The sequence below is a fragment of the Spinacia oleracea genome, chromosome 4 (genome assembly GCF_020520425.1).
Source record: "Spinacia oleracea cultivar Varoflay chromosome 4, BTI_SOV_V1, whole genome shotgun sequence".
Taxonomy (NCBI): Eukaryota; Viridiplantae; Streptophyta; class Magnoliopsida; order Caryophyllales; family Amaranthaceae; genus Spinacia; species Spinacia oleracea.
Window position 1 is genome coordinate 187,288,368 of NC_079490.1, and position 137,573 is coordinate 187,425,940.

At 35.8% G+C, this 137,573-nt stretch overlaps 11 protein-coding genes and 2 long non-coding RNA genes across 25 annotated transcripts; 7 read left to right on the forward strand and 6 right to left on the reverse strand.

The window, feature by feature from the left end:
• Window positions 1–14,286: 14,286 nt before the first annotated feature.
• LOC110782676 (mitogen-activated protein kinase 19) lies at window positions 14,287–21,440 on the forward strand. Of its 4 annotated transcripts, none has more exons than XR_008932658.1 (11): window positions 14,287–14,768; window positions 16,450–16,861; window positions 17,003–17,130; window positions 17,240–17,299; window positions 18,577–18,726; window positions 18,819–18,974; window positions 19,160–19,371; window positions 19,485–19,586; window positions 19,664–19,812; window positions 19,906–20,030; window positions 20,763–20,900. XR_008932658.1 is itself a non-coding variant. In XM_021986882.2 (10 exons), the coding sequence occupies exons 1-10, from the start codon at window positions 14,745–14,747 to the stop codon at window positions 21,182–21,184; spliced, it is 1,815 nt and encodes a 604-aa protein (XP_021842574.2). In that variant the 5' UTR covers window positions 14,288–14,744; the 3' UTR covers window positions 21,185–21,440. The 4 variants fall into 4 exon arrangements, 2 of the variants coding, with proteins under 2 accessions (XP_021842574.2, XP_021842576.2); XR_008932659.1 differs by having other exon boundaries at window positions 19,906–19,993; window positions 20,763–20,879; XM_021986882.2 differs by lacking the exon at window positions 19,906–20,030 and having other exon boundaries at window positions 14,288–14,768; window positions 20,763–21,440.
• A 1,291-nt stretch (window positions 21,441–22,731) lies between these two features.
• Window positions 22,732–24,571, reverse strand: LOC110782606 (uncharacterized). The gene is made up of 2 exons (XM_021986768.2): window positions 23,446–24,571; window positions 22,732–23,047 (listed from the first exon to the last, which is right to left on the reverse strand). The coding sequence occupies exons 1-2, from the start codon at window positions 24,418–24,420 to the stop codon at window positions 22,991–22,993; spliced, it is 1,032 nt and encodes a 343-aa protein (XP_021842460.1). The 5' UTR covers window positions 24,421–24,571; the 3' UTR covers window positions 22,732–22,990.
• Window positions 24,572–25,577: 1,006 nt separating this feature from the next.
• On the forward strand, window positions 25,578–32,474 carry LOC110782572 (uncharacterized). 3 transcript variants are annotated; one of them, XM_056843349.1, is made up of 3 exons: window positions 25,578–26,413; window positions 27,236–27,401; window positions 31,537–32,474. In XM_056843349.1, the coding sequence occupies exons 1-2, from the start codon at window positions 26,108–26,110 to the stop codon at window positions 27,395–27,397; spliced, it is 468 nt and encodes a 155-aa protein (XP_056699327.1). In that variant the 5' UTR covers window positions 25,578–26,107; the 3' UTR covers window positions 27,398–27,401; window positions 31,537–32,474. The 3 variants fall into 3 exon arrangements, with proteins under 3 accessions (XP_056699327.1, XP_056699328.1, XP_021842430.2); XM_056843350.1 differs by having other exon boundaries at window positions 31,540–32,474; XM_021986738.2 differs by lacking the exon at window positions 31,537–32,474 and having other exon boundaries at window positions 27,236–28,037.
• A 1,924-nt stretch (window positions 32,475–34,398) lies between these two features.
• Window positions 34,399–42,371, reverse strand: LOC110782677 (probable sodium/metabolite cotransporter BASS1, chloroplastic). The gene is made up of 7 exons (XM_021986887.2): window positions 41,567–42,371; window positions 37,017–37,110; window positions 36,898–36,931; window positions 36,759–36,813; window positions 35,976–36,059; window positions 35,606–35,893; window positions 34,399–34,764 (listed from the first exon to the last, which is right to left on the reverse strand). The coding sequence occupies exons 1-7, from the start codon at window positions 42,122–42,124 to the stop codon at window positions 34,612–34,614; spliced, it is 1,266 nt and encodes a 421-aa protein (XP_021842579.1). The 5' UTR covers window positions 42,125–42,371; the 3' UTR covers window positions 34,399–34,611.
• A 1,605-nt stretch (window positions 42,372–43,976) lies between these two features.
• Window positions 43,977–53,137, reverse strand: LOC110782678 (uncharacterized). 6 transcript variants are annotated; one of them, XR_008932663.1, is made up of 5 exons: window positions 51,292–53,137; window positions 47,654–47,714; window positions 47,461–47,551; window positions 46,121–46,468; window positions 43,977–44,503 (listed from the first exon to the last, which is right to left on the reverse strand). It is a non-coding gene; the product is annotated as an uncharacterized lncRNA (long non-coding RNA). The 6 variants fall into 6 exon arrangements; XR_008932662.1 differs by having other exon boundaries at window positions 47,654–48,431; XR_008932664.1 differs by lacking the exon at window positions 47,461–47,551.
• A 1,616-nt stretch (window positions 53,138–54,753) lies between these two features.
• On the reverse strand, window positions 54,754–57,176 carry LOC110782679 (protein FLX-like 1). Its single transcript, XM_021986888.2, has 5 exons — window positions 57,012–57,176; window positions 56,013–56,634; window positions 55,754–55,917; window positions 55,256–55,344; window positions 54,754–55,142 (listed from the first exon to the last, which is right to left on the reverse strand). The coding sequence occupies exons 2-5, from the start codon at window positions 56,618–56,620 to the stop codon at window positions 55,050–55,052; spliced, it is 954 nt and encodes a 317-aa protein (XP_021842580.1). The 5' UTR covers window positions 56,621–56,634; window positions 57,012–57,176; the 3' UTR covers window positions 54,754–55,049.
• A 156-nt stretch (window positions 57,177–57,332) lies between these two features.
• Window positions 57,333–63,004, forward strand: LOC130472429 (uncharacterized). Its single transcript, XR_008932665.1, has 3 exons — window positions 57,333–57,510; window positions 58,395–59,728; window positions 62,923–63,004. It is a non-coding gene; the product is annotated as an uncharacterized lncRNA (long non-coding RNA).
• A 166-nt stretch (window positions 63,005–63,170) lies between these two features.
• LOC110782573 (uncharacterized) lies at window positions 63,171–66,528 on the forward strand. Its single transcript, XM_056827337.1, has 7 exons — window positions 63,171–63,428; window positions 63,519–63,614; window positions 63,765–64,439; window positions 64,543–64,683; window positions 64,763–65,889; window positions 65,964–66,324; window positions 66,407–66,528. The coding sequence occupies exons 1-5, from the start codon at window positions 63,174–63,176 to the stop codon at window positions 65,006–65,008; spliced, it is 1,413 nt and encodes a 470-aa protein (XP_056683315.1). The 5' UTR covers window positions 63,171–63,173; the 3' UTR covers window positions 65,009–65,889; window positions 65,964–66,324; window positions 66,407–66,528.
• Window positions 66,529–68,462: 1,934 nt separating this feature from the next.
• LOC110782680 (bidirectional sugar transporter SWEET2) lies at window positions 68,463–71,427 on the forward strand. Its single transcript, XM_021986890.2, has 7 exons — window positions 68,463–68,682; window positions 69,858–69,894; window positions 70,002–70,218; window positions 70,325–70,483; window positions 70,617–70,736; window positions 70,836–70,969; window positions 71,060–71,427. The coding sequence occupies exons 1-6, from the start codon at window positions 68,622–68,624 to the stop codon at window positions 70,944–70,946; spliced, it is 705 nt and encodes a 234-aa protein (XP_021842582.1). The 5' UTR covers window positions 68,463–68,621; the 3' UTR covers window positions 70,947–70,969; window positions 71,060–71,427.
• Window positions 71,428–72,905: 1,478 nt separating this feature from the next.
• On the reverse strand, window positions 72,906–88,343 carry LOC110782681 (3-isopropylmalate dehydratase large subunit, chloroplastic-like). Its single transcript, XM_021986892.2, has 16 exons — window positions 87,924–88,343; window positions 87,035–87,161; window positions 86,795–86,941; window positions 85,995–86,165; window positions 79,867–80,019; window positions 79,711–79,779; window positions 79,509–79,625; window positions 77,085–77,159; window positions 76,916–76,993; window positions 76,685–76,780; window positions 76,210–76,259; window positions 75,859–75,913; window positions 75,614–75,745; window positions 74,478–74,525; window positions 74,220–74,378; window positions 72,906–73,205 (listed from the first exon to the last, which is right to left on the reverse strand). The coding sequence occupies exons 2-16, from the start codon at window positions 87,083–87,085 to the stop codon at window positions 73,068–73,070; spliced, it is 1,539 nt and encodes a 512-aa protein (XP_021842584.1). The 5' UTR covers window positions 87,086–87,161; window positions 87,924–88,343; the 3' UTR covers window positions 72,906–73,067.
• Window positions 88,344–92,528: 4,185 nt separating this feature from the next.
• LOC110782683 (prefoldin subunit 2) lies at window positions 92,529–98,428 on the forward strand. Of its 2 annotated transcripts, none has more exons than XM_021986895.2 (2): window positions 92,529–92,734; window positions 97,679–98,428. In XM_021986895.2, exon 2 carries the CDS (start codon window positions 97,685–97,687, stop codon window positions 98,126–98,128), a length of 444 nt encoding a protein of 147 aa, XP_021842587.1. In that variant the 5' UTR covers window positions 92,529–92,734; window positions 97,679–97,684; the 3' UTR covers window positions 98,129–98,428. The 2 variants fall into 2 exon arrangements, with proteins under 2 accessions (XP_021842587.1, XP_021842588.1); XM_021986896.2 differs by lacking the exon at window positions 92,529–92,734 and adding an exon at window positions 95,189–95,345.
• Window positions 98,429–108,073: 9,645 nt separating this feature from the next.
• Window positions 108,074–111,612, forward strand: LOC110782684 (trifunctional UDP-glucose 4,6-dehydratase/UDP-4-keto-6-deoxy-D-glucose 3,5-epimerase/UDP-4-keto-L-rhamnose-reductase RHM1). Its single transcript, XM_021986897.2, has 3 exons — window positions 108,074–108,291; window positions 109,088–110,672; window positions 110,759–111,612. Exons 2-3 carry the CDS (start codon window positions 109,101–109,103, stop codon window positions 111,212–111,214), a joined length of 2,028 nt encoding a protein of 675 aa, XP_021842589.1. The 5' UTR covers window positions 108,074–108,291; window positions 109,088–109,100; the 3' UTR covers window positions 111,215–111,612.
• Window positions 111,613–113,152: 1,540 nt separating this feature from the next.
• Window positions 113,153–136,907, reverse strand: LOC110782685 (alpha,alpha-trehalose-phosphate synthase [UDP-forming] 1). 2 transcript variants are annotated; one of them, XM_021986898.2, is made up of 18 exons: window positions 136,503–136,907; window positions 135,545–135,869; window positions 135,336–135,433; window positions 134,847–135,235; window positions 133,645–133,762; window positions 133,402–133,503; window positions 132,277–132,427; window positions 125,381–125,469; window positions 122,924–122,972; window positions 121,689–121,789; window positions 119,083–119,270; window positions 117,452–117,569; window positions 115,367–115,546; window positions 114,993–115,118; window positions 114,785–114,872; window positions 114,495–114,625; window positions 114,293–114,391; window positions 113,153–113,967 (listed from the first exon to the last, which is right to left on the reverse strand). In XM_021986898.2, exons 2-18 carry the CDS (start codon window positions 135,858–135,860, stop codon window positions 113,485–113,487), a joined length of 2,826 nt encoding a protein of 941 aa, XP_021842590.1. In that variant the 5' UTR covers window positions 135,861–135,869; window positions 136,503–136,907; the 3' UTR covers window positions 113,153–113,484. The 2 variants fall into 2 exon arrangements, with proteins under 2 accessions (XP_021842590.1, XP_056699330.1); XM_056843352.1 differs by lacking the exon at window positions 136,503–136,907 and adding an exon at window positions 136,423–136,476.
• Between the last annotated feature and the right edge of the window lie 666 nt (window positions 136,908–137,573).

A 137,573-nucleotide genomic window follows, 5' to 3' on the forward strand; every position in this document is an offset into this window, starting at 1 on the left:
TGCAAGGAATTGTTCTTTATTCTATTTTGAGGATTCCATAATACCCCAACCTTTAGGTAACACGTCATGGATTAATTTTCCATTGGTTGCATACTCAGTGTGAATTGTGGATCAATTTAATTGCCACAATAATATTAAATGATTTGAGTACATAAAGAAAGTGAGGGCCAATCTAGACCCTCATGACCAATATGATTCAAAAGGTTATGCCCTATGTGCAGTGTGTGAATGTCTTTCGTGAATTATCGAGGATGATTATTTTTCAATGATTATTGCATCTTGTAGACGATCGTTGCACCTTCATAAACGATTGTCGTGCCTTCATAAATGATGTGTATTAATGTGAACATTGTTGGTTGAGGCGAACTTTATGGTCAATTCAAGTATTAAATTGTATGGGATAACGTATAGGTGATGTTTCAAACCTAAAGTAGAGTATACTAATTGCAGGCCGCGTTCTAGAATGGCCAACAATAATGACTTAGTTGTTGCTATTCGCCTCTTGGCGGAAAAGATGACCCCACCTTTTTAGAAAACCAGATTGGAGAGTTTGAGAAATTGTTTGGGGATTTGAATTGTCTTGAGAATATGAGAGTGGGTCAAGTTGTCATGTATTTGAAAGATGAAGCCGATTTACAGTGGAGAGAAATAGAGTTAGGCTTAGCGCTGCTGAAAGATTCAATTAGGATTCAATTGTTACTGCCTTAAGGGAAAGGTTTACCCTACCTTTTATGAGAAAGCAGAAAGTTTAGGAATTCATAAACATTAGTATGGGGAGCATGACCATCGATGAATACTATTGCAGATTTATAGCATGACCACCTTAGGATTAGGTGGGGAAACCTCTACATCTTTGGATTTTGTGTATGGGGGAGATGCTCATATTTATGGGTTGCAGTCTAGAATGGACAAGAAAAATATTGTCGTTGGGGAGAAAAGAAAAGAGTTTAATGCTGGGGAAAACCAAGGAAATTTCAAGAGAAATATGAATGAAAATAATAATGGGAATGGTAACCAGGTAAAGTAGGGATTTAACCAGTCAGGAAATTAGGGTCGAAGCCTTTAGGGGCGTAGAACAACTAAGAGAACTTTCATAAGTCTGCTAATGAGAATAACAACCAGGATAAGGCTCCGGATAAACTATTCGTTATGAGTAGAAGTGAAGCTGAACGTTTTGCAGATGTAGTTTATGGTACTTTTCTGTTAACTCCGTGCCAGTTAAAACATTGTTTGATTCAGGGGCAACTTGCTCTTTTATTTCGTGCTCTATTGTTAAAAGTTGAAGTTAGTAGATTTTGAGGCGATTGATTTACCTGTTAGTCTACCTACTGGTGTAACCATAAAGTGTACCAAGTTGTTTAAGAACTTGCCTTTGAAGACAAAAGATTGTGTTTTTCCTTCTGATTTGATAAAGTTTAGTCTGAGGGACCTAGATGTAATTTCGGGGATGGACTAGCTAAGTGTGTACAAGGCTAAGGCAGATTGTGAAGTTCAGAAAGTAAGTTTAAGGAACCTTATTGGAAAATTGACCTCATATAGATGTTTTGAAAAGTCCAAGAACCTTTACTTATTCCTGTAATGCAAGTGAGGAAATTGATGAATAGGGAGTACGAACTATTTTCTGTAGTGTGTCAGAGGTGATTAAAGAAGTTAGTGACAATCGAGGATGTTGCCATTGTGAGTGGATTCATTGATGTGTTTCCGAGTGAAATTACAAGTATGTTACCTGTTAGAGCTTTTGAGTTCACTATAGACTTAGATCCTGAAACGACACCTATATCCAAAGCACCTTATAGCATGACACCTCCTGAAATGAGCGAATTAAGACACAATTGCAAGAGTTGTTTGTTAAGGAGAAAGATAAGAGTATGGGAACCATGCATCGATTTTAGGGAGCTAAACACCATCAAGAACGAGTATCAAGAACCTTTGCCTAGGATAGATGACATATTTGATCAATTGAATTGGGCGAGTGTGTTCTCAAAGTCTGATTTGTGTTGAAGTACCACCAATTGAGGATAGATGATAAGGGCCTAGACCTCATTAGGACTCGTAATTGTCATTATGGGTTTAGAGTAATGTCTTTTGGGTTAACCAATGCACCTGCCATAAATATGGAATTGATGAATGAGATTTCCCACGAATTCCGAATTAAGTTTGTTATTATATTACTGATGGTATCCTGATTTATTCAAAGAATGCAAAAAGAGCATAATGAAATCTTGAGGATTACTTTGGAAACGCTTAGAAAGAATCTAGTTTTTTTTGTTTCTTAAATGAAGTATACAAATCTTGAAGTCATGTGTGTATAAGTGACACCAGTGGAAAAGTGAAGGGCTAACTTGATTGAGAACTATGTTACGTAAGGGAATAAATCTAAGAGACGATTTGAGTGGTCCAGGATCGTTAGAAATCATTGTTGTCTGGAAAAGATGTAAAGAAATACATGAATTGGCGCAAGAGCTAAGAGAAAAGCCCAAAAGTTATACACCCATGAAAAGCGTAATGAGGTTCGGTAACAAGGAAAAGTTGAACAGAAGGAATTTCTGTAGATCCTGCTAAGATTCAAGCTGTGAGTGAGCGACTTACTCCAAAGAACGTGTCCGATACTTGAAGTTTTCTAAGCCTAGATGACCATTATAGGAGTTGTGAAACACTTTCCGAAGAGAGCAAAACCATTGACCAACTTGTTGAAAGAGGAATCAAAATTCGAGTGGAGTGAGAAATGGGAGAAAGCTTTCTAGATTTTAAAAGAGCGTGTAACCTCCGCACCTGTTGTCGCATCAATTGAAACCTTATAAGGCCAATTACCCTACCCATGACCTAAAGCTAACTGCTATTGTGTTATTTGCGAATATTTGGAGACATTGCCTTTATAGGGAAACATGTAAGATCCTTACCGAGCACAAAAGTTTGAAATTTTGGCAGTAAGGTCCAGTTGAATCTTGGGGACGACATTGAAAATGAGTACTGCTTTCCACCCTGCAATTGATGGTCATCCTGAGAGGACTAACCAAACTATGGAATATATGTTGAGATCCTATGCTACTGACTTTAAGGGTAGTCGAGTACCACATAGGTTTGATTGAATCTTCTTACAAATAGTACCCATGCGAGCATTAAAATGGCACCTTTTGAGGCGTTGTATGGAAATAAGTGTAGAAATCCCACTTACTGGAATAACTTCCGTGAAAATGTTGTATTGGGAACAGGATTCGTTGAATTAGGAATATCCAGAATCATTCCCTGAGATGAGTTACGAGGGCGTAACTCGTTTTCTTTAAGGGGGTAGAATGCGATAGAAATTCGCGCTTTTTACCTATTTTTATGGTATTTTTATGCATTTTATGCTCATTTTTAGCAACTTATACATGTTGGTGCAAAGTAAATAGATTCTCCGCGTAAGGAAATATTCGTGAATATTACAAGTAACTTTTAGTTGGCAAAAGAGTGCACAAGAGTGGCACAAAGTACTTCTCCAGTAAGAATAAGTTGAAAAGTTGGAAAGATATGTGAATTTTCGTGCCAAGTTTCGGGACGAAACTTCTTTTAAGAGGGGTAGATTGTAATCCCCCGCAAATTTATAAATTTTATTAATATATTTTAACGTATAGTTATTTATATTTAAATAGAATTTACGAATTTTAGTAATAAATATATAATTAACATATATTTATTTTATTTAATTACATACTAAATATTTTAACGATGTATGCAATCAAAATGATTTTAGAATTTCATGTTGTAAAGAATTTGAATTGCGAAAATACATTTGAATTTGGAAAACAATCCTAATCAGTTTTGATTCAAACACTAAAGCTCAATCCTAATCCTAGCCCAACTTGGTAAAGCCCAAAGTAAATAAGCCCATAATTTTCCTACCCTTGTTTCAACATTCACGTGAAAACAAAAGAAAACTCCCAAACCCTCCTTATTTCTCCTCCTTCTTCTTTCACGTACATTTACTCAGCCTCCTCTTCTCCTTGCTCTCGAACACCAACCACCACCACCACCTGGTCGACGTCCCCTGCGCCCCTTGCCGCACCGTCAGCAACCACCGCACGTCAGCGTCGTCCAACACAGCAGCCATCGCTCCTCCTCCTCCTTCTTCCCTCTCGTTTTTCTTTTTCTTTCTTTTCGTTCCTCTGTTCATTTTCTCTCCAATTGAAATTGTTGGTTTTGTTTGCTCACACAGCCGCCGCCGCGCAACCACCGGCGAGTACACCTGACCGCCGTCGACCGTGCCTGCGGTCGTGCCCAGCCGCCGGCAACCCTTGCTTCCCGCACTCCCCTATTCGTTGCTTCTTGCTTTCTGCCTCACAAGCAAAACAGTCCCTGCACAACCACCGCGGCCACCAACACTGTGGCCCATTCCCGCGACCACCTGCCTTGTCGCCGCCGTCCCTCCTCCGGCCAGCACCCTTACTCCTCCTCTTTTTGGTTATTTCTTTAACCCTAAAACTATTTAATGCTTTAATTTTTGTTTTAGTAGTTTAATTAATGTTTTCATATTCTAAATTTATGGTTTTAATTATCTAAATATAGAATTCAAATTTATATGTTTGCATAGTGAGTTTATTAAATTTCAGATTTATTGATTTGGATTGAAATAAGAATTTTAATTATTAAAACATGAATTTTTAAGATTTTAATAGTTTTAAAATCATGATAGAATGGTTATGAATAATTAAAATTATTATTTTTATGTTCTAAGCATGATAATTTGGTTTTGGGAAAGCTTTAAACGATTTGATATTGCTGAAAATTTAAAGTATGACGTTTGCGAAGAGTTTTCAACGAATTTCAATCATTGATTCAATAATTATGATGCTAGGAAATCAAATGTTCAAGTTTTAATGTTAGGGAATGTCCTAAATATGTTTAGGATGTAGTTAGAATGTGTTATTATAGCTGTGAACGATTAGAAGTTGATTGGGAATCCTTGTTGGTTGTTTTTAGGCGGAGAATTCTTTGTAGGCGACTTTTGAATTATTAAAGTGGTCTTGCAGTTTGTTTACACAAGGTACGTACATACCTGCGTGCTTGGAATGTGTGCTAATTGTTGAAATCATGTTGATATTATTGTTGAACTTGGTGATGTTGATATTATAGACAAACTTGGTTATATGGAATGTGCATGTTTAATACTGTTGGACAAACTTATTGAACTTATTTTGCACTATAGGAACTGTAACATGTTAGTATGGATGTTTGATACAAACATGTTGGTTGGGAACACTAGATTATTCTATATGATTGGGTTGGATCAATTGGTTGTTGTTCCCTTTCTATCTTTTCACTACTTTATAAGGGCGGAGGACCTTGTTTAGTAAGTTGAAACTCTATGCCCATATACAGGGTTGCTCATGGTTAAAGGAAAGGTTGGTTAAGTTGGAATGAGTCTTGATTGATGCTTTTATGATCACTCACTTAATTCCAAGATAAAAACAGTTGTGAACAAATGTGAATTGTCTGTCTTATGTAATGGTTGAGTCATAACGGAATCTCAATTTGTAAATCATGTAAAGTGAAACTGAATAGCAATAGCTTTAGACTGTGCACGTCTGAAGTGACGGACAAACAGGAGTTGGGGTTCATGGTGGTAGCCCATGGCCTTTTCTGGGACCGGATTGATCACCGTGTCCTATTTTTATTTAAACGTTCCTCGATATCGCAGGTCACTGAGGTTACGGAGTCGCGCCCGTACCTCGTCTTCCTTAGTGAAGACTTCTGGATGGTCAACTCGGTCCATTGTCTATTTCAACTAAAATAATATTATGGTTATTAAGCCTAGCTTAGTCTAGTCAAGTATAATCGTCAATTTATTATGTTTTGTCTGTCCTTACTTATATTTATTAGTATCATGTTAGGGTTGTTGGTTTGATAGTATCATGCTAGGATTGTTGTTGTTTTAGTATGTAGTACTCAGCTTTGCTGATTACGTGCTTGTTTGTGTGTGTTGATCATGGCTATGCCTTATTGATCCTGTGATGACCCATCTTTGGTGAGCAGTCTTTAAGGATCAATAAGCGTTGACCATCTACAGGTTTGAAGATGATGCATCATTGGGATCGGGATTAGAGAGCTTGTAGTTCTATTCGTTTAATTAAGTGATTTAATTTGTTAACTTGGATTTGAAATTTGTCGTACCATTCGTATTTCCTTAATTCAGTTAAATGGGTTTGGACCTAATATGTAATAGATTATTTATGAACCTAAAAGTTAGTTTTATGTTTTCCGCTGCAAAATTCTGAATAAGCCGATACGTTTTCACACGGGCGATAATGCCTTGATAATTCTCTACGTTTTATATTAAAAGGTTATTTTAGAAAAGAGGGAATTGTCGGGGTGTTACAGAGGAGGAAATCATATTTCAATTAAAATTAGGAAAAATTGAAAATATAAATCCAACCTTAAGGGGAGGTGGTGAGAGAAGGAAAAGAAAGGCGACAGTTTTATCAAGTGGTATAATAAGTTGGGTTATTCTGTAAATAATTAAAAATGGGATGGTTTTAAGTTATAACTACAGCTTTCTGATCTCTTGTTTAAAAAATTATTCATGAATCCAATATGAATTCATGAATCCAGTGTCTTGTTTAAAAAATAATTGTCGTTTTATTTTTTTCGCTTGTATCATATGTAGGTATGCTAGGCACGCATGATAGCCTATGTTGGGTTGTACGAGATTGGAGGTGCTAAGAAAGGAGATCGTGTCTTTGTCTCTGTTGCGTTTGGTGGTGTTGGCCAACTGGTTGGACAACTTGCAAAATTGAGTGGTTGTTCATTTACAAGGAAGAGTAATTTTGGTAATGGTCAAGGGAAGCGTAGGCAGAATAATCGAATTGTAGATTCAAATATTATTTTTGTGTGAATTTATATTATAAAATTACATTAAACAATATTATTTCAATATTAATGTGAATGAAGTATTTATTGTTTACAATTGTCTATTTTATGAGTATTATGGTTCTTCTATTACCTAACAAAGAAAATTAAAGCAGAATATTAGTGGTGGTATTGGCGCAAAAATACAGGTATTGACGCAAAAATACAGGTCTGTTGAGGGGGGCATTTAAGAAGTGAGCCTCAACAGAGGTGTCTGTTGAGGCGGGCTTTTGTAAAGCCCCCCACAACAGGTCCTTATTTTTCGCTTTGGTTTTGGGCTGTTGAGGCGGGCTTTTGAAAGCCCCCCACAACAGACTACCTGTTGAGGCGAACAAAGCCCGCCTCAACAGCTATGTGAGCTGTTGAAGCCACGTCTGTCGAAGCGGGCCTTGTTCGCCTCAATAAGCCCAAAATGCCCCCCTCAACAGGTATTTTTTCCACTAGTGAATGGTACCTATTGAATAAGTATTCAGATATCATTGATGAATGATGAGTCATATTTGTATAGGGTATTTTAGGCACATTTAGGTTGCATTATTAGGCATTTATATCATTTTAGTTGCATTTAGGGTCACATTTGCATAAGTTATTGTTGTCGTGCTCTATTACGCCCCGTTTGTGTTTTCTTTAATGTTTCAGGTGATTTCACGGTCGTTTGGATGCTTTCGGAGTGTTATGCGTTGATTTGGATGATGAACGGATGGAATGTTGACTCGAGGATCATTACATGTCTCTAGGGATAATTTTGAGTCAACAACGAAGCTAAACACTATTTTTCTAAGCATCAAAACGGACAAGCGTTCACTCTTTTGATGATATCTCAAGTTTTACATGTCGGAATGAGACGATTTTGATTGGGCTAGAAAGTAGGCTTCAAGAGCTTTCCAACGAAAGGTCACACGTCCCTAATAGGCATTGTAGAAGAAGAGTTATGACATAAACAAGGTGGCTCGACTATCCGATTCGCCCGTAGCCCAAAACGATAGCCTGAATCTTTCCCGTGGGCGCGAAAATCAGCGACACACCAGCGGGCCCGCTGGTTTCTCCGCCCAACTGAATTCCGTGCGGGTTTTTCGTTCGTTTTGGTGATCGTGAAATTAAATGATAACTTATGTAATTATTGTTATTTCCTATTTTGTTTAGAATTTAGGAAGCATATAAATACTTCAAGGGAATTAATTTATTTCCCTTATGCTTTTATTTCCTTAATGTTTCATTTCCCTTGTAACTCTTCTTTTTCACATCATTTAGTTTTCTTTTCTTTTCCATTGTTGAACCCCTAGCTTTTCAATTTTCAATTCATCAATTTAGAGGTAATTCAAGAATTTTTTTTGCTTTAATTTATTATTATTGTTTTCGTTCCTTAGTTTAATTTTTCCTTTGATTATGAAATTCATGCTTATTATTTCTATCATGTTTGTTAATTCAATTATGAGCGAGTAGTCGTTTTCTAGGGCTAAGTAAGGGAAGACATGTTTATACCATGATTGTTATGCATTAAGGTTTGCAAATTTCTAGATTACGCTTGAGTAATTCCAATTGATTTGTTCTTAATTGTTGATTCATGTTATTGTCCAATTTCATGGATTGATTATCTAGCTAATAGGAATTAGAATCGAAAGATCATATTTTTAGAGGCCTAATGCAATTGGCAATTCTGATTATGTTAGCGATCGTACTGCATATGTTGAATTGAAAGTTTTAAGACCTGACCGTAGGATTAACATGTACTTTAATTACTCGGCTTAGTTTATTCATTTCCGAATTGATTGTGTTCTTGGATTGGTATAAGCATGGTGAACCGAACAGACGCCCTAGACCTTTAATTCATTGATAAATTACGCATTTATATTATTGCTTTAGTTTCATTAGTTAGTAAACCAAATTCAACTTTCGTTTATTGAAATAGTTCGCATAATTGGTCAAAAACTAATAGAACTTGTCTCCCTGTGGGATCGACCCATATTTGCTAAGTATCTGCTAACAACAGACGTCGTGCACTTGCGGTATCACTTTTTAATTCATCAATGAATACTGAATAGCATGAAAACTATATGTTGAATTTTTTTGATGATACCGGTAGATGATGGAACCGAAATATATTGCATATGCGAGAAATAATGGACTTTGAATAGGGGATCAATAAATCTATTTCTATTTCGATGTAGACATATAATGATCAAATGAGCTCATGGACCTGAAGTCCAATAACCTGAAGTCCAATAACTTATGGATTTGAAATATCCACACTGTACAGTGTCTTGCATTTTGAGTCTTACATACATGTGCATGTATAATTAATACGTAAATGCATCATTCACCATATATTTAGTTCGTTTTACATTTTATCATTGTATGATTTTGATTTATCCAGTTATGAATTTTATATTATATGCAAAAGTTTCTAAACTATTATCATGACGTACATGAATATGCATCCAAAGCATAATAAGACAAATTTGTAATTTTGGTAGAAATTTATAAGAGAAGATTCTTACTTTGTTGGGCTAGTAGTTGCAAAAGAAATATGTGATGTTGATTTAATAGCATGTTCATGAAGAGTTTATACATGATGTTCTTAAACATCTAGCCCATTGAGTTTTGCATATAAACATCCCAACATTGATAATATATTATCAAAACTCTAAAAGGTATTTTTGAAATTTTGTCTCAACCAGTAGTTTGAGTACTTGAGAGTTTTGAAATATACATATTAATTTATTCATGAAAGAACTCTTGTACAAATATAATCATCTTATAAGATAGATGTATGTAATGTCCTTCCAATGTATATTATGTTATAGTACAGAAGAACCATAAATAACATTATTAGCTATAATATAACTCCAAGTTGGACGATGATATTGTTATTTATCATGCATTGCTATGAAAGTATGACCAAAGAAAGTTTGATCAATATTGATCTAAAACTGTCATTTATGACCTCCAGAAGAAGGTATATATGTCCAATATGTATGAGTAAGTTTTATAATATCATGTACAAGAAAATGTATTTATCTCGGGTGAACCTAAAGTATTATTATGTTATGCATCGGGAAACTCGAAAACAAATGTATCGGATGAGATAGAGAAAATCATATGATCTTACGGGTATTATTTTCCAAACACTGGTGATATAAATATTCACCTCATCCGTTCAAGTGGAGAATTGAAGATTCAAGTTAAACTTTAGAGAATCAATTTTCAAGGAACTTCATGCTGCTACATTTGAGAAACTACTCAACAATATTGGATTGATTGGACTAGAAGATCTCAAATGATGTATTTATGGGGAAAGATACGCGTTGCACTCTTTTTCCCATAACCAAGGGTTGTCCCACTGTGTTTTCCTGGTAAGGTTTTTAATAAGGCAACATCTCAAGCGTATTATGAATAATGATGTAATCTTTTTCCTTCACTAGGTTTTTATCCCACAGGGTTTTCCTAGTAAGTTTTAACGATGCATAATCTTAATAATGGACATCCAAGAAGGAGTGTTATGAAATATTACGTGGATGCCCATTATACCCACAATATCTTTCTGGAATATTCTAGATCTTATGTTTGTTATTCTCTAAGCAAACCCTATTCTATTGTATGTATGCATACCCTATTATTCACGGAATAAAACACACAGTTGTTCTCTCTCAATTTCCTCTCTCTTTCTATTTATTTCACAACATTGTTATGATTAAATGAAGAATATAGGCATGAGATACTTTAAACAAAAAAAAAATCTAAAAATCCAAAAATCGATCAGACTATAAGAGCATCCACAATGGTAAGCTAATTTGACAATTAGCTTATTATGACACATAAGATTTCAAGCTATTTTATTGTCTAGCTAATTTGTGCCCCAATGGCTAGCAACTAGCTTGTTATTTAAATTTATTCCACTTGTCCACTTGTCAATTAATTATTTGGCAATTTTGAGAGCTAGTTGTCAAGCAAATTAGCTTGTTTAAGCTAATTTGCTTGGCAAAGCTAATTTGTTATTTTCACTCCAATGGTCTAACTATTAGCTTGAAACTTTTATAAATTTCAAGCTAGTCTCTAGCTACAACCATTGGAGATGCTCTAAGCAACCATTTCCCATGGTGCTAGAGAAAAAAGTTCGTAGTTTTGATGTTGATTTTTTTCCCCCCTCAATTTGATAGTACTCCGTATTTGTTAAATTGATTTACTGTATTAAAAAAACTTCTTATTGTAATATCCAAGTATATGTTACTCTGTACTATTTAATTGAAAGATTGTTGTGTAACTTTTTAAAATTATTTTATTAATGAATTTTGTTAAAAAATTTCTCTCATTCTTGCATTTGAAAATCTGATTTTAGACGTCTCATTCAAAATGAAAATTTTAAATTGTTCTACGTAAAGACTAATGCCCCATGTTAAAATAAAATAACATGTAATGACTAATGATCCAATGATGTATGCTCAATAAGTATACCCATATTTGAAATGAGGCTTTATCTTGGAGTATTATACGAAGTATAAGCCAACTCTTGAGAAATTTGGTGTGCATCTAAAATATCTTTACTTTATACTTTTTACTTCGTAAAATCTGATAATTTCAGCATTCCATAGTACTTCTCTTGAAGAAATTTGGCACACAAACAACAATTGATTTTCAAAAAAGATTGGGTCAAGGATAATCACAATGTGCCTATACATATGGGAGCTGCGAAGGCTTTAGTACTAACTTTGTTTTGCAGGTTGATGGATCGTGGGACAAAAGGACTGGGAGAGCTGGAAGTGGATGGGCTTACAAGGATGTTGATGGTGCATAATTTCAGGACGGTGGAGGGAATTTTGAACCTTGTGGGTCAGCACTTCATTCGGAGTTTGTTGCTTGCCTACAACCCTTATCGTGGGCAAGAAATAAGGACGTAGAGGACATGCGAATTTGATTGCCTTGAAAGACCAAAGAATGCTACCGTTGATGTAACATGGAATATTCAAGAAATTCGGAGAATAACATCGACCTTCAAAAGATGTGCGTTCCGTTGAGAGAAGCATGGTATCACAGTCGCATGAAATTGCAAATATGTGCAGAATATCAAGATTTAATTTTATTACCTAATTTTTCTAGTTTGGTTTAACATTTGTCAAAAAAAATCTGATCATTTCACCGTTAGTATCACAAATGTATGTGAAGCATCACTTGCTTCACATAATGATATCCCAATTTAGAAATTTGACACTATTCACAGTAGAAGAGAATCTTCTAAATTTTTTCTAATAGATAAGAGAAACATATTCATGTGGGGTCTTGTTTAATTCGTTTCAATTATTAGTTTAAGAATATCAAAATTTTATAATTTTATCTAATGTATAATTAGAGATAAAAATGGTACAAATTTAATCCACATTGGCAAACGTGAAAAAGTGGACACTGGAACATCATTATGGAACAAAGGGAGTAGAGACGATCAATAAGATTCAAATCATATACGGAGTGCATAGTACACGATGGAAAGTTCATCATATGCAAAGTATATAACTAGGTGTGGACACGAACATAACTGTTCGTGAACAGCTCGGAATCGGTTCGATAAAAGTTCGGCTCGAGCTCGATTCGTTTGTAAATGAACCAAGATTGAGCTTAAATTTATGGTTCGATACTAAAAGAACCAAACTCAAACTCAATGGTGTACGACTCGAAAGCTCGCTAGCTCATTAGTTTAAGAATAGTAATGCATATTTATGAGATTTGTATATATCGTTTAATACCATTGTCCAAACTATCAATTAAATGACAAATTAGGGATAATATTTTACATAAGGTGTTCAAGAAAATTATTATTATAATGTTAGATTAAGAAAATCATTAGTACCTGTTGGTAGAATATGCTTTATCAGTGTATCAAATAAAGGCTCAAACAAGCTCGAAACTCGATTCGAACTCGAAAAATTCTTATCAAGTCTGACTCGATAAGGATTTTTAAACTCGAGGTAAGTTCGAGCTCGAGTTCAAACTCGGGAATTTTTTTATTAGAGTTCAGTTCGGTTCGGTTCGGCTCGTGTCCACCCCTATACATAACTAATTTCATTATTATTATAAAGTGTGACTTTATATACAATATTAAATTTTAATTATACGAAGTATGAAGAAGTACAAAGAATATATATTCAATAAATCATACAATTGATTTTTTTATAAACCCTTATCCGAATTTATCCCAATCTATTAAATTCATGCACGAATTCTTATTTACAAGTGGTGTATAATAAATAGTGTACAATGGAGTAAAAAAACTAACTCAAAATGCTTAAAAGTTAATTTTATATATGTAAAAATTATCTATTTTTTAGTGATTTTTTTTCATTTTATAAAAATTATTTTTCAAAATTTATAATAATGTTTAAGTAAATCATTGAACCCAGTAAAATATTTTTCTATCATTTTTTTATAATATAAAAATTAATCAAAAATTAATTAAAAAAACTAAATAAAAATTAACTCAAGATACAATAAATTTATTGTACACTTATACACGCAAGACCTTTTAAAATTCATTAACCTAGAGATATTGATTCCCAAAATTAACTCCAAAGAAGCACGAGCACCGAAAGAGATAAAAGAAGATATGGTAACCTGCCGTACTCAAGTAACCACCGTACACACAAAGCAAACCGAACCCAACCCACCAACCCACCCACCCACCAACCAACCCATCCATTCATTTCCATCCTTCAGCCGACATTTTCATACTCCGTATATTCACAGACTACAAATTCAATTCTTACAAAAACAATAATCCCATTATTTAATTAATTAACTAGTGTGTAGTCCGGGCGTTGCCCCGAATTTTGACTTTTATTCGGGTTTTTTTTTATATAATTATGGGCAGGTAGAGAGGTGTCATCATCAAATTACGGTGGTGACATAAGATTAGTGGCCGATCAACAACCTCCCAGATCTAAAACCCCACATCCAAAAATCTAAACAAAGTCGGATCCTTTTCTTCAAAGTAATAACTGTACATTTATAAATTAAATAATCATTCCCTTTTTTTCATTCACTTTTATTCAATGTATGGTTTATTGTAAAAATAATATATTTGCTTATATGGAAAGATATTACATAAGTTGTAGTTGGTTAAGATGGTAAGAAGTGTAACTTTTAACAAAGAGGTCTTGTGTTCAATCCTTAGTAGATGTTTTTTTGGTTGTTCAATCCTTAGTAGATGGTTTTTTGGTTGTAATGACATGTCATGATGCTAATTAGTGGTGACGTGGCGTAATAAGGAGAGGTATACGTGCGTTATTCAAAACGCTTTTTAATATATTAGTATAGATGTTAAAATAAATAAAAGGGTCCATAAATAAAATAAAATAAAACAATAAAAGTAAAAATAAAAAGGCCATCCATATAAAACGATGTTTCCTTGTTTCTTCTCAAATCTCTCTCCTCCTATTTCATTTCAAATCTCTGAGCCTCTCATCTTCATTTTCTCTCTCCTCTTCACTTCTGCAACAAATACCCATTTCCTCTCTTCCCCTTTTTTTTCCCTACAATTCTAGAAGACGGGTAAAAAGGTCAATTTTTTTTGTAGCAGAGATAGGTTGGAGGTTTTCCAGGTAGAGGAGGAGGGGGTTTGAGAAGTATATGAGAAAGCTTGAGTTCTTGCAAAAAGACTCTTCTACCCTTCTTATTCGCCGCCGTTGTAGCTGGGGTAAATGCGGCTGATTCTTCCCTCTTCTTGGAATTAAAACGGAGAGAGAACTAAAAAACACATAAAAAATAAAAAAAAATAAAAAAATAGCATCATTTTCGTCCATATATTTTGTGGGGTTTACTGGAAAATAATTGAAATTAAGGGTTCTTGGATTTGATTGATTATTAAGAAGAAGATGCAGCAAGATCAGAGGAAGAAGGTTAGATCTAATTTGAATTTTGAGTGTTTGTAAAGCAAGTTTAGATCTATTGTTTTTATTAATTTTAATTCAATTTTGATTTTTGGGTGGGTGGGATTAAAGTGCCCTAATTGCATTGGAAATGGCGATTTGTCTGTCTTTTGTTCTTGTAGTTCAAGTACAAAATTTAAATTTATGACTTTCAATGTTCTTAATTTAAGTTGGGTTTTCTTGAAGATCATGTCAGGATAGATAATTCAGCTCAATGGGTCTCACAGAGGGGCGATGATGTAGACGGGATTCAAACTCGAGTTTAATTCGCATTCTCAGACTTGAGCTCAATTTTGAATTGGGGAATTTAACTTTGTACTAGAAAAATTCATAAGAATCCATATATTTTTAAACATAATTGTTAGATTTGGGTAATAGTCCATAGAAAAAATTATTTTTAGAGATGAGGTGATATAATTTTGTACTGTTTTTTATATTTGGAATGATGATGTATGCTATGTTGGTGGGAATATCATTGTCGGTGGAGGAAGAGTGAGCTTAGGGCTTGTTTGGCAGGAAGTTGGTGAATCAAAGTCAACAGGGTGTTTATCAAAGCAACGGCACGTATCACCTTTTCTTAGTTATGTCATTTTGGTCATATTGACCTTGGTACCAAACAAAACAGTTCTCCTGTTTTTCCTGTTTGGGATAATATGGTTTTGGAGTTTTATCATTTACCTGAAAACTTGATTTTGTACTAAGCTTTTCGTTGTCGGTTTGCCCTTAATATTTGTAGTTGGTTTAATGAAATGGAAGCTCTTTCCTATTGGGTTTGGTTGTGAATGGGGATGGGTAGTTTCATTTTTTGAATAATGCCATTGGCATAGTTCAATACGGCTTCATGATTAAAGTGGCTGGTTCTTCAATCAACTTGTTTGATTAGGTTCCTGTATGTGATTTTATGGCTGCTACTGATGAATATGGTTGTTTGATTTCCGCTTCTGATCGGAACTGTTGTTTGATATCCGCCTCTGATAAAAACTGTTGTTTGATATCTGCTTATGGAGAGGCTCTCACCTCATTTGGGGTTAGGGAGGGGGGGTTGGAACTATGCTGCCTTACCATTCATGATAGAGAAAAGGTACTTTTAGTTGATGTGCAAACTAACAGGAACAGGCGCCCCACTTTATAATAATCAAGAAGCGTAATGGTGTAGAATGGTGTGAATCTTTCACTTCATTAGGAATGAACATCTATTTGAAATCTACTTCGGAGAAAATTCTTGTCAAATAAGAGAATATTAACTTCATTGTTGGCCGAGTTAGAAAATGGTAATCAAACAAAAGATAGTGTGCTTGTTTCGTATCTGCTAATAATTTATTTGGCAAACATGAGTGCAACATCATCAAGGTCCAATCCAGAATGTCTATCTGTTTATCATGTTGAGAGATATCGGATGACCTAGATCATGATAAATTCTAAAAGTGAATTCATAAAGTCTGGAACTGATTATCATGTACTCCTGGAAAGGGTGGGGATAATTAGTTCTTCTGTAGAAATGTAGACCTATAATGGGGAGGGCTGCGAAATGTATGCGCGAAATTTTGCACCCTTTCCTTGCAGTATGTTTTTTGGAAGACATTTTTCACTGTAACCTTGTGCTTTCTTCTGGCACCTAAGTCTAACTAATTATTGTGGACTGATTTTGCAGGGTCCAACAAAAGATGTAGAATTCTTCACTGACTATGGTGAAGCAAACAGATACAAAATTCTTGAAGTTATAGGAAAAGGAAGCTATGGAGTTGTTTGTGCTGCAATTGATACACATACAGGGGAAAAAGTGGCCATTAAAAAAATAAATGATATTTATGAGCATATCTCTGATGCTATCCGAATCCTGCGAGAAGTAAAGTTGTTGAGGCTTTTGCGGCATCCTGATATTGTTGAGATAAAACGTATTATGTTGCCACCATCTAAGAGAGATTTCAGAGATATTTACGTTGTCTTTGAGCTTATGGAGTCTGATCTTCATCAAGTCATCAAAGCTAATGATGACTTGACCCGTGAGCACCACCAGTTTTTCCTCTACCAAATGTTGCGCGCTCTAAAATACATGCATACAGGTACTATTTTATCCAGCTCTCTGTAATTCCACTGTTTCATGTTAATTGTAATTTGTAATAGTCTTTTCTTCCTAATTTGATCTTGTCTCTTTCTTTTGTGTGCATATTCTTATTACATTCACTTTAATATGATTGTTGCAGCTAATGTGTACCACCGAGATCTTAAGCCCAAAAACATATTGGCCAATGCAAATTGCAAACTCAAAATTTGCGACTTTGGTCTGGCTAGAGTAGCGTTTAATGATACTCCTACTACAATATTTTGGACGGTACATCTTTCATCTGAAGACATACTTATGTACTTTCTGTTGGTTAATGGTGATCTCTCTCATTGTTGCTGAAGTTCATTTGCTCTGTGCTTAACTGTATCATTTACAGGATTACGTTGCTACAAGATGGTATAGGGCACCAGAACTTTGTGGATCATTTTTCTCTAAGGTATGCATGTTCACCTTACATATCTGTCTGTAAAAACTTGGAAGTTTACTAATGCAGTTGTCATAGACTTGTTTTATTTTATGCAGTATTATGCTTTATATATGTGGAATTTAGTACTAGTGCATTGTCATTTTCCGTGGCTGATATTCTATTCTGATACAAATGAATTTTTTAATTGTTCAATTCCTTGAAAAGTTCATCATTTCAACTCCATGTCTACTTTGCGATATCTGCTGTTTTATTTCTTTGATGTATGGATATTAACCTGTACCAATTGTTGAACTTGAATACTTATTGGTGTTCTTATTGCTTATGGAGTAATAACATTATGCCTGTGTTAGTTGAGAAATGTTTGTTGGTTTGATCTGTAAAGGAATGAATATGTTACATTTTTTTACTCAAAAATAAAAACTGTATACAAAAATTACTTCATCCTTCATTCATAAATCTTATCTAGCTATTGGACTCTGTTTTCATTTAGAAAATTTAATGTCATAACCTAATTTGGATAATCTATAAGATGAAGAGGCTTCCATGAGGTGTTTTACTACGTTTTTAATTTGCCTTGAAAGCAACCAAATATCACGAGTGGCTTATTAACTTGGTAAATTGTCTAATTAAACTTTGAAAGGCAAAAAGACAATGCGATATCTGTAACTGATATTAAGTGCATCTCTCCATCATATGGAAACAATTGTAGTGTCATTTATGTAGTATGGATTTAGGTTTTTAGGTGCACCTACATAGGCTGTGTTGCTTGGTTTCTTACACGATTGTAGACTGTAGTATAAATATTTGAAGATAAATGGCAATCCTCAAGGGAAAATGAAGTGTTCAGTATGCTCAGTAAGATAGCTTGTAGCAGGGAGCAATATTACATAGGTTGTTGGGGCCTACTAATGCTGTTTGTTCACCTTCTGCCTGTTGTATCATTCTATTTGTAATTCATTCTTGTTGTCTTTTCTGTCCTTGCTAAGTTACTGGTTATCAAAATCACTTAGGCTTATTAAATTTAAACCACCTCAGTTATGAATTTTACTTCTGACATGTAATGCATTTCAATACTATAATTTATTTTTAGTCGTTTAAGTTATAGTAATACATAGATCAAAATAATTCTTGTTCAGGGAGGATTATTGATCTCACCTGGAAGTTGATATTTCTTGTCCTTCAGGTAACAGTGTCCAGTTTTGTGACCGTTTCGCTGAAGCGGTTTGATTGGAGTCACATGCATTAATTTTGATAATTTATCTGACTCTTGACTTTGCCTAGTGCAGTATACACCTGCTATCGATATATGGAGCATTGGTTGCATATTTGCTGAGGTGCTGACTGGAAAACCGTTGTTTCCGGGGAAAAGCGTGGTTCATCAGTTAGACATAATCACAGATCTTCTGGGTACACCATTGCATGATGTTATATCTGGGGTATGGTTTTTCTACTACGTTAGATATTTTGTTTGCTTTCTGGGTCTTATATGCTTTTGTTGTCATGATCTTAAACTTTCCTTTGGATTCAGGTCCGCAATGATAAGGCTCGCAAGTACTTGACCGATATGCGAAAAAAGCAGCCTGTTCCTTTCTCTCAGAAGTTTCCAAATGCAGATCCTTTAGCGCTGCGTTTGCTAAAAAGATTGTTATCTTTTGATCCGAAGGACAGACCAACTGCTGAAGAGGTTAGCGTCCCTGTCTAATTTTTCTGTTCACTGGATAATTAATTGTTTATTTGATAAGAATATCCTACTATTCGCATCAATTAGTGCTCTCAACACTAAACTCTATCAATAGAGAAAGGAAGTTGTCAAATTAAGAGTATGATACTTATAATTCTGTTGGGTATGGAAAATATGTTTTCTATCAGGCTCTAGCTGATCCGTACTTTAAAGGCTTATCTAGAGTGGAAAGAGAGCCTGCGTGCCAGCCGATCTCAAAATTAGAGTTTGAGTTTGAGAGACGGAGGGTGACTAAGGACGATGTTAGGGATTTGATTTACCGGGAGATCCTTGAATACCATCCTCAGTTGCTCAAAGACTACATGAATGGAAATGAAGGGAGTAATTATATATATCCTAGGTGAGATTATATATGGGATGTGCTGGTTTCGTTTCTTTCACTTCTGGTCCCATGTTGCTTGGAAATGACTTGTTTTGGCTATTGCTTATTAAAGAACTGGTTTACATGTGCAGTGCTATAGGTCAGTTTAAAAAGCAGTTTGCACATCTTGAAGAAAATAGTGGTCGAAGTGGACCAGTCATCCCGTTAGAGCGAAAACATATTTCCCTTCCAAGGTATAGATACAGCTTTCTCCTTTTGGTGGCGTTGGATGAATACTTTTTACATGTTTCCTAACCATGTCATCTTTCAGGTCCACGGTACACTCTAGTACTGTACCTCCCAAGCCACTGCCTCTGGCGTCTTCATACAGGGACCATCAAGTTAAAGAGGAGATGAGAACATCTGAAAGTTATGGAAACTTATCTAACACTACAAGACAGCCACCAAGAGTTCCACCAGGTATCTTTCATTATCCTGCTGATGGTATCCCCTTTATGGTCTGTTATCTGTAAGCCGCATTGTTCTGATATCACCAGAGAAAATATTGAACAGGGACTTCAGAAAAGGTCTTGTGATTCTTCTTCTGATCCGGGATTTGATGTCAAATGGCTTCAACAATTGCTTAGCTGTGTGCCCTATGGTTAAATGTTCCTGCCTTGCGTTTCTGAGTGATTTTGGTCTAAATCTTATACAATCCTCTTGTTAGATTTGATTTCTTTATTGTGCACAATCACATTGAGTTCTTCTAGCTTGGATACATTCACGAAAATGACAGGAAAAAAAATCACATGGTTCATGTATGTCAGAGTCTTGAGTGAAGAGAGAAAAACGAAGTTGGTAGTCTTTTTATTTCCTCTCCATCTACTCCCCCCATCACTAAAAAATAATCCAAACAATCCTAAAATGACAGGCCGCTTTTTTCTAAAATTAGCAAGGTAAAAATATGACTTACCATGTTATCTGTAATGACAGCTTGGATAGGTTACATATGTGTTGTGGGGATATGAAATTTTGAATACCAGCAATTAAGTGTGGCCTATTATTTGGGGACGAATAGAGGTTTATATACTTCCTCTGTTTAATTTATTTTTTATGATGGCACCATTTGGACTTTTACAATATTTACACATACCATTTATTTAGGTGATTTTTATGCAAGAAAAATAGTCACTTGGGAAAAAAACAACTGTCTGGTAATGTACTTTAGAAATATCAATTTTTGACAAATTTTAATTCAAAATATTAATAGAATGTGCGCTGGCATGCATGAAACTCCAAATTGTGGAATTAACAGAAGACAGTATTTTTTTTAAAGCTCAAGTTGTTTAAAAGCTTTTGTATATGGCTAGGGAAATAAGGGTGTTGCAGTAACATATTATTGAAGTTTCTCTATCGTGTTGTGTTTTCAGCAGCAAGACCAGGAAGAGTTGTAGGACCTGTTGTTTCATATGAGGCTGGGAAAAGCGTGAAAGATGGGTATGATGCTATGCAAAATGCAGTGTTACCAGCACAGACTGCCTCGCCACAATACTACTTGAGGCCACACATCAGGTCAACTCAAGCCAAGCCTGGGCCAGAAAATGAACACAGCCACACTACATGGGCTAAACAGCAACAGCAACAGCAACAGCTACCTGTACAGCCATCCCATGAAGTTGCTATTGACATTAACACTAACCCGTATCACCAACCTCAGCCAAAGTCGGATCAATATAGTAGCAGAGTTGCCCTCGATGCAAAACTAATTCAAGCTCAATCGCAATTTGGCGCTACAGCAGTTGCAATGACAGCTCGCAGAAATGCAGGCACTGTTCAATATGGATTGACATAAATATTGCTAACAAGTTGGCTTATGTTCTTTCCTTTGTATTATTAATTAGGCATTGTGCTGGGGTTGTCTATCCTGGAAGGTTGAGCTTCTATGTCCTCCCTTACCTTGGATTGTTAATTGTGCTGAAATTATGTAGTTTGTATACATCATTTGAGTTGTACTTTATCCAGTAGATAGATCATTTATAGTTCATATTTCCTGCTTATACACTTAGAATAAGTAAATAAATAAAGTAATCAGATTTTAATTAGTTTTATATATCCTTTTCATAATCCTGCCGAGATGCCCATATAGAGAGCTTCTATCTCAATTTTCATCCAAAGTTTTGCCTAATGTCAAAATGACAGCTTGATATTGACAACAGCTTTACTCATAATAAGTATTGCTTGCAATTTTCAATTGCTCTTTACTACTTCCTCCGTTCCACAATACATGCATCATTTGTTTTTGCACGTATGCCAACACGCTTCTTTAAACATTAATATCTCTAAATGCGTATAAGTAAAAATTATAAAAAGTTATATTTGAAATCCTTGCATTAATACGAATTTAACAAGATCTCACTTGACCATGTTTTTTTCTTACACAACAGTGAAATAATGGTTGTCAAAGGTGATTGATGAATAGTGCGCAAATGAGAAACGATGCATCTATTGTGGAACGGAGGAAGTAGTTGATGTTTCAAATGAAGTAGCATTGAATGAGTTCACTCATATAATGTAGGCTTAGATCGTAGATGTTGTATATGCTGGTGGGATTTTGATTCATTATACATACACTGATACACTCACTACTTCATTACTTCTTCTGTGTAAGCTTGAGGATGAGCATGGCATTCTTTGGCATTTAGAACCATACCTTCAACTACAGCTATCATCTTCTAAGCGTGGGTACTAAAGATTACTCTCTTAATAGCGGTGCAAAAGGGAGACGAGAAATTCCGAGTTAATCTCAGTGATTGGGAAAACTTTCCAATCAAATGGCAAATTCGTAAATACTTTGTTGGGAAAGTATAGGCAGTATAATTTTATCTGTTGACTGTATATTACAGTGATTGGGAAAACTTTCCAATCAAATGGCAAATTCTTGATTGTATATTAATTGGTGTTGATTGTTTAATATTAGTCGTTGATTGTATATTCTATGAGTGATTATGTATTATTAAAGTTCATATTGTTCATCGTAAGTGATTGACTGTATTTTTATAGTTGTTGATAGCATATTAATGGATGTTTATTGTATATTGCTAGTCGTTAACGGTATATTACAGGGTTGTTGATGTATTTAAAAAATATAATGTTGAATATATATGGGCCCATATCAAATAGCATGTGACTGTAGTTAGGCCCACTTTTAATGGCATTTTTGTAATAAAATGTTCATTTATTTACAGAAATGCCATTTGATTGGGACAATTTTCCCAATCAACGAGATTAACTCGGAAAAACTCAAGGGAGACTAACATAGTAGCACAATTGCACAACTAGTTATTAGCTTTGGATTAGCTCATCAGCTATTCGGCTCGAGAATGCTGCTTGAATGAAATATCAAGGAATAAACCACTGATTCATATTCAACTGATGTGAACATTACATGGAACATGTTTTATGATTGAATTACAGGTGCAATTTTTCAATAAAAAAGAAACGACTAGCATGTATTTCAGATCACATTCGTCAGTATCTATCTAAAATCAAAAGATCCCTAATACCCATAATCCAAAACAAAATAAACAAACAAAAAAAAAAACTACTATTGTGTTTGCTAAAACCCAGAATTCAGAAACTTTCAACCAATTCAAAGTTGTCAGAACTTCTGGTCCTCATCTCTGGCCACAATCTTGAACTTTCCTGTTTGTTTTTGCTGCAAGAATGAAAATCAAACGAAGCAAAAACGACATAAGTATCAACCATTTTCACATCTTATTAAAGTTGCGTTCTATTCACCTGATTTACACTTATTTTTCCTGAACTTATCTTATCTGAATTTATCTGAACTTATTAAAACTTATCAAAACTTATTTTAGTTATAAATTGTACTTGACCAACCTTATTTTTCCTAAACTTATCTTATCTGAACTTATCTGAACTTAACTGAACTTAACTGAACTTATCTGAACTTATCTGAACTTATCTGAACTTATCTGAACTTATCTGAACTTATCTGAACTTATCTGAACTTATCTTTCCTGAAATAAGTGGAAATAAGGTGAACAGAACATGGCCTAACACAACATAAGATAAAAAGTGATAAAATTTAACCTTTTTCCAGAGTTCTGTGTGTTTTTTGCAAAACCCAGCAACAATCCCACCAGTATTTTTCCCTTCTTTAAGCTCAATAGTGAGATCATCCTTCAAACCACAACTGACATGAAATGCCAAAGGACACTTAATCTCAGAACACTGAATAGCACACCCATTAGTCCCTTTACACAAATAACACATATCCCTCCACCTCCTCTTAGGGATCTTGGAGCAATCGATCCCGTCCCGGCCCTCGGGATCTTCAAAGAAAACCTCTGGGACTAAAACAGCACACACAATGTGGGCCCACTGGCCATCACTCGTAGGCTTCATAGCACCACCAGTTGCAGGACAAAGACAACATTTGTACTTGCAAGCCGGAAGTTGTGAGTTTAAGTCTGAGCATTGAGCACAGAACCATTCTCCTTGAGGAATACCCTTAACAAGAGGGTTACCATAACAACTGGAATGAACCATAAGTTCACATCCATCACAAAACACAATCGGATCTGATGGATCACCATCTGTGCTCTCACATACAGCACATAATATCCCATCATCATCATCATCATCATCTTTTCCTTCCACTTCGATTTCGACTCGAATCGATTCCTCCTCCCCAACATCACTCTCCACTTTAGATTCAACAGATGGGTCATACTCTAGATTCAGATCAATGGTTAAAGGAAGAGTGGATTTAACAGGGCTGAGTTCGGGTTTAATCGCCCAAATCCTTTTCTTGGTAGGTAAACAGTAGGGTGTAGGAGGGCTGATTGAAGGAGGGATGTTTTCTTTGTTTTCATCGAAATCAAAAAATGAATCTCGGGTATATTTTCTCTTTTTAGCTGGGAGGTTAGAGGGTGAAAATGGTAAAGCTTTCGGCTTCAGCACCGATTCAGGTTTCGACAAAGCAAGCTGCTGCTGCTGCTGTTCTTGTTGTTGCAGCAGCCTGAAACGTTTTAATGGAGGTAAAGAATTGAAGTTTGCATCCATTTTTGGGAGAGAAAGATTAGCAGAGAAAATTGGGAGATTAGGGAAGAATGTTGAAACGATTTGGGATTGTTTAGGTTTTGGAGAGACTAAAAATGAATTCAAAGGTAGAGATAATGAGAATGCCGGGAAATTAAAAATGTTGGTTTTGATTTTTGCGGGTTGAAAATAGCGCCAACTTTTTAAAAAGATGGTTAAATTTTTTTGAAATGTCGCAATTTTATTTTCCAGTTATTTTTTGTGATTTGGAGTTTGAAATATTTGAGTAATTTGACAAAGGCGCGAGAGATGTTTTGAAATATTTCAACGTTAATTTTCGTGTGGGACCCATAACGTGTAGGTGAGAGTTTTTTTTAAAAAACTTTTTAAAGTTCGATTCGCGAGTAGTTAGTAGTAGTAGTACGGAGTATTAAGTAATTCATCTGTCCCTTGTTTAAGGTACTGTTTTTCTGAACTTTGTTTGGTTGAATTGAACTGAATATATATAAAGAAAGACGAATTCGTTTTTTTGAACTGAACTGAATGGAGCTGAACTGAAATGAACTGAACCGAACTAAACTTAACTGAACTGAACTGAACTGAATGGAACTACAATAAAGTCCAAAAGAACAGGGCCTAACTTTAGCCTTTTATATACTTTATCTTTTTTTTTTTTTTAATTGCCACAATTTTATTTTGATACTATTTAGGCTATGTTATGGTCGACTTATTTTGACTTATTTCAGAAAAAAATAAGTTTTTTTCATATACTTTACACACAAATAAGTTTTTTTTCCAGTTCAGATAAGTTCAGTTAAATTAATATAAGTTAAGATAAAATAAAACAGAGCCTTACACAAGTTTTTGACATTATTTTGTGATTTATATTTAAGAAAAAAACAATACTAATGTGAAATCTTACTAGATTTGTCTTAATGAATGTTTTTTTTTTTATAATAATTCTATAAGAAAAAATAACATAGTCATGTAGGGTCTTTTGTGATTTACATTAACTTTTTATAATTGTTTCTATTCATAATTAGAGATATTAATGTTTAAAATCGTGCATTAACAAGCGTGCCTAGGTGATTGTGTTTTATTAAGACTTCGAGCCAAAGTTTTACAAGGAGATGAGATATCTGTGTCTTTTTTCAAACTTTATGAGTACGTGCAAGTAGTACTCCCTCCATTCCTTTTTGTTCTTCCCATTTCCTTTTTTAGCATTTCTTTTTGTTCTTCCCCTACTGAATCTTTACTATTTTTGGCCATAGTTTTTTTACCAATTTACCCTAAGATTCCCCACTATTTACAAAAAATACCCTAAGATTCTACCCTTTCCCACCCACTTTTACCCCACCCACCTTATTTAATTAATTAACCTAACCCTACCCCCCCTCCCTTTATTACCCGTCCCTATCTCACAATCCCTCCCTCACCTCTCATTCTGATTTCTCTCTCTCACCTCTTCGGATCTCTCTCTCTCTCTTATTTCACTCTCTCTCTCTCTTAAAATTCCTCCCCTGTTCTTGAGAAAACCCTAGGTTTTCCGCCTCTGATCTGGGTTTTCCTCTCCAAATCTCGCAAATCTGAAACGTTTTCGCAGAAAAACGTTCATAAAAATTACTCGGAATCATTTTCCGATCAGATCCCCTCTATTTTTGTCCCCTTTTTGGTCCCTAATCGTCGCTGATCTCTGTTTTTCTGGTACTTTATGGGTTCTTCTTTGTCTAGAACTCGAGGTGATTCTGGGGTGGGAACTTCTGGTCAAAGAATCCCCGATTCCAACTGTGATTGGGGATCCAAGTGCAACTGTCCCAATAACGAGCATTCCTACTCCGCCGAATATAAAAACAATCTGTATTTGGCCCAAAAAGAAAATACGAGTACTCGAAACTATTTGGAAGAATGGTTTCGGAAGAGGGAAGTGGAGCCAGGAGAGGAGGTTGAGTCAAAATATGACGATCGGAAACCCACTCCCTCAGATCTGCGTTTTTTCGGTGAAGGAGATTCCGATGAGGTATTAATTTTGATTTTTTGCGATTTATTTAGGGTTATTGATGTCGGTTTTATTAAAATGGTTTGATGAATGTTTGCATGTCTAAAAAAGTGGGATTTGATAAATGTTTGATTTATTTGGAGTATTGTTCATTAAACTCGGATTATTTTCTGGAGTAGTTGCTCTGATTTCCCATTGCATGTGTTAAAAATGCAGATCTGGTATTTTTTCGAATTTTTTGGGAATTTTTTGGAGATTTGTTGGATTCATTCGGGCTTTTTATGTTATTCTTTGCTCTGTTTTCTCATTGCATGTTGTTAAAATTGAGTTCTGATTTTATTTTGTGCTCTGTTTTTTCATTGCATGTTGTTAAAATTGAGTTCTGATTTTATTTTGGGCTCTGTTTTTTCATTGCATGTTGTTAAAATTGAGTTCTGATTTTATTTTGGGCTCTGTTTTTTCATTGCATGTTGTTAAAATTGAGTTCTGATTTTATTTGGAGCTATTTGGAAATTATTTGAAGAAAATCGGAATATTCATGTGTTTTGTTGATCTGTTTTCCCATTGCATGTGGTTAAAAATGGGATCTGGATGTATTTGGGATATCATTTCACATTTTTTGGGTAAAAATGGGATCTGGATGTATTCCGAAAATTAGTTGGATTTTAATGGAATTATTGTGTGATTTGCTTTCATTTATCTCATTGCATGTGGTAACCATGGTGATCTGAAATTATTTGGAACTTTATTTTGAGTTGTTTGATTAAATCTGATTTTAATTCATGGTCCCCTGTTATTTTATTATGGCACTAATCATGTTGTTTGTCCCCTATTGATTGCAAGGAACCAAGTGGGTCTGATTCATTTGATCTGGTGTATGTTGGAGAGTGTGAAAATGAGAATGGTGATGCTGTTGGGTCTCCAGGACAACTTTCATCTGGTTATCCCTCCTCAAAGAAAGGAGAAAAGGGAAAAAAATCGGCTTCAGCATCTGATGATGCTTAGATAAGTCTGTCTCCTTTCTCCCTTTTTTCATTTTATTGAATGCTGGCTAGCTGTGGAGTCATAAGGTGGATGCCAACAACTGTGATCTGTTGTTGGCCAGGGGTGTTGTTGTTTGGATGATGATGTTGTGATTAGTTGTATGGATGTTGATGTTAGATATTTTAAGTTATGATATTGATATTGATAATGATGATTGGATGATGGTGTTTCCATATGGTTATGAAATTTTGTGGAATGTTGTCTGTGTGATGAACATGATTTGATGGCTTAATGTCCCCTGTTTTATGGTATGTTTTGTGTATGATAAATATGATGCTTTGGTGAGTATGAGATTTGATCAGTATAACTATGTTTTGGATTAGTAAAGGCATGAAATGAATATAATTTGGGGATAGGGTTTGAGTTATTTCAGTCCTCTCAGTGTGGCCTGGTGTTGAATGCTTAATGTCCAAGCATGTCCCTTTAGGATACAATAATGTCCCTTTATTTATTGTGATCGATGATGAGTCTTTTTTTTGCTGAGGAACAAGTCCAACTAACCACAAATGCTCGTGCTGCCATTAGTATCAGTAATGATATTTCTCGGGCGCTAAGTGTTTGTGGTTTGGAGTTGTTTTAATGATGCTTGGGGACATTCTGAGATCAATATTAGGAGGTTTGTGATCTTCAATGATGTGATTGTTGATATTCTGAGATCTTTGTTTTGATAATTGTCCTTTAACTTCTTTTGTCGAACGGAGTGAATGTCATTTCACACAATGGAATGTGAATATCAATCATTCCGTTCGGCAGAAGAATGTTAAAGATATGATAGTATTGAAACTACTTGATCAATGATGTGTGTCAATATGTCTGAGAAATGAAACCCTACATGTTAATGATCTGTTTAATGCTTCATGTCCCATGAATCAGTGGAGGTCTGTGATGAGTCTTTCATTTGATGAGGTTCAAACCCTATGTTTTGATCAGTTCATGGTGATCTGATGCATTGTTGATTGTTATTGTTATGCTTGATCTGTGATGAGTCTTTCATTTGCTGAGACTCAAACCCAATGTTCCAATAACACTTGTGCACCATTAGCATCATTGATGCTCTTCCGGAGCTAAGTGTTAGGGGATAGGGTTTGTGTCAATGATGCTTGGGGACATTCTGAGATCTTATGTCAGGTTAGACAGGAGAGGCAATTCATGTCTTGCAAAACATGTATAATGTGTTTCTGATATTCAATGATGTTAGTGTTGATATTCTGAGATCTTTGTTTTGATAATTGTCCTTTAACTTCTTTTGTCGAACGGAGTGAATGTCATTTCACACAAAATTATGTGAATATCAATCATTCCATTCGGCAGAAGAATGTTAAAGATATGATAGTATTGAAACTACTTGATCAATGATGTGTGTCAATATGTCTGAGAAATGAAACCCTACATGTTAATGATCTGTTTAATGCTTCATGTCCCATGAATCAGTGGAGGTCTGTGATGAGTCTTTCATTTGATGAGGTTCAAACCCTATGCTTTGATCAGTTCATGGTGATCTGATGCATTGTTGATTGTTATTGTTATGCTTGATCTGTGATGAGTCTTTCATTTGCTGAGACTCAAACCCAATGTTCCAATAACACTTGTGCACCATTAGCATCATTGATGCTCTTCCGGAGCTAAGTGTTAGGGGATAGGGTTTGTGTCAATGATGCTTGGGGACATTCTGAGATCTTATGTCAGGTTAGACAGGAGAGGCAATTCATGTCTTGCAAAACATGTATAATGTGTTTCTGATATTCAATGATGTTAGTGTTTCTGATCTGTGATGTATGTGTTGATAACCTGAGATATTTGATTCTAAACATGTCCCTCACCACCAATCACCAAAGGGAATACAGATCATGTCACATCATTGATTGATCTAGTATCCCCTTTGGTGAATTGGTGGTGAGGTTGTAAATCATTTAGAAACAAATCTGTCAATGATGTAAAACAACTAAACTGAGAGTCAATGATGTTGCCTTGTTCATTGCTTCCTTGTTTTTGCTGCTTTGTTCTTGTTTCTTTGTCCATTACATCTTTTGGCACATCGGCATCCAATGGGGAAGAATTTCCATCTGAAAATGATGTGATATGCATTCTTTCCATTTGGATGCCGATGTGTTTAGAGATGTGATGTGATAAAGTTTTTGAACTTATGCCTTGTGATCTGTGATGAGTCTTCATTTTATGAGTGTCAAACCCTTTGTTTTTCAATCAAACTCATGCACCATTAGCATCCATGATGTTTTTCAGGAGCTAAGTTTAATTGGAAAGGGTTTGATTCAATGATTTTTGGGGACATTCTGAGATATTTATGAATCTTTGTTTATGTGAGGCATATTCCATGTGTTATCAATGATGAATTGATTGTTTTTGTCAAAATTACATCTTTTGACGCATCGGTTTCAAAATGGGAATAATTTCCATCTGAAAATGATGTGATATTATTATTTATTTCCATTTTGAAGCCGATGTGTTTAGAGTTGTGATATTGCAAATGCTGCCTTGTTCTTAAGAACCCAATGCTGCCTTGTTTATAGTGTTGCCAATGCTGCCTTACCTCTTGTGCCTTGTACTTTTTCTGCCAATGCTGCCTTGTTCTTGTTATGTACTCATTTGATGTTTATTGCCTTGCCTTGATTACTCTACATTGATGTGAATAAGAATGATGGAAAAAAAACTTTACTAAACTTAAACATGAGATTCATTCATTGATGCTTCCAAAAGATATGCTTACAAAATGTTTTGCCTACATGTTATGCTTGCATTTAAGCTTACAAAAGTGACACATTGGTTTTACTTGTCAATTTAAAAACATGTCCCCAAAACACAAAAAGTTATCTAATTGTTTTCACCTTGCTTCACTGGTTTGCTTTCCATTCATCATAGAGTTGCATGCATTCATTAACTGCCCATATAGGTGCCTTGACTTGCTCTGGCAGTCTGCCTTCATCTTCTAAAATCTTCTTCTTGTTGTGTGGAAGTTGGTAATCATTGTTGCCTTTGTGTTTTAGAATCTCATTAGAAACAAACTGTAATGTCATCCACACATTAGACAATGTCTTAGGATGCAACTCATTAAAAGAATCATACACTGCTCCACTTAAGTCCTCCACAGTTTTAGGCATTTTCTTGTGCATAAGTGATTGTATTGACCTGAAAAATCCCAAGTCCAAGATGTTGCAATCTGGACTGTTTGCTGGCTGTTGAGTCAACACAAAAGTGAACCCATCTTGTTTGTAGTGTAGTTGCCATTCAGGATCATTTTGCAATATATGTGCCTTTGCATTATCTTGAATGATATAGATGACCTTTTCCCCTTCATGTGGTGGCCACTTTGCCTTGATTGCTGGAATTAGCATGTTGATCATCATTGCCCTTGTTTCAATTTGATTCACAGACTTCACTGGCTTTGTTTCAATGGTCCCCTTTACTCTGTTTTTTGATGTCCTCTTGGCTGCAACTGCATTTGTGAATGGAAAGATGCCTATTTTACCATCAAATTCACAATTCCCATTTTCACCCCACCTTGGTCTGGCTACTGCTGCCATGAACATGAATTTTGGTATCTTGGTTCTTGAACTTGCACTTCTATGTGGATAGGGTTCATTGTTTGCAAGATAAACTCTCTGGTTTTTTTGAGTCAAATAAAACCACTTCTCATCAATATGAATGAAGTCATACATGCTGTAATAAGTTGGTTCCTGTGGTATAGTGTAATCCATTATTAGTCTGAGTACCCACCTCATCCTTGCCATTTTGCATGCATCTGAAATGCCTGGATGCAAGGGACTTGAGTGTGGCTTAATAATTTTCCTCTTGATGAGCCTCCATACTGTTGTTGGTCCCAAATTGAGCATTCTTGCAAGATCTACAATGCATGTTCTGTCCCCCATGGCTATTTGTGCAATAGAGTCATATGTGACTTGAACCTTTTTCCTGCCACACTTGTGATACTTACTTTCCACCACATATGAATTCATTGCTGCCTTCTGCTTCTTTGCTTTGTCCCATATTGACCCTATGGTTTTTCTGTTGTAATCAAATTCTATGGCTGCATCCCTTATTGTCCCAAACAAAAGAGTTTCTGAATCTGGAATTTTTCTATTCAGCAGGTACACCAAAATTTCAAGCCTCAATTCATTATTTATTCTAGGAGTCCTAGGCTTATGATGATCTGTTCTGGGTGTTGCTGTTTGATGATGAATTGGTGATGCATTTTCTGATGGTGGTGGAAAGTTCAAATCAAAAAGAAATGGTACCTCTTGAAAGTTGGTAGTTTGCTGGTGCCCTTCCCCTTCTACTTCTGGTACTTGCTGTACATATTCAGTGCTGTTTGGTACATCTTCATTAAACCCAATGTCCCCAAAATCAGCAGCAGTATTTTGAGAAGCTTGTACCAAGTCAGCAGCATCATCCCCTACCTCTGAGTCAGAATCGGAGTTAATGCCATCGCCTTCATCATCAGAAAATCCGAGGAAATCGTCATCCTCTTGATCTGAAGCCATTAAGTCCCCTGTTTTTTTGCTATTTAATGCTGAATTGAGGAAGAAATTTTGGTGTTTTGCTTGTATTTATTGAACTTGGTAAAAGTCAGATTTTGGTCTTTTGTGGGGGGAAAGTGACCCTATTTATAAAGGGAATTCACTATGTCAACCCCTCAAAAATTTGGAGGGAAATTAAAAATCCCCTGTTTTTTTATTTGGGGGGAAAATTTGGAGGGAAAACTGAAATCAATTGTTTGGGCTTAATTTCCAGCCAAAAAAAACGTGAGTCATTGTATGCTTAAATCTGATTGGTCCATGTAAGAGCTGATGGGTCCCATACCCCATGTGACTGAATTTTTTTTCTGATTTCTTTCATTACTTTAATAAAATATCTACTTTTCTCCCTATTAATTAAATACTTTCTCTCTCTTTACTTTATTCAATTTCTTACACCCAATCATTATTCTTACACCCAATCATTACTCATATCCCAATACAAACCAAGATTCAGTTTTCTTAAACCACACCCAACATTCTTTAGGGGAAGAACAAAAGGGAATGGAGGGAGTAGTAGATACATGACTATATATACTTGTATTGACTTTCAAATTATCATGACTACTTGTAATAAGTAAATTTCAAGGTACATATCATAATATAACATATGGTCAACAAATAGATATGAAGGGAGTATTGACTTACAAATTATCATAACAACCTCCGATTTTTCACATGTGATATTGGCGAAAAGGCAAATTATGTATTCTTTGAAATTAATATGTGCTCTATTTAAATTTAGTTGGACATATTTTTATCATACGTTGAATTTAAGAGTGCTCATTTTTTTTAATCTTATCTTGTTTGAACTTAAATGGAATTACTTATCCTGGGAAAAAAAATGAAAGTAAGATGAATAAAATTGAGCTTAACGATTTTTGCTTAGAGAAAATTAACTTTGTGACATTTTGCAGTATTTTGATTATAAGGAATTGTAAGTATGTGAGTTACAAATTTATAATAATAATTTGAAATAAGTTAATAACTCCATGTGACATTTTGTTTGCGCAAAAATAAAAAATGCGTATTTGTTGAAATACGGATGTGTTCTACGGAGTATTCATTTTGATTTTAACTTAATTAAATTTAATTGAACATATTTTTTATTGTAAGTTGAATTTGACAGCTCGGAGTTGAGTGTCTTTATTTCCCTTGTCCTTCCTAGTTTCCACCTAAGATATGCTCATGCCATATGGCATAATAACGCATAAGTTGAACACTGGCGCAAACGTAATACTACATCCGTTTCAAAATGATTTTTACGTTTTTTGTTTTAGTATGTTTCATAATGTTTTTTTACATTATGCATTATTCTATTTTTGGACAAGAAACTTTATTATCTTACCCTTTTTACCCCACAACATTTATCACTCTTATTTTATTCATTTTTCCTTACACCCACTCACATTTTCACACTCCCTCACTTATTATCCATATTTGATTACATTCACTCATCTTTTTACACACTTTTCTATTTGTGTCTCAATATTTGTGTAAATAGTAACCGTAAAGAATAACATAAAACATAGTACATAATTATATAAACTTATTGGATATAGTTTATGGCAGTTTTGGTGTATTATGTAAATATGTGTTTATTTCCTAATATTTGTCCTAGGTCTTGTGTAATTAAGGAGTTTACTTGAGCTCCAAGCCCTAGCTCTAAGAGCATCTCCAATGGTTGTAGCTAGAGACTAGCTTGAAATTTATAAAAGTTTCAAGCTAATAGCTAGACCATTGGAGTGAAAATAACAAATTAGCTTTGCCAAGCAAATTAGCTTAAACAAGCTAATTTGCTTGACAACTAGCTCTCAAAATTGCCAAATAATTAATTGACAAGTGGACAAGTGGAATAAATTTAAATAACAAGCTAGTTGCTAGCCATTGGGGCACAAATTAGCTAGACAATAAATAGCTTGAAATCTTATGTGGCAGAATAAGCTAATTGTCAAATTAGCTTATCATTGTGGATGCTCTAATATAGTGTAAAGGCTTCCGCAATTCAATACCAAGTCAATTGACACAATTTCTGAAGTTTATCAAAACTGTTTGCTCAAATCACTTGAGAGATCTTCCAAATAAAGGGCACACTCATGAGATATCCATTATAAACTATTGGATGAATACTGATTACTAACATTTCAGTTACGGATAATCGTCTATTTGACCCTTTCACCTTCCTGAAACCAACTTCTCATCATTATCATTACTCCATTGCCTCAAAGAGGCTCCCGCAAGAAGCGGGATAAGGGGGGTCGGACGTACGCAACCTTACCCCTGCAATTGCAGAGAGGTTGTTTCCAATTGACCCAAAAGCGATAACGGGACAACAACGGAACGACCATCTTCTACTTCATGGAAAGGAAGCGAAGAGGTATTAAGAGCCATTTTGATTTAGTCCATCACATCCCACGGCCAAAAGAACAAATGAATCTTTGGCTCCACCGGAAATGGACAATGAAAAACATTGAGGATGAATTACTTGGATTTACTGTTCACTATTTTGTGCTTATTTCAACATATAAGAAATGATCCTACTTCACTGACATTGTTAGAACTTTTCACACATACACTTCAAAATTGGAGAGTATGAAGAGAACATAGATAAGATAAATACACGCAGCCGCGATGTGGACCAGAACGTCACGATTGCATCTCCTTAGGAGTGGAGTATCTCCAGATGCCCGCCAAAGCACTGCCGATGATTGAGTGACAAACACTAGAGACAGCGCAAGGAACTGCAGTCAACGGATTCCCAAAATGCTGGTTTGCAAGAACTAGTCCAAGAACCGAATTCTGAAAAGAAAGAAAAAGACAATGATTTTGCTGTGCAAAGCAAATATAGGCTCTTGAAATCCGATTAAAGACCCCAACTCAATAGTCAATACTCAAAATACTAAACAAACTACCACAACCAGCTTAGTTGACACTTGAGAGTACTTCAGATTAATCAAATACTAAACAAACTACAGCCTTTGAAGTGACTGGATTCTGAAAATAAACAAACCCAACTAAAGAATACGAGTACAAATAAGACAGAAGACTAGAAGAGTACTATTAGAGGCAAACAAATATCTATCTAAAAGTTAGGTTGTATAAACCAATGACTCGATGACTTTTGCTAGCCTGCAACGTGTTATGAATTAACATAGCTTGGACACCATTAATGACAGAAATTAAGGAAGAAGAAGATGATTTGATAAGTAAACTGAAATTATAGAAAATGTAAATGAAATTTAAGCTTTCAAGAGGCTTGATTTTCTCCCAATTAACTCTTTAAAAGCTAAACACGACACTCCTCAATATTCAACATACCATACCTTCTCTCTCTAATATGCTTATATAGAGTGCTTTCCCCCTAATAAACTCCCAAACATATTCCTCCAAGCTATCCATAACTAACATACAATTATTGTGTATTACATCAAGGGCCAGTGGAAAAATAGACTCTATCGTTGCAATGATATGTCTATTCATGCTAACCCTTTTTAACCCTACCAAGATAGGACTTCTCAGAGGCTACTTTGATCTTACATTGATTTTTTTTTTTTTTTTGAGGCAAATATTAACGTTGATCCAGGTAATACTAGGTTTTAATTTTCTGCACAGTGAGCATCTCCAAAATATAAATTCTTACCTGCATGCCGACCTCTATTGATATGGTCCTAGCAGAAGATATATCAATTCCAAGCAACCTTGCAAGCACGTAACCAAAGAAAAATCCAGATGAATGAAGTAGGCAACAAGCGAGCACAACTTGCACACCAGACGTCAGGATTGCTGAAGAATTCTGAGCAATTGCATGTCCACATAGAACAGCCACAGTTGCCACAGCAACGGGTGGCATCACAGGAGAAACAAATTTAACCAGGCTCTGGAAATATTGATTTAGAAACGCACCAGCTAACACAGGAAGCAATACAACCTGCATACCTAACAGAGTCAGTTTTATGAAGGTGCCAGAGCACTAACATAGTATGCATTCAACTGTGAATATGAGCACTAACCTGCATTGTTGACATCAGAAGTCCAGCAGCATCAACTGCAACATACTGGCCAGCAAGTTTGGCAGTGAGATATGGAGTCATGACCTGAAATATGATGTATTAGAGAAACTTTGTTGACTCCAAAGGATTTGGCTTTAAGGCAACTAAGAAAGGGGTAGTAGCTAATTTTAGACTACATGCATAACAAATCAGTTTAGCGTTACTGCGTTAGGCTGATTTACTTGCCTCAGTAAGCTAATGTAGACATTAGCCCGAGCCAACCTTAGAAAGTTTTCCACCATAAGATAAGAAAACAGGCCGACTACAAACTGGCTATGAATAACATATTTAGAAATTTCATGTAATAATTAGGGGGAATTGACTTTATTGACGAAATTTCAACGAATCGCATTCAGAACAACTAATTGGAAACAGAAATCACAAGGGTACCCAACATAGAGCATAAACAGGCACAAAAACAGGAAATTTTTCAACACTTAAAGCCCGATTATCAATATAATGCCTTCACATCTGCAACTTATCTTTCCTCTACATTCAAAGGGGCTAATAGAGTCAATTAAGCTTATCAGATAAGGCTAACATAATGAAGAAGGAGATACAGAACCCAATACTCCCTAGCCTCACATGCACAAGCCAGGTAAACCTAACAAATAGAAGGGAAGTTTCAAGTCAATCATGAAAAAAGAATTTAAGAATAATGGATGCAAAGATTGGAAACCATCTGGCACACTAAAAGGGCAATAAATAAGTACGTCCATATGAAATGGCAATCAAGTTACAAACCACGGCTGAAAATGTGCTTGCTGCGGTCATCAATACTGAAAGAGCAACATTTCCGCTGCAGAAAAAACATGTTAGAAACTTACCGATTCTGGTCCTACAACAGTACGAGTTAATGAAAATATCTCAGGAATTAACCTACCGGGCAATATAAGTGACAATATTACTTGCTGTCCCTGCAGTTTCCATTACAAACATGTAAGAGAGGAAGAAAAATAGGAACAGAAACAAGACTTTGAACGACCTAAAGAAATCACTCACCACCCGGACAACAGCCAACCAATATTAAGCCAGCTGCAAAATGGGATGGTAACCCTAAAAGTTTGCTGATAAAGAACCCAGACAATGGCATCACCTGCAACAGGAAAGGAGCAAACATGCCTCAAGGCTCTTAACTCCAAAATCAGGAATAAATTAAAACTAACAAACACTAAGTTGTGGGGGCTTTTCAGAAAAATATGTGCAGCAGCAAGAAGACCAGGTCCTACTATTTAATGTGAGTAGTTCTCATATTGCAAAATAGTATTCCGTAGTACATTATCGTGGTAAAAACACATTAGTTGTCTCAGAGGTAAGAATCACACAACAAGGATCTAACGGAGCTTAAAAATCTCTAGTTGAAGAAGAAATATGATACTAAAAGCTTTATTGATCGGACTTTTTCATTTCCCCCCAGGGATCCGTGTCGTATCGTTGACTCTCCACATGTATCATGTATGGACAATTTGATACTTCATTTTAGGTTTTAAAAAATAGTTCAGATTACAGATCAAAGTTCACCGCTAATCGAGAATCAGGAAATCAAATCCCCTTCACTGTGTCACAATCCATGAGTAACATGAATCATCTCCATTCTCCAACATGGTTCACTTTGCTAAAAAAAGATTATGAGTAAGATAATAAAGGAAGATCCTCAGATATAATAAGTTTTATTAAATTTGTGTTGACACTATGAGTGCCATATTTTCTAACACTAGGGAGAAAGGACAGGAAAAAAATAGAGTAACAAATCAATTGCACAGCCACAAAAAATGTGCCACAGGATAATCAGCTTATATCTTATGGTAGAATCCAGTTGATAGTTTTACATTTAATTGGGAAATATTTCTAGAGAACGTGCTGTATTACATTTTTCACTTGTTTGGGATTCAATGTAGTCCATATTGAATGGGTTGAAGGTTCCTTGTTCTTTTGAGCCTTTTGACTTCTATTATAATGTACTAACCTAAAATGGTTTATGTACTTCTTATCGGTGTGCAGTGCAAGATGACTGTTGCATATTGCATTAAGTGCCAGTAGGAAATAGCCTCTTTCCTGACACAGGAGAAAGGCTGCACACATCCGACCCTCTCTGACCCTCCCCCCACCCACGCGCAGTTGCCAACAGAGAGAGCTTCTTGTAGTACGTTGTTTTGATACTTGCTTGGGATTTTATTGAAACAACCACTGGACAGAATCCAAATAAGCCTGTGATATGGAAATTGATCAACAGGCAATTATGCAAGTACTTCATCATAAAGAAAAGGCAAAACAAATTTAAATGTATCAAGAGTTGAAATCTTGTAGGTGCTAGTACGTTACAGTATTCTCCAAGAAAATGGAAGTTATAAGATAAACACTAAGTAAAAAGTAACTATGGATTTCTGTAATCTGGTAGATGCTATCAGGATTCAGGAATTCAGGATCACTAAATATAATGATTCAATTTGTGATCGATCCATATGTCACAATGTTAGCAGAAGGTTCACTGTTGCAGACTTGAAGTATCCCAAATCCAATCACATGTGACCACATGCATTTAAAAAAATTTGAGCTTCTTGGACGTCTCAAACATTGCTACCTACCTTGGAAAAAATCCTATATGACTGAGAAAATGACAACAAATACGGCCCTGGTTTTTTTTTCCCTTCAGAAAACCAATTCAAATTCTAGTCTCCTTAAATCCACAAGGTCCAATCCTCCTGGTCCCTTCCATTATCCTCTGTATCAATCCCTTTGTCATAATGTCACCTCCAATAGAGCGGAAGTTTTGACTTTGGCTCCGCTTCAGTCCACCAAGATCTCTAGGAAAACAAGTCGTTGTAGGTAATTAGCTTAAGTGCTTGTTGGCAAAATTACGTCCTATAAACTAATCTGGAACTCATTATTAATACAATATGAACTGGCATATAAAATTACCAATCAGTGCATCATTTGTATAATATTATCATTTTTCTTTTAGCACACAGTCCAACTTCTACCAAACACTGGCTCCAAGACTTATACTTGACATTTGCTATGTTTGCTTCCTCGACAAACAAAAGTTACCAAACATATGGACAAGCCGTGATAACTTTTCTTATTACAACCATAAATCAAATTGTAAACAGTTGGTCAATTATACAAAATTACAAAGTCACGAGGCCAGTAATCCTTCTTTATCCATATTGTACAAAAGAAGAGAAGACCTGAACTGTAATGTTTTCACAACTAAGAAGATATTTACCGACCTCCCTCGGTAAATATCAAGCAAATTTGAGTTCATTCTCCAATCCAAAAAATCACCCCATCCTCGCTTTACTTGGTCAAATTTTAGAGAATGTCCACACCTTATTCTTGAACGTTTAGACAGATCTTATATGACCCAAGGTTGGTTTTCTCTTTTCCCAAATACAAGGCTTATAAATCAACCAATCATTGCCTCTGATCATGCAGCCATTATCTTAGATACTCCAGTTCCAGATTTTAAGAAGTATAGGCCCTACCAAATAGAGAATTGGTGTCTTAGATTTCCTGGAGCGGTAGGCTTGGTAGAGCAAGTTTGGGATTTATCTATTCCAGGTTCTTCGATGTATGTGGTCCCTAAGAAACTTTCTGTGGCAAGGGATCGGTTGAAGCAATGGTGTCTGAAAAATAAGAAACTTTGGGGTATCAATTGGAGTGATTTCTCGGCTTCTCTTACAAACAAAGGAGGGGAGGTAACAGGGATGTCATCAGCAAGGGAATATATACACTCAGGTAAAACCACTTCCTCTGAAATCTCTCTTTTGAACCATTATTGGAAACAAAGAATGAAAGAGAAATGGTTAGTTCAAGGAGAGTGTCCTTCTAAACTTCTCTATTCCAGGGTTAAACAAAGACAGGTTAAAAAGGAAATCCTTCAGCTTAAGGATGTTTCGGGGAATATTTGTTCGGGGCAAGACAATATTCAAGGTCTGATTGACTCTTCCCTTCAACAAGTTTTCAAATCGGATCAACAAATATTCAATAATGAAGAAGTAGATTTGGCCTTGAGGGAACTTCATCTTCCAAAACTCACCGCAGCTCAATCCCTTGTAATTTCAAGACCTATATCTTTTATAGAAGTGGAGAAGGAAATCTTTGACATGAAGGGTTCTTCCTCCCTGGGTCCAGATGGGTTTACAGTAGAATTTTTTAAGGCACATTGGATTCAGGTAGGAGATTCGGTCTTTCAAGCAGTTCACCGTTTTTTTGAAACTGGGTTTCTTTTAAAGGAGTGGAATCAATCTCTTCTTGTTATGATTCCCAAGGTCGCTCATCGAGAAGAGGAATGATGATGTCAATTGTAGGATAATCTTGGGGAACATTTCGAGGGCAATGGAAGAGCATGAGAACTTCAGCAAATGTCATCCATTGTCCCTCCAGTTTCTCCATCCACCAGAGATTACTTCTGCTCCTCCTCCGGGGTTTCATTTGGTATCTTTAGGGTGCGAGACTTCATATCATGATCCATTACACATTCTTCACTCAGATGCAGCATGGAGGAAGACTTCTAAACGAGCAGGTATGGGGTGGTTTTTGGCTAAAAGCAATATCGCGGAACAAGTTGGGAAAGGTGGGTGTGATTTTGGAATAGCTACTTCAGCCATTCATGCTGAAGCCTTATCTTGTCTAAAGTGCATGGAATGGGCCTCTTCTATGCTTTTTCAGTCGATTGAAATATATACGGATTCTGTTAATTTGGTCACCTTGCTTCAGAAGAATTCTCCTGGAAATATCGATCTCCTCTGGACGATTCGACGTATAATATTTAGGGGGAATCAGTTTCAAGAATGCGTTATTCGCAAAGTTGACAGGGAAGTGATTTCAGAGGCTCATCAAAGGGCGCAGCAGGGTCTTATTTTAGCTTTATCGTTGTGTGATGCTACTTAGTTCTTTCTTTCTTTCTTTGTGTTTTTGTTCGTTTGATCATATGTCAAAAAAAAAAAAAAAAAAAGATATTTACCGAACTATAATGTTTTCACAACTATTAAGATAGTTTTTTGCAAGATGGGCAAGATCAAGATTTTGCGAAAGCAAGCTTGATGATTCCTCACAATTCTTCTAATCTATGCCAACCTAGGATGACAAAACCCAGTCATCCAACTCGAACAGTAAGAACATACTTACTGCCCACAAGCTAGACCATAATACCTACCTACAAGTTAATAAAACAGTTGATAGTGTCAATTTCCACTTGGAACCATCACATAGATTCCACAATCCATTTGTATTGGGAAGTTCGGGTTTATTTCAGGTTAGTTTTCCAGTTGCTTTCGGGTCAAATCCATATGTTTGTTCTTTTTTGCGTTATTTCAGGTTTCAGATTTCGAAAGATCATGTATAAACTCTAAAGTCTAAATTACATGAGTGTTGACCAACCAAAAGAAACATACCAATAGACATCAATAAGTACAACGTACAAACAGTTGAAAGAACAAAAGATAACGTATAATTTGCAGTCACAATCTATACCAATTATCAAGAGAACAAACATATTGAACAATTGAAAGAACAAACCACACTGAAAGTTCCAGTAATGAGAAACAAACCGAGTACTGAAGAAAAAATCCGGCAATAACTTCTTTAGGCAACGCAAATGCCCCACTCAAATCATCCAAAGTAATTGTCATGCCCATACCCAACATAGTGATAGTCAAGCCCCATATAGACATCTGTGGACTGACCCAACTGAAAGCACTCGGCTTCAGAAGCCCCATTAAGCATCCTAGAGCAACCCATACCGGAAATGCCGTCGACAGCGCGTCGCTGACAGCTTCAACGAACGCCCTGACCGGTGACTTGCTCCCTGCACTCAAGCTGCTCGACGAATTGCTACAGAGAAGCCGAGTGCAGTGATTTGTCTCGTTTTTTGGTTTAAGGAAAATAAAATGTTTTTGGATTGTCGGAAATGAAATGGGGTTTCTCAATGGAGTCGGAAAATCATCAAATTGGCATCTTAATTTGAATGACGGTGGGGTTTTCAACTGTTTGTTGGGAAGAGAGAGAAAATGGTTGGTGGGATTAGCAACTGATACGAAGTGTTTGCTGCTGCTTGGAAAACTCTGCGCAATTGGTGTTCTATGAGCAGAAGAAAGCGATGATTGCATCGTTCCTTAGTTACAGTTCGAAATGCTGATCTTGCAAAGGCGCCAAAATTAGAGATTTGAAATTGCAGATTTTTTGCCAGAAAGATTATTTGGGGGTCTGAGAGTTTTGTTTTGCAACGATAGCGCAATCGGCGAAGAAGACTAGAAGCACGGGAAAATGACAATCAAAATCGCCACAGATATTTTTGGGTAGGCTAAGACTCGTTGAGAACACCCGGATGAACCATGCACCGAAGGATATTCCTATCACATTTTTCTCCTCACATGTTAGAAAAAAAATGTGAGCAGGTGCATCTTACACCCGGGTATATGTAATATGTTTTACCTGTTTGTTTGTCACTCAAGGTAAAATTAAGCTAACATGTTCCGAAATAAGCTTCGCCAAACTTCGTTTTTAAAAAAATTAATAAGCTCGGGTAAATATTCAAGGCTTATTTACTATACGAGTTTTAGTTGAACAACATCGTCATAGACTCGTTAGTGTTCATGTCTTTACGAACATCTCATTTATAACTTGTTAATTAGCTCGAATATTTTAATACGGAGTAGAATAATATGAAAAAGTAAAGGAATAATTGATTATAATAATCCAACCTTTGTGCATTTCTCTTTTATTAAGCCCACATACAATTTTTTTTTATTAATCCAACCTTTTGGACCTATTCTCTTTTAATGATCCCTTATGATCGTTCACCTAAAGAACCTGTTATTTTTTTCGTTAATTACTCCTTCACTTTTTGGTCGTGGGATGTAATGGACTAAATCAAAATGGCTCTTAATACCTGTTTGCTTTATTTCAATGAAGTAGAAGATGAGCGTCCCGTTGTCGTCCCGTTACCGATTTTGGGTCAATTGGAAACAACCTCACTGCAATTGCAGGGGTAAGGTTGCGTACGTCTGACCCCCCTTACCCTGCTTCTTGCGGGAGTCTCTTTGAGGCAATGGGGTAATGATAATGAATGATAATGAATGATAATGAATTACTCCTTCACCGACAAGCGATTTTTGCGTTGTTGACGAATACCACTTAATCAAACAAAATTTATAAACTCCTAAACGACCCAACTATATTGACTATTGTGGCAAACGTAGGGATCGTCCCAATAGAATGTATGCTTTGATTTTCCAAACTAATTGCATTTACAAGCTTAGCTCAAACAAAAAATGTAAGTAAGTATATATGTATATATAAAGCTATTGAAATCAAAATATATGGAAAATGCACAAGTAAAGAAACTCTAGAGATTTCGGGAATTAGCAATGGAGTTCGAATCGGGAGTTCTGGAGATCCTAAATGCTCATGACATGCAACGACCAAATGAATGAATGCAATGACCAATATATGGCTTCGAATACCTTTCGGTTTCAACTAATCCTAATCTAGCTTTCGGTACAATCAAGACTTGAAGAGGAACTCAAGAACAAACAAGCCAAAGTAATGTAAGCCACGAATCACGCCTTCGCGCCAATTTGAAGCTAAACAATCCAACATTCTAGCAATTTAGGTTAGCTAATCCTAAACTAATAATGCATAGAATCAAACATCATTTAATCAATTTAATCACATTAACAATCACAATTATTCTCCAAAATCTCCAATTCTAAATCCAAAGCTTCATCCCCAATCTCTAGATTATAGCTATTCAATAAGCATGATTAGAACTAGAATAAAACCTAATCACGATTCTAATTGCAATAACTAAACTAATTCAAACATTAAAAATCAAAAAATTCAATTAAGAAACACAAACCAAAAATTCCAATAGAATTCAACCACAAATTCAAAATTCAAATCACAATACCAAGCATAAACTAATAAAAAAACCTATGAGCAAACAATTAAAGAGACAACTAAAGAATAAAATAGAGAAATTATACCATTAATATTGAATTGGAAGCCTGAAAATGAAGAACGTTAATCTGAAACTTAAGAACAAAATAAACTAGACAAAAAGAGAAAATAATCTGAAATTTGAGAATGTAATTCCTAAAATTGAAAACATCAACGACAAAATCGATTCAATGCTGCTCTAATCTCTCTCTGATGCTGCTATTCTATTCGCTGCTGCTGCTCGACTAAAAAGGGAAGCCGGTGGCTGGCGCGGGCGCATAACACGACATTTCCAAATTATGACTCCATGGCAGAATGTTTTCAGGTGCAAGAATGGTGACAATGCAGGCGCAACGGTCTCCGGTGTGGGTGCACCGATTTCTTGTGTGGGCGCAACAATCCACCGCGGGCGCATCGGTCTGCAAAGCTGCTATGGTTGCTGCTAGTTGGTGTGGGCGATGCTTTTGTGCTATGGGGTTGCTCATGGCTTGTTGTTGCCCATCGTCTAGCACGACCATGGCCCGTCGCTGGACTTAGCAATTCCGTCGCTGCAAACCACAAAGAATCGTATAGCACGTTAGAAAATCGTATAGCACATCGACAATTCGGATAGCATATCGTTAAAATCGTAAAGCACGTTATTAAAATCGGAAAGCATATTATTAATTCGTCTAACATTTTTACAAATCGTAAATCATTTAAATTGTTCCATTTCTCTTTTTGACAAAGTTTTCCTCCCAAAAAGACCTTGATACCCTTAACAAAAAACAAGAAAGTGGATCACATAAGCACTGATATATATGTAAAAATGCTACCCTTGGCCTACTATCCTTGAATTATGTGCCATTTACAACAACAACAACAAAGCCTTAGTCCCAAAATGATTTGGGGTCGGCTAACACGAATTGTATTAGAAGATCGTCATTGTCACCAATCAAACCAAAAAGGAGCAAGAAGTAATTATGTGCCATTTAGAAATGAAACATCTAAATAAAAACAGAGGTATAAAAATAAATATTTCCAATGAAATTTTTTGAAAATTGATCTAATTTTACAATGCAGACATTTATTGGTTAATGACCAGGAGACCCTACTTTACATATCCGATGAAATCATTCATCAAGTCTTGATATGTTTATGAGGAAAATTTGTTTTAGTGGTTTTTGCTTTAGTAAGGGCAACTCCGATGGTGTCATTTGTTTAAGCTTGAAAATCTCCAACTATATGGAAGATAGAAGAACGTGTGTGACCATTGAAACGTGTAGTTGTATTGTTGTACTTTACTATCTAGCCAAAACAGGCTACCTTCCTTGCCATTATTTGAGGAAAGAAATTCAAATTGAAGTATTCATTGACATGTAGGGTCATTCAAGCTAAATATGTTGTGGCTCACAATTGGAGAAAATAGTAGCTGGAAATATTGATGTGGCAAGCCAAGCCACAACTCACAAGTGGTCAAGATAAACCATTAGAGATAAAGTGGAAGCCACTAATGCATTGTCCCTCTACAATAAACTACTGCATTGGAGACAAATTAGGGTCTTTGTACTCGGAATTAATTAACGACTTCATGGAAACTATAGTTAGTTACTTACGCTCTGTTTTGTTCACCTTATTTCCACTTATTTCGGGATAAGTTGAGTTAGGTTCAGTTAAATTCGGACAAGTTCAAATAAGATAAGTTCAGATAAGATAAGTTCAGAAAAATAAGTGAAATCAGGTGAATATAACGCACCTTAATGCCGATTTTTTTTAGTGAATGTACTAACATTATACATTAGTTAAACTAAATAAACAACACCCAAACCCAAGCCGGGATCGAAAATGGCCTACTTATCGTTATTTTACTCTTAAGTTCACAAACAAAAACCATTCTTGCGGCCAGAATTTGTTCCAAGTCAGATAATAAGTTAATAACCTAATTTTGAGGTCCTATAAAGGTTCCTAGGCTGAGACAAAATTCTCTTCATCTCCTGATGTCAAAGCATAGTTACCTAATTCGTTAGTACTTTGTATGAGATTGGGTACGAATTTGCAATTTGCTTCCTAATATGCTAAATTAGGCCAAAAATTTACCACTTTCATGTTATAATTCGCCATCAATAAGAACAAAGTCAAGTACTAGGAACATCAGAATAAATAATGATGGCAAGAAGACTCAGTACCTCGATATACTCGAAATGCAGGAAGATCGACTCTTTAAGCAGGCATTGATTTACTTATTAACAAGGGGAGGGTGTCCAGCGGCTATTCCTGGCTCGGTGATGATAACACAAATCAGGGAGGAGTCGGTAGTTGGGAACTGGATCCTTCCGGACCTGGAGAACGTGCGGCACTGGGTCAGAGTTTGGTGAACCAACTGGTCGCTCCTCTAGTTGAAGTATCAGGCTCTTTTTTCATTGCCTAAGTTACACCTTCAGACTACCACAGAAGGGAACTTTTCTATACTTCCTTCAATCATCACTTTACGGCACGCCGACTCCCCTTTCGTGACAAGGCATGGAAGTACATTTCTGCAATATGAATAATTCGATAACATTACGCCAGATCAAAGTTGGTACACACAAAAAAGAAGGGGGCAGGGGGCAATTTTCTATTAAAATATAAACCAATCATTTTGGAATTTTTTCAATCTGAAAATGTTCAAAATAATTTCTAAATTAAAAATAGAATAAAAATAATCTCAGTAGGCATCTAAACAAATATAAAGATAAACTGTTAATGCGTGCAACCAAGGCACTGATGTTTGGATAGTATCCCAGCTAATCAACCTCTAGAATACTTAAACAATCAGGTCATGCAAGTGAAGCAACCATGGCAGTGGGATTCAACAGTTCTGTTAACTCGGTATGCAGCAGCTTTGACAACAAAGAACATCATTCAGATATATTCAAGGGAACCAAAATCCATCAACCAGGACCTGGGATGATAGAACATACAAAAATTAGCTAACAGAATTCTTTGGTAGGGCAGGAAGGATGCAGCAATGAGTTCACTACCAGGTCAGCTGCAGCTTATATCTTGTTCAGCCTCAGGTTCCCCCACATTAAAAAATTATCTCAGTCAACACTAACCCCCAAGTGTATCCTGGCTATTCTCAATGTCTAAAATGTCTCCATACAGTAACCACCATAGCTGAAACATTCTAACGGTAAACTACCAGCTAGATATCACTAATAGCAGAAAGTAAGCTACAGGAACCCCAGCAAGTGGAAACCTTCACTTGTAAGAAATGAAAAATATGAGTATAAGCATATTTAGATACAAAATTCATCAAAAGAGGGCCAGGAATCCTCTCGGAAATGTAGTGAAAGAGGATTGCATGCCTAATATATTGAATTTCACTCAACCTAGGCTCGTAAATACACCTACAAGATAACATCGTCAAAAATTAAGATACACAACTCTACCCCACACTCCAAACTAGAAAAACTAGTACAAAACCACAGCAACCATGGCATACTCGTAGAAGTTGATTGCCATAATGAGTTCCTAGACTTCCTACCCGTTATTCTCCTGAGAAGTAACATGTTCAACCTGCAAATGCTCAATGAGAGTCTGCAAAAAATCATCTGGTCCTCATGATTGCAAACAATCTGTACACAAATAGGAAGCAAGGCCACAATGCAAAACAAATATAAATCTCTGGCTTTCCCACTACATAAGTAGAAGACAAATATGAGGTAATAAACACTCACCAGGTCTTTAGTTTAGCAGAAACCTATCCGAGCATGTTTTAGCCTTGATTTTCTTAGGGACCTTGGATTTCCATGTGTAATTGGATAGCAGGAAAAGGAAAGGAAAAGGAATAATTAAAATACTGAGAAATACACAACAGGTAAGCATAAAAAATCCTACAACCAACTTCTCTGATCCCAATATACTAAAGAAGGAAGCACCCTGTTACGCTTTCCAACAAGTGTTTCACCCTACTTCCAATCTAAACTAATATCAAAATTCCACGAAGTGAACACACCCTCTTTAAACAAGAAACAAAAATCAAAAGATTAGTAAGGTAAAGAGATCAGAGATGATAGGACAAGGAAAGGAAACATAAAAGGCCGTTCGTTGCATTTCTCCAACAGTCTAAATTCATTGTCATCTAATGCCAACTTTACATCCAACAAAGAAATGAACAACATGCCCACCGATCTCTTTCATGGAATATCAAGCCTGTATTTGACCCTGCCCACCGATCTCTTTAGACCAAAAACCTTATCCCGCCTGCACCCCATGGGGTGATCTCTCTAATTCTCCCCCTATACTAGAAAAAAGAAAGTTTCTCACAAGTCATTCATAACCCTTTCAAAACTCTTAGCAACACCCAGAGGGATCCTATAATAAAACAACGGAGAGGCCTAGAAAGATGCTTGACAAACAATAAAATTTGCTACACCCTCCTCAGTCCTCCCAAAGGAAAATATGCCTTCCTCCACCATAACGGTACCCAGAAAGAGGTTTTCCAGGGACTCATTCCTACAAGGAGACAAAGATAAGTCAGAGCCAAACTCTAAACATAACACAGATCAAGAACACAGAAATTACCAAGGATTATCCCACATTAACCCCTAAAAACAGTGACTTACTTAAAAAAACCTAAAGCCCAAAGACAATCTCAAACACCTTAGAACAGTAAGGACATTCTAATATCTAAAGATATTCAAGGAGGAAAAGAATAATAGTTCAACAAATTGCAAACGAGAGAAAGAACCTCTCCGAGCCCTTTAATGCTCAGCACAACTTCCCCTTGGAAAAAGCAAGAGGATCAACAGATGACGATAACATGTACAAGAGGAAGAAAACGATAACCCTTCCTGAAGTCCGGGTGGCCCCTTATGTTACCCAGACTCTTATTGGGGTGTCGCGTCCGACAAGGGATCGGAGGATCCCCGCTCTAAATGTAATAAGTTTCATACAAGGCCACTATATATTTGGGTGTCATGTCGTGTCAAAGTGTCCGAGGATCCGACAACCGACACCTCTCTCAACCAAAGTGTCGAAGTAACATAGGTGGCCCCAAATGCCTCACAGACTGCTCATCCACTATGATTAAGAACAAGAAGACATCAAAGACTCCTAAATCCATTTGCTCCATTCTTCCCGGTGCCTCTACATTCCATTACCTTACTTAGGACACACAAAATCACTCAATCATAGGTTCACTCAAAGTCCTACTCTATAATAATACCCCTTTGACCACTCCATCAAACATCATCAACCAACTAATCAGCCACAAGAGAAACACCCAAAGTTTGTGTCTGATATTATACAACTAAAAATGAGTGTCTTTTCGATATAAAGTATATCCAAAAACGGCCCATCGACAAGCACAATCACTAACCTTATCCAATCAAATCTATATTGAACGAATAAGGTTTAACATCAAACTAGTTAGCATAGCTACCATGTGGTCAAAGTAAAAAAACTTCAAGCTATCAGACATCCATAGAACAACATATCTATCATCAAACTGTTCCATGAACGAAATTTGTTTCTACCAATTTGATGTAGTTACTATAGAAAATCCTCAAACAACTAATAAGTTCAGAGTAATCTCCACTCTCCAGACTATGAATGAATCTTAACCTAGTAAACGTTATTTGCTTCTGGCTAGCCAAGTGTATTTTACGCCTGATTTAGTTTCCCCGAGAAGAATTTTTAAATTTTTCTACATGGTGTATATAAGGGGGAATAAAGGTTTTCAACATTTTTTTTAATGGGTGACTTATCCAGGTGCAAGTTCCTAAATCAAAGAACAAAATCAAGTTTATACTCTAAAGCCCAAATCTTAGCATTTCTTTGTTTCCTCTCAACTCTCCACTATCACCCTCTTCCCACCCCACCAACCCCTCTTTCCATTGATTTTCTCTCCACTATCACTCTCTCTATATCTCCACAAAACTTCCTTCTGGCTCTCTGTCTCCTGCTCTCCTCCCTCTCCGTCACATCGACTCTCATGTGTTTCTCATTTCTGGAGAACATATCAATGCTAAATTGAAACACACAAAGATCACTAGTAGCTAATCAACAACTAATCAAGTCGTGACTTAAGTTTTTTCATTCGTTCTTCACACTCTCTAGTTGTTTTTTCATCCTCTTTCGCTTTCTCTTTCACTAGCGCTCCCTAAACTATCGCATATATTCTTGTTTACTTTTTTCTCCTTATCAAAATTTCACAGCAAACCTAGATAGCTGTCAACAAAGTACTACCGAAAGAGAACAAGATTCTGAGGTGATGGAGGACACTGCATATAACATTCAGCTTCATAACAATAATCCAAAACTGCCTACAATCTTTAGTTCCCAATTACAACAAATTCTGTCCAAAGCCAATTGACTAAATCCATTAATTCATCATTATCATCATTATCATTACCCCATTGCCTCAAAGAGGCTTCCGCAAGAAGCGGGGTAAGGGGGGGTCGGGTGTACGCAACCTTACCCTTGCAATTGCAAAGAGGTTGTTTCCAATTGACCCAAAAGCGATAACAAGACGACAACGGGATGACCATCTTCTACTTCATGGAAAGGAAGCAAAGAGGTTTTAAGAGCCATTTTGATTTAGTCCATTACATCCCACAGCCAATAGAACAAATGAATCTCTGGCTTTATTAATTATGAGAAAAAATATATAGGCGTCAGTTTAGTTTAACCAGCTAAGTTACTGACAACCCCGACCAGCTAACAAGCAGCAAAAAGATCCCAACAACAACTACAAAACACCCTTTAGATCCTTTGAACATGACGACACTGCACTACCTAATTTTGTCCCAACTTCTCTCACACACGGAAACTACAAAGAAGGCATACTTGATTAGTTGTGAAGAGAAACCAGTTTAACCAGTCAATTAGTCAAATATGAAAATACTAGAAGTTTAAAAGCAGTCCAATCTGATTCTTGAGTTCTTAAAGTGTCAACGGAAAACATATGATGCTAAGCCTACCCAGAAGTCCCAACTATCATATTTTAGTAAATGTTGAACCAGTGAACTGATGAGAAGGGAAATTTATTAAGTGCAAAGAACTGTATGGCTAGTCACCTATTCCATAATGATCAAATAACACGCAACAAGCCAAAGCATCAAGAAAAAGAGGATTTTCTTATTTGGGAAAATCAAGTAACAAGAAACCAAAAAGCAGTCAATAATAAGATGGTAAAATAAACAGTGATTAGGAAGAAAAACTTGCTAACGATAAAAGTGACATTACGGGTAGGACAAGAAAGAAAGAAACACTCCAAATCTTAAAAATGGAGAGAGCACACAATCGAGGCATCCCATGAAATGTGACACAAAATCTAAATGCTGGTGATACAGCTAAATACTATGACACTTACTTGGTAAATTATTCGTCCTTCATCCAGCTGCTTCACCCACAAAAATATCTTGCCAATGATCACATTAAGTCTTCCAGCCAACAAAAAGTTGACAATTTGGCTGCTGAACTTATGACAAGAATAGGAATGAACGTAGTCCAATCAATCATAAACTTTTCCTTAGAGGCATCATTAAGCAATAAACCCCAAAGCGCGAAGATAACATAACCAACCGAAGAGCGAAGGCTGAGAAGCAAGTCATATGTTGACAGGAATTTGAACTTGGGGTGGTAGTATACTGAGCGTACCTACATATCCGTCACTATCAAGAAGATGAGACCAGCAATGGCTACTACATGTTTCTATTGATGGTGGCAAACAAATTGGATGTTTCATTACAACTTGAATATACAGAAAATTCTTACATAACTATCAGGTCAGAAAGGGTTGCTGACATGTGCACTGAGATTCTCTGACAGCTTTACCACTCTCACAAGAGATTCTCCAAAGAGATCACCTACGTCATCTAAGTATGAGCTATATAGAGTATGCAGAGGTCATAAGGGAGGATTACCGATATCCAAAGGTCATGATACTTTCAGGTATAAAGAGGCTTTCTTGAAAAAGCGAGGATGACAGAACACGGAAAATCAGCCTTAGGCACATCTAAAGGGTAGTATTGCAGGTACAAATAGCTCTGCCAGCATAACAACCAAAAGACCAAGTTTACACCCAAAACATGGTGCCAACTTTGAACATTAACGAGGATAAGAAATGCCCTAAAAAATCCATTAGATAGTTTTCTTCCATATAAACAACATGGAAAGCAGCAACAAATATTTCTCAACATCAATTACAAAATATCAATACGAAAAAATCTCAATGTCTTAAGGCCTCACAGTCTCACACTAGAGAGTTAGGAAACACGTAAAAGTATCATTAATTCAATTTCGTCTTCATACCAAAGATCAGATGCGCCCTACAAACTCCGATAGCTTGGAGTAGATCAGCGCCAAGTAATCTTTCCTCAAATTGTGATGCAATAACTGAATCAGATAATCTCTTGAGCACAAAATTTACAATTCTCATCCAGAATTTGAAACGACAAAAGCGGTGAAGGATAGAAGAGTACTACCCAATACCACGTGAATAAAAACTATACGGATCCGACTAACCAAGTGGATAAACACCCATATTTAAACCTAGCCAAACATTACATTTCGCAATTTTCTGTTTGAACTCTCCACCTGATATTGTGACCATAGAAATTTTAACTACCATCAAGCAACACCAACTACGCTATTCATAGCAATATCAAGAATATGAGTACATAGTTTAAAAAAAACAACCGTTACAGATTGTTGATTTGTTGTAATACATTTAACAGCTAAATACTACTATCTTACACTATTCATGTAGCCATAGCCTATTCAATACTTATCTGCTAGAATCTCATGATTTTTAGAAACAGTTAGAAATTCACCATTAACAATTGTAGGTTATTAAAGCATATAACACTCGTTTATCCTGCCTATCAATCATCAGCATAACAAATCATACTCAGCGTACAACCTAATCAGTAATCTAAAAGAAGACATCAAATACACAAACATTGAGGATAGTTGACGACTTGCCGCCCCAATGCCGATACACACTGACAGACTCTACCTTACTTATTGTTAAATACATATATAAACAAGATAACTTGGCAACTAGAAACAACAGTTTCTGACCTAGATATGGGGCTGTGGACTCAAAACAGGTGAGCAGCTTTTCAACAAAACCAAAGCACCAAAAAATGGTGTAAGAGTCACATATATCACATACGGCCTAATTTATTCTAAGGCTTGTAACCTTACTCCTCATCCCCCGCTCCTCGCCTCCCCCCCCCCCCCCCCCCCCCCTTCCCAAACACCACCTCCCAAATTAAAAAAAAAAGAATCAGTGCCCTACAGAAAAATAGTAACTTCCATTTGCAGATATCCTTTTACTAGAATGTTATTGGGCAAGACATAAACAATATATATAGAAATACTAGAGTTGGAAAACAAGCCTTATCAGATAGGTTTTGTTGTTGTACCACTATTAACAGGTTGAAAACCCCTTAACCCTAATCTAACTAGTTTATATAAAGCGGGTTAGTAAATACAACCCAAATCTAATGTTTTAAAAAAATATCAGGGTGCATTGAGGCGGTAAGGGTTCTAAAGACAAGGAACAAAGCAAAGGCGTAGGCTGTAACTCTTGTAAGAAATAATTATTTTGGTAATAAAAGGATTCTTCTGCACTCCCTCTGCATTTGACTATGCATTTTGGTGCACTTTGGGTGGGCTTCTTCTCATCTCGCTCATCTAAATCGCTTGACCCATATCACATCACTTAGGGCTTCAGCGCCTCAGGCGTGCTTTTTTTATACATTGCCCTAATCTGGCCTATTTCTCAAACGGGTAACCAGATTACCTAAACCTGACATGTTGAAATAGTGTTGAACTATTTAATTAATACTATTATTATTGTTATTTGTTATTGTTACTCCCCCCGTTCTTGAACATTAGTCCCTTTTGGAATCTAAGACAATCCAACATAAGTACATTTGTCACATGAATCACAATAGCATCTAACCCACGTGGATAGTAGAGAAAAATAATTAATGGGAATGTTTGTTTACTTGGAAGTAAAAAAGTGGGCTATATGGATATTTATAAGGGTATAATCGGGATAACTGTTGGACAAACAAGGAAAGATTCCAAAAGGGACTAACAAAAAAAACAACTCAATACGGAAAGAGGGCCAACATTCAAGAACCGCGGAAGTATTATTATTATTACTACTATTACCATTATTATTATTATTACTGTTATTATTATTATTATTTTTATTATTATTACTATTGTTATTTATATTACTATTAGTCAAGTTATTAACAAAAAAAGTGTATGTTTAGAAGGACTTTACAAGTTACGTCCATCTCTTTAATTTCTTACGTGCTTTATAACTTCATGGGATGTTTTTATATAAATAGGTAAAAGCTAATTATTTGTGGCTAAGTATTCTAACCCAAACCTTACCCATTTAATTCAAAGGATAGCTCATATCAATCCATTTTTACTTTAAAAGGATAGTAATCCCAACCAAGCCTCCCATTTTCATGTTAGGTTTGGATTGGTTGGTCATGTCGGGTAAACTTTTTCCTACTTTACATAAACAAGCAAAACAAATCAATAAATGAAAAGCCTAGCCCAGGAACTGAATTCACAAATGCATATAGTTTCTTGATCTTCACTGATAATAAAGGATCGAATAAGATAATTCTAGTAAAAATCAATAAGCAGTATCCAACGATCGGATGTTTCTTAAGGAACGAAGCAAGATCAGCTCTACACAAACATTATTTGTAAAAAGTCAACTACAATCTCTAGGGCTTGAAATATTAAAATCTCAAGTAGACATATCACCTCTGCCATAGAAGAATATAAACAGGAATAATAGAAAATGACAGTTGTCACTTAATGAAATAGCAGAACGAAAATCGCGAATAGAAACAGCATATAATTACTACCAACTAAAATTAATGTTTTGTGGATAAGAAAATATGAAGACATCATATTTCACCACATGACATACTTAGTAACAAGCATCCCCATATTTCTTTAAAAGTAGTCCCTCAAAATTACTCACAGGGTCACACTTAAGCATTCTATCAAGCTCCAGCTGAAGAGACCAGTAGCGAAATGAAACAGGACTCTGCATCATCACATACTTGCAAGTTACTGCTTACTTCATCGATGCCCTTGACCACGCTGCATGTTATACGCTCCCCAGTTGCCAGGCCCCGGTCCATACTGAGGATAATTCTCCATACCAGGTTGTGTCTGTAAATCAAACACCAAAAATCAACCTACAGGATCTTTGTAACTAAAAAGCAGCATCAAATCCATTTTCGCGGAACATGCCAGTACAGATAAGTCTCAATAGGAGAACTTACTGGGTTCACTCCATAACCACCGGGGTAGGGATTTCCTGCATATCCAGCTTCAGGTGTGCTATAATTGGTATTGTAACTTGCTGCTGCAACTAAAATACAATGAAATTAACTCAGTATGGTTGATTCAACGCTTAGAAAAGAAGAATCTACTTCCAGAGAAGTATGGTGGGCGGAAAAACAGACAATGAGAGAGAAGCATTGGCTACAATCAAGACAACCAAAATTAGCTAGATACTCAAAGCATCTAAGCGGTAAGAAGAACCATAAACTTTTTTACAGAAGGCTGATAGGGTGAAAATATTATCATTTATAATTGATTATTGTAAGCTCGGCATTATAACTCTTTTACCCATCTCTAAAATCCAAATGTTAAAAGTACACAACCTGTTACCAAGCACTTTATCCAATAAATGTACATACTATTAGGCTCATACATCAGCTACTCTGCAAGTACAGATAAAATAAAATAAAACAAAATAACCTGCAAAACTATCTTACCAGGATTGCCAACTGCTGCAGCAGCACGAGCTCTCTTCTCTGCATTAGCAACCTCTGCACGAAGCTTTTCTAGTTCTCTAGCCATTGAGAGCATTTTAGCCTGGAATCCTTGACCTTGCTCATAGCTGTCTGCATAAGCTTTCTTCTCGTACTCAATAGCAGCCCTGTAAACCAAAAAAAAAAAACTCAAAACTATCAGATACGACCAGAAAGTACAGATATCTACAATATTGCAAATCCCTCAAAAACACCTCCATACTTTGCTCTGTCAACCTCCTGTCTCATATGCTCAATTTCAGCTTTCAATGCTGGCACTTGCTGTAAATCAACGGAAGCTCTGGTCAAATCCTGGTTCATTCCCTGGACCTGAGCCATAAGCTCCTGCCTAACAGCAGTAAGCTCCTTAATATCTGCTTGAACCCGCATGTGTTCTGCCTTCATTGCATCTGCTGCTTGAAGTTCCATCTCCAATTTGGAAGCCTTATCAAGCATTTCTCTCATTTGCATATCCTTTTCTGCATGAAAGGAATCTCCGTAATGGGACATACGTTGCAATTCGTAATGAGCAGCTTCTAGTTCCTGCTTCAATGCAACATGAGTAGCAGCAACCCTCTGGTTATCAACTAGTAAGCCTTGAATTTCTTGAAGCTGAACTCCAAGACGTTCCTCAAGGATAGCAGGGTGAGGGGGTAATGACCTAGGGCCCATCCCAAACTGTGATTCTCTCTCTCTCATTTCCTCAAGAAGTGCAGGATGAGGCATTGGGCCGAGGTTTCGTCCATATGGAGGTTCATGAGGCAGAAAAGGAATCCTGCCATGAGGCATGTTCTTCATAGACAGTGGCGGACCGGGATTTCTGCCAGACATAGTGACAGACGTCCCTAATTACGACATACAGTAATTTCAAATTCCATCAGAAAATCAAAATCAAGAATGGCCTTTCCAGAATTACATTACTTAGCAAAACAATCCCAATTATAATAGCATTGCAGAATCCTACTAACATATTACCAATCAACTCGTCCCCGCGAATTAACAAATATTACCAATCAACTCAACAATTTAACTATCACATTAAGAACTACGCAAATTAATCTCAAAAATAATTGAACCCAGAATATCAAGAATTTGAATAACATACTAATAATTCGCCAATTAATATTGAAGAATACCAATATATTGAAGAATGTTGCTAAAATATGTAAACAAAAACTAGTTCAAATTTGGGGCGATGAAACAAAGAGAAAAAACAAATTACCTAAGAGCGAGTGACAATTGTTTCTGAATTCGATTTCTGGAAAAGTATAGATTTGCACAAAATCCGCCGAAAATCGGAGAGCAATTTAGGTTTGCAGCTCGGCTTGTGTTTTACCCCAAAACAATTTGTGAACAGTCAACTAGCGGAGCACTGGAGTACCAAGAGGGCGTCGCAGCGGCAGACTGTGATGTGTTTCAGGGTAATTTCGTCATTTCGCCTCAATTTCAAAAGTTTAGCCCGTTTCCTACGTGGACTCCGTTACGGGACGACGTGGAAGCATCATTGGGTAACTCTGTCTCTCTCCTCGAAATTTTATTTTGTCTTTCTCTCTCCCTTCTCGAGTTTTTGAGTTTTCTCTCTCCCCTCCTCGAGTTTTCTCTCTCTTTCTTTCTCCTCTCTCAAAAGTTTTAGGCGAAGTATTCAACAACCTTGTGTTCGCGAGCTGCATTGGTGAAGGTGTGGTTCAAGCAATTGTTGTTCTTCACGATTTTATCTCAAGGTGATAAAACCCTAAATCACGATTTTATGTTTGGTTTTTTTATATTTGTTTATGAATTTGGATTTGAAGGAATTTATTTTTGGTTTTATGATTTTCGTCTATGAAAAGATGGATTATGTCGTATTTTTATTAGAATAGATGGATTATTTATTTGGTTTTAGGGATTACGTTTTTGAGTTAATTTGGTTTTATGATTTTCGTTTATGAGTAGATGGATTATATATTTGGTCTTGATGGAATTGATATTTGGTTTTAGTGAATATGTTTTTGAAGTTGAATTGATGGATTGATTGAGTATGAGCTATTGGAGGGAATTGTAATTTTTAAGGGTATTTTTATTCGAGAATCATGCTAGGATTTATGCAAAAGCTATAAGTTTTAGGGCTTTTTGAATCGAGAATCATGTTCAGGATGTATGAGAAAGATATAATTTTTAGGTTTTTTTGATTCGAGAATCATGTTCAGGATTAATGCAAAAGATATAATATTAATTATATTAGCATATAATTATCAACAGAAAAAGTCTGAACTTATAAAATTGCTCAAATCTTCATTGGACCCTCATTGAACACAAAATGGGGGGAGTAAGAATAGATACTGGGAATAATAAAATAGAGAAGAAATTGAAGTGTATGAATGTTAATTTTGGTGTTTGAAAAGTCTATGAAATGATGTTTTGTTCCATAAGTAGATTGTTATAACATAGAGAAGATTGGTGTTTGAGAAGTCTATGAATAACATAGAGAAGACATTGAAATGATTATTTGTTCCATATGAATTTGTTAGCTACATGAGGGCGGGATGCATTTATTTTCTGTGAGTTAGTAGTGATGCATTTGTTTATTAGTGATGATTGCTGATATTAAATCCGGATGAACTTGTAGAATGGGGGGTAACGTTAAGGTAGTAGCAACTAAGAGGAAAGGTGCAGATACGAAGAAAGTTGCAGGGGCAGTAAAGAATAGGGCGGTAAGGGTCATATTATTTCACTTAGTTATTGTGTAATATTCTAATTTGCTTAAAATGTAATATTGTTGGTTGTTTGACAAAGTATCATCCACACTTTACTTGGTGTTGTTCCCGGGAAGAAACCTAGTGATCCCGCAAGATTGATCAAGAACGGTGGGAAGAGAAAGAGGTCGTACAAGATTGATGATAACGGCGATGAGATAGATTCGGTGGAGGATGACGATTGTAATAGCCCCGGTTTTAAACAGCTCTTAATTATATGATTAATTATATTTTATCAGCTTAATTGGATTTTAAATCCTCTTTATATAAAAATAATGTGTTGTTAATTATAAGATATTATTTATGGGTTTCAAAATGCTTTAAAGAAAATCTAAAATTTTTAAGTTGAATCCAATATTACTATTTTGCCCTTATATATGCATGATCTCCAAGGACCAAACTCACCATTCTTTGTTCTCTTCGTGTCAATTAAGGAGGTTTCCAAACCATGCATTTTTGTTTTGTTGTCATCTTCTCATGATACCTTCTGTCCACCAACATGATATTGATCAAAATCATGAATTTAATCACACCAGAATTTGTAAGCCAAAAAAAAAAAAATTCCCAATCTCATTCAAAAAGTCGTTCTCCTCCCAACTACAGATTCTGTTCATCGAATATCTTCAGTATACAGTTATATTTTGCCTATGATTTCTTCATAAGAGTTGTAGCCCTTGAAAAGTTAATCAGTTTAGCCTTAAGAAACACTCAATTTGGAGCTTTATCGTAGGAGATACGCCCTCTTCTTTTCGCCGCTGCTGTAGTTGTTGCTTCCAGCACCAGATTCTATTCGTCATGTTTTGAAGATCTTTTGCTCATTTTTAGCTTCTGGTTTCCATATAAAAGTTGTAGAGATCTTCGTGTTAATGAATTTAGGCTCAAGAATCACTCAATTCGGAGCCGTATTCTAGGAGATACACTCTTCTGAAACCGGTTGTTGCTGCTGCCTTTATTCTACCGCGGCTGGACTGCTCTTTGATATTGTTATTGCTGCTGCTGATACTTCGTTGTTGGGGTGTTGTGCTTCTCAATCAAGCCATATATCCTCTTATTTTAAAGGAAATCAAGTGGGCCTTGAAAGTAACAAAGGTAAACTATTCACATCAATCTAGGAAATTGATTATTTAAATGGTACTCGAGAAAGGAAGGTATAAAAGAGGTCGGATTCAAATATTATATCTTGGAGTTTCAAGGTCGAATAGTGAAGGTTAGACCTGGTTATTGGACAGGGTAGTCCAATGGATATAGGGTTAGGGTCAAGTTAATAGGGCTTTTATTGGGCAGGGCTCTTATTGGACAGGGTCTTTATTGGACAGGGTCATTATAGGGTCAAACTTATACTACAATTATTTTGAAAATTAAAATAGTAATGATACAAAAAATTACGTGTATAGCTTCGTATTTACTTGTACTTGCACATGGCTCTTTTGTTTTTCATTTTTCATTGCTCGTTTATTGACCCGCCCACTAATGACCCGCTATTGACCCGCGACCCGCTTTTGACCCGCCCACTATCGACCCGCTAAAAATGACCCTTTCAATACCCGACCCTCTTTTGACCCGCACCGACCCTGACCCGCCCCGCCCGATAACCAGGTCTAGTGAAGGTACACATTGTCTATCCACTTTGTTAAAACTTATGGCTTATGTTTCCTGGATTTCAAGAGTTATATGATTTATGTTTTAGAATAAAAGATTGATTAAAGTTCAAGTACTATGTTGTTGAGAATTGGAATTTGAGATTTCGGTAATAAAGTATGAAATGTACATTTATTTTAACATTTCATTAAACTCTCTATTTTGTTTTTGAATCTAAAATACTATGATTGGTTTGAATGTGAGACTTGTGAAAGCATAACTGTGAGGTTTGTGAGAAGGGATTGTGTGTCTTGGTGTATGAACAGTGTAAGATTTTGTTGAAAATAGTTATGCCTATATAAAAACAATATGGGTTGTAAAGATATTAGTCTCTTGCATTATGAGGAAGCTATGAGCAAGCTTATGCTAGTGTAATTATATTGGTGGTACGTCTGTTAAATTGTGTTGGGAATCTTTCTCGGTATTCAAGTTATGGTGTGAATTTTTTTTAAAATAAGTTACTAAGTACATGATTAGAAAACTATGAGTGTAACTCATATATATATATATATATATATATATATATATATATATATATATATATATATATATATATATATATATATATATATATATATATATATATATATATATATATATATATATATATATTGACCCGTGTTTGGGATTAATAAGGTTTAGCAAGAACTATGTGTTGAACCATACATGCATGAGATATATATTTCCTTTTGTACTCTTTTGTTTTCTTGAACTATTATTTGAACCATACGATTTTACAACAAGATCTATACATTATTTTTATGAGATTATTATTTTCTTTCTTTATGTGATGGTTAAAGTTACAGCCAAACGATAGTTTCACCAGCATATTAGTTATTGTGTGATTTTAATTTGGATATGACGATAAAGATTGGTTACAATGAAAAAGGCTTGTTAGAAATAAGTTTTATGATTTGGGTAACCATTAAAATTAAATTAATTTATCTTCTAAAATCCAGTTTTGAACTACTCAAAATATTATGTATTTTAATTAATTACTTGATTTTCCGAATTATAAATTATGGCCATATTTACCAAGTTATCCTTTATCGAGTTGAGAAGCAATATCTTACTAAATTATTTCGTTTGAGGTCTTTATATTGTTTTCTGTAAAGAATATATCTGAATTTGAAAGACCAAAACTATTCTTTGACTAAGATGAAAGAATATAATTAACTTATATTTCAATATGATTAAATTGTGGGTTTATATATAAGTTCTATACTTTATTCCTAATGAGAAATATTTATAAGATCTAAGTGATAGAGTTTTGTACGCAACCATGTGCGATTGGGCATGAAGTAAGTTTGACTAGTAGGGATTGAGCTTATTATGCTATTGTGATTATAGGCTAATGGTTTGGAGGTGTGATCTTTGTGTTACAGACCAAATTGAATGTGCAATTGTGTAATTCAGATTAAGGATTTCGATTGATTAATAGTGAGTTGGAAATTTGAGCTGGAGAGTATGATTTGTGATAAGCTTAAGAAATACGATTTGCCTTGAAGTATAATCTGTATTCGGGCGTCGTTAAGAATATAAGACTTTATATATATATATAATATGTTAAAATTGTTTTTCAAGAACCATGTATACGAAATTTGTGAAAAGCTATGAATATACATTATGATCTTTAAGAGAATATCTTGGACAAATTTATCACTTTGTATAAGTATGGTTTGTGCCAAGATTTTCAGTTGTGTTTATGATTTCAGATGAGGTTTTGTTGTGATACGCGACTGGAGTAAATGTATTATATATTTCCTAAATTTATTGGATAAGTTTTCAAATGTGTTTTAGTGGGGAAGAAGCCGTTAACAACTGCCATGAACAACATTTGTGTATTTGTGTGTGATCTGTGTAAATGCACATTTGTGCATCTGTGTAAATGTACATATGTACATCTGTGTGGGGACATGTCCTAAAAGTCTTGCAAGCATGTGTACATGTGTGGGGTGACGACCCCTAATAGTATAGAGACCGTGGTTGAACAACCCTTCTCTATTCGTGTTCTCTTCCCCCAGTTAGTATATAAGTTTTAAAGACAAAATGTGTTCGATTTGCTAGAATAAGCCAATATTGTGTAAGAATGAGTGTGTGTATTTTGGAACACCAAACGTATATTGTTTTGAAAATTTATAAGTACGTTTTGACACGTTATTTATTATGTATAGGAACCAAAGAGTTATAGTTATTATGATTGATTTGGAAAGTTGATTATTGTGATGAATCAGGAATAGGGTATCAGTATTTTCAAAAGGTATGTATTCGAGGGAAATTTATGTTAGGATGTGATAAATACAATATAGAGAATAGTTATTACTAACTACTATATCTTAAGATGGATATTGCTATTTGAGCTATATTAAATATTATGTTAGATTCTGCAATTAGTTATGGAAAGTGAGTTGAGAATCCTAGTGAGATATTTTAGATACCCATCTTTGCGAATATACTTTAAGTTAGCAAAAGTTGTGAGAAATACAATCTCTAAAGTATTTAGGCATATATAAGTCATAACCCTGCCTTGTTTATGTATCAATATGTTTTGATTTAAAGTTTACACTTGAAATGATTTAATTTGTTGAACTTTGCTTACAAAGCATCATTTGAAATATTATTTTAATCGTTTCGAATCTGTTTTATATTTGAAATAAATAAATCACGAAATTATGTTTTAAGCCACTAAAATGAGTTTCAGGTTGGGCAATGTGTACTCAGTTTCCCTGACTTTGTTCTTTGAACCTGTCCTGGTGGGGGCAGATTCCTATTCGTGATTTTGCAGGTTTAGTTAATGCTGGAAGTTGAATCAGGGATCGCGAATGCAAAAAGAGATATATGCTAGCTGAATTTCATATATAAGGTTGTAATAGTTTTTGTGTGAATATTCTTAAGCTAAATATGAAGAGTTATTGAATATTATGGATTAATTCCTTGTGGGTTAAGAGCTAAGTTTGATTAATGCTATTAAGTAATTTTACTTAGCAGCTCGTTAAGAGCGGGTTGTTACAACGATGATTGTGGAAGATTCTGCATTTGAATCATCTGCGTCATCTTATTCTTCCCAACGCAGTGATGCATCTGATTACGAACAAAGGAGGAAAAAGAAGAAAAAGGGGAAGGCTAAGATCGAGGAAACGGATGATGAAGTTGATGAAACAGATGAAGATGATGATGATGACATATCTGAAGAGGAAGAGGTAGACATAAGAAAAAGGCGGAAAAAAGGGAAGGGCATGAAGGAAAAAGTGAAGCGTAAAAGGCAAAAGGTATAATTGTTGCAGTAGTTAATTACAACTTGAATCTGAAATTATATATTTGTATCGTAAGATGATGTTGTTTTTGTTTTTTGGTTTCAGGTTGTGAAGCGTAAGAGTACGAGTAAGATGACCAACGGAGAGTCAGTGAGGTCAATTGGACTCGTGGTATCGACTCAGCTTGAAATGTGTCCAAAGGTAATTTAATCATGGATTGTCATTTTTTTGGTTCTTGATTGAAGTTCATGTGTATTTGATAGTGTGCTAAGTAGTGAATATGTTGTTCATCGTACATATTTAGTGAATATGTTGTACATGATATTTATGGACTGAATATGTTTCTTGTAGGCACCGAACATTGTCTGTCGGGTCGAGGCATTTGTGAAGGTCTTAAGTAAGCTAGACAATTCGAGGAAGGAAGAAGTTATGAAAATGGGTTTTGGGGGGCTTTTGGAATTTAAGATGCGGTGGGTAGATCGGAAGTTTTGTTATTGGTTGTTGACTAGGTTAGGGGATGATGGTGATGTCGAATTTGGAGATGGTCATGTGTTTAAATTTAAACCACTTGATTTCAGCCATATCTTTGGGTTGCCTTTCGGAGGTAAGAAGGTACCTGGAGAGGTTGATTATGAGGATGTAGGAATGGTCAGAGACATTCAGGAGATCCTGAACTTGTATGGGGTAAATCTTGATGATCTTAAGCATGCAACTTTCTTGCTGTCGAAGGTTGTAAAAGCTTTAGCTAGTGGTTGTGGTCAACCTCTAAGCAGTGCCCAAGATAGGAAAGAATTTAGGACTTTGTTCCTGATAATTGTGTTAGGATTTATATTATGTCCTACCACGACGAGCACTGTCCTATCTCCTCAGTTAATGGCTGTTGTGGTGGTGAGTGAGAAGGTAGAGGAGTATGATTGGTGTTCGTGGGCATACAACTGGTTAATGGATCGTGCTACGACATTTTCAAGAAAGTTTGAGCAAAAAGGGTATGTGTCTGGATGTGGAGGTTGTGTTGTTGCTTTAATGGTAAGTTATTTTGATTTTCATAGACGTATATTACAAAATTTATTTCATAAATGTGTAGAGTATAGTATTGTAGATATTTATATATTATTGGATAACTTTGCAGATATTTTACCTAGATCGTTTGCATCTGGGATCTTCTCAGAAGTTGGATGTATATCATAAAATCAAGGTCTGGGGTAAAAAAGAATTGGCGAAGGCAATAGCGGCCGACAGGACAAGGAAAGGCGACTACGGTAAACTGATGGTAAGTTATATTATTTTTATGTTTAACATCATTTGGTTATAATTTTATTATTCGTTTTGACAAGAGCTCTTAATTGCAGTCTCGGAAGGTGACATATAGTGGTGATAAAGGCAATTTGAGGAGAAGTGTTAGTGGTGTTACTACCCTAGAAGCTGGGCCAACACAAGTAGGTGTTACAACAACAACAACAACAACAACAACAACAACAATAAATGGTGTAGTTGGTGTTACAACAGGGGGAGGTGATCTTAGGAGTCAAGGTCCCTTCGATGGTAGGATGGTGTATGAGTTGGCTGCGCAGGTATTTTCTTTTCAGTTGATATAATTTATGGATTTTAGAGTTGTTCGGTTGGTATATTTTCTTATTTTTTCCTGTGTGTAGGTTTTACAAGTATTTAAACCCCAGCTGGAGCAGATGATTTTTACTGCTTGTTGAGGTGGTGGGAGTGCTGGGAGTAGTGGTGATGGACTTGGCGTAGTTAGTGGGAGTAGTGCACCTGCTGCTGGTGCTGCTGTTGGACAAGTTGGGGGACATGCTGGTGGTCCATGGGGCATGTTAGGTAGAGGTCCAATGTCTGGATCTGGCGGAGGTGGTTTGGGAGGTGTACCTGGTACTGGTGGTGGTGCTTGGGGAACTGGTGGTGGTGCTTGGGGAACACACCCTTGTTCTGGTGTTGGTGGTGCTTTTGGCAGGAGGGTAGTAAGAGCTGGTGGTGCAGGTGTTTCCTCCCAAATGAACCAGAACCGTACTAATTATGGTCCAATTAATGAGGCATTTTTAAGGGAGAAAGATGATGTTCTCCAAGTCAATCACGAAAGTGTTCCCGTGAACGACGTGATTCATGATATTGCTGAATCATGTATGGAGGGGTTTGGATTGGAAAATGATCCAGGTCATCAGGTTATTTTTTCAGAAGACTCTATTCCTAGTACTCCTGATAAAGCTGGATTGAAATTGGATTCCAACACAGTTGAAGGAAAGGAGGTGGTTGATGCAGTGAACACTGAAACTCTGGAGGTCCAGGACGAGAAGAGTATAATTAGTGAAGGTGGTGCAAATGCAAGTAAGAGAGTCAACTGTAGACCAACTAGCAGTTTGACCGAAGAAGTGTGCCTGTTGTCTTCTAGTAGGGGAAAACAATCTGGGATGGAATTGCGACTGGACACGTTCATTTAAAGTTGGCGTAACCTTAAAGATTTGAACAAGTATGGTTGATTTAGAAAATTTTAGTTTAGTTGACACTTTCGAATTCCCCAACGTTAATGTGATTATTTTGCAGCCCTGGTGAAGTGTTGGTAAGATGTGATGGGGCGGAAGCAGATCAACGCGATTGTTATCTCACAATGATGATAAAGAAATGTGTGAGTACCGGATATGTGATTGTATACTACGGCCTGGAGGGAGAAGGAATTCGTTGGCGGAAGTCATAGGATCTTGCTTAGTCCAGAATTTTTGCTAAGTCTAAATATTATTTAATTTTTTATTTGTTATTATGTTTTTAAGAAAGTTACTAGTCATGACGGTTATTTATTATTATTTATTAATAGGCAAGGGTGTTGGCTCCAAGGGACCCTCCTTTTATGATTGCCCGAAAGTATGGCAAGATTGTTAGTGGCATTCCAGCGTCGTCCATAAGCTTGGTAGTTGCTAAGAATAATTTTTATAACTGCACTTGTTACCCCATTCATTAATTACCACTTGCTAATGAACTAGTTGCAACAGATTTTTGTTCCAGTTTTGGACGAAAAAAACTCCCACTGGTGGTGTGTCTGTTTTGACCTGGAACACAACAGAATCATCTTGATTGATTCCATGCATAAAAACCCCGTACAAAAGTATGTCGATGCCTTATCCGAGCCGGTAATTATTTCATAATTTACACACTTTGTGTTCATTATTTTGTCGAGACTGAATGGAAAAGGAGGAGTAAGTTACACTCATTTTTTCGTAGGTGAACGTAGTTGATGTTATGTTGGAGGTCAATGGGAATAGCTGGACTCCAGGGATTATGAGTACGTGGGTGAAGGACCGCATTGAGACAGTGGAGCCTACTGATCAGTGAGTATTTCCCTTCCCCGCTTTTGGTATTTTTTTTTCAGAATTCTTATAACTTTGTGGTGTGAACTATGGATGTATGTAGTCGGTCTTGCGGAGCTATCATGCTAAGTTGCATCAAGGCCGTGCACGTCGGACACTTAGCACGTTTGGTGTGGTGAGTTATTGACTTATATGGTATGATTTTTAGCTAATGTTAGTTAGGAAATGGAGAATCTTATGGCTGCTTGTTTGGTGATGTTATAACAGGGCAAATTGGATATTGCAAGAACCACACTTGTGCTTGACGATGTTATGTCTGAGTTTAATGAGTTGAAATGATCGTTTGAGTCACTTCTACCGCAGATCTGGAAGAGAGGGGCTGGTTTGAGGTCAAAGGTGAAGGCCATGGATTAGTTTGTTTTGTCTCAAAAACTTGATGAAAGGGGCTGTTATGAGCTAAATTGTTTTGGTTGTTTGTTGAATTTGGTATGGACTAGTTTATTTATTGATGAATTTGAATTGGGTTTGAACTAGTTTCTCTAGTTGAACTAGTATTTGGTTTGATGAATTTGTGTGAAACTTAAGGTATCAAACCTTAAGCTATGAATTTGATGAATAGTTGGTTTTTGTATTTGAATGTAGTTTGTTTGGAGGACACTTTAGTTATCAAACCTTGTTTGGTTTGTTGTCAGGATGAAACCGATGTTATTGTTTTTTGTCCTAGTACAAAAATTCGAGTTCCCATCTGAACGCAGGACTAAATATGTCGGGACTATATTTAAATGTTATCATTTAACATCAAAATAAATTTAGTCATTTAACAAACCAAATAGTGCACCCCATTTTGAATTCACTATTGTCGAACATACCATTTAACATACCATTTAACTATTACCACAAACCATTAGAATTTCCAAAATAGCCATTTAGCCATTACTTAATGAGGCACCATCACTAACAAATGGGGTTATTGGACTAACGAATGGACCATTTTGAAGTGGATGATTCTACGTTAGTCATTTTGAAGTAAGCCATTATAGGGTAAACTACTACCCTTTTTGAAACATTGGTATCATTTAGGTTTAATGAATACCATTATTGAAACATTAGTACCATTGTTGAATAATGAATACCATTAGAATAATGAAAATCCTGGGAGGTGAGCATTTCTATTTTATGTATTTCCTCAAAACCATTTAAGTTTAATGAAAAACCATTCTTTACAATACGAATACCATTTAGGAATAATGACAACCATTCTTTACAATACGAATACCATTTTGAATCATGGTATCATGGAAAATGGTTTAGAAGTTAATTGAAACTTAATGGACATGATTGAATCTAATTGAAAGTTATTACAATGGAATAACAAAAATGTGAAATGTAAGAGGAGATGATTATCGTGTCATTATCCTGTCATTTTGTGTAGAATAGTTTATATTCTTATTTGAATGTCGTTAATAATTTTAATTACTTTTTTTATGTTATTTTATTAATGATTTTAATTATTTTTTTTGATATATTATATTGTTTTGTTATTATTATTTCCCGTGTCCATCATTTTTAAGATGGCGAATCCCTATACCCGTATTGTATCTCCGTATCCGTTTTGGTGCAACCTAAATTACCATAATAGTTGTGTATCACACATCAAAATACGTGGTAGTGCCGTATCCGTTTTGGGGTCTGGGGATAAGTACTCAAGTTTGCCATTAATTAATAGACAACGTGACAAATTAAACATATTTGAGACAGACTGTAAGCAGCACAAACCAGCACAAACCATTTGAAGAGAGAGAAAAACATAAAGTTTGCCTAAACAAAATCCAATCCCCAAAAAATAGAGAGAACAGAATAACTAAAAGCGGAATTCCTATTCCTATTCCTAATTATATTCATGGTTTCTTCTCTCGCAGTTGTAGCATATTCTGTTTTCAAAGATGCAGCTGGGGTTGCTGGTAATTCCCTGTGATTTTTTCTTCTTCAAAATTCTCTGAAAATTGATTCTATTTATTTATTAGCATTTTGTAGTAGTTGAAGTACTTGAATTTGATTGATGATTAGTTCATATATTATTCTCTTTTTTGTTTTGTTTAATATTATGATACCCCTTTTTCGAATTGTTTGATCTTCTTTTGAGGTCAATAATTGAAAAATGTTGACTTTATTGTTGGATAAACCAAAGAAAAGAAATTTGATTTCTGGGAAATTTGGTTTTTGGCAATTCAAGTTTAAAATGCTGACTTTGGTGTACTAGTTGAATGCGATTAACATGAAAAATGCATAATTGAATCATAATTTTGAATGTCTTTGCTTAAATGCTGTAGACAGTGATGCAAAAAGGACATTCAGACTTAAACTGGAATGTTGATTTCTAATGATAGCGGTTTTTATGTAGTCCGAATGACACAAGAGCGTTACGAATTACAAATGGGGGAGGGGGATTGGGATTGGGATTTGAACCTAGTGACATCGATCTTTACCTAGAAACGGTTCGGGTTGTCGCATGACAGTTTGTTATCGGGTATCGGATCCTAGTGACACAAGAAGATGATGATATGGTTTGTGCCTTTGTGGTTATAAATGGCTAATTTTGCTGATACTGAAAGTAGAGGGTGTGTTTGTTGTCGTTGCCAATTTTGAGTTTTCATGTTAGAAGAAATTTCCTATTTTTGTTGTCAATTCAAAATGATAATGACTAGTTTTGAGTATTTGGGTGTGATATTAGAAAAAGTATTTTCCCAATTTGTTGTCAGTTTTCAAAATGATGCTGACTGCTATGTTACTAAGACTCGGGTATGAGTGTCGGATACGGGTACGTGTCCAAGTGTCCGACACGGCTAAATTGAGGAAATTTCCTTAATTTTTGACCAAAATGAAGTGTCGGAGTGTCCATACCCATGTCCAAGTGTCGAGGATCCGACACGGGTACTTGAGGTAAAACGAAGAGTCCGAGTAGCATAGGCTGACTGAAAACTATTTATGATTCAGAACAAGAATGAGTAATCTAATCATAACCATACTTGGTGATTATTGTCGTCGTAATGTCTGTTGGTTATAACTTATAAATTTATAGATGTCTCATTTCACATCACTGTTTATTCATACAAACTTCTTCTGCATTGCATTACAGGGAACATCTTTGCTTTTGGGCTATTTGTGTCACCAATGTGAGTATATATACCACCTGAATTTGTGTTACTTTTTTTTAAAAAAAAAAACATATATTTTCAAAGTGTTACATGACTAATTTGGCTATAACTTGTGCGATAAACAGACCGACATTCAGGAGGATAGTGAGAAATGGGTCAACTGAAGAGTTCTCAGGATTGCCATATATATACACCCTCCTGAACTGTTTGATATGTGCCTGGTATGGGTCACCCTTTGTATCAATTGATAATATATTGATCACAACAGTCAATTCAATAGGTGCTATCTTCCAGTTGGTCTACATAACCTTCTTCATAATATATGCCGAGCGAGTTAGAAAGGTTTAAATCATTTCAGGTTTTCCTTGGTTATTGATTTAGAGTATCAGACTATCAGTTGATTGGGATATTAGCTGATTGCTTCCCTTGCTTGTTGGTTGTATCACAGATGAAAATGCTAGGTTTTCTATCGGCGGTGTTTGTTTCGTTTGCCATTTTAATCATATTGAGTTTAAGAGTGTTCGACTTTGCTTCAAGACAGATTTTCGTTGGGTTCTTGAGTTGCGCTTCTCTCATTTCGATGTTTGCTTCACCACTCTTCATAATTGTATGTCTTTCTTTCCAAGTGTTTATACTTAGCTTTCTTGTTACATTTCTTACAATTCATTATTTTCTGTCCAAGTGTTATGCAAATGTAGTTTTTCATTTCTGAATTCTGATGTACAGATTGATTTTTGCAGAGACTGGTTATACAGACAAGAAGTGTCGAATACATGCCTTTCTACCTTTCACTGTCTTCTTTCTTGATGAGCATGTCTTTCTTAGCGTATGGGATGCTTAACTGGGATGCATTTATCTATGTAAGCACCCGTATATCTTCATACTTGTCAATATCTTGTACGTAAGCGGTATTCTTTACTGAATTTTTTTTTGTTTGTGTTGGGTAATTGAACTTTCAGGTTCCAAATGGGATCGGAGCCATCCTCGCAATCACACAATTGGGATTGTATGTTTACTATAGTAAAAAATCAAGTGAACGTCAAGAACCTTTGATTGTTTCGTATTCATGATATTCTTTGGTGAAATTCACAAGGTACAACTTCACTGAGTCTTGTCATATTGACCTTTAAAGTAATAATTTCAACATCGTAGGATGAACGAGCTCACTTTAATCTATTTACAGGATAACTGGTAAAAAATGGTGTTTTTTTGAGCAACAGTGATATTCTTCATTCTTCTGCATCGGAAGAACCCATACGAAAGTTTCCTTGTCCATGGATCTTTGTTCTTAAGCTATTGCTTCAGGTCACATTGGCATTGGAATTTACCCGTAACAAATATGAATAGTATCATTTTGCTTTGATCAAATATTTCCTTCTTCCTATTTGAGGAATGGACAATATTATTTTCTTTGTATTTGGAAGGGATTTTCTGCAAAGTTTGTAATATTTTTTGGGATAGAAATATGAATTATTCATTGCACAAGGATGCCAGACTGAAAATCAACCGGCCTTGAACTTGTATTTGTTAGTTTGACAAGTTTATTACCAAGTATGGAGTTATATCTCTTGCTATCGTTCGAGTCTGAATCCTCTAGAGTTTTAATAAAACTCTACAAGGTAGAGTTTTATCTAAACCATACATTTTAAAATCAATGGCTCATATTGATCAGAAAAATATGGAAACTTTTGAAAAGATAATATATGAATCATTGATTTTTCATTCAATGGTTGATATGCTCAAACTTTACCTTGTAGAGTTAGTATTTTAGAACTCTAGAGAATCCAAAACCATAGTTCATTCTTCTGGGCCCGAGAGCCAATCTCTCCCTCGTGTTGGTTTTCCTAATACGAGTCGTATCTGAATTTCTTCTGAGAAATTATGTGTCGTAAATTCTGCTAGACATGCATAAAAAAGTCACACCTAAAAAGTAAAAACCAAATGCTCAACTCAGCCTGATTAATTGTCTCTGTCACACAAAACACCACACACCTTAATCAACTTCGCAATTTAGAAGGTGGACCATGGTGCACATAGAGCATGGTGCACCTTAAGAACATTAGTATATAATTAAAAGAACATCTGGTTACGTAAAAAGAACATGGACATATATTTTTTTATATTTTTAATAAATTGTGATTTTTTATAACAAAAAAGTAAAATATTATATTGCATGTTCTTTTGTCGTAGTGTCATGTTCTTTTGTTTATGCACATGTGTTCTTTTGGTGCACATGGTGCACCATGCTCTATGTGCACCATGGTCCATAGTCCATGGATTGAATCAACTTGGATATTCCAATTAATTAAATTTATCTTTTTCTACCAAGTCTGCATAACTCTTTTTTCAGCTATCATCTTAAATGGAGAATTTCAGTTATCAACTGATTTCACATTTATCATGCTCCTGCAAATTAATTCTTCCTAGCCATTATTTTCTTCCATAACCCAAGATACACCATTCGTAATCTGTAGACCATGGACAAGAGTACCCATTGTTAGAGGTGTCAATTTGGACAAACGGATCGGGTTGAAACGTGTTCATTTGGCTATCGGGTCTGGTTGAAATATTAACGGTTTGGTTAACACGGGTTAATATCGGGTCGGGCTCATGTAGGTTCAGGTTAATATCAGGTCGGGGTATAATTAGATTGGGTCATATTGGGTCGGATTGTAAACGGGTTGTATCGGGTCGGATTCATGTCGGGTTAGATTCACATTAGATCGGGTTATAATTGAGTTGGTCAGATCGGATCGGATTATAGTCGGTTCGGGTTGGAGCATGTCGGGCTGTAAACGAGTTTAGCCGGATTATAACAGGTTCATATCATATCGGGACGGGTTAATGTTTAGTCAAGTCAATTCGAAGGATACAAATTATAAACAATAGCGGGTTATTACTAAAATCACAATTTTCAATATGTTTATATTATAATATGGATGTCTTAATTAAAAATGGTTACGTATTTCCGTACGTTTACTTTCCTCATATTTATTGCAAGCTTGATAAATAAATAAAAATCAATCCACTTCAAACGAGTAAATCAAGCCTATAAATTCTGGAGAAGTAAACACAATAGGTGATATCTAAAATGTCAAATACATTCACTTCAAAAAAAAGACATGATTAATTTAGAAATTAAGATTCAAGACTTGAGCAACAACAGAAGGTGGATAAATGTATGAATGACACTACAAGAACTCTCTTGGGTCAGTAACAAAACCGGTCAACGCGGATGCAGCCGCGGTGTATGGAGATGCTAGATATATCTGCCCTTCCTTGTTTCCCATTCTCCCGGGGAAGTTCCTATTTGTTGTTGACACGCAAACCTGCAATTCATTTCATAATCATGCTTAGTCAAAGGTAGCTTAAACTATGGGTCTATCTCGTTCATATGCAGCATATCACTCTCACAAACTTTTGAAGTAAACAACCCTATGCTTAAATTAGAATAGTTAATGATAATAGGTTAGCACGTTGGAGAAGTATATCATACAGTAAAGAACAAGGATACAGCCATCACAATCTGACAAGGACATTGGCTATTAACTTATTACTCCGTATCATGTTGCTTCAATTATCTTAGTGCTAGCTCACAAGCACATGATCAAGGATATGACGGTTTTCTTTACAAATTTAAAATGCTATCCTTGCTTAAAAAATATACAACATTATGCTTAACTAGTGACTACCAATTCACCAAGATTGCTAAGGTTGTTATTATAACCAAGTGAGGAAAAGCAACCCTTTAAGGAGATTTTTAACCAAATAACCACCGTCTTAATTCTCGAAAACCATCCCTATGTGATACTCCGCTAATAAGAAATATTGTACATGTGGGCAGAAACTGAGTTATAATCAGCTTTAATAATATACAAATATCAGTTAGGGCCTTAGGTGTGGCTTTTAATATTAGACTAAGGGTGGTTTTGTGTTATCTTTTTCCTCAATTTTATATGTATTTCTAATTGGATCCTGAATTCCTGATGTCCAAAGCACACTATCAAGGATATGGACAAAAGAAAAATGGAAAACTATTTTAGAAGGTTGAATACTGATTCAACACTGGTAAGCGGTAACATAAAAGAAATGGCAAAAACGGAAATACAAAACTTCAGAGAATAGGGGATGTAGCAGAACAGAGATGGCAAAATGGATGGTATAAGGATAACTCAATCCCAGCATTTATGAACTTAAACAAGCAAGATGCATGCATTTTCCTCGTCTTACACTCTGACCTTCAATTTGCACATATTTTTTGAAATACTATACAAAAATCTCGTGGCGCTACACTAAACTTGAAGTGCACAACAGACACTAGAATAAGGAGTTGAGTAAGTTACCTGTGCCTCATTCATTCGTGCATAAGTGTCTCTAGGGCCACCAAGGCAAGCTCCACAACCTGGACTGCCTGGTGTATCACACCCAGCTTCTTCAAATATCTGAGCACATGTCTTACCACCAGAACCAGGCACTGGAAGAGTGTACACATCCACCCAGACCTGAAATAGTTCATCAGAGATAATTAATGTAAAAACTTCACCTTTCAATGTTCGTATCCCTAGACCCTAGGTGCATAGTAAAAATGGATGGTTACAAACCTTCTGGGTGGCAGGTACTAAGAAAGTGGGGACTTTGACCTTTTTCCCCTGTAAAAAAAATTTAATGAAATTAACACACAGGTAATAAAATAAACTCTACAACATACTTGATCAAACAAACCGTCCACATACTCCACTAACTTAAGGTGCCAGACTGCCAAACATCATCAAGGAATTTCATCAGAAATGTCAACTTAAAGAACAAACACACTTCAGGGAAATTATAAACAAATGTTTTGATCATGAAGAAGATAGTTCTCACATTCTCTGTAAATTATCAATCTTCCCTCCCGAAAAATTAAAACAACTAACAAGAGTAACAAGCCACTGACAGGATCTTAGTTACACTGACTGGAACCCTTAACAACTTGGCAAAGCATAATACAAACAGCATATGTGCATCTCTGTTCCCAATTTTTTTTTGTATACACTACTTAATTAATGCAAATAAAAAGAATAGGCCATATCATAAACTAACGGAATAAAAGGGGGTTGCACTAAAGCACTAAACTACACGGATAAAAGAAACTGTTGTCAAATACCATATGTGTAATATCAATATGACGAAAGGGAGAGAAAATGAGCTTAAACTATTTAAATCTAAACATTGAACAACTACTATAGAAAACCAGATCAAAATTTCACATAAGGGTTTGTCCCTCTGTGATTGTAATTCTCATACAAATGAAAACCCCTTTTCCCCTACGAACATGGTCTTAATAAACCTTAGCACCCCAGGGGACAAAAATATCTAAGAACATTTTCACAAAGTATGAGTTTTTGATAACCCAAAGTATCCATAGATTAGCTCTGTATCTTCCAGTCAAGAAACAAAGAGAGAAGAAATGCAAAATCCAACATTCCCACCAAGTGGTCAGGTTCTTATGCAATGCACAAATCCAAGAGCTTAATCCTAGACCTGATCAAAAGGCGGGCCGGACCACGACCTTAAAATTATGGTAATTACATCGGGCCGGGCCAAGCAACCCTTACATCAGCCCAATTACATCGGGCAGGGCCGTTCTAAATGAGCTCAGGTGAACGACATCCCACATCACGTCATTAAAAGAAATAAAAGAGTTTCAAATTAAATTTATCAGCAAATCAGTAATTAAGCAACATGGGTATGGTCTTACAGAGGCCATAAAGATTTTGGCTGCGGCTAGAAAATCTTCTGTCTTCCCACCGGTACAGGAACCAATATATACTCTGTCAATTTTGACATCTTTACACTCTCTTGCTAAAGCACGGTTGTCAGGAGAGTGAGGCTACAAATAATTAAAAGGATGTTAGTTGACATGAATTCAATCTTTAACAGAGACGTGATCAATAAAGACAGACAGATGAAATGTCTCAAATTAGAATAGTGTGATGTCATTACCTTTGCAACAAGAGGTTCTAGCTTTGAGACATCAAACCGATACTCAGACATGAATCTAAAATCCAAATGAAGAAAAGACATCAGAGGAGTGTTTAAGGTAAATATTAGGCATGCAAAAGTACTACTCAATAGAGCTAGCACGAGTTGCTTAAGAAAGCCACAGTGTCACTTATCTATAAATTTTATACATATTTTCCAAAAAAATGAGCTTGGAGTTTCATGACTTCAATGGAAATTTAAAAATAAAAATCCAAGGCTTCGTGTTATTAATTACAGAGCTAAATTGCTAAAAAGCCAATGTTATAAACAGTAATACTATTTGCAAAAACGTTAACATTATTCAATAAGTACCTCGCTTGATCATCACTGTAAACAGGTTCATATGGAATAGAAGTCTTGTCCTGCACAAAACGAAACCACCCTATGTAACCAAACCAAACAACTCAATCCAAATAGTTCTATGTATCAAGAAACATGAACTTATTCTCTCTAGATTACTATTGACAGTCTGAAAAAATCATGATATCAGAAAGAATGTCTATTTCTAAGCAACGCATAAATGAGCAGTCTAATAGATCAATCAAAGAAAAAAAATGTACCACAGCAGAGAAGAGTGAGTATCTTCAACAATATGGCTAAATACAACAAGATGCAGCACTGGTCTCTGGGCAATAGGGATTAGGGAGTATAAATGGGTAAATGAACATAACTGTTCTCGGATAATACACCAAGCCGTAGTGAAGGACTGAAAGTCCATAAAACTCGTTCAAAAGTAGAAGGATATTTTGGCAGATAGTGAATACCAAATAGAAGATAATGCACAAACCTCAAGATATTTGTGTGTGGTACTATCAACAGGAACAACGCCATTCTTTCCTCCAGCTTCAACAACCATATTGCAAAGGGTCATTCTATCTTCCATCTAAGAGCACACATATACAATTGTGACTTCAGCAATTTGTAGAACATCAAACAAAAATACGCAATATATTGTAAAATTTGGACAATATAACTTCCAAACTAAACAAAATTTAAAGAGTAACAATATAAATCATACAGTCAAACTTTCAACAGTGGATCCAACAAATTCCATCGATTTATATGTTGCACCTGCCACTGATATTTCACCAATGATCTGCAAATCAATCAGATATCAGGGTGAGAAATCAATATATGATTATAGGGCTGCAATTACACAGGCCCAATCAAGAACATGCTGCACTTACTTGTAGGATCAAATCCTTCGCAAGCAAATAATCAGGCATTTCTCCATCCATTACAAATCGAAGAGTTGGAGGAACCTGAAAAAGTTTCAAAAGTATCTAAAATATTTAACCTTTAAAGGCTTAAACAGAGATATGTATGAGAAATAGACAATGATGATTGGACTGTTTGGAATTAATGTATAAATTTTTTCCACATTTACTTCTTCTAAAGAATAATAATACATCCTCTGTTCTTTAGTTTAGAACAATTTACTTTTACGGAAATTTCACATTAATTGCGACAGTTCTCGTTTAGGAAATATTTACATATAAAGTTACAACTTTACCCCTAGTATCAATAAAAAAAAATGTTGGACTACCCCTACTCTTTTCCTCTTTGTTAATCTTTCTGCCAACCCAACTGTTACAATAAATAAAGAACGGAAACGCAGATTATATTGATAAAATGTCATAACTCAAAAGAATAAAGCAAGAGAAATTGTCCTGAGTGAAAAGAAAATAATAATCCATGCTCTGCTGAATCTAAAAATTGAGTAACCCATGAAAGCGCCAGATGCTCTAAGTCTGTGGAAAACCTCAGCTTTCAAGCAGAGTTTAAAAAAGTGCGCTTTAAGCCCTGAAGCTCTAGGGAAAAGCCTTAATTAGGTATGAGCGAAGCTCTTGTGCTTAAGCGCATGAAGCCTGCGAAGCGCAAAAAGCGCGCTTTTTGGCGCTTCATTGAAATTCTTTTATATTTTTATTACTTTACATTAAAAGCTTTTTTTATATGTTGTTTTTGTATTTTGGACCACTCCCTATTAATCCTTAACAATAGAAAGTAGACCAAGAGTCCAAAAGAAAAGGAAAAAGAAGAAAAGAAGAAGACAACAGTCACAGTAGCCGACCCTAGCTTCTGGATAAACACTATGTTATATGCTTATTTTTGTCAAAATAAAGAGTAATACTCCCTCCGTCCCATAATATAGTGCCATTTTGACCAAAATCACGGTTATTAAGGTATAGGATAACATAAATCATTGTTTTTACTTTCAAGATAAAGTACATGTTTTATTTAATTTTACTTTTATTTTTTTGATAAAAAAAACAGCAATTAAACATTTTAATTATGTTTGTACAAGTCATCATCTTGAAACCACGAATGAACCCAGATTTGAGAACACATCTCCTATTCACTGATGATTCTTGGTTACTAAAGAAATGTCTTGGGGCCATAAGGGTCAATAATAAGTCATCAGCTGATTTGTTTCGCTGTGAATAAAGTTTCTTCCTTCAACGATTTAAGAACCCAGAAACGAAGAAACAGAAACTAGAAACGAAAAAAACACAAACCCAAATTTAAGTACCTAGAAACGAAGAAAATACGAACCCAGATTTAAGAACCCAGAAACGAAGAAACAGAACCCAGAAACGAAGAACCAGAACAGAGAGAAACAGAACCTAGAAACGAAGAATCAGAGAGCTCGGAAATTAGGGTAATGGTGTAGAGGAAGAGAGAGAATTGTGAGATGAGATGAACAGAGAGAAGGTGTGAACTTAGAAGTGGGCCTCGAAAAACGAATACATGGGTTGAATAAAAATCAGATAGTACGATTTTCAAAGTACAAATGTCTGACTTTTTAAGGATAATATTGGCATTACAAATTCTTTATGAGTGTATTATGGGAAAAATATAATGGTTTAAAATAGAAATAGGCACATCATTTAGGGACACCGGATTAGGAAAATAGGCACTATATTATGGGACGGAGGGAGTATATATTTGGAAGCAAATCTGATGTTTATATATTTTTGTGGTTATTTTAGTAAGATATATATGCGTAATAGTAAAAAACCTTTCATTCTTAAAAAGTGCGCTTCACTTCAATGAAGCGCGCGCCTTGCGCTTAAGCTCTAGGACACATATCGCTTTAGTGCGCTTTGCGCTTTTTTATACACTGCTTTCAAGTCCTATCCAAAAACATGTCGCATGACGGCATGAAAGAGCAGCCTCAAGAAAATAAGCAAAATCAGCTCACACAAAATACACTATCAAGAAGCACACTGCTGCAAGCCTGTAACTTCTTCCCTTGGTTACCCTAAAGGCCTAAACCCCACAAAGGGAATTTACAACAACTTTAATAACTCGTGACTAACAACTGCCCCAAAGATATTGAGCCACTAGACAACAGAGAAAGGCGTAGGAGAAAATTGCACTGTTAGGTAAGGGAAGATATCTTGCAAGATGGCTAAACTCAGGTGTAGGTTTAGAGCGTATCATAAGGAATTAATCCCGCCCAAAACTAGCAACCATACAAAAGCCCTCACCTAAAAAGAAAAACCTTAGCCTTTCAAATAAAGCTCGGAACAGAAAAAAGTGGTAACAACAGAAAACCCATTAAATAAGTTGAATATGGACTTATTAGTTAAAGGAAATGAGTTTCGAACCTTTAACAATATTTTACCAGTGCCCAAAACGAAACCAGCATCAGTATTGCCAATTCCAGAGGCAAATTGGCCAAATGCTCCGGCATTACATGTATGAGAGTCGGTCCCTAACAAGACCTATAATTAACAAGTATATGAGACGTGTGGCTTTACAACAATAAATGGAAAAATAACAAGTGACAAAGTTGCCAGGACCGTATACCTCTCCAGGTCTACAATGACCCTCTTGTGCAAGAGCGACATGGCATACACCTTTGTAGTCAGGATTAACCTGCGCAGGTGTAGAGTCATTAATATATAATCATGAACGAAAACTGTTAATACTTAATAGTATCAGCATATTCAGCAAGCAACATACCTTAAAGTCGGAACGATCAGTTATATCATAGAAATATTTTATATTTTGCTCCTTCACGAAGTCTCTCAAGATATCAACATTCCTGTTGGCCCGTTCATCTTTTGTAAAAATATAGTGATCGGGAATAATGACAACCTTTTCACGGTCCCAGACCTTCAAAAAACAACACAAGTAACAGTTACGACTTGACAGGTGAATATAAGAAGCTAATGCATAGATGAACAACAAATGATAAGTTCCATGTTGAAGTAAATTTTGGACAAAAGAGGGGAATAATATGATTCAAAATGCATTGAAGTGGAGGTGACTAGTGGCCCGGACTGGCTCAGACCCAACCATATGTAACCCGAATAACAGCCAGGGGGAGGCCTGTTTGTAGCGTCAGTGACAAAAGTCCAGCTAAGGTAACTCAGCATCTTTTCATCCAAACTCATTTCCAAAATACTACAAAGCAATTGACAAACACTTTAGCCTGGCATGGATTGGCCCGCAGACTGGCCCATGGCCGACCCTCTCAAGATGCTTAAGCATTCCATTCATGGTTCTTCATATACTGACCCAGTCTGTTCAGGCCCCTTTGGACCGGGCTATGAGACACCACTATAGAAAATATATGTCACGAATTTTCATCTCTTTCTGTATTTTATCAAGTTATACCCCTTTTGCATGCAAAAAATAATGGAACAGACACACTCCTCTTTACCTTTACCGGTTGCTTTATGTGCCAAATACATATTTCATTAATGGTAGCACTGAAATACCAATATATATTCACCGCAAATTCATAGCAATCAAGCAAACAAGAGCACTGTAACGACATGGTATTTCCTGGTAGATCCATACATTATAGGATGACTTTAGGGATAGTGTGTGTTACCCTGCTACACCACAAGAGACAAAGGACGAGTTGGTTGAACACTTTGGAGTTTGGACAGTAAAACAGAGCACCAACTTATCAAGTCCAAGCGCAATTAGGTCCAGATTGGAACTTACAGTAACAAACTAAGGAAATGCTTGGACAAAATTATAGCATATGGACATATTCCTAATTGTTCTTGTTGTATCAATTCAAGAGAAGCTTGAGTTCACAAAGTAAGAACAAAACCAGAAATCTATTCGACTTTTAAAGGGATAAAATGAAACACATAACACAATCGAACAGGACATTTTGATGATAGTGTTGATGGCGGAATGGTGTAGTTGATAGCATTACTCAGTAAATAGAATATAGTAATGGTGAAGGAATGACAAGCAACAATCAAAATACAATGACAGTTGGGAAGTCTCAGCTAATGACGTCGCTTAACATACACAACTTGATCACTGCCGCAAGTCAGACACCTGGTCCTGAACTCATGGTAGGTAACTCTTGTTGCCTTCACCCTACTGCAAATCAGTAAATGGTACTAGATAGTGGCACATCATAGCACAGATCACCTCATACACCTTCACCTTGCACAACACTATTCCAAATGGCACCATGGAGCATAAGGGTACTATGAAGTTTACACCGACAGTATTTTATATGCAAATTAGTCAAGGCGTTGTCTTCCAGACCAGTCAGGCCTTTTTTTTTAATCAGTGTCTCTTTCAGGGCTCATAATGAGCATTAGAGCAAAATCCACAAACTATTAGTAGGAAGCAACTGACTGTCACTATCTTATCACCAATGCACCATTGACGATGACTATTCAAGAGCATCATGGAAACATTTGCTGTCTTACAAAAGCAATGCATGACCTATTCTGAAGCCATTTATAGCTCCCGTTGATAATCAGTTTTACAGTTCGGTCAAATTCGTCAGGTCTGATAAAAGAGCTGGATTTTCCTGATTCTGCTGCGAAAGAATTCTACGCTTTCAAGGGAATCATCAAATTTCTGGAGTGGATAGGTCTCAAAGGAAAATGTAAGCATTTATGAGAAACAGCTAAAATCTTACTTCAAGCTAATTTGTAAATTCAAAATTGGGGGTGATTGGGTTTGATTGCTACATGTCTCACACATAGGTCTCCTCCTACTGCTGTTTAAACACAAAGCCCCTCAATGGTTTGATTGCTACATGTCTCACACATAGGTCTCCTCCTACTGCTGTTTAAACACAAATCCCCTCAATTTTTTTATTTTTTTTGGCAATTAATAAGTTTTATTAATAACCAAGATAGCTTGAAATTCTCATTATACATTCATATGAGCAATTAAGGTCATTTGGCATTGGCAGTATATATTATTTTGCTCCTGCCTTCAAAAAGAAACAGGAATTATTTCACCATATGGTTATTCCCTGTGATAAAACAGAGAGTGGTATTTATCAGAAATAGAAAGTATTGAGCTGTTGATACTGGAAGTTTCGGTAACAAGTAACTACAAGAAAATAATATAACTTCCACAGTGTGCAGTTGAATTCCTTTAATATGCTCTTCCATTATTAAAGCTTTTCAAAGCGTGAGAGAATTAGTTATTTAAGGTTCACTACAAGGTGAATATAAGGGAGATTGCTGTATAGGCAATTCAATATCTTAAAGCCGAAAGGTTTTCCTTCGTGCCACGGCTAAAACAAATAAAGGAATCTTAATCTAAAGGATGGACTGGGACACTGGGTATGTAGAGGTGAAGCATCTGCTATAAAGCCTCGGATCAGAGTCTCCTTATGATGTTTGCATTCTTAATTTTAACTCAACTATACATGTCAAATACTTGAGTAATTTGACACTCTAAATGGGTATGGACCAGTGTACAGGAAAGTGCGCCTTGGAGCTCATTCAGTGCCCCAAATGGCCTAGGCATAGAGATTTCAAAGAGGCGCACATCAGTCCTCAATTTTCTTTTTTTAAAAAAATTATTCATTGCGCCTCAGTTCAGGCGCAGCAGGACCCCTATTCTTACGGACATTTGGATACTTTAATTTTTCGCCAGACAAAGAAGTTGATACTTCATATCCACATGCGTACCAAAGGCGGCGAAGGCAATTATTGTTTACATGTGTCCCAATCATAACTTGGATACTAATAACCGTAACACATGCGTCTTCTAATTTAGAAATTTTCATATGAGACTCTTGGAACCATATCCAAGTTTGACATTTGTATTCAAGTCTGAGCATCACAATTATCCTATAACTTGGGATTACTACAAGGTGGTGGGGGTAAAATGTCCTTACCTTTGCACTTTCTTTTTAGTTATTTTGGCAGTCAGCTCTTCAAGTAGTAAGTACAGACGAACCCATCCTTCATTTCAAAGAGATTAGGAGCATTAACTTGGCACATACTCCTTCCGTTATTTATTATGTACCCAATTACTGTGAACTCTTGTTTCTAGCAGAGGTGATTGGATTTAAGAAAAAAAATGGAACAACTAAGAAAGATGTGGTAAAATAATGGGTAATAGTTGGTGGTCGAAGAAAAAGGTGGGTAAAGTAAGAGAGAGATAGTGGAAAGGTATAACTATTGTGGGGAAAAAGGTAAGATGGTAAAATATATTAACGAAAAATAGAATAAAGTAGAAGCAGACAGAACAAAGACAACACCTTTTTTATGGGAAGTGGTACATAGAAAAAGAAACAGAGGGAGTACATTATAAAAATCCCCCAAGACAATATATTAGTTCAACAAAAGTAACTGTAGAGGTTAATACGACATGAAATTTCAGCTCTTGACCTAGGTATGCACTATATGCCTTTATAGTTGAAGACACACTTGGGGACATGTGAGATAGGATAACTACTTCATACTCCCCTCTGTTTCTACTTGCAACACTTGTCTCTTTCGGTCGTTTCTGAATACTTGCAACATTTTTTTTTTTTACATACTAATTCTTTATTCTTTTCTCTCCTTTTTTACTCCACTTGCAACAACAACAACAACAACAACAAGCCTTAGTCCCAAAATGATTCGGGGTCGGCTAACATGAATCGTCGTAGGAGATCGTCATTGTCACCAATCAAACCAGAAAGAAGCAGGAAGTAAAAAGAAAAAAAACAAGGAAAAGAAAGTGAAATTAATGAAAGTATGATAAGAGAAAAAATGTGTGTATATATATATATATATATATATTATAGAAGAAATATTGTAAGAGATAATAAAAAATAAGTAAAGTTTAAAATAAATAAAATAAGTACATTTCAAAATAGCATGTGAAATTAAAAAATTAAAAAATTTAAAAAAAAATTGAAAGAACTTAAAAAATAAAATAAAAGTAAAATAAAAATAAAAATAAAAATAAAGATAAAAGAGAATCAGAAACATTGAAGTTGTATTAGTCAAATGAAGTCATCAATGTATATTCTCTCCCTCCACTCTGTCCTATCTAACGCCATATTTTCCTCAATCCCAAGAAAGCTCATATCGTGCTCAATCACCTTCCTCCAAGTTTTCTTAGGTCTTCCCCTACCCCTTGCAATTCTATCCCTTTGCCACCCTTCTATCCTCCTAACCGGGGCATCATTTGATCTTCTGCTTACATGTCCAACCCATCTTAAACGATTTTCCATCATCTTAAACTCAATCGGTGCAACCCTACTTTCTTCCTAATAATCTCATTCCTCAAACGATCCTTTCTTGTATGCCCACACATCCAACGTAACATGCGCATCTCCGCCACATTCATCTTGTGCACGTGACAATGTTTCACTGCCCAACATTCCGTGCCGTATAACAAAGCCGGTCGAATTGCCGTGCGGTAAAATTTTCCCTTCATTCTTTGGGGCATGCCTGAATCACATAGGAACCCCGTGGAACCTTTCCACTTCAACCAACCTGCTTTGATTCTATGGGCCACATCGCCATCCTATTCTCCATCCTTTTGGATAATAGATCCTAAATAACGGAACATTTCAGAGCCTTGGACAATTTTCCCATCTAAGGTAATCGCCCCTGTCTCTCTATCTTGGACTCCACTAAACTTACACTCCATATATTCCGTCTTGTTTCTACTCAACCTAAAACCCCGAGATTCCAAAGTTTGTCTCCATAACTCCAACTTACTTTCCACTCCTTCTTTTGTTTCATCAATCAACACAATATCATCTGCAAACATCATGCAGCAGGGTATACCATCTTGGATGGACCTCTTCAATTCGTCCATGACTATAGCAAAAAGAAACGGGCTAAGTGCGAAACCTTGATGCACTCCAATCGTAATGGGGAATTCTTCGGTCTTACCAACACTAGTTCTCACACTCGTTCTAACTCCCCCACTTGCACCAATTCTTATTATTTCTCTCTCACATAAACAATTAAAATACCACAATTAACCCCACTTACACATTAATTTATTCATTTTCATGTACGACCCACAAACATTCCTAAAACGACGCACAAACATATGTGTTGCGAGTATTCGAAAGCAGAATGAATAATACATACGTCGTATTATGCTTAATCAGATGTACAATAAATGTTGGATAGAAGAACTACTAATCTTGTACTCCCTTTGTTCCTAAAAAATTATTCCCATTTCCCTTGGGCACATTTGTCAATGCACATTTTGTATGTTTAATATCTCTAATTACATGTTATTAAAAAATAATAAAATTTTGATATTGTTAAAATACTCATTGAGACGAATCAAACAACACCCCGTATGACTAAGTTTTTTCTCATATATATTGGAAATAGTTTAGAAGATTCTCTTCCATTGTGAATAGTAAAATTCCAAATGGGAAGAACTTTGTGGAACGGAAGGAGTATCTGTTAAAGTGCATTTAGGCATGTGCCTACCTAAAACTATAATTCTTATTCAAGTATGATGTGCAGGATTCTAAAGTCTAGTTAATTAGTCATTGTATCACATTCGTAATAACAATATTCAACATACCTCTCGAGCTCTCATTCCAGATTCTCTACTTAATTTAGTCATTGTATTACGTTCCAAATAACAATATTCAACACACCTCTCAGGCTCTCATTCTTAAGATTCGTAAGATTAAAAGAAAACCATGACCTTCTAGTACTCTTGGCAAGGTTGTCTCAAATCTCTTTGCAAGTGGATGCGTAGTGATCGAAAGAGTTTAATAACTAGGTCTAGTTTTTACATCATGAATGAACATTTTCACACAGATAATTTGAACTACATAACAAATACAAAAAATATCAATAACCAAATACTAACACTTCTATGATGAAAAAACATACCTTGGCATTCTTTCCAAATTCCTTCTTAAAGATACCAATGGAGCCAGGTCCACAAACATCATGGGTCATCAATACATCAACATTAACCCACACATTATCACCTGGGACTAACTGGGGTTTCTCTGAAGCCCTAGCCAATATCTTCTCCGTCATTGTCATTGCATTTTTCACCTAAATATTCAAATACAAATCCAAAATCAAATTAATCCTACAAAAACATAGCAAATCCCAATTCCCAAACAATGAACCAATAAGAATCATATAAACAAATAATCAAAATTAGTGCATCCCAATTCCCATCTACATCATTGGCCTATGTATCTCTCGCCACACCAGAAAACTTCAATGACAATTCCCGAACAATGAACCAATAAAAATCATACAAACAAATAATCAAAGTTAATGTATCCCGACTACATCATTGCCCTATGTCACTATGTGTCTCTCTGTCACACTAGAAAAACTTCAATGACAATTCCCAAACAACGAAACAATAAAAATCATACAAACAAATAATCAAAATTAACGTATCCCATCTATATCATTACCCTATGTGTCTCTCCTAATACCAGAAAAACTTCAACGACAATTCCCAAACTATAAACCAATAAAATCATAAAAACAAAGAATCAACATGAATGTCAAAGCTAACAAGCTTAAAGTTTGGGGAAGTGTGGTTCCTAGTACCCAAGACCTAGAATCGAATCACGTCCACATCATTTCCATAGCCTGGCTCTCGTCACGCCAAAAAAAAAAAAAAAATCAAAACTAATAAATAGGGTTGTTAGAAAAGAACAAACCGAGCCCGTTGTAGAAGGGTTTCTCTGAGTTTGTTGTGGAGCCATGACTGAAACTATCTTCTTAGACTTCATCTTCCTGTATTTTGAAGCTGCAAATTGGGAGCAATTCGAGGAAGAGGAAGACAAAGCAGAGAGTCCCAAATCATTCTGCAACCAAAAACAAGTAAATTTAAAAGGGTCATAAATCAAACTCACAATACACATAAGGGAGTTGAATTGATTTAATTAAAAATTAATAACCTTGCGGAAAAAGGATGAAGATGTTGAAGAAATTGCTTGAGAAATTGCCATTAGATGATGAATATATGCGAAGTCACCAAATTTGTTTTGGTTTCTGGTAATGAATGTCTCGGAGAAGGGGGGCTCGCTACAGTGGCGTATCCAGGAATGTTAGGGTGTTAGGGTGTTGGGTCACCATCGTTAATGCACCGCAATATCAATATAAAAACACACAATATATAAGTACCTAAAAATAAAATTCGTCCCGAAAGTACATATTACAATCAAATACCTACAATACCCAATGATCACATTAGTGATTCACAATTACAACAAGATTCACATAATCACATTAGTGATTCACAATACCCAATGATCAATCCAACTAATGCATTACTCAAACTAAAACAACAATTCACCCATAAATCAATAACAAATTAACAACCAGTCAACATTCCATTAAATTAAAACAACAACAAACAAATTGAACAATTAAAACAAACAACAACAACAACAACAAATTGATGACTCCCTGTTAAAACAACAAAATATTAAAACAAACTCAAAAATCAAGTCAGTGGACGAAATAATGATAACTCCCTGTTATTCAAATTTTTTACTTCATTTTCATTTGCAATTCCAACTTCAATCAATCATAATTCAATCAGAAATGAATTAAAATCCTGCAATAACCAATCTCATAAATCATAACAATACTAATCTGACTAATATCTCAATTCCAAATTTCCAATCACCATTCACCAATAATGCAATAACTGAAATTTTGACAAATTAACATGAGAAATCAATCACAATTCATAAATTATAATAAAAACATGAAGCAATAATTGATTTAGAGACTAATTAGACTGACATTTAGACAATTAGAAATTTAGAGCATTAGACTAACCTCAAGATTGGTGAATGGTGACTCGTGAGTCGTGAGGTGGGCGGCCAGGCGGTTGTCGGAGTCCGGCTGGGAAAGCGTGACGCGTATAGGTGGGTGGCCGCCGGCCGGGGAGGCTGCTATGGCTGAGTGGCTGGGCTCGCTTACTTGAGGAGTTGAGGAGTTAAGCAATTGAGGTGAGCCGCGGATCGAAACGGAGTACTGCTGTACTGGACGGCTGCCGCCGGTGAGGTGAGCCGCGGACAGTGGTGCGGCTGGTCCCGGTAACTCGGTAACGGTGAGGACGTGAGGTGGCTCTCAGAGGCTGGGCGGCGCTAAGGGGAATAGTTTTGGGCGAAATACGGGTCTGTAGTCTGCTTTGGGCGAAATTTCTTTTTTTTATTCTTTTTTTTGTCAAAAAATTCGCTGGGTCACGTCACCCACCGGGACCAATGGTAGTTCCGCCACTGGCTCGCTATATCTCTACTGTATATACCAGTCTTGCAGAAGCCACTAGTTTAAGTTTAAGTTTAGTTTAGTTTGACCGGCATAAATTGAGCACGGGTGTATTACTCCATCAGTCCCCAAATACTCGAATTGGTTTGACCTGCATAGAGTTTAATGGAATGTAATTGAACACGGGAGTATTACTTCATCAGTCCCAGAATACTCGAACTGGTTTGACCAAGGTTGACAGGATCGGGATTCTACTTTGGATCGAGGAAGGGGGTAGGATCGGATTGGTAGAATCGGATCGTGGGATCGTAAGATCCTACTAAATAATAAAAATAATGGTTATATTATTAAAATGAAATGTTAAATCATGTATTCATGTAATCTTAATACTTAAATATCATTTTTAGCTCACATAAGATTAATACTTGTGTAGATTCAAGAGAAATTAATAAGATATGCGCAAGGTTGTTGAAATTATATGAATTTCTGTACTTTTAAGTGAATAAGATACTTGTTTTATAACTAATTTATTGATAGAAAAGTATGATGTTTCTAATGATATATGATTATGAAGTATTTAGTAATAAAAGAAATTGTTATCTTGAAATATTGTATGTTGGATAGGATCGTTGGGTCTGATCGTAGAATCGTAGGATCGTATTAAGAACTCACCACTCAAAAATTTTATCGAGATAGGATCGTAAGATCCTACACAAATTAAGATCCTACCTAAGATCCGGATCGGTGGCATGTTTTTGGATCGTAGAATCGTAGGATCGTAAGATCCGAATGGGGAGTTTAACAACAATGGGTTTGACCGCACAGAGTTTAATCCAATATAATTGACTTATTATTTAATTAAATGATAGTTGATAGTGAAGTACTTTTTTAATATGAATAATGGAAAATGGGTCAACTTTTAAGATGGATAGTGGAAAATGACTTATTTTTTAATACTGTATATTTTTTTAAGGAAAAGAGATATTAGCCGGTCAATGGGTAAGTATAATATTAATCAAGTTTGTCATTTTATAGAAACGGTGAGAGTAATCCGAGACGACTTTATAAGGAAAGTGGTGCGAGTATTCTGGGACAGGGGGAGTACACGGATTAAAAAAGATACAAAATACTCCCTAGTTTTTTTTGTTTTTTACGTTTGGTATCATACACGCGACTTAAAAAATAATTAATATGAACAAAGATTCCTTCTTTTTACTTTAATAATGCAAATTATATTTATTAATACTAATGGGCAGTTTGGTTGGAGAAGGGGAAAGGGAAAAAGAATGAGAATGGGAATCAAGGAGAATGGAATGAAAACCCTTTGTTTAAGAATGGTGTTTGGTTTGTCCATTCTTCTCCCCCTCTCTCTCCCCTAAATAAAAAATAAAAAATATTAATAAAAAATAAAAACTAAAAACTAAAAAATATATAATGCTTCGTATATACTACCTCCGTTCCTATTTACGCTTTACGCTTTCCGTTTAAGTGCATTCCTGAAAGTTCTTTACACTTATGCTTTATTCCATTTTTAGAATACAACTTTTACAATTATACCCTCTTATCTTATTATTTTATTCATCCACTTACCATTTTTGTTGGCCCACTTATATAATTTATGATTGTTAACCCTTCACCTATTATTAACCCAATAATTATGATTGTTAACCCTTCCCACCAATTTAACACCTCTGATTTAATTTTTGTCTCTCTCCTCTCTCGTAACTTTCAGTAAACTCATTCAAATTCTTGGAATTTATTTCAATCAATTGCTTTCTCTCTCTCTCGTAACTTCCAAAGCAAAACCTTCTCGTCGTCTTCATCTTCTCCTCTCTTCAATTAACTAGATCCACCCTCTTTCCAGACTTCAAACCATAAAATTTCACCATCTTCATCCACACTTCAAACCAGAAACGTGATTTTGGCTCCTCCTTGATAAAAAAAATGATGATTTTTTTTAAAATTTTCTTCATCTTCTCTTAAACTAAGAATTAGGGTTTCTCTTCAAATCTTCTCTCCTTTCTCGTGAATTTGGGGAAGAATTAGTCCTAGATTTAGGGTTTATCTGATTAATCTCTCGCATCGCTCATGATTTTAGGGGAAAATTAGATTTAGGGTTCTGCATGTTGGGATTCCGGTCAATTTGCGAGATAATCGGGTTCGGTAATTGGGGATCTTCGTGATTTTGGGGGAAAGTTCAAGGGTTATTGGGGATTTTCGTGAATTTGAGCGAAAATAAGTTATAGGGTTTTGTGATTTGGGGAAAAAATATGCTCTTAGTGATTTGGGGATTTTGTGTATTTTGGTGAAAAATCAATTATAGGGTTTGTGATTTGTGGATTTTCGTGAATTTGGGAGGAAAATCCTTTCTAGGGTTTGTGAATTTGTGATATACAAGAATTTTGGGGAAATCAATTCTAGGGTTTGTCTCGAATTCTTCATGGATCCATACTGTCGTCGTACTTCCACGGAGACTGATGGCGAGTATTTTAATAGGATGAGCCGGCATTTGCCTGCGTTGGAGCTAATCACTGATTCTGAAGCTTTCATGAGCAACTGGATCATAAAACTTGAGGATGATCATAAAAATTGGAAGGAATTTATGATGAAAAAACGTGAGGCTTCTAACCAGAATTGGAAGTCTCAAAATGACTCTGAAGATGATGAGGACGAGATTAATGGCGAATGTGTGCCTAATACGCCTGCCAATACACCTTCTGAAGAGATTGCTCCTGAATCCTCCACACTTGAGCTGAGCTCAAAAAAAGCTATCGCTTTCAATTCGGATTCCGATGAAACTCAGGCACCGGATAACTACGATTCCAACTACAAGCACCGATAAGTACCCCTAATTGTTGATGGTTATTAGATTACTGATTTGTGTTTTGTTGGGGTTGATGTTAGGAAGTAATATGTGTAGTTTATCTTTTCATAGGTTGTGGGCAAAGACCCAAAAAACCCTAATCCAGAAATAAATTACCTCAACATTGTCTTCTTTGCCAAAAAATCGCAGATCTGAGGCTGTGGGCAACTGATCGTCGTATTTTGACTCAACCTCTTCACCAGGCTCCACTTCCCTCTTCTCAAACCACGCTTTCAAATAATTACGAGTACTCGTTTTCTCTTTCTGGGCCAACCTCAAGTTATTCAAATACTCGCCAGAATACGAGTGCTCGTTATTTGGGCAATTACACTTCAAACCCAAATCATAGTTAGGATTAGGAATTCTTTGCCCAGAAGTACCCATGAAAGAATCAGCAAGAGATTTAGAAGAACGAGAACCCATTGAAAATCAAGAAAGCCCTAAATTTTGTCGACTCAAAATCAAGATTTTGTCGAAAAACAAAAATTTGGGACCAAAAAAGGGGACAAATTTAGTGGGGATCTTGTCGAAACTATATTTCGATGATGATGTATCACAAAGTTGGGTAGAAAAAACTTCAGATCTGAGTGATTTGAAGAAAGAGAGAGAAAGCAAAGGCGGAAAACTCAAGGGTTTTAGGAAGAACACGTAGAGTTTGAAGAGAGAGAGAGAGCGAGATGAGGGAAATGAGTTAGAGAGAGAAAGAAATCAGAGAGGAAGTGGGTGATAAATGAGGGAGAGAGGGAGTGAAAGGGACGCGGGGTATTATATTGAAAATGGAGGGTTTGGGGAAGGTAAATTAATTAAACATTGATGGTTAGGAAAATTAGGTGGGGGGAGAGAGGGAGTGAAAGGGACGTGGGATATTATATTGAAAATGGGGGGATGGGGGTTTGAGGAAGGTAAATTAATTAAATATCGATGGTTAGGAAAATTAGGTGGGAATTTGAATGAAATCTTTGGTATTTTTGATAATTATGAAATGATATAAGGGTGTTTTTGGGGAAAAAAGGTATCCAAAAATAAAAACGTAACCAACAAAAAGGAACGCCTAAAAAGGAAACGTAACCAACATTAAGGAACGGAGGGAGTATTAATTATTAATTATTATTTATTATGAAAAGAGGGTGGTCAAGGGAATGTGAATGTCAAACCTTAGGGGAGTAGGGTATCATCGTAGAGGAATTTATGGTTAAATGAAAAATAAAAGAGGATAAAGTAAATGACAAAAACTACCAAACAAACGACAACAAATGACTTTCCTGATGACCCCCAACCAAACGCCCCTAAATGTTTTCACGGAATTTCTCTCCCTCAAACTCAGAACTCCAACTCCAAGTCCCAACTCGAATAGTCGCATGACTCGCATCTGCTCTTGATCTCCTTCGTCCTTCCTCAACCCTAACTAGTCCTCCAACAAAACCACTATCTTGTCATTGTATCACCATATTTAGTCGGCGGCGCCACCACCTTTAATCGGAATACCACCTCTTCCTCTCTGCCTCTGCTATTATCGGTATGTACTTTATTCTCTTATCTATCTTGTATCATTTTTTTTGCATTTTCTGTTGATTTTATTTTTAGTTCCTATTGATTTAGAAAGTTCTCAATTCGTTCTGTTGCCTGATATGATGGGTTTGAAATTGTTAAATAAATTATGTTGAGGTTTCTCTTGGCGTTGATTTGGTATTGTTTTAGGTCTAATTAGTTTAAATCCATTTCTTTGTTCTACTTAATAATCGTATTATTTTTTGCAATTCTTGATTTTCTGGTTAACTGCATTATCAATTCAAACCAACCGAAGGACTTTAGGACCTTTTGGAAACTCAACGGAACATTGGTTCACTACCAGATTTAGCTATCAGTTTGGTCCAACCAACCGATTTGGTGGTTTTTATGGCAGTTGCGGAGGCCTTTCTTCCATAGGAGTTTATGTGAATCCCGCCCCGCCTCCTCATCAAGCAGGAAGCGTTATAAATTTAACATAGGAGTTTATGTGTATCCAGTTTCTCCTCGCTTCCTTTTTTTGGACGTTGTTTGTTTAAGCTGTTTTACTACTTATTCAAAAGTAGACCGAAGTATTCTAGTATGGTTTATAAACAAGATTTCAACAAGGTTTGATTAATCTGCAATCCAGATTTTGTTTCACCAGAATTCTCAATTCTGGTTTTGTTTTCAGTTCTATATTAATGTGCATTACAAATCCTATCCCTTCGTTCATCTAACCAAACAATAGCTTTGAGTCTGTTCCGCATGGCTTTGGTTTTGTGTTTCTCCGTTTTTTTTACGGGAAAAACTAACCAATCTTATCCTAGGGAAACCACTTTTAGTGGTTTTGGGTTTTTTTGTTTTATTAATTCCGAGGCCTCTGTAAGAGCGGTGTGAATACCAAAGTAACAACCTCCCATGGCCAGCAATCTGGTGAACCCAAATTGGTAAAATCATACTCCCTCCATATCTAAATGTTTTTCCCATTCATCATATCTTGAGTAATTGAGCTATGCGTTGTCATTGCATCTACTACAAGTGTTTATCCATGTTCCTCTTTGCAACTGCTCCTTGTCAGGAAGCAAGGTTAGTGTGTGTAGCTACCAATTCTTTTCCATGGAGGTCTCCTCTTTCATTATTCTGCCCTTTTATGTCATATTCTTTGTAAACTTGTTATGTCATGACATGTGCTTGTTGCATATGTCAATAGGTTGATAGATTCTTCTAAAGTGCAATTAGCATTAGTTTTCTTGTTAGCAAAGCACAAAATCCTATGTGGTTTGACTTGGACTCCGATTCAGCTTTGTGTTTTTCGGACTGCAAATACATTTTAAAATCACTTTCTGAGAGAAGCTACCCATAACTCCATAAGTCCATAACACGGAGTAGGTATTGTCTATGTCAAATATAGAAACACACTTGAACTTGCACTTAGTTCCATGAGGTGTCTCCCCCCCCCCTTATGAAATTTATTGATATTATTGAAGATTTTACTGGCCCATTTCTCAAGCAAAGGTGATTTTCCTTATCATCAGTAGTTTTTGTCAACTCCTTAATATATATTTTTTGGAATCTGTAGAATTATATTATGATGATGATCCTAATGAATATGGGAATGATCTATTTGCAAGAACATAATATTTTTATTTAGGTCTTGTTTGCTCTGAATTTTCTCAGACCTTCAGAGACTTCCTGTTTCATACATGAATTTTTTTTAATGTAACACTTCAATTGATGGATAGTATAGTTGATTCGACATTGTAGAATAATGAGAATTTGTATGACTGTTGGATGAAACTAAGGTGGTTTTGTTCCCTGTGATTTACTTAAACTCCAACTGATGAGTTATTCTAGAGAACCCTACGAGTTTTATGTATTTTTTCGAAGATTTTTTTCCATCTCCCTACTACCCTAAAATCAAATACTCCCTTTGTTCTCGAATATTAGTCATTTTTGGAATTTTGACACTATTCACAATTGAAGAGAATGTTGAGGTTGTGTGTTAAGTGGTCAGATGATGAGGCATATAGGACGAGTATTAAGTATCGAAGGGAATGGTGGATGAAAATAAATTTGTTTTTGACACAGATGATGAATGAGGATGAATATATACAATTTTGTCCATATACCCTTTTTGTTTTTTTTTTTTAATAAATAAGATAACAAATAGGACAATTACGAAATTATCCATCATTAATTTTAATTAGGAGACTATCTCTAACCTCTATTTTGATGATTATTGTCTACCACTATAGTTTAAATTTCATATAAATTTATATTTAGATTACAAATCGTTAGGGGTGTTAAAAAATACCCGACCCGATTAACCCGACCTGCTAACCCGCTTCAAATTATCCTGTTAATTTATAAAAAGTCATGGAAGTACCCGACCCGTTAAAAGTTGCGGGTACACGGGTCGGGTACCGGTCATAGTTTTATCACTAACGGGTACCCGAATACCCGGTGAGACTTTTGTTTTGTTGTGAAATCTGGGTAGAGGATGATATTTGGTAGGGTATTAGGTTCCCTCTCCCTCTCCCTCTCCCTCTCCCTCTCAAATGGCGGCCAACCCATTCCAGTAGATCTTCTCTCCTCCTTTCCCCTCAAACGGCGGCACCCCTCTTCTTTTTGTTAAACATGTAAGTAAATTAATAGAGAGAATCGAAAAAGATTCCGATTATCGATAATTTCATGTTACCTTTGTTAATCTTGCCATACTTTCTAGTTTCTACTCTTCACTAAAACTAATTTGTAGTTTCAACGATCTAATAGTGTAGTGGAGTATATAAAAGATGGAATCGGCAATTGTAAATTACTTTCATTTCTCCATTTAGTTTTACCTTCGTTTACCTGCATTTGGTAGAATGGAATGAGACAAATTTGTATTTGGTTAGCAGAATATTAAGTGTAATCTACCAATATGTTTATTGGGTGTTTGAATTAATTTTTGTGCATTAACGAGATGGAGCAAATCCTATAGCCAGAGTAATGATATATCTCGCTAAGCCGGGTACCCGCTAATGAACACCCCTAGTCTCTCTATTATTTTCTCTTCTTTCTTGATCCCTTTATATAGGATTTGGCCTATGATTGGAGTTCAGGTATATTGTTGCTTTGCTAGCACTGACAATTGATTTTGTGATTTTTTTCCATCAAATTAGTAAGAATGGCACATATGTTTACATATGGTGCTTTAGTGACACATAATTGGACTTGAGTTTCTCAGCTGCTTAGACATGGAAAATTAGCTAAGTTTCAGTCTCGTGTTCTTGAATGAAATTGTATTTTTTAGCTAAGTTTCAGTCTGTTCCTGAATGAAATTGTATTTTTTATATGAGTAGTAGTGATGGTGATATGTGTACTTGATTGTGTTGCTGTTCTGTTCTTAATATCATGATGTATTAAATGTCATTGCATCTGTTCTCGCTGCTTATCTATGTTCTTTACCAAAGCTCAGTGAGATATATCAAACTAGTAAATACAAGCTATGTTACTAAGACTCGGGTATGAGTGTCGGATACGGGTACGTGTCCAAGTGTCCGACACGGCTAAATTGAGGAAATTTCCCTAATTTTTGACCAAAATGAAGTGTCGGAGTGTCCATACCCATGTCCAAGTGTCGAGGATCCGACACAGGTACTTGAGGTAAAACGAAGAGTCCGAGTAACATAGAATACAAGTATTTATTATGCATTATGCCCTTCGTAGCAGGAATCATGATCTATGTGATGTCGTTGCATCTGCTCCTGCTGTTTATCTTTGTTATTCTTTGCACTGCTCTCTGACAAATAACAAGGATGGTGTGTGTACCATTTTATTCCCTTGGGGTCTCCTTTTCTATTGTTCTGCCTTTTCATGTAATCATTCTTGTGATGACATGACATGAGATGTGCAGATGTGCTTGCTACACATCAATAATTTATCTCCCGGACTCTGCTTTTTTGCATAAGTTGTCTTAGTCCTAGGTCATGCTAGTTGAATAATGCATGGAAAAGGAGTCATCAATGCTTTACCAAAGTGTAATTAGCATAATTAGCGAGCACATAATTTTGTCGGATTTGAGTTTAGATTCTGATACTTTTCATTCTCTATCTTCTTTCATTTCAGCTTTGTATTTTTGGACTGCAAATACATTGTATAATGTCCTTTCGGGAGAAGTCAGAGAAGTCCCAAAGCATGGCTTAGTTAGGAGCCATATATCACTAGTTTTGGCCTTTGAGGAGTTCTCTTTCCCTCTTACAAATTAATTAAGACATTTTTAAGAAAAGGCAAATTGCTTAAGTCATTGTTTTTATTTTCCATCTATGTTCTTTGCAACTACTCTCATACACGGGGCAAGGATGGTGTGCATAGCTACCATTTTTAGTCCTTTGAGGTTTCCACTTCTTTTTTCTGCCTTTCATGATTCTTATGATTGCTTTATATCTCATTAGGTTCTCCATTTTTCTGCTCCTTTACTTGAGGGATCTTAGCCTTCTTAGTCCCAGCCTCCTAGGTCATCCTAGTTAATAATACCAGCTTTCCTGATGAACAAGTGGCTGAGAGTGTAATCTCTAACCTCTAGATCCTAGCATTGATATCACTCTATTTCTCCTCTAATAGCGATAGCATGGTATAATTAACGAAGAGTTTAACCCTATGGGATTTGGTTCTTGACTACGAAACTCTTATTGTTTATCTTGTTTCATTTCAGCTTTGTACATTTTGACTGCAATGACATTGTAAAATCACCTTCTCGGGAGAAGTTGCAGTGGATGGCATAATTAGGGATATCTTATTTCATTGTTGTTTTGCTTGGTCTTGATTTTACATTTAGTCTCTGTTCCAAATTAAGTGATGATTCCAGTTGCAAAGTGATGATTCCACTAGTAAATTTGAAACATGGGTTTTGAGCTTTAGATGATCCTTGGTCGTAGAACACCTGTTGTACAGCTCATGAGTCGCTGAATTTTGTTATTTTGCAAATTGGCAGCTGAAAATGGGGAGCAGATCTGAAGCTGGGCCTGTGAATGAGCAAGCAGTTGCCAACTTGTATGGTTCGATGAGGACAGAACTAAACCAAATATATTCAAAGATGACAGAGCTGGAGATAGAAGTAAGCGAGCATTCGTTGGTGATGAACGCAATCCAACCGCTTGATCCGTCAAGGAGATGCTACCGTATGATTGGAGGTGTGTTGGTAGAAAGAACAATTAAAGAGGTATTGCCAGCTGTGCAGCGGAACAAGGAGGGTATTGAAGAGGTGATTGGCAGGCTGAATGAAGCTTTGGAGAGAAAGAAGAAAGACATTGCTGAGTTTGAGGCCAAGTACAAAATTAGGATAAAAAAGTCGGATAATGATGTGAAAGAGGATAGTAACAAGAAAGAAGGTAATGCCCAGGGAGTTCTAGTAGGCCCTGCTGCTGCTACTGAATCAAAATAGGTTTTGTAATGTTAGTTTTGTCAACTTCTCCTTGCGCTTGCGCTTGCGCGCTCGCTCATAGTTTGGACGGTCTAGCAGCAAAACCATTTTTCACATAGTAAGTTTTTAGTGTTGTGTTCGGAGGTGAGAAGGTTTTATCTTTTTTTGTGGATTATGATAATAGTACTCCCTCCGTCCCAAAATTATCTTCCTGCTTTTCTAAACGAGCGTCCCAAAATTATCTTCCTGTTTCTAATTTTGGCTACTAAGGTCTTCACTTTTTTATGTACTATATTAATTAAAATTGAATTGAAAACCCCACCCATGTACTATATTCCACTTTTTCCATGTACTATATTATCTTTCACATATACTTTATTTCACTTTTCCATCCAACTAAATCATCATTTGTACTTTATTCTACTTTTTTATGTACTCCCTTCGTTTCAAAATGTTTGTTACGTTTTGATTTTGGCACGTTTATTAACGTATAATTAAAATTCTTTTTTTTTTTTTAATTTTAAATGTTCTAGATTCCATCATAAATCTGATTTCATCTTTCCAAATTCTGACATTTATTACTTTCTTTGAATATAGTGCAAATCTGCTTTCATCTTTTATTAAAAAAAAAATACCTCAATCCACTAATCATTGAAACAACCAATAAGATTGTTTTATTATCAAAATAAACCAATAATTAAAAATTACATAGATTGCTAACTTGTCTTAATGTGACTTTTGGTTGTATGAGATTTATTGAGTTGAAAAGTTGGACCAATTAGAAATAAAAGTTGGCTCAAAAAATAATAATAGTAACAAGTTTATAAATAGAAAGATTCTTTATGTAACAAACATTTTGAAACACTATTAAAGAAATACGTAACAAACATTTTAAAACGGAGGGAGTATTATATTCCACTTTTCTTAAAATCCGTGTTTTTGTCAAATAAGAAGATAATTATGGGATGGAAGGAGTATATGAAAAAGGTCTCTGGAAGCTCCGGCTAATACTAATTTTGGCGACGGCTGTTACAGTCGCGGGTACCACCAAACTTATAACCATCGATTAACCAAATGCTAGCACTTCAGAGTTCAGATGTAGGATTTGACACGGTTTAGCAAGTGGTTCAATAGAAGAAGAAAGGGTGGTCTTAGATCAGATCCTCTCAGATTCTGTTTGGTAGGGCGTAAAACGTTTTAATTGTAAAATGATTTTTCATGGAAAGTTTTTTTAAGGGAAAACACAATTCCGAACTAGTTTTTCTTTGTTGGTACTTGAAGTAAAATGGGAGAAGATGGTGAAGATTGAGGGGAAGAAAGGAGAGGGAGGTAAGAAGGAAAAGTGGTTTCCCCCTTTTAAATGGAAAAGCGTTTCCACTGAGGGGGTCATGGAAAATTGTTTTTCATCCCTTACCCAACCAAACAATGTAAAATGATTGAAAAGAGAAAATTCATTTTCCATGAAAATGTTTTACGCCCTACCACTACCAAACTGAGCCCTAGTGTTTGTAGCTTCACTACTACTGGTTATGAGCTCAAACAAATAATTGTCAAACTTTTATTTAGTTATTATTATTTTCTTCTTTATAACATAAAGACTATGATTAGTTTTTTTTTTTGATTCCAATGAGCCACAAGGGCAATATAAATTACAAATGGGGGTAGGGGGATTTGAACCTGAGACCTATTGTACACAGACCCTCAATCTTAACCACTAGGCCAAGACATCATTAGTAAACACTATGATTAGTGATAGACCAAATCGTACTCTTATCAGATAACTTAGTGTTCACGAACTAAATATAGGTTCGTATCCACAAAGAGACAACTCTCTTATCATTTTAATCCATAATATGAATTCGAATAACCATTTAAATTTGGGTGTTTATGAGTATCTAGCTAGAAGGTAAATAACACGGATTTAATCAACAACAAACGGTATAAGGAAATAGTTCACCATAAATACACACTACGATCGGACAAACGGACAACAACAACAACTAGGAATAACGTGATTTCTCGAATATAATGACTTCCTAGGAACACATAACTAGAAAATAGTTCTACCTAATTGTCTAAAACATTAGATTTATACCCCTTGGTATAATCTAATATTAACAACATCTCTACCTAGTCTATAAAAAAGAAAACCATACATGGTTAGATGACATGTGTCACCTCCATCTTTCATCCATAATTTTTTTTTTCCATTCAATTTTTTATTTTGTTGTTTGTTATACAAAGTACTTTACAGATTCAACACCCCTTTTACTTCATCTTCCTCATTCGACATCAAGTCACTATTTAATTCATATTCCGTATATTCATTCAACCTCTTCCACTTTATCTTACTTATTCGACATCAATTCACCATTTAATTCATATATTCATTCAACCTCTTCCATTTCATCTCCCTCTTTGACACTCAATATTAATTTACTATCTAATTTATACGAAGTATAACTTTTTCAACTTTCAAATATCACTTCTATATAAATCTATATTCACACACTATATCACCTCTATATAAATCTACCTTCACAATAATACAAACAATATAATTCACGCGAAAAAAGCATAAAGCCGGGAATCCAAATTAATTGTCACAATTAGCATAATTTAGGGTACATACAATGTGATGCGTGTCTTTCCTAGCTGTTTCCGAATCGAACAAGAACAAGTCCTTAGAGCTACACGTGTCGTCCCTCCGTAGAAAGTCCACAGCATGTTCGGATCCGCCTTAGGTTCAACCAACTAGGATATTCACTAAGGTTTTATGCACTCGGTTTAGGCTATAAACTGTGTTCTCCCTTGAACACAATCTAAGTAAGAATATGATATATGGGTTGTTAAATTATGAGGGCTAGCCTCATATTTATAGAATAGGAAATAAGGAATTAGAATCCCACTAGGAAAAAAATTAGAATCAATGTGTTAACTTTCCTTATAGACATTGTCCACAATAAATTTAGTGTGGACCAAGCCCATTTAAGAATTACTCCCTCCGTTCCTAAATACGTGTCCAGTTCCCATTTATGACGTTCCCTTTTATGTGTCCACTTTCCGTTTTTGGACATACACCTTTCCCACTTTTCTATACACTTTTCCCACTTTTCCATACACTTTTCCCACTTTTCTATACATCATTATTACATTTTCTTACACATTCTACACTTTTCCCACTTTTTCAATCACCACCTCCACTTTTATTTATACTTTATCAACAAACAATTATCTATTTTTTCCTTTTCCAAAAAAAAACATTCCTAATCATTAGCTCTTACACACCATTCAATTTTATTAATTACCGTATACATATCTAAAGTGGACACGTATTTAGGAACGGAGGGAGTAATGGTTTTTTGAAAGAGGAAATGTCAAAAGTGATAATGGAGTATTTAGAAGCCAAACTCTAGCTATTTTGGTGTGGGAAAAATAAAAATACTTTGTATTAAAGATTTGTGGTACCTTTTTCAAAGTAGAATGAAAAAAAATGTAAAAAATTAATATAGGACAAAAGGAAAACAGAGAAGTAATTTTCTACCTAATATTATACTACCTCCGTTCCTAAAAGTTCTTTACGCTTTCCGTTTTAGTCCGTTCCTGAAAGTTCTTTACACTTCTACTTTATTCCATTTTTACTCTTATTTGGCCCACCATAACTTACCCACTCACAATACTTTAATATTAGTTTCCACTCACTCACATTGGTGGACAATTTATAGCCACTCATTTTCCATTTGTTACCCCACCATCACATGTTCACCAAAATTCCTTAATTACCGTGTAAATAGTAATCGTAAAGATCATTTAGGAACGGAGGTAGTAGTAAAAGAAATAATTTTAATTGATCGAAAACTTAAAATAATACGATCTCAAACCAATTTTAAAAGTTATTTAAATCGAATCAGACTTGACCTAAGACCTGAAATTTTACGAAAATATACGAGCCAAAGATCAAACATGTTGTCTTTCGTTAAGAAAGTGACATTTCTCCAAGAGGCTATGTAAAATTCCACGATTTATAGACTACGGTCGAAAAAACATGTAGAAGTATTTGGCGGGAGCAGTTATAATTATAATTAACTAGTTTAGGGCCTGTGCAACGCACGACTATTAATAAAAAAATTAATTATTTTAATAGTAACTAAAAGACTTGTGATATTAGGAAAACATGAAAGTAAAAAGAATATATGAAAGAGTATAAATTCGTTGTGTAAAATAAATATTCAAATGAACTAAATTTGCATATTACTATACAAAGTTAAAAATTATAGTCGTTTACATGTATGTAGAATGATCTAACAACGTTAACCAAACCCGAATGAGTCAAGACTAATTTTCGAAAAGACCCGAGCATAACCGAGTTAGTCAAATACAACATATTTTGAATTGAGTAAAATCTTGATAAATTAACTTATGTGTTAGTCTACTTACCATGTATTATTATTTTAATTAACATTCTTACTTACCAGTTACCAGTTACCCGTTACCATGTACTCCGTATTATATTATTAATAGTAGACTAACATTAGAAGTTCATTCATCATTATTTTTTATATTTCTTATCAGATTAAAAAGTTATAATAATACATAAAAAAATTAAAGATATTATGCAGTACACATCTATGGTAATTAAAATATATTTTTATTTTAATTTCCTAAAAAAACGTAATGTAATTTATTTATTTTAAAGTAAAACAATAAAAAAAAACATTTTGGCGGGAAAAAATCGCACCAGGAAATGACACGTGTCATTCCTAGTGTCTCTTTTAGTATATAGTAATAGATAGATAGATAATTAATAATGGTGGCTTTGACAAGATTGACCAAACACCAAAGACGGTGTTTCGGTGGAATATCACGTGCAACCAGATTGGAATTTGACAAATTCAATTTTCCCCTTTCTTAATTCTTTTTTAACAACTAACAAAAAGCTAATACCATGTTCTCATCTAGTTGGATTTTCTATGGTGGTCTGCTTCTTTTTTTGTATATAAATGTTGAATTGTTTGAAGATTCTTATTATGATTCTGACTAATAATAATCGTATGGACTAATTTTTCTTACAAATGCAACGAACTTTCCTACTTAACAAGCACTACTCCATCATTGCTCTTCTAGTCCAATTAGAAAGAGACAGAAACACATACATAGAATTTTATAAATTACTATTTGTGTCATTTTTTATTAATTACTATTTGTGTTATTTTGTACTCCATATTGCTTAACTATGACTAAAATGGTATAAAGAATACGGTTTTTTCATGAAATTTCCCTGAGATTTAACGAAATTCACCAAATATTCCTGCGTGTTTCAAAATACATAATATATCCCTATTTTTTCGTGCTTTTCATAAAATACCCCTGGACTTAACGTCCGTTAGTCCTCCGTTAGCATAAGTTTACATTTTTGCCCTTGTGAGTGGTTTGGCGCGATTACTTTGCTTAAATCCCCATTCATCTGCAACTTTCTCTCCTCCCACTCAACCCACCCAAACTTTCTCTCTCCTCCCCCCACTGAACCAACACCACTCCTCACCGTCGTCACCACTTTCGCCCCCGCTACCGTCGACGCTTCTTCCAAACTCTCCATAGATGAGCCTCTTTTCTCTCACTTCACCGTTCATTTATTTGAGTCTAATTCGATAATTCAATTTGCTCTACCAACAATGGAATCAAGCTCTGTAGGACTTGAACCTACGCCCAACCCCTGCAACCCACCATTATTATCGCCAACAACAAAAATGGCGGAGTAGCCAAGAACTACACCAACAATTACAACCCTAATTTCAATTCCAATCATCAAAACTCGCCTCAATAATCTTCAATTGGTGTTCCCATAGCTGTTGTTGCACTCTCATTCAACCTCTTATTATATCCACCTGTTTCGCCTGAGGTCTTTCCTTTTTCCCTAATTCTTTTGATGGGTAGACTTTAATTTTCGATGATCATGCTTGTCTTTGTATCACTTCGTATTGATTTGGGCGGTTGTTCTTTGTTTGAGCTGAATTGTGGGTTGAATTTGTATCTCGTTGATGATTAAAATTAATTTTAGCGGAATTTGACTTATGCATTGGATGAGGGGCTGATTTTTCCTTGCATGTCTTGTTACTGATTTATCAAAACAATTGGGAAATTTAGGAGTTAAAATGATGAGATCTTGTTCATTATCCTGTTAGGTTTTTCATATGTTGTAAATAAAATAGGGTCAAAATAAATTATGTGAATAGTGCAAAAAGTTAAACCGTTACGAGTATTCCGGGATGAAGAGAGTATTCTAACGTAAGGAGAAAATAGCACCTTGAACTCCTTACCGTAAAAGTTAAATTTGATTTATACATATACCAAACTTTAGTACTCGTTATTTAATAAAATTCAAACTCAAGTATTTTATGTCGAATTGATTATTATTTTTTGCTTAGCTGGCGGTTTAGGTGGCGTGATTTTTCTACTTAACAAGACACACATGTTGTGCCATAAAAGTTTCAAGTTGAGTAGACTCGATATTATTGAAAACTAGTTTTTTGGGCCTGTTCGTCGTTATATGTTGGTCATAATGGAATTTAGAAATTATGTTGTTCTTAAGTAGGTGTTAGAAGGTGTTTAAACCAAATGACAATAATTAAAATTTTAACATATGAAGTCTTGTCTTTTTAATCATTACATTTTTCTGCTTATGTTCATCTTCCCTGAAAAAATAGATCCACTTTAAATCACTTATTATCACCAATAGCATATTATTTGTACAAAGACCAAACAAATTTGCAACTGTTACAGTTTACGACTATACTCATGCTATCCAATTAAGGGAAAGACTTAACAAAGTCTAACTATTGAACTATACTGACATAACTTTTCTTATAGGAGAACTAAAACTAATTGTAAGTTCCCCTAACAACAAAAATATACACATAAAACCCACCTAAAAGTCTCAAAATGTCGATGACGATTTACCCACCTTTAATCATTTGCACGGAAACCATACATTATAAGATTATCCTTCTCTGCAAAATGAATTGCAACTAATTAAGCAAGAAAAATAAACAACATACTTCCAATGTGCTTAAGAAAGAACAACGTTCTTAGAGAGAGATAGAGGGGGGGGGGGTATTATAGCTTGAATTGCATGCATGAAAATAAACAATAGAAATGTTGAATTAAAGCACCCTATAATCTCCTACCGTTTCAAAACGGATCAGTCAAAAAGTCTATTAGTGAGGTTAAATTTTGAATTAATGCTACAGGAGGAGGGGAGAAGATTTGGGGATTGAATTAAATTGACATTGAAAATAATTAAGTTTGGAGAGTTAATGGGAAGGTGAAGAATAGGGAAGATGAAGTAGGGGACGGTAGTTTAGGCATAATCAAGTTGAGTATCGATCCTAATTTTTGGCAATCCCTCTGTCCCGTTTTTGCAGTCCCGATTCTATTTTAAGCGTCCCAAAGTTATAATCATGTTTCTATTTCTGGCCATTAAGTTTTCCACTTTTCCATGTACTATATTAATTAAAAATGCACTGAAAACCCAACACAACTTCTCCATGTACTATATTCCTTTATCCATGCATTATATTTCACTTTCTCATACAAATCAATTATCAATGCACTATATTCTAAATCACAAATTCTTAATGTACAATAATATTGTACACCGGAGTAAAAGTTGGCTAAAAAAGCTTAAAAGTTAAGGTTATATATGTAAAAGTTATCTTTTTTTAGTGATAAATTTTTTCATTTTAATAAAACTTATTTCTTCAAAATCACTAATAATGTATAAAATTAATCATTTAACACTTTAAAATGTTTATCTATCAACTTTTTTTTACTAATATAAAAGTTAATCAAAACTAAGTTAAAGTTACAAAAAAATGGGTAAAAGTTATCTTGGTGTACAATAAATTTATTGTACACCTTGTGCGCGCAAGACCTTTTGATTCTAAATTTCCGTGTACGTAATATATTACATTTTTCTTAAAATCCGTGTTTTTAGTCAAATAATACTATAAATATGGGATGGATGCAGTACAATTCTAGTAAATTGAAGAGACGGAGATTAGTAGTATACTACGTAATAACTAATGGCAACAAAGTAGAATAATGAATGACCATTATTTTTTTTATAACAAAAAGTAAATAGAAAGATTAATAAGATTGAGACACGTGTCATCAAAATAGTATTGCTTATGTGAATTAAAATGGTGATGGTTATGCTTTTTAAATACTAGGTATTGACTAGATATTGATATGTTCAAGAACATAATTAAAGAACCATTAGTTCTTGAAAATAATTAAACTAGTTGGTCATGAAATTATATGAACGACTATACCTTTTACGTGTTTAAACTTATTTACTAAATGAGATTAAATTATGGTCAAATTAAATTCATCTGTTAAATATACGAACATAAATGAATTTGAATATAAAAAGAACATAAATTTATTAAGAGTCTCACCTCAAACACCAAAAAATTATTACCTTAATCTTATTATAGCTTTAAAATAAAAGTGTAATCATTTTTTCCATCTTGTTACATAACTGCAATTTAAATCTTCAAATCACTATATTTATTTCTACATTAAATGCTATAAGTTTGAAATTAAATAAAATTACTTTAAAAACACTATCCAACCCAAATTGTATGAAACATTACGGATTTAAAGTCATAAGTTGAATTAAAGCAGTTTATAAAATAAAATAGTCCATATTAACCCAGACTCAAACCATATCGTATGAAACATTAACGTAATACTCATATTAGGGCCGTTTCGAACAGTTCAGGGCCCTTGTGCGAATTATAAATCAAGGCCCTACAAACAATATACGTACTTTGTACTTCCTTTGTTATTATTCATACACTCTCATTTGGATTTGAACCTCTGACTTGCGGGTCTTATAAAAACTACCTTTTGTCCTGATCACAAACCAAGATGCCAACTTGGTATTTGAAACAAATTCAACAATTTTTATATTTTATCAATTTTTAAAATACATTTTTTTGGGCTTCGAGGTCCTGAGATTTGGGGTCCTGTGCTATTGACCTGGATGCACAAGTGAATAGTCGGGCCTGACTGCTACTTTGGATTCAAATAAGTAAAAGTGTAAACATATACTTCGTGTAACATTCTATACTAATCAGAACTAAAAGCAATCCGAACAAAACAGTATGAATCACTAAAATATAATTAGATCAAAATATGTTTAAAACATAAAGCATTCTATATTAGGGTGCCCTAGACTTGAGGGGAGTTTGAAGAGAGTCCGGAGTTAGGTTCTTGGAATATTGTAACAAAAGACTATAACAAGTTTTAAAGTGAGTTTGAAAATTCAACACTCACTTAATACTCTACCTTTTCTCCAACCAAATCAAAGTATGTCACATCATCATACTTTATCATATCTAATTTTTTTTTCTTCAGGAGTTTAGTTGATTCTGAGCTAATATGAGGATAATGTGTAAAAATATGGAGAGTATTGTGTAAGTTAAATAATTAAAAAATAAGTAAAAAATTGTGAAAATTGACATAGTCTGAAAATTGAGATTAAGTACGACGGATGAACCCTTAATCAAAACTAAAACGAGCCCAAACCTAATCGAAATCATAATTTGATCAGAATATGATACTCCGTAAAACATAAAGTGGTACGTATTAATCAAAACTTGAAAGTATTACACCAAGAATGTAAACTAGACCAGGCCCGGCCCGACCTGTTTAATTCTGATCCGACCCGGCCCTAACCCGGCCCGCTGAACAGGTCTAGTTTGAGGTAGTGAGGGGAATTAAATTATTTGGTGGCTCAAACCAACCAATAATAACAAGAGTCTCGCGAGCCACGATGTCCACGTGACCACAAACGCGGAAAGAATTACTGAAATTTCATAAATAAAATTATAATAAAACAAAATAAAAAAAACAAAAATACGAAGGATAAAATCGTCAACCAAAAAAGGTACTCAGTATATTGGCGTTCCTCAACTGTCTTCTCTTCGCACAAAAAATAGTTCCCATTATAAATGGTTTCATCTCAACCTCCTAACTCCACTCTATAATCTCGCAATTCTTTCTGGGTTTTGCACTCTCCCCTATTTTTCCTGTCGTCTCCGATTTTTTCTCTCTCTTCTATATTATTTCCTCCACTTTTGTTGGGAGATTTTCCTCTGTCTTGCAATCGCATCCGATTTGTAAGTCCCCTTTTTCTGTTATTTTTTTTTTTTTTTTTTTTTTGCCTTTTTCTGCTGAATTTTGAGCTTTATGTTGATGTAATTTTGGTTTATTGTGATGATATATCATCTGGGTGTTCGTTTGTTTTGCTAGATCTGTTTAATTGATCATTTTATTCCCCTGTTTTTGTTTTTGTTTATTTTTATTTTTTGTAAGTTGTTTGATTTTTGTTGATCTGGGTAGGTTTGTATCGTGATCTTAGTGATTTGGGTGGAAATTAGATCTTTTGTTGATTTTAATCTGAAAAAACAATTTCCCACATAGATGCTACATTGCTGATCTGAAGTATGAACACTGTTGTTTTTAATTTCTAATTTTGTGATTTTGTGGAAGTTTGTTCGTATTATTTTTTCGCAGATCTGGAATATTAGTGTTGTTTTTGATCAAGTATAATGCTTAAGTTTAGTCACTGAGAGTGTTATGTTGCGTGATCTGACTGCTTTGATCAATTATCCCAATTTTTAATTTTTTTTTGGGTTGGTTTATGCTTGACGTCTTTGATGATCCAAATTGAATCTTGGTTGTTGTTGTTGTTGTTGTTTATTGTGAATGTTAGACTGATAGTTTACTGGTGCACCTGGGATCATGTGATCCGATGTGAGTTGGTGACAATCCGATGTGTTTAATTGCCGTTTGAGTTGTTGTCACATCATATGGGAGTGTACTTTGGGGTCACCTTGTAGGTTATGTTATGCTTGTACATACATAATGTGTAGGATCTGACTTTGTATAATTGTTATGAATTGTTTGTTGTAGAAAGTGGTGCATTATGTCGTCTTACACCCCAAAGAATATTCTTATTACTGGTGCGGCTGGATTCATTGCATCCCATGTCGCAAATCGGCTCATTAGGAGTTACCCAGATTACAAGATTGTCGTGCTTGACAAGCTTGATTACTGCTCAAACCTTAAAAATTTGCGCCCTTCCCAATCATCCCCTAATTTCAAATTCGTCAAGGGGGATATTGCTAGTGCCGATCTTGTAAACTACCTTCTCATCACCGAGTCCATTGATACGATTATGCACTTTGCAGCACAAACCCATGTTGACAATTCTTTTGGTAATAGCTTTGAGTTCACCAAGAACAACATTTATGGGACCCATGTCCTCCTAGAAGCCTGTAAGGTGACTGGGCAAATTAGGAGATTCATCCATGTTAGTACAGATGAGGTTTATGGAGAGACAGATGAGGATGCTGTTGTGGGTAATCATGAAGCTTCTCAGCTTCTTCCAACAAATCCTTACTCTGCTACAAAAGCTGGTGCTGAGATGCTTGTTATGGCTTACGGCAGATCATATGGTTTGCCAGTTATTACAACCAGAGGAAACAATGTGTATGGACCTAACCAGTTTCCTGAGAAATTGATCCCAAAGTTCATTCTTTTGGCCATGAGGGGTAAGCCACTTCCAATTCATGGTGATGGATCTAATGTGAGAAGCTATCTCTACTGTGAGGATGTTGCAGAGGCCTTTGAGGTCATTCTCCACAAGGGAGAAGTTGGTCATGTGTACAACATTGGAACAAAGAAGGAAAGGAGGGTCATTGATGTGGCCACAGATGTATGCAAACTGTTCTCAAAGGATCCAGATGCAAGCATCAAGTTTGTTGAGAACCGGCCTTTTAATGACCAGAGGTACTTCCTTGATGATGAGAAATTGAAGATTTTAGGATGGTCAGAGCGTACCACATGGGAAGAGGGCCTGAAGAAGACAATGGAGTGGTATACCAGTAATCCTGATTGGTGGGGTGATGTCTCAGGAGCATTGCTTCCTCACCCAAGGATGCTGATGATGCCAGGTGGCATTGAGAGGCATGTTGAAGAAGCAGATGAGAATGGTGCTGCTTCTTCAGAATTTACCAAAACCCAGACTAGGATGGTGGTACCTATTACCAAGAATACAGTCAGTTCTCCTCGTAAGCCGTGTTTCAAGTTCTTGATCTATGGTAGAACTGGCTGGATTGGTGGTGTTCTTGGGCAGTTGTGTGAAAAGCAAGAGATTGCCTTTGAGTATGGAAAGGGGCGTTTGGAAAACCGAGAATCTCTTATTGCTGATATCCAGAATGTGAAGCCTACTCACGTGTTTAATGCTGCTGGTGTGACCGGTAGACCTAATGTTGACTGGTGTGAATCTCACAAACCAGAGACGATTCGTGCCAATGTTGTTGGTACTTTGACCTTGGCTGATGTGTGTAGAGAGCATGGGCTTCTGATGATGAATTTTGCCACTGGTTGCATCTTTGAGTATGATGCTACACATCCTATGGGATCTGGAATTGGCTTCAAGGAGGAGGATACACCAAACTTTGCTGGTTCTTTCTACTCAAAGACAAAGGCTATGGTAATAATTTGCTAACCCTTTTTCTTTTTTCTTTTTTCTTTCTCTTTCTATGCAAGATTTGTAACTAAATATCTAATTTTGACCAGGTTGAGGAGCTGCTGAAAGAGTATGATAATGTGTGCACCCTTAGGGTGAGAATGCCCATATCTTCTGACCTGAACAACCCACGAAACTTCATAACAAAGATCTCTCGCTACAGTAAGGTGGTAGACATTCCGAACAGCATGACTGTTTTGGACGAGCTTCTACCCATTTCCATTGAGATGGCAAAGAGGAATCTGAGAGGAATTTGGAACTTCACAAACCCAGGAGTGGTTAGCCACAATGAGATTCTAGAGATGTACAAGAATTACATGGACCCAGAATTCAAGTGGGCTAACTTCACAATTGAAGAACAAGCCAAAGTTATTGTTGCTGCAAGAAGCAACAATGAGATGGATGCCTCCAAGTTGAAAAAGGAATTCCCTGAATTGCTCAGTATTAAGGATTCATTAATCAAGTATGTTTTTGAGCCAAACAAGAAGACTAACTATTCTGCTTGAGAGTTGAGAGTGATTCTGGAAAATCCTGCTTTCAGTAAGCAGTTAGCAGGATAGGATTTTATTTTATTTTATTTTATTTTATACCAGTAGCCAGTAGCCAGTAGGCAATGTGGGTTGCTTAGCTATATTCCTTTGCATTCATTATTTTAGCTTCATCTTGTGTTATTTCTTTCTATTTACCTAGATTTTCTCTAGAATTATTTTTATTAGGTGTTCAATTTTTACACAGCTCTTTTTTTTTCTTTTTTTTTTCTTTTCTTTTTAACGTCTTTCGGTTTAAATGTGGGAATTCGAAAAGAGATACTCGTAGTTTGTTTACATATATATAACAGTTCTCATGTGTAATATTTATAAATCTACTGTTGATTTTGTTCCATAAGAATATTTTTGCATCTTCATTGTTCTGGTGATCATAATTGTGTTTTTTTTTTGGTTTCAATGGAATTAAACTCTGCTTGAATAATGCAATATTAATCATAAAACTAAAACTTCCCTCAAACAGAAATTCATAAAACTAAAACTCGAAGCATTCGAACTTGGAAGGATCATTAGAGCTTTGTTGAAGAAAAAAGATCAAGAGGTTCTAAAATGAAATTTTATTTTGTTTTAATCTTCACACGAGAGAACATATATACACATACTTCCTCCGTCTTTTAATACTCGCAACGTTTGTTAGTTTCACGTATGTCAATGCATAACTTTGATAATTTATATCTTAAATTCTCTTTATGCAAAAATTATAAAAAGTTGATATTTTGAAAATACACATTGAGACGAATCTAACAAGATCTCACATGACTATGTTTTATCTTATATAAAAAACACTACGAATAGTCAAATTAGATTATATGAATATTGGCAAAAGTCCAAACGTTGCGAGTATTAAAAGACGGAGGAAGTATATTCTTTGTCATTGTCAACTACATATTGAACACATGAAATGAATCCCATGTCTAATAATAAGGGAGTAGGCAAATCATCAGAAACACATGCTCACATAACATGCAGTCATGCATATATGAAAAATAATACACATCTCTGAACAACTAACTCCTCACTAACATGCACAAGACACTTTCTTCTTTTACACATTAAAATAAAACTTAAATGTATGGAAATGATCATGCTAACGTGTTATGATTATATTTCTAACATGATTTCACTATTATTATTATTATTATTATTATTATTATTATTATTATTATTATTATTATTATTATTATTGTTATTGTTATTATTATTATTAATCATTAATAATAATAATGATTATTAATAATTGTAAGACCGCCTTACCGAAAAGATCAGTTTAATTGTTTAACTAATTGGTCCCGTTTCTTAACTAAATTAGTTTCGGTACTTAACTAATTGATTTCATTGCTTAACTTATATGACACCAAGACGGTCTTTTGTGTAAGACCGTCTAATATAAAAATTTGTATTATTATTATTATTATTATTATTATTATTATTATGCCAGTCCCTCGTGGGCACCTAGTCGTTAGATTAGACACGAAGTTACACATATGTGGTAGTTGAGCCTAGCACGGGCATATATATATATATATATATATATATATATATATATATATATATATATATATATATATTTGATAATGTTAACTAGCAAAAGTCTTTGTGATGATGGGTCCTTACTCCTTGCCCTTGGCTTGAGTAAATGTAGGTAGGTATCGAATCCCAAAGAGGCTGATCATCAAACTGTTACGTTTCAGTTAATACTTCCTCCCTCCGTCCCTTAATACTCGCACCGTTTTGACTGGACACGCTTGCCAATGCACAACTTTGACCACCAATATCTTTAACTATAAATAAAATAGGGTCAAAGTGAATTATGGGAAAAGTGCAAAAAGTCAAAACGGTGCGAGTATTAAGGGACAGAGGGAGTAATAGAGTTAAAGACATTTCATTTGACATAATTGATCGAATAGAAATAAAACATTAGAAATAGTTGCTACGAGTCTATATGTATAAGTATAATAATAGCATTATTCAGGCTGATTGAAACACTTGGGTCTTGAAGGAATATAGTTACAGGCCGACTTCCCAATTGATCAATGAGGGATAAAAATACAATTAAACTTGGTTGTTAGGAGTTATCTTTGGAAAATGATGAGTATTAAAATGAGTTAGCAACTTAGCACTGTGTGAACCAGTCAACAGACACAGCCTAGCTAGCTTGTATTATGCAATCATAAAATATTATTGGCTATAGAATCAGAATTGTGATGGAACCAGGGAATAGTAGTATAAGGTCAAGGTGTTGAAGTTGAAGAGACAGACGAAGACGAAGACGAAGACGAAGATGCTTCAGCCAATCTTGTCAAAAACGAGACAACATCATCTGAGGATCCAATTGTGTAACGAGCACTCGTCCTACTTCTCCCAACGGCACAAGAGAAGTAGTTATCTTTCTTAAGGTCCAATACGTTCCAGGAGGAGGTCTTCTCTAATGGTTGTTGTTGTTGTTGTTGTTGTTGTTGTTGTTGTTGTTTCCGTGACAGCCCACCATTGTTATGATTATTATTTGTCACCTTCTCTGAGTTTGAGTTTGAGTTTGAGTTTGAACTTGAACGTTGACCCTTTCCATGCGACCCTTTTGATCCACTTCTATTCGCTGGAGGTTTTGGTGGCGCCCTTTCTGCCAACTTTGAAGAATCAAATGCACCCTTGCTTCTTGGGTGGCTTGCATTCTCACAGGGAAGCTCTGGCTCAAAAAATGTGTATACATCTTCATCCTGGACCAACACCAACACCTCTTATCAATTTCATTCTTTTATCATTATCTCCCATCATTTCCCCAGATTATTTTCAAGTTATATGTCATTTTCATAGGAATATACATACAGGATTCAACTACAACTGAACAAGTGAATAACACCCCGGAAAATGTCAATTTATGTGGACCAACTACAACTTACTAGTCCCTCAATTTCATGGCGGCATTAGTTGTATCCAAACTGGAAAGGTTCAATACTACAATGGACTCTTGTACAATTCTTTTATCAGCTTAAGCAACAACGACAACTGCTAGGATCAAAGATTTGGATTTTAGTATTTTACCTTCTCCAGAAAATGACCGATGCATAAGACATAATCAATTGGTGATTTCAATGGTTTACTGTGCACTATTTCCCCTAATATGCGATCAATAGCAGAACCCTGCATTCAAAACCCAGAAATGGACAGAATAAATAAGTATGTAAAACACTTTCCCCATAATGAATATCAATAAACCAATTATGAATAGAATTTCAAAAATCACCTTTGTAACTCCTACTGGTCGAACCTCAACAGACCTACTACCTTGCACAACTTCAACTGATGCATTTGAAATAGGACCCGTCCAAAGATGCTGTAACATGTCTCTTGCTTGCAATCTTCCAAACTCAAAATCTGCAGAAGCCGAATCATAATACACATGAAGAAACATATCCGAACCAGGCAATAAGGAGTAAAAATGACGGGAAAACTACCTAGGACAAGAAACATAGCAGCATATTGGTAATAAGGAGTAAATAAATGACGTGAAACTAAGTAGGCCAAGAAATATACCAGCATATTTATAATTCCATACAAGGGAAGTATCACGAAGCTCAATAGTCGAACGAGGAGTTCTTTCCTTAAAATACTCAAAAACATGCTGCAGAAACATGAACCAAACAGTCACAAGTGAATACAAAGACTAGATCATAAACAAATACAGCTAACTTGATAATTCAAGCTAAACTTTCAATCACGAGGCAGGCACAAGAGGTTGTACATATACACTAGGAATCCAATCCAGATTCAAATGCTCAGGCATCGTCGTCATCCAATCTCCCCTTCTTGTATGCCGTAAGAACATTCCATGCTCTGCTGCCAACCACATGTCATACTCCACAAAGTTCTGGACAAAGAAGTAGTTACAAAGGTTAGGATTTGAACCACGTCCCTTGTACAATTTTATTTTAACACGGTCAAACCACATGCCTAAAATGGTATGACCCCCTTTTACTTAAATATGAGGAATAATGACATTTTTTACTCTAATTAGACCACAGAGCATAGTCGAGCAAGATTCAAAACTCAAAAACATTCAATCCAACAAGCAGAAACAAAGATTAAATAAATAAAAAACATAAGACAGATTAGCACATTATCTAAATCACTTCTGCGACTTCCACTGAGGATAACGATGGTTGATTTAGGGTCATTGCAAAGCACACTCAGAGGCCCTTTCAGCTCTGGATGCAACTTAAAGTTCATATCCTTCACTTGATCTCCGCCCCGTCTACCAGGAGTATCAATTGTTTCCGTCAACGCAGCATTGAATCCCTGAAATTTAGAAAGCATGTATGTGTCAGTATAGTTGCCTACAGTAGGTTTATGATAAACAACTGTTTGCATTAAATATTTATGGTAGAAATGCTAAAAAAATCACAAATAATTGGAAAAAGAAAAATTTCCCATCCATTTTACGTTATATTTCAGATTACAAACATGTCAACTATTTTTTTTATACAAAGCAAAAGAACACCATGATTCAGAAAGTCCACAGACTACTTGAACACCATCTAACAAGTAAAACAAAGGAAAAGCATTCTGAAAAGTGAAAACTTAACGGCTAAAAGCTTATTTAGCATGATCGGACACCATGATAGCAGATTGATACGCTGGTAGTTAAGTGATGATGGTAGTATCTTTTTGTATGAATTGATTAGGTTGTATTGAGTTAGTTGGGAATACAAAATACAATTTTGTCCACCGATATACCTTCTTTGAAAAAAAATCCAAAGTTGATTTTAAGGAGAAATGTCTTTTTACCGGAAAAGAGAAAATTCTTATAGACAAATCACAAGTTCAAGAAACAAAGTTAAGATTCATACTTCAGTGGGAAAGAACAGGGAATAGTGACATAAATTCAACTCTATTGCATAACATAGTCGTGTATCCCAGATTTCCAGTGGTTTGTAGGGTTCGAATTTTCACCTACCAAAATCAAAAATATTTATTACAAGGGAGCAATAGCACTAAGTTTTTCCCATGTCAGTTAAAATATTAAATGTTTAATCAAAACAGGGTTTAAAGCAAGGACCTCAGGTGCTTGACCCTTGGGCTGGCCAGCAGCCACAGCAATTGAGGTACCGGCCATAGTTAAGCCTAATAGAGCACACGCATATTTAAGTTTAAACATAGATCCGGTCTGTTCTAAAAGTTGGTTAAGAGTAAATGAATAAGGAACATACTGACATTTATAAGTAAACTATTATTACTAAATAAGAACTACTCCGTCCATTTCAATTTAGTTTGTTGACTTTCCTTTTTTTGTATGTCCCAATTTAGTCTTCCCTTTTCTAAAGTTGGCAATGACCCACTATTTTCTTAATTCAAAATTTTGTCAATTACTACCTTTGATATAAGCACTTCCAACACTTACTCCCTTTGTTCCTAAATAAATGCATCACTTGCCTTATTCGGCCGTTAACAAATTAATGCATCACTTCTATTTTCGGTAACTTCTACAATATTTAATTATTCTTTCCCCTCTTAAAATCTTTTTAAAACTTTGTTCAATCTCAAGTGTTGCATTTATTTAGGGACACAGGGAGTACTACCTTTTCAAACATTTTTTGAAAATTACTCTTCTAAAACATTTACATTAATAATGCTATCTCTATACGGTTCCGATACTTTTATTGTGATAACATCGATGTTGAACACTTGAACCCCCAATTGTTCATGTCCTTGCACTTGGAACCTTGGTGGTACATTAAAGACATGATTTGAACCACCGTATATTGGGTAAAAATAGTAATATCAATATAAATAGTTTGAAATTGTAGTAAAATTTACAAACTTTTTTGTGGAAATTTACAAATTTACAAACTTTTTTGTATAGGGACTAGGGAATAATGAACAAATTTTCATTTTTTAATTACCCACTATAAAAGATAGGGTCCCACACTACTCCCACACTCTTACATCCAATAAAAAATCACTCCACTATATCCCAATCTCCCATCACATCCACTCTCTTTTTTTTTAATTACATATTCACATTTGATGACCAAACACCAAAGTTTCTTAAACTAAATGCCATGATAAGTGAGCACACTAAATTGGGAAAAAGTGAGTACATAAGCAGATACTTCACATCTAATTAGCAATAAATTTTCAAACAAAGTTGCAGCTAAATTAAGAGTCAAAGAAAGAGCAAACAAAAGGCAAACTGTACAATACCAGTATGAGTAGTCGATTACTACAATCCAGGAAATTGTTCACAGCACATTCAACTGGAAGCGCAGGGCGAATTTGTGTTATCCTCAATTGTGCCTCTACAACTGTGTCGTTCAGTTCACTATAAAACGGAGCAGCAGTCAAGAAGAAAAACAATATCGCCAGAATTTTAGACAGGCTAAGATGCCAGATGTTCTATTTTGACAACTATAGAAAATATTCAGCTGAAAAATGGAGTACAGGGAAATAGGACAAGCTGTCCTCTAATAAGAAACCAATATCAAAAGATTAACCCAAAAATTTGAATCTCCCCTATTGACTAACTCATAAAAGCCCCAGGAGCTTTAGCAAAAAACTACGCCAAATTAGTGACTTTGTTACACAACAAATCACAACACAAGGGCGCCTGTGAAAAGAGACAGAAGTTTTGCTTCAACCACACACACACACCATACGGTACGTCGGTACATGATAAACATGATTTCACCCCAACCCCGCTCATACTTCCGCCACCCCCCAATCCCCTTCAGCCTCAACATAGTCAACAATCCTGCCCCCACCACAGCTGATAAGGATCAAAATGCTCATGAAGGCATAGTCTGTCATACTGTTTGCTTGATTGTTATAGTAGGGGTGAGGTGGTTGTTTTAATTTGTTAAGGAGGGATGTGGATGGTAAGGCTTATGGTGGTGGTGGTGTTTGAGTGAGATGGCGGTTGCTGTAAGTGGTGGTGTGGGAACTGGGAGCTGGGATGGGGCTTGAGATCACAGTGGGCCAGTGGTGGTGACTTAAGGGTGGTAGTTGAGGAGAGAAAATGAGACGGAACTCAGGAGTGGTAGCTGCATTTCGTTTTTTGTAAAATAAAGAAGAAGCATGTCCATTTCCGATGGAGCCAAAGATTCATTTGTTCTTTTGGCTGTGAGATGTTATGTACTAAATCAAAATGGCTCTTAAAACCTCTTCGCTTCCCTTCCATGAAATAGAAGATGGCTGTCCCGTTGTCGTCCTGTTATCGCTTTTGGGTCAATTGGAAACAACCTCTCTGCAATTGCAATTGCAATTGCAGGGGTAAGGTTGCGTACACCCGACCCCCCTTACCCCGCTTCTTGCGGGAGCTTCTTTGAGGCAATGGGGTAATGATGAAAGAAGAAGCAAGTCAAAATGCAAAGTTTCACATTTTTGGATGGAAAATATGGGTTTTGGGAGGATGGGTAGTATTTTATTAGGATTTTTTAAAATATATGTTTTAGGTAACTAAGGAATGATCCACTTAGCATTGGCTTTTGAGTAATAAGCCGTATGTTTGAAAGGTGATTCATTGGCTCAGTTCATAAGTTCAAAATATTTGTTTTGGGTACCACCACGTTCATTAGCTAGCCAGAATGCAGCATTGTGAAAGAAGTCATTTGGATAACTCGAAAGAAAATAAGTGTTTATCAAAGATTCATAACCACCTCTTCTCTGGAATATTTGTTAAGTTGCAATGCTATCCTTGCACATCCTATTGTGCCAACTTTTCTTAGCTGTTTCATAAGTTCTTGACACTTCTTAACAGATGAATTTGATGCCCATGGAAATAAATCCCATAGTTATATTCTACAAAGATGGATAGGAATGAATCTATATTCACATACCTTACAAAAAATTCTGCCCACTCCTGAGCAGTATGCTCTGTTACGTGTAAAAAGTTAATTTGATGCCTTTTTTCTCGCTCTTCATCTGACATATTTAAGGCTTTACCAATTGCAGCAGCTACCTCTGTGATATTCCAGGGGTTTACCAAGAGAGCTCCAGCTCCTAAAGATTGTGCAGCTCCAGCAAACTGTCCATACGAAAGATGCAAAATGAACTCAGCCACTTAGGAAAAGAATAGGAACATTATTTTGGGGACGCGATCACGAATAAGGGAAACATTTTTTGATTATGCCTACATTTGCAGTTCATTCTTTCTACCGAATGGTGAAAGTAGTATTTCGTGGAAGTATTTCCATTCATAAAAAATCATGACTAGATAAAAAGTAATTGTATAAACTACAGTTAAAATTAGAGAAAAGCTTATCGTCAATGAGTTGGTGTTCTACTTACTTAAAATCTGTACTACACTACAACCTATACAAGACAACAACAACAACAACAACAAAGCCTTAGTCCCAAAATGATTTGGGGTCGGCTAACATGAATCGTCCTAGGAGATCGTCATTGTGACCAATCAAACCAGAAAGGAACAAGAAGTTAAAAGAATATACAAGGAAGAGGAAGAAAGTGGAAATAATGACATTAAGATAAGAGGAAAATATATATAAATATATTACATAAAAACAATTATAAGGGATAATAAAAATGAATTAATTTTAAAATAAATAAAATAAGTAATATAAGCACATTTCAAAATAGCACTTTAAAAAAAGAAGAAGCAAGAAATAGAAGTAAGAGAGTCAAAATGGAAAATGTATAAGTCAAATGAAGTCATCAACGTATATTCTCTCCCTCCACTCTGTCCTATCCAACGCCATATTCTCCTCAATCCCAAGTAGGCTCATATCGTGCTCAATCTATACAACACACAAGTCGTAAAAACTACATACTAGTTTGCAGAAACCTATGGTTAAAGCTTCTTCATTTAAGGCATAGATAGGTCATTTGTGACAAATTCAGTAGAATAGTAGAACTGAATAAGGATTAAATTGAGATAAGATTATAACTACAGAAGAGCTCAATTTTAATAATGAAAAAGAAAAGAATTTACCTCACCTAATGTCAAGGATTCAAAACAACAACTTCACGCCATACAAATATCGATTAGGTGATTAGAGAACATATCATGGAAAACAATATTTAACATAAATGTGTGGAAAAATAGCAGTGTAGCACTGCTAAGCTAAGTGTTGAACGACCACAAATAGCACTGCTAAGCTAAGTGCTAAGCTATGTGTGTCTACCTTAAAATGACAGGGATGAGGACGGTACATTTTTTCAAGCTGCTAGTATATAAGGAAAATTTGTTTTTCACATATTACGAACCTGCTAAAATATACTTCCTATGTACCTACAGTTCAAAAAATATGTTCCTCAAAAAGGATTTATCTGTAGTTCAAAAATTACGCACCTTAAACAGAGAAGTAGTGCACCTGCTGTTAAAAAAATGTAGTGTCCTTTTTACCCTCTCATTTCAAGAAACTTATCATTGGATTTTCTCCCTGTGTGTGTGAGAAACTCTGAAACTATGTTACTCCAACTCCTCATTTTACATCAAATACTAGTGTTACTCCTCATTTGACTTATACAACTTCCATTTTGACTCTTCTTACTTTTACTTCTTGCGTTTTTTTTTTTTTAATTCTAATTTTTAAAATGCTATTTTGAAATGTATTTATTTTAAACTCTACTTATTTTTGTTATCCCTTATAATATTTTTTCTATAATATATATATATATATATATATATATATATATATATAAAATATATATATTCCTCTTATCTTAGTTTCATTAATTCCACTTTCTCCCTCTTCCTTGTTTATTCTTTTAACTTCCCGCTCCTTTCTGGTTTGATTGGTCACAATGACGATCTCCTATGACGATTCATGTTAGCCGACCCCAACACATTTTGGGACCAAAACTTTGCTGTTGTTATTGTTGTACTAGTGTTAGATACTCGACACTGAAAAGCGGATATGACAGTTGGACGCATCACTTTGGACCAAAATCTGGCAAAATTTTCGTAAAATTGTAGTGGATGACACTTGGACACATACTTGTGTTTGACACTTCTAGCCAAGTCTGGGTAATATAGTCACGTGGGTGTTTTGTGTGTGTGTAGGGAAACCAAATTGGAGTGTCTGATTTGTAATAAAAGAAAGTCACAGCAGTACTTAGAGTGATAAGGATGTGAGGGAAACTTTCTGTAAATGATCGCAACCTTGTTTTCTTAAATATTGATAGCTAGACTAGTTTCTAGTCTGTGTGATGCACTGATGCATATAGTTGGGGTTCAATGAATATATATTTTGAAAAAAAGAAAGCAAAACAAATTGAAAGGTCAAGTGACTCCAGTCAAGGTCCAACCACCCAACTTGTAGTGATCACGTATTTGATTTCACAACAAGTTCTGCTGAAATTGTTGAATACAAACTCAGAAGTATTCACCCACTTTGTTTTAAAGGTAAAATGAAATGCAACAGTTCATTTGTACATGATACATGCATATATCAAACGTGTCTATACAAATCTTATGTCGTACCTCACTAAGAATAAGCACACCCTTTTTCTCATCTTGGCAAGCTACAAACTCATAGCTGACCAGATTCATGCCATCTCTCAATGAAGTCACCAGTGCTATATCTGAGATTAGATGATGATTTAAAAACAAAAAGAGTGAGCCAAACCTGGATTGGCCATTGGCAACACATAAATTTGCAGAAAGATGTTAGCTAAAACTTAACCTAGCTTGTACGGAAAAAAAGTAAAGACTGAGAAACACTTCTTTAGCTGTCAAATAGATAATAAGGGGATTCTTTTTCTTTTTTTTTTGTTGGGGTGGGGGGGTGGGGGGATCCTGTTATCGCTTTTGGGTCAAACCACTCGGCAATTGTAGGGGTAAGGTTGCGTACGTCCGACCCCCCCCCCCCCTACCCCGCTTGTTGCGGGAGCCTCTATGAGGCAATGGAGTAATGATAATGATAATGGGGGGTGGGGGGTGTTCCAAGTATGTGTAGCCTAATTGGCATTAGGTAATGATCTCGACTTTAACCTTAGTATATATGCAGCTAGACATTTGTAGACATTTAAATTATTACATGTTAAAGGTCCTAAACAGACAAAACGAAACCTTTGACAGTTAGGAGTAATCAGGGAGAGAGATGGAATCTCTATAGATATAGAGGGAATAGGCAAGGCAAAAGCAACGTCTAAATTGAATTTCTTTGTTTTTAGTTTATATTGTTTAGATTTAGGAGAATTCAACCATCTCCTAAGGTTAAATCGAATTTCTCTAATTGACCACATCACTAATGTCTTTCTCATAATCTTCAACTAGTCGCATAACATTATATTCTTTAGAGTTCTATAGAAACATTTACCGATTTGCAGAAGATATCCTGAACCTAAGTTGAAATTATTAAAAGAAACATATAAAAGTGTTTCAGTTGTTTACTTATTAAGATGTATTATATGCTAGTAATACCTGTCATGCTGTTTATTTTATGCGTTCAATGGGAAGAAAATATGCCTAGATGAACAGTATTGTGGAGGACAACAGGATGAATCTATCAGTGCCAACCCTACCTAATAAATTACAGTAACAAACTTTCATGACAGGAGAAAGTTTTGGATTCTCGCTACATATATTTGCCTCCCAACCAAACATTTTTTTATAAATAGACACCTCAACAAACACATTCTTATCCTGCTGAACAAAAAGTTAAAAGCCCAAGGTTTTCAATACTTGAAATGTCAACTGTAGTGAGAGGCTTATACCAGTCACTGCATATAGAGCACATAATGCGTGGAAGTCCAGAGAACGATCCTGCAAAAAGATCAAAAACCACCTTCAGAGAATACATCTCAGAAATTATGGGTAGGAAACCTAAGAAGAGAGCTGAAGGTAGAATGATCATCATATTGCCAAAAACGTATCTAACAAATCAAGCTACAAAGACTTCACATGGTCAAATCCAGCAATATCCTTCAAATAAGGAAAATACAGAAATGGATGATTGCTTGGACACATGAGTGAATATTTTCCTAATGAAAAATATGAAGATAGTGATGATGTTATATTTAAAAGTTCATCGGAAAATTTATTTTCATGCACATCGGTCACAGGTGAAGGAACTATTATTAAATTTCAAACTGCACTGTTTAACTTGAACAATATCAATCATAGTACAGATATCATTCCACATAGAAAAGGAATATCAACCTAAAGACCAAGGTGGCAATGGTAACTTGTATGGATGTCCTGATTGGCCAGATTGAACAGACATGTCCAATATCAAACCTAAAAAAAAATCACAATACATAGCAAAGGCATCCCTTAGAAGAAAGGAAAGCTCCTGATTGAACAAGGTCAATTCATACAACAACAAGGTTGATGGCCATCTATTGCAATATCTCATCGACATCCATCATAAATTACTGGTTCGAAATTTCAAATTATCTCCAACCCCAATATCAAGCTTATCTATGCAGTAGATCATTAACCTACGCATAGTTGTGACTTGTGAGTTACTGCATCATCCAACCCTCACCAACATACGACCGTATGCCAAATAGACCGACTATCCACAGGACAACATAACACACGGCTGGCAACCTAACTTAGGCTATTGAATATTTGTGATCATTGACATTCTACATAGATACTTGTATCCTTCCTAAATATGAAATAAAACTTAAGATGGCAGTAGTATACTTTTACCAAAGGGGAACTTGCCAAGATACAAGACAAACGTCAGCATAACAAGTGAAAACATCACTTAGAATTTCGCAAAGATAAGCCAACATTTGGCACATCACAAATTCCTATACATACTTAGGGAAATTATCATCACATTACTTTCACAACATTATCTCTTGACTTTCTTTTTGTCTCTCTGTAATCCTCTTGAACACCTTTTAGCGAGACCATAAAGGGGGATTATCCATTAAGCGAGAGCATTAAAAAGGGATGATCTGCTGCGAGTAGCTCATGTGTATTACCGAGCAGGGTGTGTCCATTTGAAATATTGAGTTGAATAATCAAATAGGTGTAGTTTACCCTTCACTAGTAGAAGAATTTCCACTATATGTTGTCATTGCATCTCCCACATATCCATTGATCTTGTCCCTCTAGAAGATCATTTCCACAACAGGCATACCCCCATCATGCTGTTTTAGTCCTACTGAACTTAAAAGTTAAACCTCTTTCGTTCCAGTTCCAAAATATCCCTCCAAACTTTTAGTTATTGATGCCTTCCAGTAAGACAATGTCATCACTTTGTCCAGTTGGGAGTAGAAAGTGGGCAACTTTGTGATACTTTTTACAGTGCAAAGTTCGTGTAGCTCTAAATGGTTGCAATACTTGCAAACGGCCCAAAAACAAGGTCAATGGAATAAGTTGTTCCCACGAACAATAAGTACAACAATAACAAACCAACAATAATGATAACAAAGTGTTTCCAATTTCTAAATAAAACCAAAACCCTAATTCCATTACCGGCAACTTCAAAATCAAAGAAAGTAGTTCACTTCTCGATTTTGATCCTTCATGGTGTTACCTAATTCACTAATCACCGAACGAACCTCGAACCGAAAAAATGAATTACAACATGAAAATCGTACATTTTTTGTCTAATTTAGCAAATTAGATAGTGAATCGCAAACCCGTACCCAATCTCATACTAGCAAATCAGGTACCAGTGATCCTTCATCATAGAACAATGCAACAAACTACAACCTACTAAACATGAGTGGTATACTGCACATACAGACGATGAATCATGGGAAAGGCATGTCAAAGTAGTCAACCAAAGTTAAGAAACAAACAGCTTCTTTTCTGTATCCCATTCTAAATTATTTGGTTAGCAAAATTCAATATCATTTCGAGAGCCCAGCACTACGAAATTTCTATCCTCCCTAACACAACAACTATATGCTGGCTATCAAGGACTGGAAAACCCCGTAAAAAGCTTCAATCTTCTGTATTACATTAATTATATTGTCTCCTGGAGTCCCTCCATATGATATAAATCATTTAGACATCAAATGACGAGAAATAAAACTAATACAGAAATCGCAAGTGCATATTTACTTTGACTGCAGAGTCCAGAAATAAAAGTCCACAAACATAACATAAAAGAAAAATCTCAGCTTCCATACAAACCCAAATTACTTAGCCAGGAATCAGGATTACTGGTTTCATACATAAAAGCAAGTTATGAGTTAAAGACAGACCAGATGATGTATAGGAACACGAGTTAGAGTTCCAAATCTTCCATTAATACGTCCGACTATCTCATGAACTTGACTTGTAAGTTTTTGATCTGCCAAAATATAAAAATAGACGATAAAACTATACACCAAGATGTGGAGATGGGGCAACAAGGAACAAAAAATTTGAGCAAGGCATGGATCACAAATAACAATCAAACAGTGTAAAATTAATCGAGCATGATAGACGATGAAACTATACACCAAGATGTGGACATGGACAACAAACAAAAACTTAAGCAAGACATGGATCACTAACAACAATCAAACAGTGTAAAATTAATTAAGCATTATACATGTTCCAATAATAGCTACATCCAGAAAAATAGCATCCTCTTTTACAACATCATATGGGTAAACAAAGAGCTCATAGCCTCATAAAAAATTTCAATGTTAAAAACAAAAATTTACACATCTGACTCTCTTTCATGGTAGCTTTTCATATATCTCATGTAAACACAAATATATCAAGAGCCACAAGTCATGCTGTCATGCTTGACCAATATGCTATCCCAAATCCATCCAGCACTAAGATGCAATTTGGTAAATGTTACTGGGTCACTAAATTCACCACATGCCTAGTGAGTTTTTGTAAATATCTTTCAAACAGGTGAAACATAGAGGACCAGGAGTAATATATTCACACCGAACTCTTAATACTAGTGTCCTAGGTTTAACCTTTTCACCCTTTTGTTCTAAAAGAGATGCCGTCTACTTTGATAAATGTCTAATATGCAGCACCATTTGTTACTCTAATGTCTACATGAACCATATTTAAAGCTTTTTCATAATCCCAACATGCCAAACTGTATCATTATCTAAATTCCCTTGTTAAAACACCCACCTGTTGAGGGTTATGTGTGAGCTAGATGTACGTAGCTTTACCTTGCCTTACTTGTACTACAGCAAAGGCCAAAGAAGCAACTTTATAACTATAATTGCAAAAGGTATGTCCTCGCCAAACCTTCAATTCAAGAGGCAACTATCTTACCAAGTAAGAACACTTTTTCACGTATTAAAAGTTTGATCCACTGAATTCCAAAGACTGCAATTTGTCTATTGGAGACCTTTCAACATTCTGGAAAATAGAGGATTTGATACCTTTAAAAACACATGCGCCACATGCCTGACAATCTTTCCATTTGAAGGTGAAGAGCTGAGGACCATACTAATAAATCTTCATAAGTTATGAACACCCAAAGAGAAAAAGGAGTCATCCATTGTAAACCTGTTAACTCCTTCCCTCTATGACTGTCCCTTTCCTATTTCCGCTTTTTTCACTTTGACTATGATGTTTTCTGATAGCTTTTACTGGACAAGTAGTCCTTGTGTCAAAGGATCAATCAATTCTCAATGTATCTCTTTGACATGAACTTGAGGACAGCCTGTAGAGGTGGAATGCAAGAAGCAGTAAGTATTATTTTAGGAAATTCAAGTCACATTGATTTGGTGTGATTTTTGTTTCTGTGAATGTTTTAAGAACCTTACAATATCACTTTATTTGACTTCCAGTCTTCCAGACTTTTCTTTGAGTTTTATTAAGATTTAGATTGTTTTTTACCTCACCAATAAGTTTTTCGCCAACAATTGCCCCTGTATTTCCAGAAATTTGGAATGATTCGTCAGCTTAGCCCACAAATCCACATTAGCATGCCATGAGGATGATAATTCGGTTCCAAAGCTGACATATGGAAACTTCATAGCACCATTAGTCTACGCTTTTTCAGTCTATTACCAATAGGGCATGGATCATTTAGGAAAAGACGACTGACACTTATTCTAGAGCCTAACACCCCTACTTAAGCAGCATTGCCCCTGAATCACTTCCATTGTACAGCATTGAGCTGACACTATTCAGGTAATCATTTTTATTACCCCATTTCGGTAGTGATCGTCACCCCTCTTGGCTACCAAGAAAATGAATTTAGAAAAATTGACTGGAGACGTTTCCATCACATGTCCTGCCTGACTGACAGCTCAAACATTGACTGCCAATTTCACTAGAAAAGGAACAAAAACTCCTATTATGCGCAGACTTACATAATGTCTGGAAACTTTTCTTAGAGTAGGATAGCTTCAAGTAATCTATTGCACAAGTGGGATGCTCAAATTCAGTATAGAAACTAATAGTCCCAATCTACTGCACACGAGGGATATTTCAAAGTTAGATATTGCACAGTCTTTCCCTCATTTGAAGACAGGCGTGTAATACAGAGTATGCACACAACTAACAAATTACAAAACAACTTTCAGAGCGGGTAACTGTTGAAGATGGCTGCAAGATGTAAAGAAGGCCCTTACTATAAGCCCATTCTTGCAGCCTATCAGAAGTGCAAGCAAACGGCAGCATCAAAGAATCAGTGACATCACTGTCACATGATCCCAAATATTTCATTCTCAGTACAATGCTATTTTGTCCTTTCCTTTAGGAAATTTCTAGGAATGTGAGCCAATGATTAGCTGTCATCTTGTGTGTGAATTTGATAGCTAAGAAACCCTAATGTGGCCTCACTATATAAGCATGTATTGTACACATTCCAACTTTTTAATGAGAATGAGAGAAATATTTGGTTGAAAGAATTCTTGCATTAACAGTTTAATGTTCATATTGTTGTTGTTCATTTTCTGTTAATCATCATGGTATCAGAGCTACGGTTCATCAAAATCCAATCTTTCAACCAATCTTGGTAAGGAAAACACAAATATCTTCAAATACAGTGAGTTCATTCCTCAAAAATCTCATCTTTAATCCTTTAAAATAGAAAATACTGATTCAGCTATGGTTACAATAGATCCATCCAGTCACTTGTATCTTCACCCCTCTGATGGCACTCAGTTTGCTAACATAGAGAAGCTTCAAGGATCTACAAATTACAGATCTTGGAAGCGTTCTATGGAGATTGTTTTGGCTTCAAAACGAAAGCTTGGATTTGTTACAGGTGCATATAAGAAAGATGAAGACCCAACAAAGGCTGAACATTGGGAAACCTGCAACAACACAGTCATCTCTTGGATCATTGGGACTGTCTCTGAGTCTATAAAGAAGTCCATCATGTTTCCGAATAGCTCTGCTCAAATATGGAAGCAGTTAGAACAAAGGTTGTCTCTGATCAATGGTTCAAGAAAATACAAACTCAATAGAGATTTGTATGAAACCAAACAGATGGGAAAACACATCAGTGACTACTATACAGTCATGTGTGGTTTGTGGGAAGAGTTGGAATCTCGCAATGACTTGCCACCTATCACCACTATGACTACAGAGATAAACTCTTTTCTACAGGCTCTAACAAGGCAACAAGAAGAGCAAAAACTCTTCCAGTTCTTAAATGGGGTGGATGAACACTATGGACCAAGAAGAGCATGATGACTCCTCTACCTTCTGTAGAAACAGCATGTAGGTGTCTGCAATAAGAAGAGTTACAGAGAGATATCTTGGGACACATCAAAGAAGAAGGTGAAACCCTTGCTATGTACAGCAAGGGAAATGAAGTGACATGTACAGCTTGCGGGAAAGCTGGACACATGGGTGACAAGTGCTGGAGTGTAGTTGGCTATCCTAGCTGGCACCCTAGAGGAAAGCAAACTGGAAAAACACCCTACAAAGGAAAAGGGAAGATGCAAGGTGGTGGACAACAAAAATGGAACAAATGGAAGCAAGAGAATGGTATGAAACTTGCTGGAAATGCCCATTAATAGTGAAACTGGTTCCAGTGGAGGAAACAAATCTCAGATAAACACTCAACAGTTAGAGCAGCTGCTTAGAATGTTACCTGTACCCTCCAAGGAAGGTGGATCAGACACAGATGATGAAATGGACATGAACTACTCAGGTATGGTGTCATGTTATTTTGCTGACTCCTTAGGGTTAGATTGGATAATTGATTATGGTGCATCCAAATATATGACTGGAAATTTTAGTACTTTGATTAATCCTGTCAAGAGTCAGAACAGTCCCTATATTAACCTTCCTACTGGAGAAACTTCTAGTATATCTCACTTTGGAAATGTTAGACTGAAAGTGATCTAGAACTGAAAAAGGTCCTGTATGTTCCTGCATTTAAACACAATTTGCTGTCTGTGAATAAGCTAGCTGATATCCAGCAAGGCTGTGAAAGGAATTGGTAGAGCTTTGAATGGCTTATACTACTTGATAAATGAACCCCTAGAAAAGACTCTTCAGAAATTGAAAGAAGGCACTGTGAGCACAACAGAAAGTAAATCCAGTGAAAAGTTAGCTGGAAATGTGACAAGTGTGTCAAGTGTACCAACTGTGGTGAGAGATGTACCCACTTTGAGTGCACCTGTCTTGTGGCATCACAGATTAGGCCATGCTCCTATGAAGAAAATTGAGAAAATTGAAGGAATTGGAAATATAAAAGGGGATGACAGTGAAGTGTGTTTGAGCTGTCCCCTAGCAAAGTTCACAAAACTTCCCTACACTCAAAGCAAATCTAGGGCTGCTGGTGTATTTGATCTAGTGCACATAGACATATGGGGTGCTTACAAAGTACACACAAGAGGGAATCATAGATACTTCATGACTATAGTTGATGATCATACTAGAGTGACATGGGTTCACCTGCTGAAAGCTAAGTCAGATGCATATCAAGCCATCTCCACTTTTGTGAAAATGGCAGAAACACAGCATGAGAAGAAAGTCAAAGTCATCAAGTCAGACAATGCACTTGAATTTGATGACAGCAAGTGTAGACCATTCTTTGATCAACTAGGTGTCATACACCAGACATCCTGTGTAAACAGACCACAACAAAATGGTCGAGTTGAAAGAAAACACAGGAACATACTTGAGATATCTAGAGCAATAAGGTTTCACTTTGGCTTGCCTTTGAAATTTTGGGGTGATTGTGTACTTGCTGCAGTTCACATTACCGTTCACATTACCAACAGACTGCCATCTTCTGTGATACAGAACAAGACTCCCTATGAAGCCTTGTATAACAAGAAACCCAAGTACAAACACCTTAAAGTCTTTGGGTGTCTAGCCATTGCAAGCAACCCTAACAACAGCAAAGACAAGTTTGAAGCCAGAGGAGTGCCTTGCATTTTCATTGGATATCCTATCACTCAAAAGGGATACAAGTTGTATAACCTACTCACTCAAACAGTCTTTGTCTCCAGAGATGTGAGATTTTATGAAAACATATTCCCATATCACATCTTCCACTCAACCTCTGCTAATGCAAGCACATGCAGCTATACAAACAATCAGCCATCACAGTGGATAGCTGATGATCCTATACAGAGTGATGACACTGCTGCTGACACTCAGGCAAGCAGTGCTCCCATTGTGACTGAACAGAAAGCATGGCACTCAGACTATCAAGTATCTCATGCCACAGTGACTGAACCCTCTCTTGTGCATTCTGTGGCACAAACTAGAGTCACTCCTCAATTCTTTTGCTTCATGACACACATTACTCAACCTAAAGTGCCTGATCCTAAGCACTTTAAACATGTTGTTCAGAATGAAAAATGGAGACTTGCTATGAATGATGAGTTGGATGCTTTAGAGAGCAACAATACATGGGAAATAACTGATCTCCCTCCTGGAAAGCAAGCCATAGGATGTAAATGGCTGTACAAAACTAAATACCACTCTGATGGTGGTCTTGACAGAAACAAGTCTAGATTGGTTGTATTGGGAAATAGACAGAGATATGGAATTGACTATGAAGAAACATTTGCACCAGTGGCAAAACTCTCCATTGTGAGGTCCCTCTTGGCTGTTGCATCTCTTAGTAACTGGTTTATACATCAAATGGATGTAAAAAATGCATTCTTACATGGAGATTTGAAGAAAACTGTGTACATGAAATTCCCACCAGGTTACCTAGGGTATGGCTTCAGATTCAGTGATCAGTTTGAGGGGGAGCAGTCCTCTTACAATCCTACAAAGGTGTGCAAGTTGTTAAAATCCTTGTATGGACTCAAACAGGCACCCAGGCAATGGTTTGCAAAGCTAAGTTCTGCTCTGAAAGCTAGCAGATGTGTTCACTAAAATCCTATCCACTAAACAACATCAGGATCTTCTTTCCAAGCTAGGAGTGATCAATCACTCCTCACTCTCAGCTTGAGGGGGAGTGTTGAAGATGGCTGCAAGATGTAAAGAAGGCCCTTACTATAAGCCCATTCTTGCAGCCCATCAGAAGTGCAAGCAAACGGCAGCATCAAAGAATCAATGACATCACTGTCACATGATCCCAAATATTTCATTCTCAGTACAATGCTATTTTGTCCTTTCCTTTAGGAAATTTATAGGAATGTGAGCCAATGATTAGCTGTCATCTTGTGTGTGAATTTGATAGCTAAGAAACCCTAATGTGGCCTCACTATATAAGCATGTATTGTACACATTCCAACATTTTAATGAGAATGAGAGAAATATTTGGTTGAAAGAATTCTTGCATTAACAGTTTAATGTTCATATTGTTGTTGTTCATTTTCTGTTAATCATCAGTAACTAGATAGCAGCACCAATAAAACCATCTGGCCACCACGTTGAACAAAATCTCAACCAGCATGAAGCTAATCAGCTATTTTTATCAGCAAAAACAGTGAGCAACCGAGCAGTTGTACAACAATACCATTCAAAGTATGCATGCAGTAACAAATCAGTTCCTAAAAGGCTAAAATAACAAAGAAGTTTGATAAGACACAAACAAGCAAAGAAAATTATACTCAAATCCATAAAGAATGCTCACTTTGATATTAAGTTTGCTTATATACTAGATTTGAATGCACGTGATGCGTGTTTGGCTTATATAATAGAGATATAGACAAAGATGTGTGCTTTTGCGTGCGTACTTTTTCTGTTAAGTGGGGTGGAGGGAGCTTACATTCAGGCACATCTGTTCTTGTTGGAACAGCAATTTGGAGCAGAACAACTCTATCCCGCCAGTAAGGATTTTCCTCCAGAAATTTTTCAAAGGCAAGTATCTTTTGTGGAATTCCTTTTATCATATCAAGCCGATCAACACCTAGCATTACCTGCCACAGTGAAATTCATATAACAAAAGGTGTTAACCTGTGTAGCATAGTGATAACTTGACACAATAAAAATAGAAGATTAAGAAGCAGACCTAACAGAAAGAGCATGGGGAGCTTAATGAAGCCTACTGGAAGCAGCCTATCTTAGAACCACGAATAATAGGACTCAATCCCACAATTGATACAAAATTTGAAGAATTCTATTGAGGACACCATACGGTCACTCAAGTGATCATTATGAATATTTGTGGGTAGTATCTATTAGGTACAACTTCTTGTCTTTTTGTAACAATGTCCTAATAATTATAAAACATTAAGAAAAATCCAACTACCTACTTATAATTATAAAACATTAGGAAACTGTCAATGATTCTGCCCAAGGGTCCAGTTCAAAGCTTTCCCTGTATACTAACATATTAATGTACTACATTACCCCCTCATTAATTAGTTGGCTGTATTAACTAATTTCCCCTAAAATCCCAAACTGAAGCAATTACCCCCAAAAATAACAAGTTGAAAAAATCGGAAATTTGTCCTCAAAGTGAGTACTATAATGGGTATTCTACACTAACGACCAAATATTTAAGGAAAATTACCTATTAGTACCCTACATAATCGAAAAATTGTTGCCCCATTTTCTACAATTTTGTTGTTCGTATTGTTTAAAGTTGCACCAACTTTGTTTAAGAAATGTATTTTGACGGTAAAATCGATTAAGTTGGACCCGGATCAGTCAGAGTATTGGGGAAAAGCTTTAGGGTGGGCCACGTGGACGGCATTATAGTGCTACCAAAAACAAAAAGTTGATACTCAGTAGTTTTACAAAAGGTCGTACATAAAAGGTACTTCCCCATAAAAAGTCCTCGTCATTACTAACTTCATCGAAGTCATTTAGAGAACATAGAAGTTGAAGTTGACAAAAAAATACTAATCATGAGAAGACACGGAAGGGCTCAAAAGAGACAACAACCTACCTTCCGACCAGCAAATCTTTCCATTAGTTCTTTGATATGCACTTGAACTTGAGGAACTTCAAGTGCTCGAATGAAACGATCAGAATCAATTCCAATAGGAAACTGAAAAAATTAAAGCATTAGGAACCAGGAAACAGAAACAAAAAGAATTTCATAGGAACAGAACAATATCAAAACCTAAGCATGATATCAGCAAATTCTAAATCAACAAGCTAATCAGAAAAACATATTGCTTGAACATACAGCAGCCACACGGGTCAATCTGCCTTGATCATCCTCTACACCTTCAGGTGTGCCTTCAAGCCCAAGAATACGAGTGCAAGCACTGACAAAGTGCCTCGCATAATCATACGTATGAAAACTGCAAGAACAACATTGATCATACAGTATTCAGTTCGACTTGATGTAATCATGAGTATTTAGTCATGCCGAGACATATTTTTCTACTATAAAGGAAAATTAAAAGCACCACTAGAAGACAAATTAGTGATTAAATATAACAAATGATCAGATAATTGTAGGGGAAATTCTGGACATACTCTACCAATAATATAGGGATGGCAACAAACTCATCTTTTATTACTGAAAACGTAGACATCAAATTTCCCCGAAGCAAGCGTATATCAACAAAATTGACCTATATACTGACTTCAAGTTGGAATCCCTGCTTCCCCAAATTATCAAAATAATGAAAACTAGAAACATCAATCTGTCACAGTACCACTTGCAAACACATACGAGCATCTTTCATCAAGTACCCAGTTTGTACTAAGCTGGATAAAATTATAGCTGTCCAGCAAGCAATAGAAATTCATCAAGTGTATGAAACCGCTGTAAAATCATGTCTAAATTTCTTACATCCTCCAACCGTTCTTCGTACTATACTAGGAAATTTGCAAGTATTATATACTGACAGAGCTGTAGTCAAAGATCACAACACGATTTCAAGAGTTTGATGATTTTTACTCACTCACAAACTACACAGCCTGTCTAACAGAAGCAGACACCAACAGCCCAATATATTAACTTGAAATGATGATAAGAACTATGAACAAGTTACAATTTCCAGGAACGGCACTTATTCCATGATTCATTATACCATAGTTACAAGACAAACAAAAACTCATTTCCTTAGCCAATTAGAAATTTATATAGCATGGTGAGACTTAAAACTACAGTTCACTTCCAAATTTACGACATGGTGAGACTTAAAACTACAGTTCGCTAAAGCAAGATAATTGAATGATGGATAGTGAGTCAATCACATCTAGATCATTTGACGAAGGAATCAGTCTAAAAATTATTAGATGCTTTACGGCTAGGATTAGATTCATTCTTGTAATATGATGAACCACTCAAATACATAACTTGTGCCACTGTGCTTGTGATAGAGATAAACAGTCTACACAGTAACAAAACATTGTAAAACATAAAGGAAGACTAACCCAACCAAATCAGCAGCAAGAACTGCACTGAGCAGTTCTGAACGAGATGGCAAGGTTCTGTGGATTTCAGAGGAAGGAAACGGGGTGTGGAGAAACCACCCAACCTTCATCTTGCTGTTATGCTTTTTTAGGCACTCAGGGAGGAACATGAGATGATAATCATGACACCAAACGACATCTCCTTCTTCGTAGTGTTGATTTACAACATCAGCAAACATCTGATTCGCCTTCTTGTAAGCAGCAAACTGAGATTGGAAACTTCTTGTGGTAGCAAGTCTATCCTCTTGAGGAAGACCAAGATAATGAAAAAGAGGCCACAATATGTTGTTGCAGTATCCATTATAGTACTGATGCACAATCTCCTCATCAAGAAAAACAGGTATGCACCTCTGCAATTACATGAGAACTCTTATGACGAAGGGTACAGCACAGGCATTCTATCAGCACTGAGTAATTATACGATGCAATACTAAAATCAAAGTACCAAACCTTCTCTGCAAGAGCCTTTGTGAGAGCTTTTTGTCCGACTTCATCAGGAACATTAACACCAGCCCATCCAATCCACCTTGCCTCAAATTCCTTGACACCTTTTAAAAGAAGCACATTACTTATAATTTGGACTAAGGAAGACGTGTAAAAATCAGCTCCCTGCACATAACTCAGAACTGAGACTGAACAATATGCAAGTGTCAGATTACCTAAAAGAGCACTAACCAGACCTCCAGCACTAATCTCCAATGACCAAGAGTCTTCCCCTCTTCTAACAGCAGAAACTGGTAAACGGTTAGCAACCACTAACAATCTTTGGGTAGGAGGACTCCCAGCCACGGCATCTTCCAAGTATTGTTCTACCCGTGAAAAATCATGTCCGCTGCCAGGTTCCGGGCTGTTGCTATTATCCGAAACTTCATTAAGTGATGCCCTGCTTGTTCTTTTTAACTGCCTCAATTCCAAGAGCCGGGATATTCTACTAGTCGGTACGTTAGAATTACCGTTAAACTTGTTTCCAGGCATATGCTCAATCTGTAATCCACAAAGACACTATAGAATTCACCCCTAGGATAATGCATTTAAGCTTTTTCCACTACATTTTAATCTGAAGCAAACATCATTCAATTTGCATAGAATATCTTATCTTAGTACAAAATCAGCACACAATCATAAAGTGCTTTAAGAAACAAAGGACCCAAAAATTAGTGAACCAGAAGAACAAAACAATTAAATGGGATCCCCATGAATAACCCGGAAATAACCCGAACCCAAAATCATACGACTTGTTCCCAACCCGACTGACTCATTTGACAGGTCTACTATGAATCATTATGGCAGCACGAAATTCTGCAAATAACTCCACATTCAGTTGCAAGAAAACATAATTCACGGCATTCGTTAATCAATAATCAAACAAAAAATGAAAAATCGACTATAATCAAACTATAAACCTCAAAAATCAACAAATATAACAAATGAACACCAAAATAAACACATAAAAATCAACACCCATCAAAACAAAAATTGAATGTTCATCTCTAATCAACCAAAAACTTAAAATTCAAGTAAAACAACAAACACCCACCTCATAAAAATGCATAACAATATATTTAAAATTAACAATGCCACATTAATAAGCAACCGCAATAAATAATTTAACCTCACCCTGTAATTACAACCGTGAGAAATCGAATGAGATTCCTTGGATGAACTCAACAAATTCTGAAAAATTGATCAAAACCCAGAAATCATTGAAAAAGTGGGAACAAGTTGAGAAGCGAATATTGATTAGTGGGGGTGTTGAGGAGAGAGAAAAGGAGAGAATCTAAAGCAAAAGAAAGAGAGCATAAAAATGAAAGGAAAATGGGATCCTCGTGTAAGCTTTATACGGTTCCAATGTATGAACGCCATGCAGGAGCTAGGAACATTATTCCAGCCTTTTTAATTTCTTTTATATTTATATCTATTGATTGCTCCGTATTTGATTGTTCGATCCTTGGGAATGTGATAATTTATTGTTCTGTGACGTCTGCATTTTCCACTTCTGTAACTTTTCTTTCATCAACGACTTCATCATTTTAGGTCAAAAAAAACCCTCTTTTTAGAATCTTTGATTTGCTTTTTTCTTCTCTTTGTTAAACCACATGTTTACCGTAACAAAAACACACACATTATTTTATTTTATTTCTTTTGACGGAAAAAAAAAAAAATAACAGAGCGATTTCCTTCAATATTGCACAAAAATACAATAATTCCCAAAATACGTTACTTTTTATGTCAATTCCCACCATACCGTCCACTTCAGCACAATGAACCGGTTCTTTTTTTCAGCGCACCGCTTTCCCATGTAGCGGTTCACTATCACCACAAAGCCCTTGCCAGTAGCAACTTCAAAATATCAAACTCAAAAAAAAAAAAAAACCCGCTCTTTTCTCTTGTATCTCTCTCCGTCGTTTTCCTCCTCTGCTGCGGCCCGCAAACCACCGGCAGCTCCCGTTCCTCCGGCCGTCGAGCGACGCTCCTCACCCACCACAGACGTCGGTCCTCCGTCGCATCTCCTCCTGTGCGGCTCCTCCGTCGCAGCGTTCCCCCGTCGCAGCTCCTCTGTTTAGGGGGGATTTTTCTTCAGGCTTCGGCCACCACAGCCGTCGAGCTTCCTCTCCGGCCTCACCCACCACAGCCGTCGAGCTTCCTCATCAGCCACCAAAGCCGTCGAGCTTCTTTCTCACCCACCAC

Coding starts and splice junctions, on each gene's coding strand:
- LOC110782676 (XM_021986882.2), top strand. CDS start 14,745: ATGCAGCAAGATCAGAGGAAGAAG. Junction 16,862..17,002: donor TCTAAAATACATGCATACAG/GTACTATTTTAT, acceptor TGATTGTTGCAG/CTAATGTGTACCACCGAGAT. Junction 19,813..20,762: donor GCCACCAAGAGTTCCACCAG/GTATCTTTCATT, acceptor TTGTGTTTTCAG/CAGCAAGACCAGGAAGAGTT.
- LOC110782606 (XM_021986768.2), bottom strand. CDS start 24,420: ATGGATGCAAACTTCAATTCTTTACCTCCATTAAAACGTTTCAGGCTG. Junction 23,048..23,445: donor ACACAGAACTCTGGAAAAAG/GTTAAATTTTAT, acceptor TCATTCTTGCAG/CAAAAACAAACAGGAAAGTT.
- LOC110782572 (XM_056843349.1), top strand. CDS start 26,108: ATGGGTTCTTCTTTGTCTAGAACTCGAGGTGATTCTGGGGTGGGAACT. Junction 26,414..27,235: donor GTGAAGGAGATTCCGATGAG/GTATTAATTTTG, acceptor ATTGATTGCAAG/GAACCAAGTGGGTCTGATTC.
- LOC110782677 (XM_021986887.2), bottom strand. CDS start 42,124: ATGCAATCATCGCTTTCTTCTGCTCATAGAACACCAATTGCGCAGAGT. Junction 36,932..37,016: donor GGTTGGCTGTTGTCCGGGTG/GTGAGTGATTTC, acceptor TGGAAACTGCAG/GGACAGCAAGTAATATTGTC. Junction 36,814..36,897: donor ATTGTCACTTATATTGCCCG/GTAGGTTAATTC, acceptor TTTTTTCTGCAG/CGGAAATGTTGCTCTTTCAG.
- LOC110782679 (XM_021986888.2), bottom strand. CDS start 56,620: ATGTCTGGCAGAAATCCCGGTCCGCCACTGTCTATGAAGAACATGCCT. Junction 55,918..56,012: donor CAGGAGGTTGACAGAGCAAA/GTATGGAGGTGT, acceptor TTTGGTTTACAG/GGCTGCTATTGAGTACGAGA. Junction 55,143..55,255: donor GTGGTTATGGAGTGAACCCA/GTAAGTTCTCCT, acceptor TTTGATTTACAG/ACACAACCTGGTATGGAGAA.
- LOC110782573 (XM_056827337.1), top strand. CDS start 63,174: ATGATTGTGGAAGATTCTGCATTTGAATCATCTGCGTCATCTTATTCT. Junction 63,429..63,518: donor TGAAGCGTAAAAGGCAAAAG/GTATAATTGTTG, acceptor TTTTGGTTTCAG/GTTGTGAAGCGTAAGAGTAC. Junction 63,615..63,764: donor AGCTTGAAATGTGTCCAAAG/GTAATTTAATCA, acceptor TGTTTCTTGTAG/GCACCGAACATTGTCTGTCG.
- LOC110782680 (XM_021986890.2), top strand. CDS start 68,622: ATGGTTTCTTCTCTCGCAGTTGTAGCATATTCTGTTTTCAAAGATGCA. Junction 68,683..69,857: donor AGATGCAGCTGGGGTTGCTG/GTAATTCCCTGT, acceptor ATTGCATTACAG/GGAACATCTTTGCTTTTGGG. Junction 70,219..70,324: donor ATGCCGAGCGAGTTAGAAAG/GTTTAAATCATT, acceptor GTTGTATCACAG/ATGAAAATGCTAGGTTTTCT.
- LOC110782681 (XM_021986892.2), bottom strand. CDS start 87,085: ATGGCAATTTCTCAAGCAATTTCTTCAACATCTTCATCCTTTTTCCGC. Junction 86,942..87,034: donor CTTCATCCTTTTTCCGCAAG/GTTATTAATTTT, acceptor TTTTGGTTGCAG/AATGATTTGGGACTCTCTGC. Junction 74,526..75,613: donor CCAAAATCTTTATGGCCTCT/GTAAGACCATAC, acceptor TTTTTTTTACAG/GGGAAAAAGGTCAAAGTCCC.
- LOC110782683 (XM_021986895.2), top strand. CDS start 97,685: ATGGGGAGCAGATCTGAAGCTGGGCCTGTGAATGAGCAAGCAGTTGCC.
- LOC110782684 (XM_021986897.2), top strand. CDS start 109,101: ATGTCGTCTTACACCCCAAAGAATATTCTTATTACTGGTGCGGCTGGA. Junction 110,673..110,758: donor ACTCAAAGACAAAGGCTATG/GTAATAATTTGC, acceptor AATTTTGACCAG/GTTGAGGAGCTGCTGAAAGA.
- LOC110782685 (XM_056843352.1), bottom strand. Junction 117,570..119,082: donor TGGGCAGAATTTTTTGTAAG/GTATGTGAATAT, acceptor TCCGTTTTATAG/TGAACTGAACGACACAGTTG. Junction 114,626..114,784: donor ATGGAATTATAAATATGCTG/GTATATTTCTTG, acceptor CGGCTTCTGCAG/ATTTTGAGTTTGGAAGATTG.